Source organism: Diadema setosum, chromosome 7 (genome assembly GCF_964275005.1).
Source record: "Diadema setosum chromosome 7, eeDiaSeto1, whole genome shotgun sequence".
Lineage (NCBI taxonomy): Eukaryota > Metazoa > Echinodermata > Echinoidea > Diadematoida > Diadematidae > Diadema > Diadema setosum.
Window position 1 is genome coordinate 1,788,538 of NC_092691.1, and position 144,179 is coordinate 1,932,716.

A 144,179-nucleotide genomic window follows, 5' to 3' on the forward strand; every position below is an offset into this window, starting at 1 on the left:
TAATTATGGTTTTACCTGTCTTTACTGCATCATTCTTGCCATCTGTTTCTGGCCTTTTTTCTGAACCTTTATGGCAACAGCAAATACCAGAAACGAAATACCAAATTGATGTAAGAAGAATGTACTAGCCTATTAAGAGAATGTAGTTAAAATCTAAAATTGCCCCTTAAGAAGGACACCATGTTTTATTTGTTTGTTCGTATGTTGTCTGTAACAAAGGGTGTGCCAAGCTTTTTTTTTGTCTTTTAAAAATCTGTGATAGCGCAGAATTTGTTCACAGCAGGGTAAGTAGATAAAAATATCTGGTCTCACTGCAGAAGATAAGTATTCAATTGTACTGCCGGCTCCCTTATCTGAAACACCAATGACCTTATTATCAGGGCATGACATTGTGTGGTTTCTTCTCTCAGAGCCATTGTGTCAGTTTGATTTGTCCCCATAACACATTAAATCTGCTCAAGGCATTAACAGCGAGGATTTTGGTGTCATACTCGGTCCTTGGCAAATGCAGGACTTCTCTTTGAATTAGTATGCTTTAATTCACCCTTTAACAGCCAACCTTTGTTTGTTTTTGTTTGTTTTTTTCCTCCTGCCATTTGTAGTCTTTGGTCATATGCTGTTGTTTATTTTGTTTACTGAAATATCAAAGGCCTTTAAATCATATAATTTGTTAGTGATCTTTAAATTGGCAACACATTCAAGAAGATTAATGCTAACGCTTTCCATTCAAGTTGACAATGAATCTAACAAGTTCTGTCTAGTCACTCTCCAGCATATTAAAAGTTATGCACTGAAATTCAGAGTTGCCAATTTGTAAAGGACAAGATGACTTAATGGCATAGCACAGTGAAAACATGTTTCTGGTGATGAAGGATTTCGACCTGAATCATATAATGTTTGTATTCATTGCCAATTAAATCAAATACATCATTGAATTCTGACTGCCAAATATTGGGACATTCAAGAAGTATAACTGGTCATCAGAGAGGAAAATCATTTGGCAAGGTTGGTGCTGCTTGTACGTGGAAAAGATTACGTAAGTTGCCTATAAGTTTATGTCTTACAGACTTTATTGGCTATCACCTTTGTCCTCTTCTGTTTTCACATATTAAAGTCAATCAAGATTTCTCTTGGTTTGACTGCCCAAAGTAACATGTTTTAGTGCTCATGGAAATATATCTCCAAACCCAACATTGCATAACTTTGGAACATACAATATGATACTTCAGATATCTATATACTTGTTACTCCATAACACCTTCATGTCATTTATACACTTAACTTGTTCAGTAATGCCACTTAATTATGTTTTTACATTTATGCAACAGCAAATGAGACCGAATAATTTTAAGCAGTACATTGTATTAGCACGTTACATGTGCAAAATGTCAGGTTGATCCTTGTCCACAAGCTATCGGACAATCAGGCACCATGTTGAAATCCTTGGAATATTTTCTACTCATTGCTGGTCTTTGTTTATATTTTCATATTGTTTGTTCTTATTTCACATCTTACGTACTATATTATCAAATAGTTTGGCACACAAGGGCCTTCTTATGGCATACATATGTGATATGTGATGATATTAAAAGTATTTTGCTCATCTGCATCCAGAGAACCAGTTAATCAAGATTATTATTGGGGTGTACTATTCTAGTTCAACATTGATGCCAAGGGAGCTTTGCCAGTACCTGAAATGGATGAAATGCATGATGAAGAGGCTTATGAGTAATCTTGCTGTTTTGTTTTCAAGAGGCTGTCTGCTTTCATTGTTATTAGGCACCCCTGGTGAATTACCACTAAAAAGTTTGCTCCACAAAGCAAAAAGGTAATAGTTGTGTCAGAAATACCACCATTGATAATATTTTTGCAGTACGAAGAGAGCTATTACTTCAAAGATCTTTAGGAGAAAGAGGACTGAATACTACTAGATCAAATATTTCAAATATTTCATTATCTGTGGACATGGCATCCAATGAACTAAAAATAACTGCTCTTCACTTTCAGATTGATATCACTGTATTAGTAGTACTCATTTGTTTTCAACATGAAAACATCATTTATTTCATAGTTTCTATATAAGCATATCAATTCTGACTCATTTAGAAGTTATATTCTCTTTATTAGGACATGAAGAGGAACATAATATTTGTTTCCAGATAACCTGCAGAATCTGGAAGGCTTGGGAGCTCTGTGGAATTGCTAGTTTGTTTGTTTGTTTGTGTGTTTTTACTTTGTGTCTATTATTTGATCCTTTGGAGAATTGAAAAAGAAAATCATGAGCAATTTAAGTATCAAATATATTTGTATGTGGCAATATTTCTTACCGTATTTTGTTAATGTTTTGCTATTAAAAGGAGACTTTGTGAATCACACATCCCATGTGATCGCTCGTGTGTTTACTGGTTAGTAACTTCGCCTCCAAACTGAACGTGAATGCATGCTGTGTTTGGTGTTTTCTGTGCCTGCCTTGGCTGAAATCCACTCATGGATTTATAGTCGCTCTCCAGTGTGAGATCAACTTAATGTCTTTCAGAAATCTACAAAATCTCTTTCATGGGTGTGAAGTACATGTATGTGTGGAGTTTGTTTGTTTGCTTAGTGTTTTGTTGTTTATTTAGAATGTGTTCCTCCATTTTGGTGATGATAATGGTAATATATGGGAACCTTGTTATAACAAGCTGCTTTGGACAATTTAAATTTCCTCATATTGTCAGGTATCTCATTATATCAGGGATGAAAACAAAAGAATATGAATTAGGAGTAGGACCTGTGAAATTAAATTGTTTTATCAGGTATCTTGGTCTATCTGACCTCCTTATAACAAGGTTCAGTAGTAATGATCAAAATGCTAACAATAAATACAACTTATTGTTAGAACATTTACTTCTTAAATTGTAACAATAAGATAAAAATACTTGTAGAAATAGTTGCAGCATAATAAGTGTGTAGAATCATTACTACATTATGTTACCACCATTCTCAATTATATGTGAATTGTTAGAATATCTTTCTTACGAAATTTCAGATTGTATCAGTTTATTCTCTGCTTTTTGTCCTATGTAGGCCATCACTTTCTAACCCAAACTTGCAAAAGCACGTCAGTGGATCTCTGTGAATGTTGCCATGAGAACAGAAGAAAAGATTTGTGGAAGAATCTCTGATTATTTCCACACAAATCTGCCCTACCTTTGTACCAGTGTATCTCATCTTTATTCCTTTCAATCTGCAAGTTGTTCTTGATTACATGTATTTACAACACTAGTTATGCCTAGAATAGAGACAAATAAACTTGCTCTAAGAACTTGTGCCTTTACATGTACATACTTAATCAGGGTTCAAGTTTGCAATGTTCAATCACTGCTTCAATACCACTGGAAAAGAAGAATTGAAAAATATAAAAATTACTAAACAGACAACATCAAAGACAAAACAATTTTGCATGTTTTGTTTTTCAATGCTCATATTTATTCAAGAGTTCATTATAGCCATCACAAATATAATTCAGTTTCAAAAGATTCCAACAGAAAGAGAAGGAAATATAATTGTTATAGAACAAGACTTTAGGTACCAATGATAGTACACATACAATGATTGTCTTTCTCCCAAAAAAAAGACAAAAATACATGAATAATCAATATACATAATTCATTAAGAAAGGGCAATGAAAATTATACTTCAGCTCTTAAGAAAAAGAAAAAACTACAGTGCACTTTTTATGGTTGTAGAATGAGATCGCTGGATCATGACACGCATATGCTTTTCTCCGAAGGAAGGGGGGAGGGGGTTGGGGAGAAAATTATCTAGATATCTAAAAGAGAGGAACATATCAAAATCTTCATGATACGAGCAAATGGGGCGGGGAAGGGCAGTAGAAATGACAATGAAAGCTTTGAAACAATTTCTGCTTCCACCACAATTTTGTGACCACATATATGTACTGTACAGTATGTAATACTTCTTTATAGTCACTTTGTAATGAATATCAAGTAAAGACACTGGCAGCAAAGGCTAATACAATTACCACAATATTTCAATGTTGCACAAATCTCGCTAGACGCAAGATTTGTTATTTTCAATCTAGCAGTTGCATCTTGTGTGCGTGCATACGTGTGTGTGCATACGTTGCCATTGGGCAGATAGAAGTCATATGCTATCAAACATCAAGCATGCAAAAATGATTTTTGCTTCCATAAAAAGCGCGTTGCAACATATTTTCTGTAAGATGTGTGACAAACAGTACAGAAATTGAATGATTTCTGTTTTACAGGGTGACCAGTTTAGGAATTTTTCTGCAACTGGTGCCACAGTGTTGATACTCGCCCTTCAAATCTTGTACAATATTTCCATCTTCCCCTTTGTTTCCCATCGCTCTCAACTGGAAAATTAGCTCCAGTGTACAATCTTCACTTTATTAACAGTTCCCATTATTCTTTAACACATCAAGCTCAACTCAATCCACCATTCTGAGATCAAATCTCATGCCAATATGCAATCATCGCCCACAATCCAAAAGGTCACCCATTTTCAAGGGCAAAATTACAAGCCAAACTTTGCAATGGTACACGACAAAATTACAAAAAAATAATCTAAGCTTATTTAAATACATGTATATCTTTTCCTTTTATCCATAAACAAATTTATAGTTACCCTATGCTTATTGAAATGCTTAGTGTAAAAAAAAAAACTGAGTGGGAAGGGCAATCTTCATCCTATTGGAGACAAAATGCCAAGACTCTCTTCATTCCCCTTGACTTGGTCTGGCATATTGATTTAAACTAAACAGGGAGCAGTAAATTTCAACATTTCTAACCAAATGCTTGCACTCTTAAAGTCATATCAAAATTAAAAAGTCACTTGAACATCTGCTTATTACATATCTTTCCAAATCAATTCATATCATTTCGCATGTCTTATGGCTGGATTTAATAAATCCTCAAAATCACTTGACATCTATTTCAAACTTGACAAAATTAATGTTGTTAGACACACATGTACAATCAGATACATGCCCAAATGAAATGTATTTATGAACAAATTAACACACAAAAAAAGAAGAAAAATACAATTTCCTCTTTTCAGCAAGTACATTTTGACCTTGGATGATATTTTACTCTTGGAATTCAGGAAATTGAATACAAGATATGAGCTCCTGTTTATTCATACTGTCCTTCACAATTATCTTTTCCTCTTTCAGATAGCAAATTGTGGTGGAGAAGTAAACATGTTGATGGAGAGGGGTAAAAAAAGAATATGGTATCATGCACACATCTTTCTCAAACATCTCTGCATAGTTACGTTCGGTTTCACATTCAAATTCCTGCACCTGTACATTTCTAGTTCTTTTTGAAATTGCCGAGGTCTGACTACACCACATATAACATATCTCAATACAGAATGGTTCCTCACTTTCTCTTTCTCATTTTCTTTATCATGTCACAACATATAAAGATAGATAAGATGCACATGTGGGCCACGTCAAGCTGAATTCTTCAAAGGACTGATACCAATATGCATAGTTTGTGTGCACACGACATCCCAAAGTATCAACAATTCACAGCATTTATTACTTTTTTAATACTATTATCATTATCATGATTAAGCTTTAGTCACTACTATCATCATAATTGTATGATGATTATCATTATTCTTAATATTGTTATTATTATCATCAGTATCATTTATAAGAATAACATTAATCCTATTATCACTTTAATCATCATTTTCATTAATACCCATATCTCAAGCTGTAGCATTACATAGCCATCCATTCCTATGTCCAATGCAAAGTCATCATAAATGTAGGTCGTTTAAGAGCAGATATTCAAAAGAGTAGAGTATATGAATGAGTAAGAGCTATGGGAATTTGTCACAATCTCCACTCAATCTCATTTGTCAAAACTGATGCCAAAGATGCGGACTCTGCCACCGTTATATCATGGGAGTGTCATAAAACACGCCTATCAGCAGCTTTGAGATGGCCCAAATGTGCACTACCTCTCTTTCACACACACTCACACACATACACACAAACACATACAAAAGTTTCCTTCCAATCTATCCATTTATCCATACATCTTCCACAAGACGATGTTGTGGTACTGACTCGGAGCAGTACTGCTATGCATATTTCGTTCATACCCAATTTTCCCGCTCGGTGTTGGCTCTTCTGAGCTGGGTTGCATATCACTGTTAGTAGCCTTTAAAAACAATAACAACAAAACTGCTATGAAGGCGGCTGCAAAATTAAGAACAGTCAAAGATTCCATCGCATGAAGTCATATTGGTACACACCAAAATTTCAGCTCACACTTTTACTTGACAGCACATTAGGCCGTGAGACACAAAAGACTTTCTACCACATAACCCACTGTTTCTGGCACATACGCCCTTTTACCAGTTTCAGCTTGTAAGACATACTGGTACATGCATACACTACATACAAAACATGCTCCCTTCAGGGAGGTCCCTTTTCCCTCGTAGTGTGCAACCACACGCAAACACACTGACTACCCATGTCGGTTTGATTTGATTGCTTCTACACTGTTGTAGCCCATTGTATGTCAATGATGTTTCCATTTCAAAGCCATTGTGGGACTATTATAGCGCTTTAGTAAACCATTTTTCTCCTTTGATGTTCATACTTAGTACAGCTTTGCATTGAATAATCTACTACTTTCAGAGCTGCATCTTTATGTGTAATAAAAAGGACAGTTTGAAAGAAAACCCAAGCAAATAGTCGCTTGACAAATTGCCCTTCATCAATGTAAACAAGCATTGATTATTCAGTGTTCAGAACATCAATAAAATCCTAAGAATCATCAATTTGAATAAGCAAACAGTCGGTCTTTCTGACACCATAACGTACTGAACTATCTTCAACTCTTTGTACCAGTCATCAATTTGTCCTTGATACACACCACATTAATGCATATCTCAGCAGGAATTTAAGTCGACAGACAACAAAACAGAAAAAAAAAAAAATCACATATTTAAATGTTGGACATACAAGTTGTACTTATCAACACTGCTAGAGCAATCCTGCACATTACTGACAAGGCGCATCGGACCCATTAAGCCTCTTAAGGGAAAAAACAACAAAACTGATGTATTTACTTCTTGATCAAAAAATCAAAGTGTATCAGAATAGCTGAATGGTCATTATTTCTCCACCTTTTTCTGATGAGGCAGAAGTAATTCTAGAAACTTTTAAAATGACTTTTTTTTATCACTGTTGACACAATTTAAATATCACAGATGTATCTGCCTTGGCAATCAAACCCTGTTTTCCACATACTTGGCTGCACAAATCTATTTGGTTGATTGGTTGATTGGTTGTAAAATACACCTTTAGTCTTCACAATAATAACGCAAGGCAAAAAAAGAGAAGAAGAAAAAAAAGAAGAAGTGCAAAGCGAGAGTATATGTGAGCCGATTATCGCCTTTTATGTCTACACTAACCAAACATAACAAGTAATTTGCCTACAACACACAGAGAAGAAAACATCTTCACTGGATTTAATTCACATACAGGAATTTTGTGATTTTTCTTTACATGAAAGCAACAAACATCTGAATTCTGTCTTTCTGAGATTTCATTCAATTGCAAAATTTCCCTCTGCAACTTACTATTCACTAATAATGCATCGTTGGGTGATACAAAAATCATTTGCTTCAGGCAAACACCACATACATTTCTCGGACAGTCTTCAGCAAAACCCACAAATGTGATTTAAAACAAATTACTAAAGCTTTGCATGACGGTTCATGAGATTTACATCATTACCCTCCTGACAGGGATTCCACGAATTAAGTACAATCAAAATATTTGCACGCTCTTCAAGCAACTATATCATGGAAGCAAAACAATCACAAGCAAACACCGAAGAGCAAAATATCAAATTGCTGGTCTTTTTAAAACTTTTGCTCTACACATTTGAAGTGCAATGCGAGAAGACTTTCCTCTCCATGATATTTTGTGTCACAGAAAGCAATTAACCATCAGACATGTCTTGGCACACCAATCACATTAACAAAAAGAGATGCCAATTTGAGGAGCTCATAGTAGCACAGATTTCAGCAGTACTTCTAATAATTTCAATACCCACATATGTCACACAGAAAAAAAAAAATGATAGCAAATGGAAATGTGATACAACAAAAAAAAAACTAGAAATGTCGCTTTGGCGACTGGTATGCCTCCGCCATAATGCATGATTTTCCCAATAGGTCTAGATAGTACATGTGGACAATGTGTGATTACATTTTCACAAAATTGGCAAAATATTGAAATGACAAGTTTGTCACAAATGTTTTGAATGTTCACCTTCCTTGACCTAGGTTTAATTGGATGAATAGGAGAGCATGTATCTAGGGATTTAAGGACTTTAACTCGACTTTGACCCATTCATACATTTAGGCATTGAGTAATTTTCAAGTTACAGGTGTGAAGAAAAAGTGCAATTTCTGAATTGAATAGTGAATTGTTACCATTTTCATCTGGCCCTTGACCCTAAAATTAATAAGATAATCACTTTCAGGTAGAACATGCATAATATGTACTATGTTTCAAGATAACTTGAGCCACTTCCGAGATATGGAGGAAAAAGTTAGTTCAGCACTTTTACTTGATCTTTGACCTTTTGACCTTTGAGGCAAAAAAAGAAGAAAAAAAAAACTTTCCAGAGAATTTCTATTAGGTTACACATGTATGCATACACCAAGTGTAAAAAAAAAATAACCCTGCTGGCATTGCATGATAGGAGGGAAATAGTAAACTTTTGAAGTGTTGCACTTGACCTTTGACCCCTGACCTTTGACCCCATGAACCCTACATTCTCTAGATAATCACTTCCAGTCAGTATATGTATATACTATATTCCATGAAGATACCTTGAACAATTTTCCAAGGTATGGAGAAAAAAAAGAAGTTTTAATATTTTTACTTGACCTTTTGACCTTTGACCTCATGACCCAAACTTTCACCAGAGAATCTTAATTGGGTAATACATGTATACACTAAGTTTCAAGAAAATATCTTCAGGCATTCAATGGATATGGTGGAAATAGTGAAATTTTATGTATTTGACCCTGACCTTTTGACCTTTGACCTTTGACCTCATGACCCAAACTTTCATCAGAGAATCTTAATTGGGTAATACATGTATACACTAAGTTTCAAGAAAATATCTTCAGGCATTCAATAGATATGGTGGAAATAGTGAAATTTCATGTATTTGACCATGACCTTTTGACCTTTGACCTTGAGCATGTGCACCCAAAAGTTGATAGGCACAACTTCACTTCCTAATACACATACATGCCAAGTTTCATTAGGATACCTCAACAGGTTTTGATAGTTACCTTGTCCACAAAATTCATTACGGACGGACGGAAGGACGGACGGACGGACGGACGGAAGGACGGACGGACGGACGGACGGACGGACGGACGGAAGGACGGACGGACGGACAACCCGAAAACATAATGCCTCCGGCACCACTTCGTGGCGGAGGCATAAAAAAAAAGCAGAATCCCAATCACAATGGAAACATAATTTTTTCCCCCTTGGGGGTAGAAAACGGAAAACATTTGGCATACAGATACAAAAAGCACCTTTTGGATATCAGAAAACCACACGGAATGGTTATAGAATGGAAATGACAATATGACCTATACATTTTTCGAGTTAATGTGAGCACGTTACAGATTAAAGCGCAACAATACACAGCACCCATGTCACAAAATGTATCATCAGACGAAACAAACATTTGTTTTGGAATTGTTCTCTTGTTTCATTGCATATAAATGTCAGGTGCATGGGGATGGTGGATATTCTTGCATGCATGAGAAGCAATGTTGGCACACAAATTGCTTGGCAACTCAACACCGTATCGGCAGAGGAATAAAACCACACTGCATACCGAGGATCCTTTCGCAGTATCACGGGTAATCTAGGCACCTTTATCACATTGTGGAGCCTGTACACGGACTCAAATTGATGTTAACAGCGTCAAGAGTTCTAAATATGGTTCCACATTGCATGGTATTCATTTATTCCAGCACAACTAAACAATTATCGCCATACCATGGCTTTGATCATGGTTACCACAGTGACCACCCAGCTCAAAACCCACACAAAATCACAGGTTAGGATTATCTGTAGTGGACCAAAATAGTCGCTTGGGTTGACCAACTCAAATTTTTAAGGTTTGTCTTCCCTGGAAGAGTGATCTCTTCTCTACCTACAGTCAAACCGAAATTGAGATATTAGCAGTTTTTCTGGACCATATGTTTTCGGACAGGCACTGCTTTTACTGTATGCCTGAGTGACTTTAATCTTTAAATCTTTTTTTTTTTCTCCATTTTCGGATTCTGACTCTGATTCCATAGGTTTTCTATGAAACTGCACATCGTAAATCATTCTTATTTCTATTACTTTATGAATGGATTAGAGTGGTCCAATTTTAACAAGTTTATATCATTTGAAAGCTTACAGCTTATTCTTTCAAGCTAAGCAGAAAAGTGAAAATTCATTTTAGCCTACTTTGTGGGTTTTGAGCCGGGCGGTCACATATATGCATTAATACCATAGGGTCATTTCGGTGTCCAGCTTACATGTGACCTTGCACCACACTAACAAATTGTTGGCAGACAATGATATGATTTCAGGGTAGGTAAGCTGACCGAAGTGATTCTCCCCTCTCCTAAAGAAGTAAACTTGTCAAAATTGAAAGCAATGTTCCTCACCTACACAAAAAGCTAAGGACAATCCTGACAAAGGGAATACACTTGGGAAAAGAGAGGCTTTGAAGTGAGGAATCTGTCGAAGTACACCAGACTCGAGTTTAAGCAGGATTATTGTTCTAAAACTTGAAACTAAATTCTATTCTAGGTAATGTCAAATCAACATTGCAACAATAGCTGAATGACTTCAAAACTTTTTGTAGGGTTTGTTTGAACAGCATGAGTAAGAAATGGAGGAAAATGTCAAAACTGAAAAACTGAAAAACTGAGGAAAAAAAAAAACTGAAAATGAAAAAAACTGGAAATTACCATAGTGCACTGCATATAGTGCATATTCAAAGGCTTACCAAGGCAACTGGCCAATTGACTCTTTTTACAATTTTTTTTTTCAAAGGCAAGGTCACATGTAAGTTGTGTTTATCCTACTCGTTACATATTCGATGTTAGGATGCGAGTTTGCTACATTACGTGTACAGAATCTCTAAAATTTATTTTACTTCAAATTTGAATAATGCAGGTGCGATTTGGCATTATGACTTTGACAAAAGACTTTGCATAATGATGGATTATTGATGCTAATTTATATATTGCAAGAGCAATACTTGGACAAGACAAGACAAGACAAGACAAGTTTTTGATCATGAGTGAATGATAGACAAGATAAGGCCTGGCTATTCATGATAGACCCACTTTGCACGGCCGGAATGTGTCTGATGGGGAACTGTATAAGCTGTTATTTTTGCATAGATTTTTTCGCGAATAAGGATGTCAGAGACATTTTCACGAGATGTTGTTTCGTGAATTGACACCAACGGTATCGTAAATGCAGTATCACCTCAACACAACACAACATTTTCGCATGTTGTTAACTTCGCGATCCGACTGTGATTCGCGAAATTCATGAAAATTAAACCCTCGTGAAAATAACAGCTTCTACAGTATTTTGACAACCGTACAAAGGGGTTTTGGGCTGGGTAAAATCATGAACTCTCACAACACAGGCAATGAACTATGACCATATAAAGTAACCAAAATAGACACACTGGATTGGTAAGGTTTACAGCGAGACATTAATCGCATGTCACCTGTTCTTCTTGCCATTAATTCCACTCAATGTTCTCCTCTTTTCTCTCTTTTTGCATAAGTTGTAATAGCACTGCCATGGCAACTGAAATGTGATAAAATAATAAAAGTTTGTTTGCACTGACTCAACACACACTGTACACAGAGGTTCATGTCAAAGCTAACATTTGTGATTTCCTTTTGAGTTCCACTTGTAAAACTGATAGGAACCATTCAATGAAGTGATGATTAACCCCCTCTCATCCCAGAACTGCTGACCATCACAGACTCACAGTGTTCTCAGGGGAAGGTTATTGGTCAGCATTGTTATGCTAGCCATCCCATTCAGAGGTAATTTTTTTTAACAAGTCTTTATAGCATACACGGAAGATTATCTTCAAGTATGTAGCAGTATGTTTGATCAGCAGACAGGGTCATATTGATATAGTACTGTGCTTCTTTCATGATTTTTCACAAAATTCATAATTTCTATCATCCCAACGCTAGCCACAGCAATATATCTCCTACTTGTAATCAGCCTGCTCTATGAGGTACTACGACAAACACAGAAAAGCAACTGAAAATATGCAAAATATAGATTTTCTTCTTTTTTTAACAGAAAGAGACAAAACAAAAAATAAAAGCATTTAATAGATCAAGCAAAAGATCAAGGACTTGAAATGCACAAAGGTCATTAATGCTGTTACAGCAAAGTGGCGTCTCATTTTTAAAAACAGTAGAAAGCACCCAATTTTCGTATCAGCCAGTCACTGTTTTCACGCTATCAAGTGCAGTGACACTCAACATGAAGCATTGATTGAGTGAACTCCCTTGAAGAATACTTTGTGGTAGTGACTACATGTATTACCCATGTACTTGCATATATCCTTTCCATAAGCTCACTGAATCTTTATATGCAGGGCCGACCCCTTCTTTGATATCCAGCGAATGTTGACAACTCACAAGTTGCCATTTTGGCAAATCATAATCCATACTTCTTCAAGGCTGACCCTAAAGATTTTTCCTAGTCAGTTGATAACTGGACAGAAACCATCAATGAAGAGGACCACTTTGTTTGAAGATTTCTTTTTGAACAAACCCAAGATACTTTGGGCATCACTTCTTGCTTGCCTTGAGATGTAACAAACAGACACTTGCAGCATATTTGCAGAAGGATTTGGATTTTCATATCAACCCCCCCCCCCCCCCCCCCTTAACATTCTGGATCTTTTCAGTCATTCTAAGGGTGTCCGACAATATTTTTGATTGCTTATGGTATTTGCCTTTGTAGATTCAAACAGAAAGCCAGAACTCACAGGTATACCTTGATAACCTGGATTGGTCATTAGTTCTGGTTTGCCTTTGTCCAAACTCTTCCAAGACAAGAGAATGTTGATACTAAACACACACATTTATTGCACGGCAGAAAATGTCCGTCAGTTCAAAGTGGCGGTGCTTTATGGCTTGTTTTTCTGCAGAAAATTCTGGATTCTAAAGTGTCTGCTTTTGAAACTCACTGATTGTTTTCTCCGTCATGACTCAAGTGTCACTCTTGCTTCTGAGTTACTACCACTAAACAAGAACTTTTCAAACTAAACATTCTCCATATCAGTGAAGAAAAGTACATATTTGATGCAACCACAAAAATACAATCATATTCAGCAAAGTTTTGCCATCATTCGTCATTCAGTCTCACAGAAAAAAGGTGATGAAGAAGTAAATGTAGCCATACAAGATAAACAAACAGACATCTTTTCTATCATTGCCTTTTTTTAAACATGCATGAATATAAAAGATACAATAGACATGGGCATGATGACGCACACAAGACAAAAATTACTTTTTTTCAAACGTAACTTTTCTCATAATCAATCATTTCAGAAAAAGGGAAAAAACAGGAAATATGACCCTCTTGGGGTCAGGAAAATATATCTGTCCGTTGTCCGTAGTCATAAAACAGAGTCCATGTCATATTTCTTCAGCACTTCCTTTTTTTTTTGCATGTATGCATATACATAGATATATAGATATAGATATACTTTTCTTTTCAAAAACATTGAAGTTTGTACTGTGCCTGGCTGCTCGAGATCAGAATGAATCATGACATCAATGAATAAAAGAGTGTACCTTGCAATTTACTGGCAGCCTAATGTACCATGCTCTTGGCTTAAGGCATTTCAGCAGAACAACCACGGAGCATAAGAAACCTGGGGAAGTCCCTCATAGATCCCATCTTAGCGATTATCCCCCCTCTGCCAAGAATCGGGATCTCTCTGCATGGGACTAACCCCAGATAATATCAACGGGATGTCTATCACTACCATAACCGGGCTGGTGACTTTCCAGCTACTGCAGGTTATGTTGAGGTCTCCTGCAATGGGGCATAGTTCACAGTCTCCCCACTGGTGCTTGAGATTGTTCATCCCCAACAAGGGCATCCAGAGTTTGACCGCCGCAGCTAAGCTCCTCATTTACACCCATCCCTCGCTTTAAGGCACTCCACGTCCCCATAAGGGAGATACCCTCATCCCCGGCGGACCGGCAAGTATGCGAGAGTCATAAATGAGAGTGGCACCGCCAACGACTGACACAACTTGTCTGACGATACGGGTCAAGCTAATGTCAATATTGGCACGGGTAGTTCGACGCTGCAGTCCCACAAGCCAAACATCCCCTCACCCCAACTTCAACCAATAGGTACTTGTATTGCAGTGGCATGGCAAACGCTCAAGTCTTCCATCAAAGAAGCTCACCCTAGGCCTCCACGATGAGACTAGCAGTGTTTGTATGTGGAGTGATGAAATGATGCACATTCTTCAGCTCATTCCTAGACCCTCTCCTCACATTGCAGGCTGGGTCTGCGGAGACAAGACTACCATGACATAACATAGCTGCGGTGTCTGGTCTTGAAACAAGGGCAGGGTAATGGACACGTGGTCTGGAATGCCTGGAATGTAAGTGGGATGCATGTCTGTGAATGGTCCACTCTTGGCCCAAGGTTACCGGGGTGTCACGGCTGTGGCGGCTCCAGCTCTACTTGAACCCATGCCTTTATGGTAAAGATCTACTGCACTGTACACCTGGCCACATCGAGCAATGTATTAAGCATCTCTTTCCCACATTCATGTCTGTGATTAGCAGCTTTTATCATCCCCATGGCAACTGGATGTTGCAGTAGCATTTCTCTCAAAAGTTCACAAAAGATCTCATCCCTTAAAGCTTTCTCCCACAAACCTCAGGCAGCTGGAGTTCAAAACTTTTTAGAAATTTCTTGTCCAAACTCATGCTACCACTAAATGTGACAGAAAAATTCTTCAACAGTGCAAAACTCCTGATCAGACCTAACTCACCACAGCCATACCAATCTAACACTTTCTCTCAGCCTATTTTTGACCTGCCAAAACGTATCTGTGCATGTCTAAGATGGTTATCAGACCGGTGTCAGAGGGAGAAGGGAGGTGAGCTCTAAATAGGACTCGGCTGGAGGAGGGGCGGGGTCTTCTACCACCCTAAGAGAGCTGCACACTGTTCAAGGAAATTCTAGCTGCCACATGATGGTGCGATCCAACACAAACTCCCGCGCATTTCAAATTCTCCACATATTCTGGCCATCCACAGTGGTGTGTCTTTTCTGAAACCCAAACTGTCGGCTCAGCATACATTATACATGCACATGTACATGTACTACACACAATTTCACTGAGCGGTATGCAAGCCTAAACGAGCCATCTGCAAGAGCAATGGAGGCAAATATTTTCTCAGAACCCTAACAAAGTTCAGCTCACAGAGCTGGTCGTATCACCAAACCTTCTTAATTTTTCTCCTGACATTGATCAATAATCACAGACAGTTCTTCCATTTCCCTGACTAACTTCATCAATTGTAACCTTCCAATCTAACATAGGAATGCATGATTCTGAATCTCAAATCTCTTGTGCTGCCTTTTTCTTTCTTTTGTCTTTTGTTTCTTCATCGGACACACATTATGGAAATGGTCAGATTTCAGCTACAATCTACGTAGATCTACGACTCTTCACTGGAATCAAACGAGCTCTTTGGTTCACCAAGAATCTGTTTATGAGCTGCCAGTCAAATTATACACATTCATTGTCACTACATCTCCTCAATGCCTGTAGTAAAGGAAATTGAGTGCAAGGCTCCATACTGATTCATTCAAGGCAGTCATTTCAACACAGGTTAAATAGCTTGGCTGACTGTCTCTTCAACAGCAATAAACACTTGTTCTTTCATAATTTAATCTCTTTTGTACACATAAATAAGGCTATCTCTCCAATCAACATGATATAAAGCAAATTGTGATTCCCATAGGATGGATTCTCATAATGGAAATGGCGTAGAGGCAAAATATTGGGGAAGGGGGTACTGTAAACATTGATATTTCTTGCACAATTAATTTTTCGCACAGAGTGGCAAAAAAAAATTTTGCGGGTTCTTGAACTTGCGTTGCATGATTGACACACATGATTCAATCCATTCAAAATTTGCAGAGACAAGCATGAAGATATTTTTGCAGGTTTTAGGAATCTAGCCAAAATTAGCGTGAAATACGTGAAAATTAATGTACCGTGAATGTTTCCATGCTCATAGCATGTTATGAGAAACTAAAGGAATCTTGACAGTATACACAATGTACATCTGAACAAGAGGTGTTTGACGCCATCACCACATTGACAAGGAGTGACAGTGGACAGTGTTCACACTTGCCGTGTCCAAACACTCGAGTTTCTCTAGTCAAGCAGATCGTCAAGCCACAACACTCATAGGTGAATTTCTGCGCAGTAACACAGCAGAGTGAACAATACTGTACGATGTTGAGGCAAAACTACGCCTCTGCATGTGAGCAAATTAACCGATGATGTCGCCTCCTAAAAATATCCTTTGATTGTTTCTCATAAATATATCTCTCCTTCTCTTGACAAAAATAAACTTCTTCCCCTGTAACATGGTGACCTGCACAATTCCTCTACACCAGGATAAGTTATGAAGTGTCAAGCAATGAACCCATCACATTCCAAACACTAGTGATGAGAAGGCAGGCACAAATTTTCCCTATTTAGCCTCAACAATCATTCTTTCTTTACATTGACTAATTTACCACAATACCCTGACGACATTTCCTTTTTGTATACATCTTTTGATTGTTTCTTTTTCTTTTAAACTGGCCTAAGTATCGTTTGTCGAGGAAATTCCATTTACTACCGGACCATGGGATAGCAACCAGGACGCCCTCTAGGTGTCCATGTGCAGGCGGTCGTTGTCGTACATCATGATCTGCTTCTTGATGTGGTCTAGCAGGTCATGAAGGTCTTTAAAGCGCTGCTCTTTGACCTTGAAGCCCGTGTCCTGAAGTGGTTTAGAAATAGATCACAAGAGAGCAGAAAGAAACAGAAAATCATGTAGATTAAACATCCCTTTACTCCTAAAAAGGATTGTAGCACAATTAATAATAACAAAAATGAACTTGTTCAACATCTGCATTCATGTAAATATCATGTCAATACAAAAAGAAAAATATATATACATGTACATATATGGCAATTAGGTGAAATTGTTCCACTTGGTATTCCTTTGGTAAACAGAAGATCATTAGCTGTTCCAAGTCTTTGGGAAGCATTTACATCCTCTCGTTTATCATCCAGTGTTAACACAATATTGATGAGACTCACTGTGCATGAATATCAATGAGAACCGTTGATCATGAAAAATGATGAGAACCGCTGGTATGAATATTGATGAGAACCACTGTGCATTTTTAGTTGGTACGTTCTGACGGTGATCCTTAACCTCAAAGATAAGCTAACTTCGAAGATAAGCTTTAACCCTAAAAGGGCCGGGGGGGGGGGGGGAATCTGCCCCCCCCCCCTTGACGTTTCGCGCTATAATTCTGTAATACATAAGAATTGAAATGAGTTTTGGAACTTTTTGTGATGTACAATCGTTGAATATGCTAAAACAGATTTACAGATCAAAAATTAGACTATCAATGCTTTTAATTAGGCTAAAATATGATCTTGAGCTTAATTTGCATAATTAATTAATTAAAATTAGAAATTTATTGTTTCAAAAAATCTTATGACACAATCTTGTAGATTATGACGTGGGTCTCACGCATGCAAAATTTCATCGCGATCGTACCACCGATGGCCGAGATCTCGGGGGGGGGGGGGGGGGGGGGGGCGGAATCCATCCCCCTGGTCTGAGCATAGCCAAAAAAGCCCGGCCCTTTTAGGGTTAAGTGTTGCAGGGTCAATTTCGTTACGAAACGTTATGACACTTGGCGCCCCATAGAGCTTATCCTAAAAATTAGAGGTTAAGGATCACTGTCTGAATGTAACTATAAGCCAGTTCGGGGTACAAATGACCTTTCTTCTTTCTCAGTTGATTGGGCACTCGACTAGTTTCAAGCGACAGAAGGCATAAGCTTGGCCAACGTAACAATTTATGGAATTCATTAGTCATGTTCAAACAAAGGATGAACTTGTGTAGACCAGGACCCCGTTTACAGTGCGGGGCTGGGCCAAGCTGCGGCCAAGCCGCGGCCGAGCCCAGCCTTGATTGCGAGGCCGAGCCCCGCAATTTTGTCCGTTTACACTGCCGAGCTCGGCCGCGCTATTAATTCAAACATTTCAATATTTTGTCATAGTGGCGCTCTGCTTGTAAACAAACACAATTTGGTATAGTCTGGTTTTCAGACCCTTTGCCAACTGAATTCTGTGGCGACGATGTCGCCGTTCGGGCAAAGGCCTTTGCCAAAGGAAAAATCCTTTGCAGGACAAAACCACCTTAAACTATACTAGTTTTCGACATTAAAGGGGTTAATATCCTGAATAGCGAAATAGTACGGGCAGAGGGTTTGGAAGCCAGACTAAACGAAGCCAAACTAAGCGAGGCCAAATGCGCGGCCAAAATTGGCCCCGCATTTGGCCTTTTGCGCGTTTACACTGTAAACGGCCTCACACTGTAAACGGGGTCCAGGAGACCAGAATGATCCCTCCACTTGCATTTTGGAAAGCATCCATCTAATTATTTTGCACTGAAAGTATTAACAATCTCTTTCTATTGATATTGTCAAATACCGCTTTTGCTGCCAGGTGGATGTGCTGGCAAGCACCACTTATAAGGATCACTTGAATAATCATTACATCACAGATGCTTATCTCAATGAATTAAACAAGGAAAAGTAGAAATTATGCGGTGCGTAATATATGTCCCCGCCGGAAGTAGCATTTTGTAGCAAAATGTACAATATGGGTCAAAAATCAGGTCAAAGGTCAAGAAGTCAAAGGTCAAAATTCTGTGTAGAAGTTTTGAAGCCCTCACCTAGTGCCATCACATAAAGCAAACGGAATCGAAATCGGGTTAGAAATGGCAAAGGAGTAGCATTTTGTAGCCAATGTACAATAAAATGTAAGTCAAAAATCCAGGTCAAAGGTCAAAGAAGTCAAAGGTCAAAATTCTGTGTAGAAGTTTTGAAGCCCTCACCTTGTGCCATCACATAAGCAAACGGAATCGAAATCGGGTTAGAAATGGCAAAGGAGTAGCATTTTGTAGCAAAATGTACAATATAGGTCAAAGGTCAAGGTCAAAGGTCGCAACTGAAATTCTGTGTAGCAGTTTGAAAACTCCCATGTAGTGCTATCATATAAAGCAAACAGAATCAAAATTGGCTCATAAATGACAGAGAAGTAGCAAATTAAGGATTTTGATCACACACGGACAGACGGACACACGGACACACACAAGTACAGAGCCCGTTTCATAGTCCCCTGCTCGAACTCGTTCGGCGGGGACAAAAACCAACATGCTCTGCTGGTACAGATGACCTTTTTCTGCTCATGCTGAAAGTGGAACCCCGAACTGGCTTATTGATGAGAATCAATATGCATAAAGCAGACTGGGGGAAGGGGAAGTATTTAGGTGGCAGAGGTTGGTCACTGACCTGTGTGACCTTGCTGTACTCTTCGATGACCTTGTCCTGCAGCTGACCGTACTCCTTGCTGTCCTGCGGTGTGCGCTTCAGCTCATCCTGCATCACCTTGAAACGCATCTGGATGTCTTCGATATACTTGTGCAGCTTGCTGTACTCCGGGTAGAGGTTATTAAAGTCCTCCTTGTAGCGGTGCCGCTGGTCCATGGTGGTGATGAGTGTGTATTTCCTGTGAGGTTGGTTAAGGGATGGGTAGTAGTGGTGGTGGAGGTGGTGGTTGGTAGTAATAGAGGTAATGGTGGTAATGGTGGTAATGGTGGTTATGGTGGTAGTAGTGGTTGGTAGTAATGGTGGTAGTGATGGTAATAGTGGTGGCAGTGGTAGCGGTTGGTAGTAATGGTGGTAGTGATGGTGATATGGTAATGGTGGTAGTGGTTGGTAGTAATAGTGATAGTGATGGCAATGGTTGTGGCAGTGGTAGTGGTTGGTAGTAATAGTGGTAATGGTGGTGGTAGTGGTTGGTAGTAATGGTGTAAGTGATGGTAATGGTGGTACCAGTAGTAGTGGTTGGTAGTAATAGTGGTAATGGGTAATGATAGTAATGGTAGTGGTAGTGGTTGGTAGTATTATGGTGGTAGTGATGGTAATATGGTGGTGGTAGTGTTAGTGGTTAGTAGTAAAGGTGGTAGTGATGGTAATATGATGGTGACAGTGGTAGTGGTTGGTAGTAACAGTGGTAGCGATGGTAACGGTGGCAGTGGTAGTGGTGGGTAGCAATAGTGATAGTGGTGATGGTGGTAGATGTGGAAGTAATGGGTTTTGGTGGAAGTGGTAGTTGTATTGGAAGTAGTGGTGGTGGTGGATGATGGTTGTATGGATGATGATGGTAGTGGAAATAATGGTAATAGTGAGGAAAGTGGGAAAGAGAGAAGCAAAGAAGATACAAGGGTTATACAGAAATGTTCATGAAAGCTATTTCCTTCATTTCAAATGCCTTTAGAAATGAGATCTCAATGGAATACAAGGTATTCAACTCTGTGATATGTGCATTGATATATTGCACTATGATGGTTAAAAACAACACTCTTTTACACGACTATAAAGACGAGCACCAATGTTACATATCGTGTAGTTGGTAGAATGGCATTAGTTTAATTGATTTCTTCTTTATTTTGTTAGAAAGCAGCTTAGCTTTTAACCTTTACTGCATTTTTCAAATTTTTATGTACATCTCTGCTTTGACGCTCAATGCGAGGTCATCTACATCACATGCAAGAGCTCCAAAATCTTATTGAGGCAGTTAATTAAGAAGCAAAATTTGACACATCGGCTAATGTCTTTATGCTGCCATATGACAAACAATGAGTCCTCAAGTGCACAAGAAGGAGAGTAAAGCTACTCACAAGACATAATCAGGAACAACTGAAGTGGAGGACACGTCGCCGGAGGGAGATTCCTTGCCAACCGGCCTCTTCTCTTGCTTCGATTTCGATGATGACGACGAAGACTTGGTATGCTTCTCCCCACGCCCCGATCCCACGTTCTCCTTCCCGCTCCCGTTGCTGCTGCTGCCGCCCGTCGACTTACTTGCCTGGATGGGCGCTGGGGGGAGTGTGGAGGCTGCAGCGCTGCCCCCGTTCCCAGTGGAATCGCAGCAGTCCGGTGAGTTGCGCGTGGTGCTGACCGACGGCGACGACAAGGCACTTTGATGGGAGCTGGCCGTGGCGGCATTGCTGCCCGGCGAGCTGCTGACGGTGGTGGTGTTTGTCGGGGCTGCATTGGTGGTCGACGAGGGACTAGGCACTTTTTTAAAGAGACCCACGGGGCTGGGCACCTTCTTGGAAGCCCAGCTGCTCCCACCGCTGCCTCCACTAGGGCTCAGCTGGGGCTGGTCTGAGGGTTTGGATGCAGCAATGGAATTATGGGCAATCCGGGGCTTCTTGGTCGTGTAGTCCTTGACATCTGGCAAGAGTGGTCGTTTCTGAGGAAAAACGTTGGTATAGGACATGTAAGTGCCCTTCATTCACATACATGACTTCACAGAATCATATTGCCCTTTACTAATCATAACAAACTTTAAATGACATGCTTGCCTTGTCTTTACTTACGGGTATCGGGAAAAGGTGACATTATATAATCCTCTCTTGCAAATTGCTCCCTATGCAAAAAGCTTTTTCCTGAAGGAGTTATCATCTCACAACTTGACATATACTTTGTATATAAAATCCTGAAATTTTCAGTTTTTTGGTTTAAGCAGGATGAGGCCACAGTCTCATATCCTAAAATATCAGACTAATCATTATTTTGAATTTATTCAGCCACGAATAAAATAATATATTACACTTTTATGGCAGAAAAGTTGAATTTCCATTATATTTGTGTCCATGACCAATGGAAAATTGTGAGGTGATGATGTCGTGAACTCACTCATTTGCATTTATATTTATATCATCTGTTCAAGAACCCTTTCGCAAAAATTATGCAATCTTATAAAGTTTCATAACTTCCTTACTTTTAATCCATCTTTAATCATATTTTCACTACTGTGCTGGTAACACTTCACTCGTTCTTCTCAGATTAACTTGTAACTGGCCTGGAATTCTGCTTTAAGTATTTCTGAAATCCTCATCAGGCCCCTCCCTCACCTGGCTTAAGCTGGAGTTAGTCCTGGTCCCAGACTCCGGATGCTTCCTGGGACTGGCTGTCCGGGACTTGGACTGAGTACTTGGGTTACCCGTAATGCCGATGGCGGTGGAGGACAAGGAGGTAGACGAAGAGGAGGAGGAATTTGATGGTGCATGATGGGGTGACCGTTGGGAGGGGGGTGACGGCGAATCTTTCACACACAGCTCAGCTTTTCTCCTACAATAACCAGGATTGGGAGGAAATGGGTTAACATTTCAGGTTGCAAAGAGAAAAAGGAGGAAAACTGAATTAAACTCAGTCTTGCATGATGGACACTCACAATTTTTGTGGAAGTAGGATGTGTCACTTATTCAAATTCATAAAATTCTTCCATCGAGATGTTTTCATTGCAACTGATTGACAAATTGCCAGCTACATTGACGTATAAACACTGAAGTGATCAGTGTTTTAGTAGCATCCATGATGAAAAATCATGGGGGTACATATGCTGATGTACGGCAATTTGTCAATCAGTTGCAAAGATGTGTGACTTGCTTGCAATGCGCATCTTTTCCTTTTCTGATTTACCTCTTTGATGAAATCTACAATCACAGTATGTCAAAGACCTGGTAACATGTGGAGATGAGGTTTGCTTGATTAAATCGATCTCCATTTGCTGCCCTCTGGGATCCATTCGAAAACCACAACTAGCGCTGGCCTGCTAGGATAGAACTGCTCATCAGCGAATATGTGCACCCAAGTGTATGCTCATCTGTAACATTCAACTCCAATTGAGACTCTTTGGCTGTGTGTGTGCTAAGTAGAAAGCTGTACAGGATACATTACGGGTACTTATGAGTATATCCAAGTTGGGCCAGCTTCCCAGCATGGTCTCCCCACACTTTAAAGGTCTTTAACTCTTTCCCCGAATGGCATGGTCACCTACTTTGGTATACTGCCTTCATGGCATAGCACTCACCAATTTTGATTTCTCCTGTTTTCCTATGGTTAATATGGTATACTCAAACACAGTAAGATCAGTGTTTGAAAAGTGTATAAATCAAATACAGCTGTATGTATCAAATCTTCACTGGCTGGTGTTCAAAACCAAAACATTAACAGAATTCCCACTGAGAGTCGACTTTGGTTTTATTCCTCAAGCGGAAGCATACATTTACAATAACAATTGGGTCATGCACATTTCACATTCACTGAATATTCATATTTCTCTGAAAGTGAAAATATGATCACTTACAAGAAATCATCACAATGAATACTGCATTTCATCTTGCAAGCTGTGTATAACCAGTGCTCGTCTGCATACTGGATACACAGATAAACTTGGAAGTTTGGTTTCATATCTTCCATGATTAATCATGATCTCTTTTCTGCAGCCTGTACAAGCACGACCACATCTTAGAATTGACTTCCTCAGTTCAGATGTGTCCTAGCTGTAAGTATAATTCTCTTACATCAGCTCAGTCTCTATATAATTCTATCATGCGGTCCTGGTGTGACTGATTACCAAGATGCACAGAGCCAGACAATAAGCAAGTGTGACATCATCGATGATGCAACAATGAATCACGAAAGTGACTAAGTAGAGGGCTAGGCATCGTTGCAAACACTGGTTTTTACTTTTACCCCTCTCTGCCACCAAGGAGCACAGGAAACAGAAAATTACGGCCCTCAGGCTCTCCATAGCAGAGGGTGCGAAGACTCCATTGGCCTAATTGAGGCACGCTACCCGCAATGGATTTAACAGCTACTAAAGCCTCACTAACGACCAAGCAAGACCAATCATTTATCATTCATCCTTTCACTATCACTTTGAACTATAAACAGAAATTAAAGACATGAACACATTACATAAACATACTGGCATATTATCTCTCTCTCTCTCTATACATATATATATATACACACGGAAGTATGTTTATGTAATATAAATATAATTTGGTACACAGATTTATCAAGATCAAGTTTGCAATGCTCAGTGCTATCAACATTCACTTCCATCATGGCTAACAACTGTCAGGCTGAGTTTGAGTGGAAATATTAAAACTGGTTTCCACAAAACTTCTCATACATGTGACACATGGTGCAAGCAGGTTTCTGTGAGGAACATGTGAAACGCAAGCCACAGGAGCTCTGCTTCCATCGAGCAAACTGAATTGCTGTAGATTTAAATCTTTTTCTCACCTCTTCAATAACTGCTTGTCTTCCTCTGTATAGAGTGGCCAGTCCGTTGTGACTTCGTTATACAAATTCTTGTTCAGCACAAATGAGTTGTCCTTGGCAAGAATAGCAACCTGCAATGAGAAATATATAACATGTGGGGTATTAATACATAGTATTTTTATATGACAGCAATTTTCTGCAAACACACACACACACACACAAAATTAAACTTCAATGTGGGAATGATTCAATCCCTGCACACACACAAAAAAAACTTTAGGTGTAATTCAAACCACATTCATATTAGCTTTGTTAGAGTGGAATAAAAGACAAATGAAATAGTAGTTGGATAGTGAATTTTTTTTTTCAAAGCAAAAGTTTCCCTTGTTTTCTCAAAATCACAATCACATACTCATGTTGGCAGAGATGATGGAATTCATCAGGTCATTAGTCTTCAACTGATCCCCATAAGACCCCACTAAGGAGTGCTCTCTAAAATGTACCGTACAATACCCGCTTCAGAGCGCTTGAACGCTCCTATAGTGTAGTGTACATACTCTACAGGACCAAAAGTGGACAACTTCCTGATGTGCCCGATGTGCTACAAAAGTGAACCATAACTGTACCAGAAGTTGGGATGAGAAGAATGTGTGTGACACGCACATACAAGATGTATGTCACGATGATAAGAGTTGATTCTCTATGTTTGGGACACCTTTAAGTAGCATAGAATGTAAGTGTGCCAGGTGCATGACCCTGTTGCTACATAACATGTGACCCCCTCTAAAAATAACTCAATGAACTGTACGCTTTCTCCACTGAGTACACAAACACGGGTACTCCAAATCTGACATGGTTTGGTAAGGGACTGGATTGGTTCGCTTTGGTTCACTTTTGAAAGCTCGAATGCACCCTAAATCTAATCTTTTAGTTGAAATCAATAAGAACAAGATGTGTCTGTTTAATCAAATTATGCAAGTCACAGCACTTCTCATATTTACAGCATGGATTGATTTTAGCTAATACTGGCAGACACACACAACTGCATTAATTTGTATGTACATCCAATCATAAACCTTTGCGAAGTGTTTAAAAATCAAAAAGAGAGACCCATTCCTGTGAATTTAACAAGCGGAAATATCCCCACCTGATGCACTAGTGGAATACTTGGTAAACACACAGGCGGCCTTGTTGTCAAATTGCAAAAATGATGTTTAATACAAATATGTCTCTGAACTCCCAATTTGCTATCAAAATATCTGTAGGCGAAAATAACAGCATTCACAGTGCATTCATTAAATTCTAGTGGTAGAAAAGATACATGCTGGATAAGTGCATGAACGTGGCTACGATACAATCAATGTTTTGAAGTATTATTGTTGCGAAGGTTTGAGGCATTTCATAATCATATGCTTTTAACTGTCAATCACATGAACCCCCTCCCCCCCCCCCCCCTTGAGCAAAGAAGGGGGGGGGGGAGGGGGTGCTATATCATATCCTTGCCCTCCTTAGGTCAAAACAACATTCAACCATACCCTCAAGCTGCCAATGAGGAGCCCCCACAAGATTTGTTCGGGAGATAAATTAACCGAGCGTGAGTCACAGCGGGTTAAATCCCTATCAAGAGCAATCCAATGCCAAGCTCTGCCTACAATGGCACTTTTGTCCTTTGCCAGCGCTCGCCCAGATCGTAATCGAACAAGCGTGGCAGCCGTTACAGGAAGGAGCGAGGAACGGGGCTTAAAGCCCGGGCCTGGTTTGGGGAATCCAGGGAAATCCGCTGAAAAGTCCCGCTCTTGACTTCACCATCAAGACAGAAAAAACAATAAAAAAGAATCACAAACCACACGACATGAAAGAGAGGTTTTGACATAAAAACAAAGTTTGAAGAGTCAAAAATTTGAAAAGAGAACCTTTCTACTCACATACAAACAAGCTACATGTATGTCATCATACAGGAAAACCATCCCATTCATTATGTACATAAGTCTATCCTTCTTACCAACAATTAAGACAAATAAAAACTTTGACACTAATGACCTTACACTGTAAGTGAATTTGAGTAATTTTGCTCATTTTTGATTGCACCAATATACCCAATCCTATGAACAGAAGGATGAACATTTCCTTTACGTCAATGATATCAAGAACAAAGGATTACAGACAGTTCTATTAACAATGTATTTCTCTGAACTGAAATGCGCTTGAGCTTTAACAAAAGATAGGGGTGATCTGTAAAAAGCATCGGGCTTTTACTCAGTGCGCTTGTTTTACGGGGAAGAGGAAATGAGTAGGATTGTGAAGTGGAGATATCATTAAGTTGCAGTGAATCAGATGTGATGCGAAGAGAGAGGATCCAGCATTTTCATGGAAAATCAACTTAGCTGTATCTCCCTAAACCAATGGTTACAAAGGCAGGGAGATTCCATGAGCATTGAGACATCCCATGAAGAAACAATACATATACTTGAATATCTGGTGCACTTACACGAAACCAATACAAATCATCTACAATATGAAAAGAGACTTTCAGAAGACTACGATTCTACATAATGTATGCAAGCAACCCTATTCTCAGAGATTGTAAAGCAAAACATTTATAGCGGGATGAAATTTTCACGAATTAGGAGCTGATAGCCTTTTCTGCCACATGAAATTTTTGCAAATTGTCACTAGCATTCAAGACATATATAGTGCAGACAAGAACTTTCGCGTGCATTTTAATCTTGTGACTGCTTGGCCATCGTAAAATTCGCAAAATAAACATTTACACAAACATTTCTAATTTTACATTACACTTTACAAAAGCCTACATGTACATAATGTACCAGCATGATCTTACAAATTATATCGCAACACTACATTATGTAAAAGATTATTCCAGTGTACCATTTCTCCTTTACCATGTTGATAGCGTTACACTGGCAGAGATACATGGTAGATAGTTAGCATCACAAAGTGTGACTTAAACTGATGGTACACAGGGAAGCAGGTTATTTCACACTCTTCAGTCATTCTTTATCACCACAGCAACTTTAGCACTAAAACAAACCAAACAAACAAAAAACATACAAACATTATAATGTCAAGGAATAATGATGTTTACTACAATGCTGATTAAAGAAAATACTTTCATTGTCATTTCACTGCTGATTTTAATGAAATGATGGTAAACGCAATAGAGGGCTATCAGCAAACTAGAGTGACTCAAAACACATTCCCTAAAAATTTATCAAGGGTAGATAGGCCTTCCTGTTCACCACGTTCTCATCTATACTCTTTCTTGTTGTTTTTTACTCACCTACCCCCCCCCCCCCCCCCCCAAGATTGCTTGATATTCTCTTTATCATTGCAATGCTGCCCATGATCACATGCTGAATAAGAAGAATCAAGGTATGGGATAGTGGTTGTTATCTGCAGCTTTCTTGCCATTGTTCATATGAAAACATCATTCACCTTTCAGTCAATATCTAGGTCATCTGGGTAACCTAGATTGAGAAGAGTTGAGCGCTGTAAGATTCACTTGTCTGGAGGAAACCCTGAGCAGCCAAAAACATTGACATCTTGATGCCTACATGCACGTCACAAGCTCCATACTACAATAACATCTCTTATGTTAGACAAAGCTGTGCTAAATGCTAGTCACACTTCTGTAGTGTTGACTTAAAGAAAGATTGAACAATTTTTTTAAAATTCATTTTGTTTTTAACCAGCCAGAAGATACACTGTAATCTCACACCAAGAAAACAATTATATTCAATATTCATACATTCCTTTCTTTTTCTCTGTCACTTACGTGCATCTAGTCAAATTGTCCCCCCCCCCCCCCCACTTCCACATCTCCTTGAGTACTTAATAAACAAGATGATCATAGGCCTGCACTAACCTACAGTGTATAAACCTTTGTCCAACTGACCTCACATGTTTCAAATCCACAAACTTAAAATAGTTTTATGATGTTTTCCATCATTGTTTACATCTGTCCCAGTCCCACATTTTATTGCATTTGATCAAACATTGGAAACTGATAAGGACGAGAAAAAAAAAAAGACCCTGTAAAAGTGAAATATATTTCGCTCAGAAGGAAATTTCAACTCCCAAAAACCAAAATCCTTCAGCTCTAACAAGAATTTCTGGAGATGGTAAAATATCACACAAAATGACTACAATCCCAAGATTATAGATAAGAAACATTTACAGAAATTGGCCTAGTGCGAAAAAATGTACCAAAGTTTCTACTTTATATTAGTGTTTCAGATTAACCTAAATGAAAATTAACCTCTGATTATCAGCAGATCCACACAGGAGTGAAACATATAACATGTCTTCTGCCTCACAAAACTTCTTTATTCTAATAAATGCTTTAATTTCATCACTGCTGAAATACATAAAATATTGGTCTTTTTTTTTAACATGACCCTTTGACCTACAGAGATGTGGAGATGCAACACAACTGCCATACAGTGTATTACCCATTTTCACCATGTGACAACAGATTTCATTAAATAGTCAATTATTTTTTGCCTCTGTGCATGTCTTTTGACTCAGACAAATTTACTGTTACATAATTTGTATGTAATGCATGCACAGCATCATATCAACTGCATCTGTAATGCTTTAAAAAACAACAACAAAAACAGAAAAACTACTTCAAACTGAGAACCAAGACGTACAGTGTTGCCACATCCTGTATTCTGTTGGTTTTACTTTTCATTCTCTGAATGGCGTATGATCTTACTGCAGACACATCAAACCACAAAAAGTGGGCGGGAATAAATCATCGTCTGGATATCATAAAAACATGCCATCATAATCATCTCCAACTCAACAGAATGATTTTATCCACATCGGTTTGGCATGCAACAAATGTAATCATACAGTTCAGGGCATTTAAATAAGCAAAAAACCAAAACAAAACATAACAGAGAAAAAGAGATGAATCAACGAAATCTCAAGAAATGGTTGCTTTCTCTCATATTTCACCATATACAAATCTTTCCATACAAACTAAAATGTACTTCTAACTTGGTATGAGACAACTGCCAATTATCTTAAACTGCCCACCAACATCTGATCTAAATTGCATACGTCACTCTTTTAGAGGAACATTCCTGACAATTTTTGCAAAAATCCCAAAGATAATTTTTTTTTTTTGTAATTCTATCAAATAGATGGATAGGGGTATGCCATTTAATTTCCAAAGTGACCAGGATCATTCTGGAAAACCACGAAGCCAATAGGACTTGTTTAAATCACAGCATAAGCCATTACGACCAATGGCACAGCTGACTCACATGGGTTGGAGCTGAGCTAGCTAGTACATGTAGCCCTCCAGAGTTGCTCTGTCGACTGCAATGAGCTACACGCCTGGTAGAATGTAATGAGCTCTTCTACCTACTCTTGTTGAGATGTGATGGAGGGGCAAGCAATAAATCAATTCATTGCTTTGTGATGCAAATTAAAGATAAAAATTCATGATCAAATTCCTGTAGGGTCTTACAGAATTCATTTGTCTTCACAGATCTCATACAATGTATGCAGTTTATTTCATACATTTGTCTTTTAATGCCACAAAATCATTTGGAACTCTCCTTTAAGAACTGCAGATCACAATTTAAGTTGAAGTGACTATAAAACATCCTCTTTGTAATGATCAATCATCAAGTTAGCACATCCAGAGTCTATCAAGGACGATGCAATCATTTTAATGTCAAAGTATTACCTTATCACTCAGAGATGCTTTGAATAAACAGCCTATGACCAAGAATCAATATGGCATGTTTTTGTCAAACCCACAGCCTGCCTACTAATAATCCATCGGTCAGAGTGCTTGCAGCACTTGTTTTTTTTTTCCTTATAAAGGAAAAAAAAAGAATGTGTGAACAAAACATGTTCCTTCTTCTTGTAACAATAGCCACCCTTAAATATGAAATGTAGCATCCTTGCTTACGGAATGCTTAGCAATTTATGTGTACAAACGGGAGTATGAGCATGTGACTCCATCCCTCTCCATGTTTTGTCTTGCTATCATTATGATATTCTATACTTTGCATAATCAAATGCCTTGCAAACATATACATCCCTCATGTAGACTGTAAGCATTTTTAAACCTCAAACAAACATGGATGCATTTCACGCCACGTGCAGTTATAGACACGAAAGTACGCATGAGCTACAGCACAACACACTCATTGAGGAGACTCAAGCTGCCTGCTACGGATCGACTCAAGGAATCTCTTTATGCGAAACTACATGTATATCGCAAATATTAAAGAATGTCGCAACCTTTGCCAGCATTGTCCATTCTTAGCAGCACTTAGCGAAGGCGTACTGCCAAAAGAGCACACGGCAACTGGCAGGCAGGCAAGAGCAGTCCAGGGTGTAATAAAAGGAGAATGTATTCCAATGTAGCACAGACCATAAATCTTGGCCATCATTTAATCTAGGGGGAAGTATGGAAGACTGGTCACAATACCAGCTCAATAACACACGCGGCCATCCTCGTGGACCATTCTCATTTATTGTCGAGGGGAAGGAACTCCAGGATATTTCATCTACAAAGGAACCTTGTGATTCATCACCTTTTTCAATTTCGAGATGTTGATGTTTAAATACACAACCACTCATCATGATTCAAACTTGGTGATGACTTTCGTAATGTCAATGCCCACAGGACAAAGTCAGCTCAAAAACACTCATATATATATATGAATTATCAGTTTCTACCCAAAACTTTTCATCATCAATTCTGTTAAGATCAAGCACAGCCTGGCAAACATAAATGGAAATCGACTGTCAATTTCTTCAGAGCAAAAGATAAATGATACAACTGTACCATCAGCAGAGAAAAAAAAAATACTGTGACAATAAAGATATTTGTTTCTTCCTGGCATAACTTAAAATTATATTTTGAGATAGAACTAAGAAAACATACAGTATACTATTATATCAACAATGTTTAGATAATCAGTGAATAGATGCTACTTTTCATGATTCCCGTGACTACTCTAATATATTATTGGAAAATTGAGCAAAGAAAATGGGATTAAATCGGGATTCAAACCCGAGACCTCCGGATTGCTAGCCCGGTGCTCTTTTCTTTTTTTTTTTCTTTATATGTTTTATTGATTTCAACTATTGGCATACAAACATAAATCATTTCCAATTATGGTATACAAATAACACAAACAAGAAAAATAAGTTTGCGAAAAAAGAACCGGGCTACCTCTTTGTCTCTTTTTCGCTAGCCCGGTGCTCTACCGACTGAGCTATAGAAAGCCCTAGTTCAGTGTTCGTCCCAGAAACCCTAAATTCTCAATGCTCTAATATACTTACAACACCATGCCTTTAAGACCACAACACTATCAAAGTATCATGTGCAAACATTTATGATACATTCTGTCCCCTCTCTTCTTGCTAGGGACGCCAACATTCCTGATATGACCCATACCCTTGGTAATGAGCCAGCATGAGAACACATGGGTTGTTTTCACATGTACTGAGACTGAGAGTACAATTACGTAATTTGAATCATGAATCTAAATGATGCATCACTAGAATCAAAATTCAAATGACGCATTTTGGCCCTGTGTATAAATGCAAATTGGAATTGCAGAGGATCATTTGAATCGTAAATCCAATCGTGATTCAAATGACAGTCCAGAGGTGTTTTCCAATCATAATTCTCCAGAATTATGACACAAAACAGCCATGTGTAAGGATTGACTTCTAAATTGTATTTTTTTTTGGGGGGGGGGGAGGGGGGCAGCTGGCGGTAACCTTTCAACCACTCCTACACACACAAAAAAAATGCTCCTCAAATGCTCAATTGCAATCAAAGTGTGTGCTACTTGCCGCTCAAAGAGTGGTTGATGGGAACTCAGAGAAAGGCCACAAAGCTTTCCTCGGTGGTGCGAATGGACAACAAGTTTATTTGTAATTGTAATCATAATTGTAATTTGGCATTGCAATTACATTTCTTGACTGGTGTGAAAACGGCTTAAGTTTGCTTCTCGGTGTTAATTGGGCTGTTTATGTTCATTGACACATAGAGAAGTATTTGCATCACTTGTGCCTGCATACCCATGAGGGAAGGGGGGGGGGGGGAGGGAGGTGGGAATCGCTTTCCATCAGAGAAAATCTGACAACTTGGAAAAGATAACACCAGAGCACAGAGTGAAAGATACTCATATAATATAGAATGCTGCATTGATGTAATCTACCACAGGAACAAGGTTGAGTTTACATAGTATCATGCTTAAGTTGAATGTCTCTCAACTCCTAACGAATTTTTTTTTCTCTCCTCACCCCCTTCCCACAAGACATCAGGATCATCATTTCAACAAATCAAAATAAAGAACATACTATACTGAAAGCTTTTCTCCATCATAGACATTTCCATACTCTGATACCCAGTGAAGTATGAATGTAGTTTTTCATTAAAAACCATAATGCAACCTGTCAGGCTGTGGAGAAAAAAAAAAGATTGGTGAATACATTGTGCATTCCTCATTGTTTGTGCACCATCTGAACACTCTTTTGAGTCTTGTTGTTCGATTTATTATGTACCCATATATCTAGCGAGTCTATTCTTTTTGTGTGTGTATGTGTGTGTGTGTGTGTGTGTGTGTGTGAGAATAGTATACATATAGTACATGTTGCAATCATGTCATGATAAGAGTTAATATTTTTCCTCGTTTATAAATTTGCAAATAGCACCAGACTAGTGAAATTTGTGAAAGTAAAAACCCTGCAAAATATATGTCGTATGCAGTACATGTTTTTGATCCCAGTAGAAGCCAAATTATCACATCATCCAAATCCAACTAATCTTGAAATAAGATGTGTCGAGGTCCGACAAAGTCCATGACCTCATGTTTATACTACAAGCACTGTTGGAATACATTGTATATGACGACCTGAACGTGGAAGGACTGGACAAACAATGCGATAAAGATGTGCAAGATATGACAGACATGATAAGATATGCCCCATCATACTGAACACTGACGTCTAAACAACACATGCAGTACTTCTCAAATAGTAACGTGTGGCTCTTTGCCAGTTAGGAGAAATGTAAGACTAAGCAGGCATGAATTACCCCTCCCCCCCCCCCATCCAGCGCATACACACACACACACACACACACACACACACACACACACACACACACACACAGTGGGAAAGGAGCATCGCAACTGTGGGGGTTGGGCTATGGTATGAAAGATCCATGGGGGAGGGCAGGGAATGTCCCTGGGGAGGGGCAGTTTAGGAGACACCTTGTGTAAAGTTCTCAGGCATTAGTTCTTTTGGATCGTTGTGTCTAGATCACATGTCTCTTTGCCATCTGTAACTAGCCATCAGTATGCTCAAAATTACTAATAACTAATAATTATTAATAGCTGGCATCTGCAGTGTATGGGACTGTCTAGCCAAATCTTTAACCTGTGCACTGCACAAATTTGAAGACATTCATCTGACTAAAAGCCAAATCCTCGTCATTTGATATAGTATATTACAGATGATCTTCCAACAGGGCATATTGCTGTTTAGGTTGTTTTCATTTCTTTTTGTCTTTCTTTTCCAAGGGTCATCTATCTGACCCTAGGGGCTTGAGATATGAGACCAAACAATTAGAGAAAGAGGTTTGATTGCATTTTGATATCCAGATCGGTCTCTTGCCGGCAATCTAACACTCTGGCACAAACAAACTACTCAGCTATCAGAGCTGAAAAAGAAGAAAAAAAAAAAACCCACAGCAAAACAAAAAACAGATATACAATTATGCCGATATGAAGAGATCAAATGAAGAATTCTCTACCAGCACTAACCTCTCCACAAACTTCTTCTCTAACCTCTCCTCTTAAAACTGATAAGACACTCGCTTCTTTCCAGGAGGGGAGATGAAGGAAATGTTGTGTCTGATACCGTAGAATATCAAGTTCCAATTTCAGCAGTACTTCCTGCTCTCTTGCGCAAACTAATTATACAATCTCATCAGAACATCTTCTTGTTTTTTCTAGCACCACATTTTAAGTGTTTGCGCTCGGCTTACCATCAGTACAGGCCAACCCACAAAAAGTCATAAAGGGAAGTAGTTTAAGTCAACTATGTTACATCAGCAAAATTATATGCTTCCTAATGTTTTCTTGAACATTCATACCAACAGTAATCTGATACTCTATGGATAAGAGTCGGTCAAGAATCCCAGTCAAGAATATGAAACCATTTTCACTGAGCATCCAAACATTCAGGACTACATAATGTGAACATTTAGGTTGATGAAGTGCATAGTATATATAAGAAAAAAAAAAAAAACTAGTCCAATTCCTTTGAAAAGCTATGGCATATAGTGCAATTTATCATAAAATCAATACCGCTGTATATCAAACTAAAAGCTGAATAGTACACAGGACAATGTATGTAAATATACTCATGTGTGTGTACATATATCAGAAATTTCTTCCTTTTTTTTTTTTGCCAACCACTACTTCCTTTACTGAATATCCTGACAGCAATGAGGGGAAGTCCATTTTAGTCAGTGTTGGCTGTACATACATTATGAAAAAAGAAAAAAAAAAATAACTGTGCCAGATTTATTGCAGGTGCTGGAGTTTTACATGACAACTTGAAACAACATCCACCACTGAATATTGACAAGGGGGAACACACATGGGTCATTACACAGACAGACATCGGAAGTGGACTTTGCTGATGGTTGGTGTTCACATGCAGCACAAGTGAACAACTTGTGAGCAGTACAAGCTGACAACTACACTGTAGCATGGAAACATCACATGCTTCCTCTAGCAATCTATACCAGTGACTTTTTATACCCCCCCCCCCCCCCTTTTCAAGACCTGTACAGACTGCTCGAGTGGACTGGGGATGGGCGGGGGAGGTAACACCTCAACAAATGGAGTTATGTATGGAGTAACCTGCTATGTACAATTATTGATCCTAAAAACCTTAACAGATACGAAATAAATGTGGTAAACTCCAAAGGGAAGTGTAACACGGACCAAAAATCCCAGCTTTAAGAGCTTGCAAATTATGCTAAGCCTTACATTACATGCTGATAACACAGACCACATAAAACTATAAACAAGAGACATTACATCTGATGATATTTACTAATAGTTGGTCTTTAACATTTATAATTTCCCCATATTCTATGGATTGTTTATAATGTTACGGATGCATTGATAGCAATTCAGTAGAACAACCCAAACAATCTACATACAGAAACTAGGTAAAACAGGAAGTAGTGACTGGTACAATGTATAGTTAGGGGGAGAGTGCAAAAAAAAAAAAAAAAAAAAAAAAAAAACCAGGCAAATTAATGGGACAGTCCCCAAGCATCAGTAGTAACGATTTCATTTATCCTGTTCTCATTAAAAAAATAAAAAAATAGATAAAAAATTCATGTGAACTTCTCAAACTATGTCCACCACTTCTCATTCTGTGGCAAGCTAGCAGCAACAAGTGCTAACCACAATACCAGTGTTGCATGAGATACATAAAGAGGCGGTTTTTGGCAGTATCATTTACTTATTTGTTAATCAACCACAACGTTGGGCCTTTGCTTGAAGGTCTATTAACACCCACATACAACAAGTTGCAGTACATTTGCAAGGTATGACTGCTTTAATTTCCCCCTAAAGGAAAAAGCAAAGAATCAACATCATATCATAAGGTCATTGCATTTCTTTTTATCTACATGTTTTGGCATGAGTCCAGCCCCTCCTACCCAGCCCCTCCCCCTTCCCAGAAACCAGCGACATGACACACCCACTGTATATGGGTTCGTGATGGCCATTTTTGGTATTTTACTTGTTTATCTAAGCAGACATTTTTCTCATTGTTTTTTCCCCCATTTCTCTATTTCTTCTCTCCCCCCCCCCACCCCCACCCTCTCCCACTATGCAAAAACTCCTATGGTATATATTACTTATGACATCTGGCACCTTTGATTAAGTTGACAAGGGATTTAACCCCTTCTGTGCCACGGACTTCAGCCAGAATGTATAACGTTGTGGAGTTTTTTGTGCCAATCGGCACAGAAAGTACAGAAAGGGTTAAATGAAGAAAGTTTCATTGTTGCACTCTTGTAAAGATCACTGCAAATGTTCCCTCCTGTTCTTTTAGCTATCACGCACAGGCAGTAACAGCACTGTCACACTGTCACAGAATTATTCTGAGCTTTATTTATATCTTCCTTGACGTAAGGTATCTGTGAATCAGTGATGAGTATTCAAGGTTGCACTAACTCGGGAATAAACAGTCACTTTAATGATAAGAAATCTGAAGAATTTCTCAAGCTGCAAACCTTTTTTTTTTTCTTCTTCTTCTGTATTCACCACCACTCAAAACCATTAATGTGAAGTTTACTTCATTTAATAATTGATATAATGTACTATTTTTAGTCCACTTTGCTAGCTTTATTTTTTTCAAATTCAGGGGGAATTCAAATGATTACAAGGTCTCTTTAAAGTGCATTTCAATAACAATCATGGCTACATCTGCCAAAGCTTCAAGAGAGAGCTCAATAGAGATTTGACTACAGAGACTTGGCTACACGTATTGCCACTCTGTGCCACATAGAAAATGCATTGAAACAAACAAACCGCCAACTTACAGAAACCACAGGTAAAGTAAATTGAATTGATACAAAATAGATAGATAGATAGACAGATAGATAGATAGATAGATAGATAGATAGATAGATAGATCTATAGATAGATTAATAAGCAGATAGACTGACATACTGATATAATATAAACAGATAGAAAAATAGATAGTAAAGATAGACAGATCTGATTGAACTGTACGTGGACAGATACTTAGCATAAACATATATAACGTTTAAAAATAGATGAATAGATGGAGAGATAGAGATAGATAGAGTGATAGACAGACAAACAAACAGACTGACAAGCCTATCAAAGTGCCAGAAAGGGCTCAGGTAGGCAGGTCTTTCTGCTTCACCGTTGCTGCTATTTTGTTTCTTTGTGTACATTGAGTCATTCAGCCAGTTGAAGACGAGTCCTGAGCATACTCGGGCAGGTGTCTATGGGAAATATGTGTTGTAGCAAAATCAGTCTGTCCTCAACGGGTTAAATAGAAGTAATTTCAATGTGGGGTATTTGTTTGGCACTTTATACAGCCCTGCTCAACGCAACATAGTAAATCAACACATGATCCTACTAAAATGTTGAGTGTAATGAAAAACTATATGCTACTTCCTGAGTATTGAACACAGGGTACCCCAACCTTCTCTGCAATGCTTCAAAATATCAGCAATATGACAAGTCCATTTCTTACCAAGACTGAGGGCTTTCTTCAAATTTTTGAATAACTGTCAAACAGATGCTCAGAATGCAGACCTTTTGATAAGTTTTGCAGAAATTTGATATTCAACTTTTCTTTGCAGGTTTCCATCCCTGATTAGAATTCTTTTTTACATTGTATTCTAGGTCATCTATAAACAAAGAAATGATTTTTCATATCACTTGTAACTTCATATCTATAACAAGTGAGTTGCTAGACGGCTAACATTACATTAAGCCAGAATAAACGGTCATAGATTTCACATGGGGAAACTGAAGATGAAAAGCCTGACGTGTTTTGGCAGGTTTCCATACAGATAGCATATCAAATCACCCCCCTGCCCCCGCCCCCCCCCCCCACATTACCACCTGCCACCCCTTACCCCAAATCTTAGAACTCACACTCCCTGCTACTCAAGCACATTGAATAAACAGAGAATACGAATCCCAACGGCTTTTTCTTCTAAACCAAAACACAGATTGAGGAAATTAAGACAGAGACCAGTTTGCAGTGTGCACATCTAATACATGCAATTCACAATGAGATAAGGACCATCTATGTTGACAAGCACTCAAATACATATCACACACTAACGGCAAACTCAACCTGTGACCCACGGATTCCGTAATCTCTATTGCTCCTGACGATGGTGCCGCCAGCATTAACCAGCAGAGGAAGTACCGCAGTGGACTTTGTGTTCAAAGTGCACCCCGACCTCATCTCTATTTCTCACATATAGTTTGCACACGTTCACAAATCTGTGAGAGATAATGCCGATGATGCCTTGACTGAAATGGACACATTAACCCTATGTGCCTAGGCAGTTAGCCAGAACTTACCAAGCATGTATACCTTAATTGTTTAATAGTTGATCCCCCCTCCAAGAAAACAGCTTTACAAAAGGAACTCTGATCAGTACAATGCACTCCCGTTATCATGAACATGATTACAGAGAAATTCTCAATACAGCAGAGTAAAAATTCTGGTCCAAAAATTATCATCTATACATCTTAACATACTTTAATGTTCGGCTATAATGAAAGAAAACTGCCAGTCCCGAGGACTTTGATATAGCGGGAGTGTCTGTATTGTAAGTTAGACAGCCCAGTTAGATATAACAATGTCTAAGTCCAGCAGGAAGGCGATGATGACAACCCACAGACTAGGGGGATTAGGAGATTAGGTAATCTCTACTAAGTGACAGTCCCTCCCCAGACATCTGGACCAACCAGTGAAGAGACACACTCCCCAGGTGACGTGCTAGGGTGTGGAGGGGTTAAACCTCAGGCACTGCTTACAAAGCAGGAGGCAGCCATTTTATCATTTGTGTGATTACATAATATCATGTTTGACACAATCCTAACAAAGTCTGCGAACCAACATCGCTCCAGATTTGAGTGCAAAGCTCCATTGGCTTCATCCCTGTCAGTGTATTCAGTATTCTACAGTCCAGTGTGTTTTGATTACAGTCTAACCTCTGTTATCCAGCCATGTCAGGACCGGCGCCCGTCCGGAAAAGCGATTTGGTCCGATATCGAAGGTGCTATGTTCAAATGCATACCCGTACATGAGTACAAGTAGGCTGCCAACCCAGTGGTAGCTATGTAGATAGTGTACACCGCAGCAGTAGTGCAATTTACACTTAGCCTACTTAAAATCACAGTCATGAAATTGAAACATTTCACTGTAAAATTCATAGAATATTTCTGTGGGGAATATCATAGGTAAATTGTGCAAGTACTGGAGGAGATTTAATTGTGCTTAAAATCACTTTTTTTTTCTTCACTGCTTGGAGGTGTCTGGATAATAGCAAAGTCCGGATAAGAGAGGGCCGGATAATCGAGGTTGGGATGTATTATCAACTTATCCCAAGGGAAACCTGCCACACGCAGGCCGTGACCCTTACCTGCTGTAGAATGCTGGCCAGCTGGTTCTTCTCTTTGGTGGGAATGCCATCTTTCTGTAGCTTGACGAGAAGCTCCGGCTTCTTGAACGGTCTCAGAGCTAGAATGTGGATGATTCGATCCCTGAATGGGCAGAGAGAAAACACATAGCAGGTTCAAGTCTTAAAGGGATCATATAGTTTTGGTTGAGACCTAACTTCAGGTTTCTAACATTTTTTTTTGGTGGGATAATGAAAAACCTCTTATGAAATATGAAAGAGCATGTAATTCCATGAGGAATTCAATGTTTATTTGATGAAAATTGGTTTTGAAATGGCTGAGATATCCAAAACAAAGTGATTCTAGTAAAGTGTGGGACCCACACTTTATTACGATCGCTTTGTTTCACTTTGTTTTTGGATGTTTCAGTCATTCCAAACCCGATTTTCATCAAATAAACTTTGAATTCCTCTTAAAATGGTATCCTCTGTACTATTTTGTAAGTGTTTTCTTGGTATCTTGCAAAAAGTTAAAAGCCCAATTCTAATCTCCACCAATACTGTACTATCCCTTTCACCATATTGAATGGGGTTTTCTGCATAATAGAGCTAAGATGTTGTATTTTAAGACCCTGAAGTAGCATTTAGACAGTTTAATCAGATTGGGAGTTATCAATGCAAAAATCCAATTGTATTTTTTTTTTTTTTTTTTTTTGGGGGGGGGGGGGACATACTGTATATCATGACTGTACAGATCTGAGTGAGTGATTACTGATGATGGCAGTTTTCAGTGCTTATCAGTTCAAAGCTGGTGAAAAAAAAAAATATAGTATGTTGTTGCACTGTTGAATAAAGCTCTTCTTATAAGGCAACATGACCCTACCAAATCATCATTGGAAACCACACAGAGCACCATCTCACTGGCGTTGGCAAAGCAATGATGACCAACAGGTGAGTTTTTGTGGAAATCACAATCAGAAATTACCTGGGGGGCATTTCACGAAGCGTTCTGTCCAACAAATTTGTCGGACAAATTTGCCCTCAGCCAATCAGATGCAAGGATTTCAGTAGCTTATAACAGTTTGTCGGAAAAATATCCAACCAAAATGCTTCATGAAATGCCCCCCTGGTCATCTAATAGTTCAGGTGAAATGAACAATGCTCTCACGCAGCCAGCATATTTCATATGACTTGAATGAATCACCTGATATACACTATCTCCAATGTTGCGTTCTACTGACAAATTTGGGAAAATATAGCTATTATTAATCATTGGTTTGTATGTTTGTTTTTGTTTGTTTGCAAAATAACTAAAAAGTTACGAACAGATTTGGATGAAATTTTAAAGAAAAGTTGACAATGACATAAGGAACAGAAGATTAGATTTTGGTAGTGATCCAAAACACCATCTGGATCCAGGATTTTTATTTTTAATTTTTTGAAGGATTCTTTATCATAGGTAGAGTCCATCATGACTGCTAGATGGCACGCTTGCTTTTGTGCTCTCCGAGTGCTTTTCTAGTTTCAAATCAATCAGTTGAGAATGTCATTAGAGTGAAAGAAATTGAGTGCCAATGAAGAACAAAGCATCTCTTACCTATAGGATCTATTATGTACTGCTGATTTCTGGCTCGATGAGAGACCGGTGCTACCCTTGGTACTGAAACCAGACGGCTTGGGGCCACTACTTCTACTGCTGCTATTGCCCATTATTGCACTTTTCGAGGCGGCCAGGGACGCAGAGTGGGAGTTACGAGACGACGACGGCAACGAGGTGGACATCAACGACGATGACAACGACGAGGATGATGACATCAGCGTGGCTGGCACTGAGGAAACATTGAAGCTCGATGACGTGGAAGAGTACGAAATGGAATTGGAAGATACTGAGGGACTGTTGGTACTGGATGTCGATGAGGAGATGATCTTCTTGGCATGAGCGGAGATCGATTTCCGTTTGACGCGATGCCCTGGCTTGAATTGGTTCTGCTGCACCTCCTTGGTGCTATGGAATAAAAAGGAAAAGCGAAATGAAGCTAGACTCTGCTCCCTCCACCATCATTTTATGACCTTCACAGATTTCATTTGCCATAGTGATGTAGTTTCATGACTGGATCAAACATTTGACGCAGTTTACTTTATGTCTGTATCTGTTTGTTTTCTTTCTCGGGTAAGACCCTAACGATCAAAAGCCAACTTTTGACAACACAAAGCGTGTATTGCTTAAGATTACAAAACAATCTGATCTAGCACAGAACCTGGGGTCATGATGTGTTGCAGCGTTCCCTGGAATTTTGTGCCTGAATACAGACATTTGGTTTCACATCTGTCGCTCAATGATGCATTTACAAATATTCTGTCTTAACTTTTGGAGTGCTTTGAGTGTTGACTGGCACAGAAAACCACATAGCATGTCAGAGAAAGAGTTAACAAGTCAGCAATGTCAGGCCTCACCTGACTTTCTTCATCTCCTGGTCAGCAAGCTTCATCTTCTGCTGGGTGGTCTGGTAGACATCGTCCGTCCCGCTGACTGTCACCTTGGTCTGGATGCCCCCCAGGGAGTCCAGCTTGTCCTCCCCGCGGCTACGTGGGGATTGAGAGATACGCAATGAGTGGTTAAAACCAGAGTGGGTTTGTGACAATTTCTGCTTAGCATTGATGGCTACTAGGTAAATATGGATTTCAGCTTTTTATTCCAAGGCCTGCAATTTTCTTCATTTTTGTCATCTCCAAAAATAAGTCTGTTCTAACATACAAATGCTATAACATAGCTGGTGTAGCATGGAAAAGGCATGATTATCAATTCTCAAAGAACTTTGGTTTTCGCAAATGTAAAAGAAATATGGATACTTTGGACACAATCTGATCAATGTCAGGAAAATTCGGACAGGAGGAAACTAGAATTCTGGCTCTGCCTTCAAGACAAACTGAACATTTTTCTTCCTTCGCTCGCATTTGCTTTGAAGCATGTTGATGGAAGCCTTGAACTCACATGTTACGATAGTGCTGGATGCACTCAAAGCTACTGGTGGGTGGGGCATGAAGCGGCTGGACAGTGAACTTGAATTCTCTTGCGCCATTTTTGGCCTCCTTGCTAGGGAATGTTATCACCTGTAAAAAACAAAAACAAAATATATATACAGGTATACTCAAAATTTGATGTGACAGACATATATACATGTATTATGTAAATATATATGTAGGCCTATCCACAAAAATAACCAACAAAAAGACCCAAAATCAGGATCAGAAAATGTCTGATCAAAGGCTACTCATTAATTTGTATAATGTGAGTTTTATCATTACTACATGTGGGTTTCCCCTGAGCTACCTGTATTTGGTCATTATATGCTAGAAAACAATTTTGCATGAAAGGTACATAGTTACAAAGTAGGCCTATGTAGAGTATTAAAGCATGCTTTCATGAGGGGGGAACACCAGATGCCATTGATCAAGTCAGTCATTCTGATGCTTTCATTTTTTTTTATTTTTTTAAAGGATGTTAAATAGGATGTTTGGTTTTGGTTTTCACAGGGCTGGATAGCAGAAACTAGCCATTTTAGGGGAACTACAAACAAGTTACTACAAAGTGTTTGGGGTTTTTGTTTTTGTAATTTTTCAATCAAGGATCTAAATTGAAAGATCATGTAAGAAATTGTGGTAAATATTACTGTAGGTGCTGGTATATATGAACTACAACTGTATCACTGATATCTTTGCCAGTGGAATATACAGTTGCATGGGTGATTGTTCTATGATGACTAACATTTCTGTTCAGCAATGTACAAAAGACAAAGTCCAACTTATAAATTTCAATCTTGGGGGGGGGGGGGGGGCAGAAGTGAGATCAAGAAAATAATAAACTATATCAAAAGAAGTACATAATCATCATAGTCAGAAGACCGTTACAAACACACAACCTGTTTTTCACTAACTTTACATTATATTTTGATTCTCTCACCTCCATAACATAAACTTGAACCTAGTATAATCACTCATGAGTTAATATGCAGAATATCCTTGAAGGGCCATTGTGAAAAAAAAGAAGAGGGAAACTTTTTATTATGTTTGGGTGATTTCCCAAAGGTGCGTTTTAGGTTTCAATTTGATTTTCTTCCAAGACTGGATACATAGGGGGAAAAAAATCTCACACAATGAACAGTTTTTTGGCAATTCTAACATACATCCTGACATACTCTCGTAATCAGGTAGCAAGCCAGGTACATCCGGTAGCACTATTGCAAAATCGTTTGTCCTGTAACAGCAATGTTGCACCATAAACTTTGCACAAACTGATCCAGGTGGAGATTTGGGTTGTGTGAAAAGTAGTCCTCACCAAAAATCCCACTGTTATATCAATCAGCTAAGGATTTTCAACTGTTAGACAGGAAAAAAAATTCTATGCCTTTCCTGTGCAAGGATTTTTGAAATTTTTACCATTAAAAAAAACAAAAACAAAACAAAACAAAACAAAACCAATATATTTCAACAAAAGCTGTTCTCCGATTCCAAGTACAAACAAGATAATACAGTACAAATCTAAATCCCTGCTCGCTTGGGTAGCACTTCAAAATATATGCTTGCGTCCATTGTGTTTGTTTTGTTTTTTTTCTTCGAATAATATTGCCCCAACAGTTACGACCCAAATGATAGCGCATGCTACTAAATGTGAAACAAAAACAAAGCTGTAAATGTCATTGGTGTGATTAAAGAAATGTCTGTTTTTTGTTTTGTTTTTTACTTTTTCTTCCACATCAAGCACCATTTCTCTGGAAATAATGCAGTTACTCAATTGAACTCAAATGAAAACATTGACTTTTTTGCAGATGAATAATTTAGGATTAAAAATAAAATTGAAGCATATAAACAGATATAAAGCCAAGCAGAGATATGCAGTATAGACTGAAAAGGCAAGCACTAAATATAGTTTCAGGATTGTCCCCTTCACCATTCACGTACACTTGTACAATTTTGCATGAGTTTGAAAAACAAGCAAGTTTGGATGAAAATACCAACAGATGTTACACAAACAAACCAATTTGTGAATTCCTGAAATGTTGTTAAAATATAAAACTGTGTTAGATAATGCTGATATTTATAGATGAAGCTCACAGTACACATAATATTCGTTTCTTCTTCTTTTTTTATTTTCATTTTTTTTTAATTCAAATGTCTCTACTTTGGATTCAGGCAGTAATTCTCCAAGTAAAGAGGTTTTTGGGGGTCATGATGCTGACATGATATTTTACATACAGCTCTCATCAGAACCAAAGATAGGCATGGGGGAAGTGGGAGAGATAATAGGAAAAAAAAAGAAAAAAAGAAAGAGGAACGACCTTTTGATGGCTTAAACCCTATGGAAGCCTTAAGGATCTTTTTGCTGCAGAAAACACTATCTTTTCATCATCAAATTGGCATACCTACATGTCACTACACATTGTATATTTGAGAAAGATTAAATGGATCTGGTTAAATTTACGATATGTATGTGATTTGCATGAAGTTGAAAAGAAAGTTACAAAAAAAAAAAAAAAACTCCACTAATTTATAAGGGAAATAGGCTTCAACATTCTAAGTGCATCGTTAATTCATTATCGATAAATCTGACAATTAAGTAGCTTCTGAAATTTCGGCAACTGAAATTATTATTTTTTTATCAATGGGACGTGATAGGTTAAGGGAACCTCACTATTAAATAGACGGGGCAGGGGGACACTGAAATCCTATCAATGAATTAGAGGGGGAGGGGGGAAAAGGGAGAGAGATGTAACAACTACTGATAAAAGTAATGTGTGCATGAGTGCTTTAGTGAAGACCACAAACAAGGAGCAAGAGCAATTAGGAGACAAGGCTGTGAATGTATTATTTCCAAGGATGTCGTGTCACACTGAGGTCATGGCCTTCCCACAGGAAGTGACAGGCTTCCTCTCTGACATCACTAGTCTCATTCAAGGCATTTTGAGCATTTTATCCATTCTTAAAAGCACTATTTACCATGTAGGACCTACAGATGTAACAAAAAACCCAGCTTTAGTGCTTCAAAATAGTTCTAAAATGTGCGTTAGGGATAGAAGCAACCACTGTAAAAATGTTACTCAGTATAATCACTGTTAAGCATTGTTAAATATAAAAAAAACAGAATAGTTAATTGTTTCGACAATAAACTGTCCACAGTTATGGTTTATAAAAAAAAAAGGAAAAAAAGAAAAAAAAAAGCAATATCACCTTATCAATAGGCTTTATTGGGTAATTTATATGGTAGGATGTTTTGTGATACAACTGACCTACACATACGTATGCGTCAAATGTGATAATGCGAACATTTTTTAAATTGCTCCCAATGGTAAGCAGTGGTTTTATTAACTGTCACACAGTGTGGACTGGCCTTGACTGAACAGCAAACTGTGACAAGCTGAGAACCTGAAGGAGTAGAGGAAGCTAGAACTTTGTAAAATCTACAGTAGTGCCCCAGCTGTCAGCCAGACCATGGCATAGGAAACAGGTGAACTGTTACACCTCTGTTTCTTTAGCTATTGCTGCTGCTGCTTTAAGTTTGTTATCAACTCACTTCTAGCGCATGATTATTAAGGTTTTCAAACAACTTTTGTCGATGTGGGGCACTTTGTCAATCAGTTGCAACTTTCAGGGAGTTTTGGACAGTTGATAAATGCAAAGCTGTTTTTATTACGGGGTTAGAAATGCATTTCTGAAACATCAAAAACAGTTCGATTGCAACTGCCTTTGAGCCAGAAATGCGTTTCTGTAGTAGAGGGGTTTGATAGTTCCAAGCAAAGTCATTTTGAAACATGTTCGCAGCACGAACCTGCCCATACCAACCACTGCCAACTACACATCTCTGCTCCTTGGGTCAAACTGCACAATGGAACTGAGTAGTGACAAGGCCTCCCAATCAACTCACGACAAAAGTTGATAGATGCAACAAGTCAAGAAATTCAATCCAAAAGGCATAATTTGCAAATGCATTTTGATAGTGGGTATTGAAACTTGTTACAAACCGGGGAAAGTTGTGAAATGCAGTCTTTGAGTCAGAGTTACACATGTGGTAGTACGGAAACATCTTTATAGCGTTATTCTTTATTTCTACTCTTTTTTTTTTTCTTTCTTTCTATATCATTACACTGAATGTTGGTTTCTCCACAGGATCCGGACTTTTATCTTTTAGTGATGGTGAATTCTGTAATCTCATTGGTCAATCAACCACTGAATATATCCCGTATTCCGTGATATGACGTCATGATATTACACAGCCAGCTGCACGTGTACTAAAGACGCTTATAGGAAAGTGCGTGCTACTCCTGTACAAAACAAATGGACAGCGCGTGGTCCTCAAGCGTATTACGCACATAACCTGAGACCACTAGACGCTTGATAAACGACAACAGCAACTTAAAAGACAGCGCGTCTCAGGTGATGTGCGTCTTTGCCTGAGCTAGCTAGACGCGCTGTCTTTGCCTTTATATCTGGCTACTGTAGTATCTTATGGCGTGTACGTATTTGTATGCGCGCATACAGTAATCAGCTCGCGAGACGTGGCCTAAAGTCAACATGGTCATGGCTGACAGCCGGCGATTTCAACATCATTCAAGAGGGGAAATCAGCAAGAAGAAGGTTAGCACTTACACTGAAAGATAAAATCGTTACCCCCTGCTTGTTCTTACAAAATACAGGAAATATCTACGGTCTGGTGCCATATTCCATTCGGCCTGCGGCCTCATGGAATATGGCACCAGACCGTAGATATTTGCCCGTCACTTCGTGAACAAGCAGGGGGTAACTAATAATATCTCCTACAATTGAATTCACATTGTGTGAATATTACGGGTGATTATACAATTTTTATCATGCAGTTCAATAGTTGTGTGATTTACACTGCATCTCTCAAGTCTCAGTTTGTTGCTGATACATTGCTAGTGTGGCATAGCCCCTCCCTGTTGAGCATGTTTTATTTCATGTATTACATTATACTGTACGAGCTGAAATTTTCGCGTACAGATATTTTCGCGAATTGCTACTCGGAGGACATTTTCGCGTGTTGTTAATTTCGCGGTTGCGAGGGTCTAACTGAACTTACTTATTTGCGCGTTGTTATTTTTGCGGTTCAAAGGCGATTCGCGAATTCGCGAAAATAAAACCATCGCGAAAATTTCAGCTCGTACAGTACTTTATCCACCAGTTGTCTATTAAAATCATGTTGCAACTGATTGTGCAATGATTCGGCTGAACAGGTGTCACGAACCCTCATCAAAACGGGGCACATTATGGACAAAGAATATTGACAAACTCAAAGAGACGCTGGGAGCGAAGATCCTCTTCAGCCCCAATGCAAACAGAGACCCTTGGGCAAACATGTGCATTCAGAACTTGCTGATGTCTACCGCACGTGCACATACAGTACGCGCAATAAGAAACGCCTCCGTCAATTTCGTTTTCCAACGAAAGTTCGTTATCGATCGAGTAGCAACGAAATCTGGACGAAATTTGGACGAAATTTCGTTATCGATCCATTAGCAACGATTCTGACGCTTTGTGGACGCTTTGTGGACGCATTTCACGCACGACCGCCCGCTCAATTCCGTTCGGCAAATGCGTTGCTCGTTCGGAAAATGCGTGTTCGGAGCTCGGCAGTTTCGTCCAAATTTCGTTAGAAGCGTCCGTGATCCATGGCGCACATGGAATACAGTACACACGTGAATCACTGCAAGATTAGACTCAACAAGTAGCACAGCGGTCGGGAATGAGAACAGTAGACAGGCGTGGAATTCACCTGATACACATAATAAAAATGGTAACATGTATACATATATCGATGCCGTTTTCATTGAAGCAATTTGTAAAAGTTTTAGTTTCCCTTACCCTAGCTGTAAGTACGGCACCGTTAGCAGATTATTCACTGCATTTAGTGAAAGTCACCTGATACATCACATGGTGGTATGCGGGCTGCATGTAACCAGGGAATGTGCACGTATGGGAAAGGCGAGTGCGCCGTATGTGCGTCGCCATTGCTATGGCATGGCTCGCTCGGCTGAACGAAACAGAGATGTTACGATGTAGTAGTTCACGTGTTTTGTTTTGTTTTTTACAAGCAGAAAATAAACAACTGTTGATCATGAAATAGACTAAATTACCAATCAGAGATCATTCGGGTTCATAGTATTTAAGAGAAATCACGCAATTTTGGCGAGGGTGAACCCACAGGAACCCACAGGAACCTTATCGTAGAATGCCGACCAAAAAGAAAATGGTTTCACTGAAATTGCGTGTACGTAAAATCCATTTGAGTATAGAAAGAAAATTAACCCCCAAAAAGAGGAAAAAAGAAATTAGAAGGATTTGTTCGCCGTTATTTGGTCATTAAATATTTTGTCTTTCTTCAGCAATTGCGCGTTATATTGCCCGTTTTTTTTTATTGAATCAGGGCCCTGTTGCATAAAACCCTTATACCGCTGGACTTACCGCTCCTTTCTAGCGGTAAGTCTTCAAATCAGCGGTAAATTTTATAATCCTTGATGCTGATTGGCTGTGATGCCTAATTTTGACGGTAGTTACCATTGAAATTCAATGGTAAGTTTTATGCAACGGGCCCCAGAAAAGCAAAAAAAAAAAAAAAAATATTCAAAACAAGACAATACGTTTAATTCTTAGTTTGATATCGTTTATTTCTGTATTGGACAGAGAGATAATTCAGACGGTACGTGGAATTTTCAAAGCGACTAATTCAGACTGATTCTTAGTTTGACTTGGCTCTTTCTTTCTTTCTTTCTTTTTTTTGGGGGGGGGGGGTGGGGGGTTGAGGGTCATGATCGTTGTACCCATGCACCCATAAGGTTCGTTAGTACGAAAATGAAACATTCAGATATACACGCGACTTCCCTACACGAAAAATAGATGTTCGTAAATGTGATAGTCAAATTATGATTCATAATCCGAAAATGCACGAATGTTTGTGATTGGATAGGTGCGTTTATTGTCGGATTAGCAAACCTTCGGAGTACTGTAGTATCGAGCCTGTTGTATTCACGGATAAACGAACTTTTGGAATAATGAATTTTATATTCAGAGCAAGACAATAAGTTTAATTCTTATTATAGTTTGACATCGTTTATTTCCTAGTTGTGAAGCGGGAAGCGAGAGATAATTCTGAAAAGAAGTATACAGACGGAACATGAAATATTCAAAGCAGCTATGAGATTAAATCTTAAGTTGTTTATTTGTTTGTTTGCTTGCTTGTTTGTTGTTATGCTCAAGTGCTGGTGTAATTATATATACATTTTTTTTTTTTTTTTTTTTTTAGGGGGAGGCATTTTTGAAGTACCCACTGCACGTAAAGTTCGCTGATGCGAAAGTGATAAAATGTTCCGTAACACGCAAATTCCCTACACCATAGATGTTCGTACCTAGTGTGAAAATAAAATGTATTACTATTATTATTTTTTTCCCCATTGTTCGATTAGCAAACCTTCGGAATGTCAATCCTTTCGTTTTCGGATAAACGAACTTCCTTAACTCACAACACCACTTTCAGAGTAACAAACTAGTCATTATTTTATTCGGGCATTGAGAATACACGTAGTTCAGGAAAATCTTTAAGGCAAGAATTACGATGGATTCTTATTTTGAAATCATTTTATTGATTTCCGTGGTGTTCATTATTCCGAAAAAGAAAACGGGTGCGCTATTCCGATGGTTACGGCGTTATTTCGAATCCGAAACACGCATATTCCTTGTGCCTATCCAGGTTTGTTGATTCGAAAATGTAATCATGCTGCGGGTAATTGCTATAGGGCCATATATTGTTTTATTTCTGTCTATTGTTATATTATTATTATTATAATTCTTCTTCTTATTATTATTATTATTATTATTATTATTATTATTATTATTATTATTATTATCGTCTTTAACATTATTAACCAATATTTTGATTAACGAGCATTTTGTTGGCTGTTTTTTTTTTTTTTTTTTTTTTTTTTTGGGGGGGGGGGCATTGCCCGATTAGCAAACCTTCGGAGTGTCAATCCTTTTGTTTTCGGATGAACGAACTTCCTTTCCTCAGACGAAGAAATCAGAGTAACAAACTAGTCATTATTTTATTCGGGCATTGGGAATAGTTCAGGAAAGAAATAGAAGGGAGGAATCCGAAACACGCATATTCCGTGTGCTTATTTATACGTCATGTTTATTGATATGCTGCGGCTAAGGGCCTATTGGAGGTCGTTATACCTCTCGTTTGGTGTACGATTTCTTTCGTTTCATATCACTTCATTTGTTCCCTTCATATTCTTAATCTGAAGGTAATTCTTTCAATTGCCTCGCACTGTGTACATGCATTTTCGTAACGGCGATTTCCCGCTTTGCTGCAGTATTTCGAAGGGTGTTTGATGCCAGCCGCTTCGGTGTGCTCTGTGGTAATGTTTATGTAGTTGTCGGGGAGGTTGTTGATACTTTGTCTGTTGACATTTATTTTCGTACAGGCAGGGGCGGATCCAGGAATTCTGTACAGGAGGGGGGAGGGGCGCAACTAATATTTCTGGTGCCACTTCCGGGTTTCACTTCTATTTTTTTTTACGATAAATAAAGGGGGCGTGCGCCTCATGCGCCCCCTCTGGATCTGCCACTGCTACGTGTAGTGTTTATCTCGAGTGATGGTGATCGCGTTTCTAAATGTTTATAAAAAAAGGACATTATCTGAGTGATGCCTGATGATAGTGCAGGTGATGATAATCAACGATGCTGATGTAAAAGACGGCTTGCTGTGGATGCTGAGCGTTTATACGTGCCCTTCGTTTATTTAAATAAGTTTTCCCTCTTTTACTCTTCTTTCCCCTCCCAAGAATGATAAAAAAAGAAAATACTGTACCTACACCTCACAACAAAAGGAACCACGTGTGAACAACCATCGTTAAGTTCAATCGAAACGTTCATTATTAGCAAAGAATAAGGGGAAAACACGAGTGACGGAAAATGATAGAAGCGACGAGATTGTCTTCTTGTGTATAATGCGGTCTCTTGGGATTGGAAAAACCCCACCCTCGGATCCCTTTGTGGAAATTTCCACAAAACCAGGTGCGTGCCAGACCCCAGGTGCCAGACGAAAGAATGCGCGCACTGGTGTAGTATATCGATCGAAGAACTCGCTGGTGAGTTGAGTTAAAGCAATCATTGCAAAGATGTTCTGATTCTTTCGCCTTTCTTTAGGCGCATATATCGAACAGTCGATTATTGCGTACTTGATCTAAGTACAATGTATTTATATGTTCCCGAGCTGTAAAAAGGAATTGATTAATCACTCAAAAATGCAATCACAGATTATGAAAGGTCTCATATGCCTAGACAAATTCACTGAGATGTCCTATGTGAGATGCAGCCACCACCCGATTAAACAGCAAAATCATGACAGTAAAATTTCACGCTCACCAAAACTGCCTATTACTTTTCATATGAATTTTGGTTATCAACACTCGTTCGTGGATTTGTTTGTTTGCATGTTTTGTGTGTATTATTCCTCGATCCTGAAAGACGTAATAATTATTCGCATCGAACGTAAACTGTTTACCGTAACTAAGCCTATGGCGCATTCGATTCATTCAACTAGCAGTAACCTCTAAGGCAGTAAGTTAGTAGCACATGGTGCATTCCTTTGAACCACGTGTTTCGCATATCGGCACATCCAAACACATTGGCGATCGTCGTTATGGCAAACTTTCCGATTACAGTCAAGGGAGAAGAAATCGTAATACTGTACATGTACTTACGAAAGTGATTATGCTTAAGATCAAATAAAATGAAGACGTTTGAAAACAACTTGGCAACACTCAATCAAGTTTTTCATTCTCTCACACAAAAGCTCTCTTGAGAAAATGAAAGCATTCCCCCTCCCCTGCTAGATAATGGAAATTTTCATTACTAGCCCAGCAAGTTTTGGGAGTGTACATGAATGTTTTTAGGATAGAGTCAAAAGGGACCTAAGCTTTCGATTATAGCAGAACCTTCGTCAGAAGCAAAATGGCAAATAGGCAGAAAAAGCAACCACACACATGTAAAGCGACTTCACACAACAAGAACAGTCAGGGCAAAGGGACACGGAACAAAGAAAACAAAAGGAGAGGGTAGGAAGTCATGGGCAAGGAGCCCAACAGGTAAAGGGAGGGGGATTAGAGCAGGAGGATGGACAGACAAAAGGCAGGGGAAGGTTAGTAATGGTCGCCGTGAGGGCCCGGGGGCAACCATTGAAGGAAAAGGATGAATATGGAGGCAACATCAAACAAGATAAGGAACAACAGAGAGATAAAGAAAGGTAAAGCGTGAAATAGCAACAGCAAAGGGGGGGGGGGGGGTGAGCAAACAGCAAGCCCTAGAAAGGATCTGTACAAGTACCAAGAGGATGCAACAAAATGAAAGTGAGAGTCAATCAACAAATGCAATTAACCATATCAAAGTATGGTAATATTAATACAGTAATAATGATGATATTGACAAAACAAATTAGAATAATAATCATTAAAGCACATAAAAAAAGGGGGACACAAAGTCCATGGGAGAGAAAATGTATACTTGCAAAGCAAGTATCAATAGGCAAAATAAATACATTTCAAAGAGCTGGTTCATATGAAATCACCTTTGATTTATGATTTTACAAACAAGAATTTTCATCGCTTACCTATTTCTTTTATTACTTTCGTAATGTCATGATATTTCATGATGGCATGTGTTCTGTCTTTACATGGCAAGATAAGGTTTTTTTTTTTTTTTTTCCATCCAGGGTCAAAAGAAGAAAGTGATAGAAAGATAATTGAAAGGATAGAATGAAACACCTACTCAGCAGGCTCATGATATAACGCAAAAGCAATTCATCAGAAATGCAGTACAGTTCTAAATAATTTATCAGTGGAAAAAAGAGCAAAGAAAATGGGATTTCGAGTTCAATAGGAGTAGGAACATCGCAATTTACAGACTTGGACCTGATGCAAACATATTGTCTAGCTTCTGGTTGAGTTTCTTCAGAGACATAAATTTTGGTAGCAGTAAACCAGAGTGAACAAGCAAAAGGATACAATTAAGTGAAAAAATAAAATGCAGGTCTCTAAGACCACTCCAGTGCACGATCGAGCGAACAACACTAAAACAGCCCCCAGGGCCAGGCCATGTCGTCAGTGTCACTCTCGTCTTAGATCATACAGGCCTACATTGTACATACATCGTTTCGTACTCGTCATCGCCAACGTCATGATGGTCGGTCACACGAAATAAATTGCATCATCATAAGAGCTCTTATATCAACACCACTAGATAGTAGAATCATTATCATTATCACTATCATTCCAGTCAATCTCATCCAAAGCGAAACCCTCAAAATCCTCAAAATCATCGTGGTTAATACTCTCACAAAACACATCTGATTCAGACATCGCAGACCTAGCTACACATCTTGCACACAAAAATGAAATGGAGGTGGAAAACTACGATGAATACACAAAAAATATCGACGATGGCATTTTACCGTAGCAGAAAATACACAGAGTATCTTGCACCGGAAAAAAAAATGGATGTGGAAAACTACGATGAGGAAAACTAGGGTGAAAACCCGATGCGTGAAGACGAACGATGAAGACACTTTTACGGTAAAAATACTTACACGGAAACAAACGAGTGGGTACGGGTACGATATTCTCGCACACACGAAGATAATCGACACATCGTTCAATCGAAAAACTCAACAAACACTCGAACAAAAACTCACCCCAAATTGTGGCAAACAGGGTAATCACTTAATAAAAATGAGAAAAAAACACTCTCAGAAGTATGATTGTACTCTGAAGAGAAAGGGATACAATGATACGGAAGCAAAAGAGAGAAAATGAGAGAAATGGACGGGAAACCTAGAGAACTTCGACGAAAGAAGAGCTAGCGATTCGCGATTAGAGCTAACTTTGTATACACTGGAGCTAGCTGTGTGTGTGATCGCGCGTACAAAGGGTTGAAAGCGTTGAAAGCGTTGAAAGCATTGAAAGCGTTGAAAGCGTCCACAGCTTCGGAAAAGCGTTCGGGGATTTCGTTGAATTCGTTGAATTCGTCCAAAATCCGTCCATGAAGTCTGGACGCAAAAAGCGTTGAAAACGTCCCAGGCGAAATCAATAACGCTAAAAGCGTTGGGACGAAATTTGGACGCACTTTCGTCGGGCGTTTTCTATTGCGCGTACTGTACTGTTGTATTCAAAATGAACTAGCCCCTATTGGCTCAACCCTTCAGCCAATAGAGGCTTCTAGCGATGTAAACCTCTGCTTACTAACAGAAGGACTGTTAAAAAGTGGAAATTTTTGGCATAGAAATTTGTGTGCATTTCCCCAAACATGAAACTAGCATGACAATAAAAAAATGAAATAAAATATAAAAAATAATACAATATATATATATATATATTTATATATATATATATATATATATCTTTGAATCAAAAGTAGTTACATCGTAGGGTAAAACTGACATGTCATTTGTTTTCTTCATGTTTGCTGTGTGTGAATTTGCATTCTTAATGTAAACCAGTTTTCATTCATTCATTTTTTTCCCATTTCCAACAGAAACATATAAATATATTGCAGAAATTGAATACATAGATTTCATTATTTAATAATACAAAATAAAGGATATGTTTACAAAATATTGTAAGTATACAGAAATGCTGGAAATGATTACTAGCGCCTGTTACCGCAGTATGCATAATATTCATGGAAATGAATGTATGAATTTAAAAGAGAAATTATGATTGTTGTCCACGGACTTGCTTCTGAGTTTCTGTATTAAAGGGCCTTGCCAAGAAGCTGTTCTAGAATAGCTAAGATTGCAAAGCAAAGCTCTTTGCAATGATGTAACACCAGCTGAGACTACAGTAGATCTCTACAATTATTACTGTGTATGCACATACAGTAAGGCTGGTGCAGAGTGAGTTGGATCGGTTACACACGAGAGAAAATTCGTAACTTGAATCATCATTGTAATGATGATTGCAATTCGTCTTTAAAATTATCGGACCTTACACACGCTCGCTCGAAAACTGTGATTAAAATTTGAATTCTCGAGTGAAGGCGTTACGTAATCCTTGGTGACTTGTCAATCAAAATAATGAGGTTCTATAGCACGTATTATCTACGGAAGTGCTCGAAAAGTCACTAAGCTCCGCCCCTCAAAAGATGTTTTGGAGGTCAAGCATTACACACGCAAATTTCGCACCGTAATTTGAGTGAAACTTCACTGGAATTCACCTCCGGACTAGAATTTGAATTCGTGATTGTGATTAGCATTCGTGATTCTAATTTGCTTCCACACGTGCTAAAAATTCATCATTAGAATTATTTTTCACTGGAATCATCATTCAAATGACAAATTTTTGACTGTGTGTAACCGCTCTTAGTCATATTGGCTTAGTCAAATCAGTTCCATGAAAGCTTCCATTCAACTTCATTGTTAACTGGAGACTGTCTCTTAATCTTCTCTTTTTCTTTGTTTGCTTGGTTCTTTTTTTTTTTTTTCTTTTTTTTTACACTAAGGACAAGACTGTGACAAATCCAGGTCTTGGCAAGCACTCGAGAAATGCTAGCCAAGTATGGGAATGCACAAATCCGTGTTAAACAAACGCTGTTGCTTTTTATGTCACACACTACTTCCTTTATAGCATCAAAATCTTTTCATTCACAATGTGCATAGTGTGTAGAAATCTTGTAAAAGTATGTAGCATAATTTGTGATTCCTGACCCCCAAAAAGTAACCAACAATTCAACAATCGCTGATCCTACATCCGACGGTCAGTGTTGTACTACTGTACATTGTAGCTCATGACTGGCTACAGGATTGGGGGGGGGGGGAGGGGCTGGGTTGTAAGGCAGACTTGTCAAAATCACGGTCAGTACATTGCATATAATGCACTGCTGTCATTGTGTCATTGTGAGTGTGCATTTTCATGTGTTCAGCTTTGTTTTCTTTTTTTTTTCTCCTCAATCTTCATCCAGTTATGACTCATCACCTCATTTAACCAGAAACCAATCAGTTTTACTGTGTTTTACAGTGTGCATATCAAATCACACAAGTGCTACAAGTTGCCATCACCAAATAAGGGCGCTAACAAAAATAACACAGGCAGCAAAATCTTTTTTTTTTTCTCATGGATTTTATGTTTTTGGACTGTCCGATTTGCCCCCATGGGTAAAAATCATTATCTGTGATGGGTTATTCAGACCCATTCTATGTATTTCATTCAACTCATCCTGCATTACCTTGCACAGATTTGACTGTATAGGTGTGATGTAAGCAAATATAAAAAAAAAAGATTTTTTTTTTCCTCCAAAATCTCAACAAAATAACTAAGACACATTTTTTTTTTTTTTTTTGAGGGGGGGGGGGGGGGGGGGGCAGTCTGATGATTCATACCAGAAATGACATCTGGCCTTATATGAGACATATCACATGTGGGGAAATCTTCATTAAGATTAAACTCAATATTGTGAGCATTTTTATATACTGGCCACCCAATCTGAATTCTCTCATGCATTTCATTGGTGAAAAAAAAAGAGCAGAATTCCATCCAATTTGTTGCATCTGCCTAGCACGACCTGAACTTCATAGTGAAACAATATTTCACTTCCACCCAAAAGCATTCTCTACATGTACCTTCAGTAAAGATCTGGGTCATTATTGTCAACTGAAGAGGACCTAAATTGTGTTAGACCCCAGAACTAGAAATGTTGCTATGGCGACTGGTATGCCTCCGCCATAATGCATGATTCTCCTAATAGGTATAGATAGTACATGTGGACAATGTGCGATTACATTTTCACAAAATTGGCAAAATATTACAATGACAAGTTTGTCACAAATGTGTTGAATGTTCACCTTCCTTGACCTAGGTTTCATTGGATGAATAGGAGAGCATCTATTTGGGATTTAAGGACTTTAACTTGACTTTGACCCATTCATACGTTTATGCATTGAGTAATTTTCAAGACATGGAGAAAAAGTGCAATTTCTGTATTGAATAGTAAATTGTTACCATTTTCATCTGGCCTTTGACCCTAAAATTCATAAGATAATCACTGTCAGGCAGAACATGCATAAATATGCAGTACGTTTCAAGATAACTTGAGCCACTTCCAAGATATGGAGGAAAAACTTAGTTCAGCACTTTCACTTGATCTTTGACCTTTTGACCTTTGAGGCAAAAACAAAAGAAAAAAAACTTTCCAGAGAATCTCTATTAGGTTATACATGCATACACCAAGTGTAAAAAAAAAATAATCCTGCTGGCATTGCATAAACATGACGGAAATAGTAAAATTTTGAAGTGTTGCCCTTGACCTTTGACCCCATGAACCCTAAATTCTCTAGATAATCACTGCCAGTCAGTACATGTTTTGATATTTTTACTTGACTTTTTGACCTTTGACCTCATGACCCAAACTTTCACCAGAGAATCTTAATTGGGTAATACATGAATACACTAAATTTCAAGAAAATATCTTCAGGCATTGCATAGATATGGTAGAAATAGTGAAATTTTATGTATTTAACCTTGACCTTTTGACCTTTGACCTTGAGCACCCCCTAATACACATGCCAAGTTTCATTAGGATACCTCAAAAGGTTTTGATAGTTACCCTGTCCACAAAATTCATTACGGACAGACGGACGGACGGACGGACGGACGGACGGACGGACGGACGGAAGGACAACCCGAAAACATAATGCCTCTGGCACCACTTCGTGGCGGAGGCATAAAAATAGTACATACCAGGATGAATCCCATGAGAGTGAGAGAAATATATATGATATTGAAACATAAAACATAATGACATCTCCCGTGGAGCCTGTCACTTGTCTCTATCAACATAATATGCAGGTACATACTGTGTGTAGTAATCTTTAAGAGGTTTGATATAGATTACAAAACATGAATGAAAGGGTATTATCAACATTCAATGATTATTGGGTGGATTTGCAAATACATGTATGTGCTACACCTTTTTCAGGCATATAAACAAAACATTGACACCACAACATTCAAAAGGTTGAAAAAAAAATGGATATTGTGTTTTAATCTATCCACATTAATTCTCATGTTGTATATTCACTGTTATTCTGTTTTTACTATTAAAGAAGTAATTTTGCAAACATCTCTTTCTTTATTGTGAAGTTTCAGTGTACAAATGTCTATCACACCTGGTCTGTACACTGTACTTGCTTATTGCTTACCTGGGCATTTATATCTCCGCAAAATAATTCACAAGACTGGTTCGTCTCTTCCTTATGATAATTACTTTGAACATTTCTCCATTTTACAACCATCCAAGTAGCAGTGAAGTAAAGAGCAAATGTTCATAATTGACTGTGCAAGGTAAATGTACACTTTGAAAGCAAAATAAATATCTAGAAAAGAGAAATTTTATGGTCAATCATCTTTCATATCTTTCCACAGGAGTTGGCAATACGGAAGCAGAAGAAAGGCTGGAGGATGGAGAGAGAGTGGTTGCTATGGTTACTGATGGTGGTCATTGTGTACTTACGCCGCTGTTCCCTTTGAATTGGATGGTAGGTTTCTTGTTGGTTGAATACTGGAGAAGAGAACAAGAAAAAAGGGAGAAGGAATATGAGCGCTTGGTAAGACTCACACAGCAGGTATAAGTCAATACTTTATAACCCTACTCCTTTAAGTGCACTTAATTCATTGCTCCTCAGTTTTACTACTCCAACATCACGTCTACCTCAAAAGTACTTCAGGTACTTTTGAAACTGAACCTTTCTAAGAAATATACCACACTTCACCGAAACCATGATACTTGTACATCCATAAATGAACTTTGATCTTAATTTCGCACAGCTAGCAAATGAGCTGCATAAAAACTACAACTCTCAGGTCAAGAAAAGTGAAAATCTTGTCTGCACAGGGGGATTTTGCCTCCTCCCCCATTTTTTTTTTCTTCTACTTTCAATACAATCATACAGGTAAGACCGCAAGAGCAAATGCAAATGTAGTTACAGCTTACTGATTAGATACCAAAAGTGTTCAAGCACACACAAGTTACTTTCACTTAATGTGCAAAGTTCACAGTCATACCATAGTATGATCCAAATCTTGCTACATTAAAAAAAAAAAAAAAAGAGAGAGAGAGAGAGAGAGAGAGAGACAAGAATAAAACAAGTGTTTCCTGATTTGGAATACACACTCCTCCTACATGTGCACTTTTCCATCATTTTATTGGTATTCACCTAAAATAGAAATGTGTGGATTTGCTGAATGAAGAATTGTTGGAAAACAAGTGAAGTTTGAAGAAAATTTAACAATTCATTCACAAATTATGACATTTTAAAAGCTTTGGTAATATTTTTGTGAATTTGGAAGGTCCTGAAATTCACTTCATAAAATATATTGCCTCCAAAATCACACAATTCCTAGTCTTTATGGTATGCAATATCTACAGTAACTGTGCGCCTTTTAGCAATAACAAGGAATAATACAGATCTATCTATGTGTAGTTGTAATACCTGGCTCAGATTCTTGATAGCCACTTTGTAGTGTAGCACCAGGTAAGGACTTAGTTGTAACTACAATGATGGATATTAAAAATACTTACAAAGGCATATCACAACCATCTAAAAAATTCATACTGACTCCACAAAGGACAATATTCGCCCAACACATGTATATTGCCTGGCTGATGTTCTGTCATGGCACATCACTCAATGCAATCAATGTAATGTAGAATTATGTATCACTGGCCCCTACATGCACCCAGTCACAACCACAGGGCGTGCATACGTAATAAAGTAGCTCGTTTATACCTACCGTACTTGTATGCATGCATGCTTGCAGCTGATGCCATATACTACTGTCAATATAGTGAACGTAATAATTTAGAAGCAATAGTGAATGTTATAGTTTAGAAGTACACTGTAACATTGAATGTATTAATTTGAGTAAACAGACAAAAGTGTATTGAATTATAAAATACTTGACTCTGTAAACACGATTATTTCTTGATTACAGAAATTACAGCCATACTACAGATATTTCACGGCATGTGTTCTGGTAGAGCAAAATTAGACCTATAAACAAAGGTCTTGTTCAGTCTGGTGGTCCCCTTTAAAAAATCCCAAAATTGTCTTACTTTTAATGATATGTCATCATGTAATGTTTACAGCATAAAATGTTGCTTCCTCATGACTCACTCACAACTTAATATGTTGATCTTAGCTATGCGAGTACTGGCATAACAGATCAAACAGACAATATGACATACATTTGTAGAATGATAGAGGTTGTGGTTTTTTGGTGCATTACTAATCATTCTTGGAAATGTGCTACACTGTACATCATACACACTTACAGAATTTTCAGGAAACTGATCCTGCGCCTTAATATGACAGAAATCTAGTAATGAAATGATGTACTTTAGTACTACAGTAGTATATTATGGCTTTAAGCACAACATAATGCCCGGTTTATGTGATCAGTCTGTGTCAGTCAACTGGACGCACGTTTACGAGCAGTATGATAATTTTCATAATGAATAATGAAATACAGTTGTGATTTCAAGGCTCGGCAACCATTCACACTGGTTATTCGAAACTTGAAATGCTTTGCCGCTGTCCTAGCCTCGCCATCCCCATTATTTCAAGAATCTCTTTCAACGCCTGTAACACATATCAGCAGACACAAAGTACGGGACACCCAGCCATGCTTCAGACAAGCCCATTATTTGTACAGGTGTTTAAGCCAGCCTATCTATTTCAAGACACCTTAGCCATGACTGTATCTCAACCACATATCATACCAGCATCCATGAGGCCAACTTCTGTAAAGCACAGTACCATCACTGGGTTCTTTGTAGTGTCAACCCACAATGTTAGTATTTAAAAGCTATTTGCGCACATATTTTCATGAATGAGGAGGTCAGGGACATTTTCATGAAATGTTGTTTTTGTGAATTGACACCAAGGCTATCCTACGTGCACAATTAACCTTGTGCAAGGCAACATTTTTGTGTGTTGTTAAATTCACTGCCCAACAGTAATTTGCAAAAATGTAACCAAATACAGTGTACATTGCACACACACAAAAATGCCAGCCTACACAGCAATTCTTCTTCTTCACATAAATACCTTTAGAGGACATGGTCGGATCCAAGGGTAAGGTAAATGAGATAATTGGAGAAAATAGACCAAGTTACAAATCTTTGTTTCTTGTGTTTTATTCTCTATCACATGTGCCGATTTATAAGCCAAAGAGAGGGGGAAAGAGAGAGAGAAAAAAAATTACACTAAAACCAACAACTTTGGGAGACATCTGGCTGTAGATTTTAATTATGTGCATGATACTGTTTACCGTTGCATCAAGTAGTTTTCAAAATGGATACAAAGTAAATAGTGACTTCATGGCAAAACATATCATTTGTGCCAATGAATTCTGATGACGAAGTGCGTAAAGTACATACTATATATGACATAAATGGTATCCCGGGGTACCAAACAAAAATCAGCCATTTTGTTGAATTATTTATGTTTTTTAAAAAGGTTGTACCCTGGGTGCCAAAAAGAGGAAATTATTTTGGTGCTGGAGCTAGCCACCGCACTGCACTGCACTAAAGCACACGCTAGTGGTATCGCAGCTTCCATGCACGCATAGTATAACATGTGGCATGGGAATGACTATGTACACGCACACACAGTGCATGCATTTTTCTCTGGCTGTCCTCGAGTGGACGTGAGGTGGCGCTACACAACGCGGTTACCCGGGGTACTACGGTACCCTGGGGTAACGCGTGATGCATCACATAGGCCTATGCGTACACCTGTATACAAATGTAGGTATAGTCGTTTTCTACAGTGTATGTACAAAACAGTACATCTCTGAATTGTGGACAAGCATGGCACATCACATACAGCCTGTATAAAGTCTGTTTATGAGGAACATACCATGGTCTGTTTACATCATACTCTAAGGCATAGTTACATGTACTACATATTTACATTAAAAGTGGTAAAGAAATGGTATGAAAGGCACCTTCCCAAACAGTGTGAACACATGGACTGCCATGTGCAACTTGTCATAGTCACACTCAAAATATTAGCCTCATCCAGTCACACATGCCTCCTTACACCTTCCCCTACCCTTTACCAGTACGTGTTGTTTTTGACCCCCTCTTTGCGTCATAACACACTGACTTTCATACACTGCCAGGTGCCTGACTCACAGCACGCAGCTACTGACGTGCATTCGGTACTCTTAGCGTGGGACTTGGGAGAAAGTTTTTGTGTCAACCGGCATGACTCAAGGTCACTAGACTACGCAACTATAGCAGCAGTAGCCATGGCATTAAGGAAAACCAAAATTAGAAGCCCAGGGCATGTGTCTTTTCACTGGACAACCTTTCTTCTTTAAAAAACAGAAAAAAATGCACTGTCAGCTTCACAACACTTGACCATCATTCTTGTTTAACGGGTGGAAAGGTACAATGTATCCCGTCTTTGTAGGTACAGCGTATGTGACCCGCTACAACAAAAGGATCCTAAAGTCGCTGACGGCTGAGCCGAGAAAATTGAGTTTGAAGTCACATCATCATAATTGGTCAAAACAATCGGATTTCTGTTTTTGGCATAATTTTGTAGTCTAATGTTTTGTCTATCATCTGCCAAAATTTCGAAGCTAAATGATCCAAGGAAAGGCAAGAAAACAGCGTTTTTCTGGGCCATGATTTTCCGACTTTCAACTTAACAGAATCGTGTCCGAAGATTTGGATTTAGCGCCGCAGCTAGACTCTGCCCCTAGCAACGAGGGAGCGATCTTATTGGTCAGTGCGTGGCATCCTGATTACTGATTGGTCGTGCGTAGACCGCTGACGCTAAGCTTGAATGAACATCGCGGAGGTCGCTAGGAGCATACCTTCTATTGTCAAACGGTGAAAACTGTCTCGCCTCCCTTTGATCATGATGGCGTCGAAAGGAAACCTTTGAAGGCGTTTTTCTCGAAACTCTGATTTCTACAACCACTTGACATGCGCTAATAAAATCATCGATATCTCGGCAACCGAGTACTTTTATGAGTTGTGCTATATATGAAATTAAAGTAGAAGAGTACGGATATAATGTTATGCCATTTTCAGAAAAATGTCCTCCCCCGACTTTCGGATCCTTTTGTTGTAGTATCATATCATATTGTATACTGTGTAGAACCAACTGCTCTTGTATATCAACCAGAATTGTCTATTGCCAATATCACACTCAGCTGTATTCAACAGAAAAGCATACGAATGTGCATACTGTAGGCCTATAGGCCTACATTCTCAATATTTATTTATTCAATTTCCAATCTACTGTATACTACAGGGTTGTATTGTTATCATTATTACTATTTATTCAGCATTTGCAATACAATACAAGTGATATTACAGATAAACAGGTAAACATACACGCCATATTAATTTAGAGAGTCTAAATTTTCGGAAATCAGGACTTCCCGACGATTTCACGAGTAATTAAATTTACGATCATTGTGTACAATTGTACTGTACCAAATGGAGAAATGAGCGTGTGTGTCAAATTCATATCCGAATCAGAGTCATTATTTTTGCGTGTCTTTAATTTTGCGAAATAGCACTGACACGCGAAATTCGCGAAAATAAAAACTTCACAAAATATTCAGCATATCTATTTCATCTAAAAGTGGTACAGTTGGCTTTGCTCTTAAAAACAACAACAATAATACTTGCATACACTGTACATATTGATACCTGTGGTCTTGCCCATGAGGAAGAAAATCTGTTTTAACTGCTAGGAGTAGGACAGCCCCATCATTTTTGTCACTGATACAAGTATCACAGGTAGATGTGGGATATTTGTGGGTGGGGTGTCAAATACATGTATTACAGCCATGGTGTGCAGTTAAGGATGGTATCGAGGGTATGATGTACCTATTGCCCTAATAATGACCTCATGACATTACCTAACAGCATCACACTTTCTAGCTTAGTCACGGATGACTTTACACCGTAGTACGACGGGCAACAAACCAGCCCTTTTGACTCGGACGTCTGAGGAATTGGTCCCTGGAACTTCACCAGTGTAACTCACTGAACCACAATACACAATGCTGACACTTAGTCCTGGCTGATAAATTTAGCAAGTGACTTCAAACTACATTGTACACTGTCATATTCAAGGTGACCGTTTGCCTTCCAAACAAATTCGCAATGTATTACAACCAAGTTCAAGTGAAAACCACTCCATATTCCATAGACTTTCACAGACGAGTAAAGCCAAAGAGAACAGTACAAAAGTTTGTATTTTCACACATTTGGTCATAATTGACAGGGTATTAATTACATTTAAATAGTATTTGCATGTTTGAAATGTTTTCATGACAGAGTAATATCAATTACTAAGTACAACATCAACATAATATTCAGCCGCTGCAGTTTTTCTCTTCCTCTTTTTTTTTTTGAAAAAGGGGGGGGGGGAAGGTTGTCAGATTGCCAATGCCTTTTCTATTCAAAGTACAATGTAGTTTAAAGTGTTCACACAGCATGCACTACTGTTTAAACAAAAACCAAACAAGAAAAAGTTTTAACTACATACTACCTCCCACTGAGCAGAACGTGTATTTAACATACAAACATTTAGCGTTTATTTGTTTAATACATTCATTGATTCATAGGTCTTCCTGTATTTTCAAATTACTCTTTTACTCCAATTCACTGTGACAATTGTGTTCTCCCTAAAGGAATCTCCAAAAATGAATCCCTCACAGATTTGAGATGACAATTTATCACAAGTGATTTTAAAAGCACTGATGTTTCCCATACAAGATTTTCGGATATTACCCCTTTAAAGTTGAGACAAATGGCTTCGCTAATCACATTCAAGAAGTATCTACACATTGTATTACAATGTAAATACAAGCTATTAACTTCGTAATGTGGATATCCATTGTGAGGGCTTGGCGACAAGTTCAAACAAGTATTCGCGATTTTATTTAATACTACACTATTTTGTCAGGTTCACTGTACATGTACTGTACTTTGAATCATGGTAAAATTCACTCCACTGTTTTCTTTGTAGACGAGGGTGTAATGATGAAAGAGTTACTGTAAAAGTGGATATTTTCGCGCGACTAATTTTTCGCGCTCGGCGGGGTAAGGAGAGTTTCGCATTGTTTTTAATTCCGCGGAATCAAGACATCAACTACTGGAACATATGGCAAGCAAAAATATTCACATGCTTTTATTTTCGCGCTAGTTTTGGGTTGCACGAAATGCGTGAAAATTTCAACACCGCGAAAATTTCCACTTTTACAGTAATTCATCTGGCTGTCATGTAAATATGAACATTTCCTGCTTTGATATCTAAACTGTTGATTCAAATCTTCACATCAGATATTCTATATTTTAAAACCTTCTCATATCATGAGATCATATTCTATTTCCTCCTTTCAATCTCCTAGTATCTTTTTAGCTCCTTAACTTTTCCTACAACAGAGTTTTTCCTGGAACCTTTGAGCATGCATCTTTTATATTTCATGGGTTTCAGTAGTAAACGGGAGTAAGATACCATGACAGAAATATCACAGTTACTATTTTCTGCAATGCAGCTGTAATACCTGAATAGTCTTTACAGGAAATCCGTCTGGAGAAATACAACAATAATATTACAGGAACCTACTGTAAAATGTACATTTCTTTTCTTCTTCAATATCATGTTTGAAAGGAGACATCTCATGAAACACAAAAATAGTCAGACAAGAAATCATTCTGACTTAAGATCGATACACAATCTCAAAATATGATACAATGATCTCACAGATATTTTTGGCGAGTTGTTTTCGCGAATTGACAGAGAGGCCTTCATAAGCGCACTATTACTTTTAATAGTGCAAAGTGACTTTTTCGTGTGTTGTTACATTCACGGACCAATTATCATTCGCGAAATTTGCGAAAATTAAACCCTCGTGAAAATAACAGCTTATACAGTATCCCAGTCACTAATGCTGCTTGTTGACATACCAGAAATTATAGAGATTCATGCAAACAGAGATACACTGTACAAAGACATGCAACCACTACATTTAATACATGTACCTAAAATTCTTACATTAAATGAATGGATTTGATCAGACTCATTAATGATGTCTGATCACACACACACACACACACACACACACACACACAAATGTAAACATGCAAAGAAAACATTTAATATACAAAGGAATCCAGTAGCATATGTTATACCGATCATGATTCGAGTACTCAAACAAAATCCATTTTGATAAACATCCAGTTATACACCACCTTGTCTGTCAGATATTTTATACCTGTATATTGTGAAAAAAAAAATACAAAAACACACAAACACATGTATACACAGACTCACAGGTGCACACAGATGCACACACACACACACATACGTACATGCACATACTGTACATGCTGATGTACACACACACACACACACACACACACACACACACGCGCGCGCACACACATACACATCCTTCCCAATTCAACTTTGTTATTGAAACCCTGCTACAGCTGGTTTAATAACAAAATGCATGCCTGCCCAGGAAAATTGTTGAATTCCATAGACATGTCTGCATTCCTGGAAATGCACTCCGCTGTGGATAATTGAGTTCATTCAAACTGGAGTTATTGGAAATCTTCCCATCCCACTGGAATGGCATGGACTGGCAATAGCTATCCAAAGTACAGTCCTTACATTACCTCGATCTACTAACTGCATGTAATTACTGTACATCTCTGATCATTTTGCGCGCAAAGAAAAAAGAAGGTGCCCCCCTCCTTCCTGTTAAACTGAAGCACTAATATATTCTACAGTGTGCTTGTAATACAAAATGTATATAGAGTCCACTGAAATGGGAAGGAAACTGCAGACCAGCAATGCATGATGCACTCTTGCACATGAATACATGCAATACATACATGTACATACAGTGGTGTACAGCGTAATGTGCAATTTCTAATGACAGAACTTTCATTTTCAGTCGTGTTTCTTATCTGCAATCTGTACACATGGCTATTAATATGAAGCGACACAGAGCAGATGTAAAAGTATTATTCCGGCAAAAAACCAGTCAGGATCAATGGGCAGACAGCAAAACTGGGTCCCTCTCAAAATTAAAGAAAAGATTTCAAGAGACAGCTTTATGCAGCTGGCGGATCCAGAGGGGAATCAAAAGTTTGTTTGATGAAAATCGGTTTTGAAAAGACAGAGATGACTAAAAACAAGGTAAAACAAAGAGATCCTAATAAAAGTCGTGGCCTGCCAATTTTACTAGGATCACTTTTTTTTTTCATATCTCAGCCATTTCAAGGCCAAATTTCATCAAATAAACATTGGATCCTTCTTGAAATTACAGTGTACAGGTTCTTTCATATTTCATAAGAGGTTTCTCATTATCTCATCAAAAATGCTGAATCCTCACCTCAACCAGTACTGTACAGTCCCTTTAAATCAGCTATTTAACAAAATAAGAGATTCCTTTAAGAGGATATTTAATGCAATCAACACATTTAAATGCACTCTAATACTCTAATGAGATGCAATGACATTTGTGTATTATATGCACACATGTGAATTGCCTGTGTGTGTGAATCATACTGCACGGAGCTTAGCACGGCTCAACCTCCCTACAGTCTGACCATACTTGTACACGATCAATTATCGTGGGGCAGTAATCTGCACGTGTCGCACAACAGATCCTCTAGAGATGCGCTGGTGTAGAATGACAGTGTACCACGTTTTCTCTCCCCCCCCCCCCCCCCCCCCCGTGTTTCTCAGAGAGCCAAGCTGCCACAGCATTACCAGAAACCAAATAAAGGTATCACAGTGTGGAATGCCTGCCCTTCTTGCTACAAACCCATGGGGTTGCCAAGGATAACTATCATATTAAAGGTAATATTCACCATTTGCAGATGAGACCAAAAAAAAAAAAAACAGCTTTAGTGCTTCAAAATAGTTCTAATATGTGAGTTCGGGATAGAAACAACCAATGTAAAAATGTTAATCATTATAATTAATGTTTAAATATACAGAATGTGAACAATAGTTATTACAGAATTGTTTCTAGAGTACAGTAAACCACCTACAGATATGGTTTAATCAGAAAAATAGTGACCGTATACTCCTTTATTCAGCTTTATTATGAAATTTTTACGTAGTACTTCAACAGAATGTCTTGTGATACAACTGACCTACACATAAATGCATCAAATGTGATTTAACTCAAACATTTTTTAAATCGCTGCTGCCAATGGTAAACAGTACCTTTAAGCATTTCTCTGAGCCGTCCATTTCATATTCTCATTATACAGTAAATGAACAGCCACACGGAGGCCTCACTTACAGTGTTGCAAGACAAAGATAACTTCCATTTGCTTCACAGATACTCCTTGCGCACACCGATCGTTCAATAATTTTAGAACAATTCAGTTTAAAAATCTCACTGTTAAAACAATGTTGGAATATTGTACACAGCATGTTTCATTGCTACTGCCTTAATAGGATGTGCTTTCTCCATTACAAATCAGCCATGTCAACAGCATGCTTACTATGGATGAAGAAATAATTCCTCTCAACAACACATTTAAGAAGGTATTAGAATGAAAGGGTACTTTTTCCTGTAATTAGTATCACAGTGCACACATAGTATTTAAAGACAGCATTCTAATAATACAGTACCATTAGGAATGATTTGATGATGATGAAGAACTAAAGAACATAAAGCAGGTGCTGTACAATTTGTACATTGTAGCTACAAGTAGATCAGAAATTTTAACTTACAGTATTGGTGGAGATGAGAATTGGGCTTTTAACTTTTTGCGAGATACCAAGAAAACACTTATGATATAGTACAGAGCTTACCATTTTAAGAGGAATTCAAAGTTTATTTGATGAAAATCGGGTTTGGAATGACTGAAACATCCAAAAACAAAGTAAAACAAAGCGATCGTAATAAAGTGTGGGTCCAACACTTTATTAGAATTGCTCTTTTTTGGATATCTCAGCCATTTCAAAACCAATTTTCATCAAATAAATGTTGAATTACTCATAGAATTACATGCTCTTTTATATTTCATAAGAGGTTTCGCATTATCTCAGCAAAAAATGTTAGGAACCTGAAATTAGATCTCAACCAAAACTATACAATCCCTTTAAGGGAACAGAAAAAAATTATGTAGAAGTTTTACAATGTATACGTACACGTAGTAATGTATTGCCAATGATATCGATATGCCCTTTAGCATTCACGGTGGCAATATACATACCCATTATATCAATGAAAGGCAAATTATTAACAAGCCAAAAATATCTTAGATCATCTCCAACACAGCATGGTAACTGCTTTAGGCAAGACATATAATTTTGACAACAGCAGTCAAAGCCCCAGCCAACACCCCATCATCCAGGGAGGTGGGAATCTCTTCCCACCTCCCTGCATCATCCCAGTATTACAATCCATGTCAGCTCCTGGGTGCGAGGTCTTTGATGCAATGATGGTACAATTGTACATACGGGGAAGGTGTAACCCAGCAACCCTAGTCCCTGGGGTATCAGTCAGCAAGATTCTGACCAGCTCCCTCCTACACTCTACCATGCTTCTACCATGAGGCCATCATGGCCAGCTCATGCAACACGCACAGCACTTACTGGCTACTGCAATGCACGGGCTGATTTTGCTACATGTACAACACGCATTTCCCATAAGACGTCTGCCCAAGTATACTCTGGACTCGTCCTCAACAGGTTACATGTAATATGATGAACACTGAAGCTCAAAACTGAAGTTAAAATGAACACTGTACAAATTTGTGTGTGTGTGTGTGTGTGTGTAGGGGGGGGGGGTCATCAATCACGATGATGCATCATGGAAATATATTCACAGAACAAGGAACACAAACTACAATATACAGAGGCTCTGTAACTTCTTCTGTTCTCAAATATTACCCTGTTTAAGAGTCCCCTGATTAGGAGAACCTCTGGAGGACAAGCCAATTGATATTTGCCAGAAGAAAACAAGTTTGTTTGTTTGTTTGTTTTTTATATTAGCTCAGATGGGGGGGGGGGGGGGGGGTGGGTGAGAAATACCCCCACTTAGAGACCCCTGGTCATCTCGAACGAGGTCAGCATACAATTCTATGGAAACCAGTGGGCGCATGTTATTCCTCAAGAGGCGGGCATTTTCTCGTGCACTTGTGTACACTCCGCCAGAAACAGCACAGGTTACCGGAAGTGTTTCCCATGCTCACGCTGAAACCGTTTCAATAGAGTCTCCTCGTCTGGTGTGAACTACAGGTTGTGCTAGACTCGTAGGCTGTCTAGCACGACATACATGTAGGGCCTACATGCCAGACTCACAATGTGCTGGACAAATTCTACTCCAGCACATCACATTCATATTGGGATCAGAGTCAACATATTTGCATGCCTTTAAAATTTCGAATAGCACCTGACTCGCGAAATTCACAAAAGTAAAAGCCTTGTGAAATATTTGCCGTATACAACATTCTAGATCGATCTTGCAAAAGTGAAGACACTGTCTTGATAAAATCTATGAAGAAGTATCAAAGATTATCTCGATATAAACATACATATGTACTGCCAGGAGTGTCAGTCATACCATGGACAGCCCAGGAGAGAGTCACATGTCATACACATAATCACTGCAAGGACAACACAGGTCAGATCCCTTCGCAATCAAAATATCCCATTTCCTAGAAGTAGTGGTTGGCACATTGTCCCAAGTGACCTCTAGTAGCCATAAATGTAGTTATTTGCTCTCTCTCTTCTCTCACACACAAACAAGCAAGCACCCGTACCTATCCCCCCCCCCCCAATCTTTCAATATATCTATAAAAAATGACAATGAAATAGTCCTTCTCGGCAAAAAGACTACAACGTACAATTTGTACATTGTAAGGTGCTATAGTGTATCTACACTAGCATGTCAAATTTGTTGACATTACAACTGTAGGCCTATATCATGGAAGTTTAGTTGAGGAGTTATTGTTTGTACAGGCCTACAAAGTGCCGTATATAAAGAGAGTCTGGCCAACTCGTAAATTGGACGCCAGGTCGTTGCCCAGCGTATTACGCGTTACAGGGTTAGCGTGTACGCTCATACGTAATAATGAAACCCTACCAAATGAGGGGTAGTGAACAATGGGCACTGCATATAAGCGCACTTTGGTAACGACATGGCTCCACAAAGATCATGGGACCACTTTTGACCAATCACAGGATTCAAAACGCATAAGCCGAAAACCGAGTTGGCCAGACTCTCTTTATATACGGCACTGGGCCTACACTGTCTACTAAAAGTGTGTTTCATACATTGTACCTGAACTTCACACATGTGCACTGGATGATTCTTGCTTTTGTATTCTTAGTACAGTACCTCATCTCGTATTTGTTTTCATTGTTCATTACATTTGCTGTATGTTGTATTATGATCCTATAGGCCTATACAGTGTATATATATGATTTTTTTTTCTTTAACATTGTTATACATGTACAAATGTATTTCTCATTCTCTGGAAGCAGTCAAAAAAAAAAATATAGGACTACCTGGTAGTTAATGTACATTTTGTACATGTATCTACCAGCAAGAAAAGTAATATAAGAAATCACCCAAGCACACTACTGAAGTACATTATACATCGACAACCTACATTGTATATATTTCTGTTTTTTTTTTAATATAATTATAACCAAACCTTGCAACTGATTGACAAATTGCCCTACATTGATGTAAATAAACACTGAATTGAACAGTGATTTAGTAGCCATGATAAAAAATCATGGGCATACATACTTGAGCAGGATTCGAACCTACGACCTCCTGATCACCGGACAGGCGTCATCTCCACTAGACCACCGAGCTTTCGCCCGACAGCAAAGATTCCATGATTTTTTTATCATGGCTACTTAACACTGATCAATTCAGTGCTTAACATCGATGCAGGGCAATTTGTCAATCAGTTGCAATGAAAAAAACATCTCGACGGAAGAATTTCACTAATTTGAATGAGCAAACCTGTTCATATTCTGACATGTTAAACCAGATAGTCAATGTAGTTTGGGCAATGCATACAGATGTAGTAGCAGTCACAGTACTGATACTGTAGCTTCTAACAGTCAGGTGCTATAGCACACTATTTCCTGATTTCAGAAACTGGTACAACTGATCTACACTCCATGCAGAATTTTTACTTTCTGTACCACATCAGCAGTTCCTGTCTCCTCTTGAATTGTTCTGACATTAAATTGCCCACCTGTGTGTGAGCTTCTCTTACCTACTGTAATGAATTGTGTCTTTTCCAGGCAGTCTGTAGCCTTGAAGTAAATGCCCTGTGGCTATACAGTTACACAGTATACTTTAGATCCGCAAAACAATGTGTGCACTTTAAATTGATGAATTTTGCGAGCTAAGGCTTGAGAAATTAAAATGCATGTGAAAGTTCTTATCTACACTTTTTCTATGCATTGAATGCCAGTGGAAATTCTTGAAAATTTCATGCCGCAAAATGATCTTGCTTTTATACAGTATATAATGCACGTTATACAATGTGATATGTTACATATCAGAAGAAAAAACCTGTTACAGAAGCCGTTGCATGTACACAGATTGTCAGGCGAACCACGGTGCATTCTACAGCTCCTTTCTGTCGATGTACACAAATTTACACAAGGGTCAGAAACAATCTGTAGCTCAGATTACACGTGATAAGGCTAGCTACAGCTGTACCTTGCACTGGATATCAATTTCATACATTAGCCTATTAAATTCATCTCTGAACACACTCCTTGACCGAAAGATACACTTGGTAAAATTCATGTACCAGTGAAAATGCTCAAGGGAATGACACTCACATCAATCTGATTTCCGAGGACATTAATGGGACAGCTCACATAAGTAGCAATTGACCCATACAAATACAAACTATTGGATATGATGGTTTACATTATCTGAATAATATGAATGCATAAGTAAGACTTTAATAGTCACGCTAATCTAAGTAATATTAAAGGTTAGGATACATAGCATAAAAATACATGCTGAACATTGTATCCAGGCTCCGATTTTAAAAGAAAAAGAAATATCAAATTAACAAAAAATACATGCCAACATTTGAACACACAGTAGTCGCATTTTGACAGCTACACTGTATACAAAACTATCTTTTTGCACTTCACATTACTTTACCCATGTTTTGGCTGAATTCAGAATGCAGTGTAACATTGCTAGATAAACAGTCCCTGAACAGCAATACAAAATACCTTTCTGCCGCACAAACAAACTGATGAATGAAAAAATCAAAGCAGCTTTTATTTTTGCGGTTGTTCTTCCTTTACAGCACTTGAATAATGCAACATTTGATAAATCTACGTCAGATCTTGAAACAATTATGGTAAACTGTACCCCACCCCACAAAAAAGTCACACACACACAAACACACACACAAACAAAATGTGTGACCTCTATACAGAGGAGGCGCCTGATCAAATATGTCTTTGGAGCTAAGCACAACGGAAGTGAATCATAAGTGGACTACGTGTGTTGGGGGGGGGGATAAATTGAGTAGCAATGACAAAACAACGTGCCATGCAGCTTGTGTATAACTGTTGGGCAGCATCCTTTTGGAGCCAATGAAGGAGAATTCTGAGTGAAAGGGGGATGACCCCACAGTACATTAAGACAGCATGTATCCTGCAAATGACCCCAATGGGAATAAACAGCCTTGTGGCAAAAAGCTCCTCCATTGTAGTGACTACAAAATGACCCCCTCCATCTGCCCCTTGTCTTCCAAATGACTGTAAATAATCACATCAACAAACAAGAACGTATATGTTCCAGATCGTTACTGGTTTTTTTTTTCTATGCAATAAAATGCCAAATTGTGCATATTGCTGTTACTAATACTGTACATCTACAAAATTATTTTATTACCATGCCTGTCACTAATTACACTAAATTGCCTTTTGTTGGTTGGTTGATTGGTTTGTCTTGTTCTTTTTTTTTTTTTTTCTACAAGCACCACCAGTATTCTGTTCTAGGGTATGAAGGTGACTAGAGCTTACCAGTAGTTAGTAATGCAGTGTTAAAGAGAAAACTGTTACACAAAAGAGACAGTTGTATAAATGCCAGCTATATTTTACAAGACAACCTGTATAGAATACACAAACCACAAGCCAGCACTCACCCCCCCCCCCCTTGTTTGTTGATCTTTCTTTACAACACTATATATTGATTACATTATCATGGATTATGCCTGAATGTCAACACAAATCAGTTATCAAACTTGACCCTTTCATCCCTTTTGGGCAAAGTCTCCAAAGGTGTTTTGTCTCTGGGTTACCTGCAGTAGAGCAAATGAATAATATTTTGAAGTCAACACTACACAGTGGGTATGCATCCAATCTTTTACAAAGTGTGATCATCTCTGAGAAGCACCAGGTCCCTCATGTACACACTCATGAATCAGATTTCCAGCTGTTTGCTGTGAGAGATCCTCATTTCAGGGTTAGTCGCTGTAATCTGTAAAATCTCCACAAGATCACTGATTAACAGGCAAAGTACAGGGTACACTCTGTGAAGCAAATGTTGCATATAGTGGTTTGTTAGGTTCCAAAATGTGCTTGTCAGATTGCATGAAACTGTTCAGCATGCATTGCTTTACCCCTGTGTTACCGGAAGCCACCATACTTTTAACACCTGCTATTAAACAGCACAGAGTGACGTCACATGCTTGACACATATCACCAGCATCATTCATCAGTCAAACTTTCCTGGACTTCTGCTTTTTACAGTAACATCCATTGTTTACGCCCTGGCAGCATGAAACCCTTTGAACAGAGTTTAGCAGGATGATGTTGTTGTTTTTTATGGTTGTTTAGAAATACTGTCAGTTGTTGGCTAATTTTCAAATTCCCTTGAAGCATTACTAAGTTTCTCTAAACAGCACTACAACTCTGCTGCATTAGGCATCCAATAGTAGTCAAACATTGAAAAGTTGTGGTAATGGAAGGGTTCAAAATACTACTAGCAATGTACACTGAGACTATACCAGCGTATGCCACTAAGGTAGAGAGGCGCTGCCATGGTGGTTAGTCTAGTAATGTAAAACATGATATATACGCGGCATGGAATTTTTGCGAATTGGAGCCGACGGCCTCTTTTGTGGCATGAAATTTTCGCGAATTGCCACTGGCGTGCAATGCACACAGTGTAAACAAGAACTTTTGCATGCATTTTATTTTCGCGAACCTTGGCACTTGCGAAATTCGCGGCAAAATTCGTGAAATTAAAATGCACGCGAACATTCCTCGTATTACAGTATGCTTATTTTGTTGGCACACTGTTACTCATTATATACTGAGATTTCTGATTTGTTTAAAAATCTGATCAAAAGACATCTAAACAATCTGTAATAAAAAGAGAGGTTATTCTTGATGTTGAAGAAAATTCTGAGATAGGAATATATACAAGCATTGTAACACATTGGCATGGCTTTGTACATTGTATTGAAGGGGCACACTAATGACCTAGACTAGAGTTTGTCTTTTATCTGTCATTCTCGATAGGCCTCGGCCAAGTCATATCATCTGAATAGAATACATTTTAGCACACTGCCTACTTACAGTGTAGTTCCTTTTTTTTTGGGGGGGGGGGTATGACTGCCCTAATGCCATTACGGAATCGCAGGCTTCCTTTAACAAGAAGCATTCGACCTTGCATCATCGAATGCATTACAATTACATGATGTGCACTTCTGGTTATGTAATTATCTGATGGAGATCATACATGCATCCCTGCTGGTACTGTATGTGAAAGGGCTGTGAGACCTCAACTACACTGTACTAGCACCTGCAACCTTCACTGGTTCAATGGACTTCACCTAAACACTATGCATCATACATGAATATTGACGAGCCAATAGAGGAATTTTGCACATGGGAAAATCATGCTCATTGCTGCCATGTGTTGATTATCACCATCACACTATCTGTGATTGAAAAAATACATGAATGTTAACATTATATCATCAAAGGTGGAGATTATAGCCCCAAGCATGCTGTACACCTGTGTTTACAATCTACATATGTATGCTGCTACTGATAATTATATTAGAATAGGTGAGAGCTTACCCCCTGCCAATGTGCTGACCCAGAAACTGGTATTTTCTAAAGCAGCTGAATCACATCACAGAGAATTCAAATTCCATATTCTCAAATCTAATTTCTGCACACTATACACTGTACCGTACTGTATGTCCCCCCCCCCCAAAAAAAATAAATAAATAAATAAATAAAAATGAATAAATAAACAAATAAATAAAAATTACAAGACCCTCCACAATGATAACTTTAAAATAGTGAATCAATCCAAATACAATTTCAGGGTATGAAACTATTTTATTACCCACATATTACTGAAAACCCCATCCGATTTGCTTCAGTGGTCAAAGAGAAATGAGGAGTTTTGTAGAGCATGTCAAGAATCCCTTCCCTCCAAGTTCCGTCCATTGTGGTCACACCTTGCTGAGTTCCAAGAGCACCAAGGTGCTAAACTTGGAAGAATCAGACCCATGATATGCTTTACAACAATCCACATTCTCTGTGACCACTTAACCAAATTAAATGGGATTTTCTGCAAAATATAGTTTGGATATTATCTTAAGACCCTGAAGTAGCATTGACAGCTTAATCATATTGCAGTTATCAATACGAAAATCGGATTGTATTTTTTTTTTTTTTTTTTGGGGGGGGAGGATACTGTACATTGTAGAAATGATGGCATATAAACCCAAATTAAAGCTGCAGTACCAGAAAGCATCTTGAGATGATGATTTTAAATGAACCATTGGAACACAACAATATCAAACTAGCAAAGAATTACTGACTAGCTCACTGATTCTGCATGGCAGCAATTTTCCTTGGTCCAAATATGAATGCTAAAATTTTTAATACATTTGTTGTCATGCACTCTACATATACCCAGGGGTATACATTTAGGGACAGAGAACACTGGTACCATAATCTGCAACAAAGGAAGTTTAAGGAACAAAACAAAATGCAAAACAAAACCTCCAGTGCCAAAATTTGACTGCATGCAAAACCAAAAGTTTTACATTTATAAATTATGTACAGTGTAGCCAGTGGTCAAAATTTGGACATTGTTATGGTCAAAGTATGGTCAAATTACGGGCAGCTTGCTTTACATTAGAATTTGAGCTAGTCTTCACAATGATAAAACTATTCAGCGTAAAATAAGTGAACAGCGTAAGGTGGAGGTGTGACTTAAAACTTACACAAGTTTAAAGTTTACAGTAATACACTGTAAATGTTTACACTGACCAACTGCTGACTAAAATTTACTTTAGTGTCACATTCAAGAGAAAAATTCACCAACATGCAATATTCATGGAAAATTCTATGTTGCATATCACAGTCTGACAGAACGTCCTGTCATGTACAAAGTAAGTTGGGGCCCAATTAATCAAATCGTTACTTTCAATACACCATAATCTTGAGTTGCGGTAAGCCAGGCCGAGCCAAGCGGCCTATTCAGTCAGCGCGCCAAAGTGCTGACAAAGCCATGACTTCAAGCTGCCAGTCAGCGCAGCCAGCCTGCAGTGTTGGCGGCAGCGCGAGCTTACACCTTCAGCTGTTACAAGCTGTCTCCTGCTCAATCGATATCGGCTCCTTGAGGTTTTGTCTGCTCGAATTCTCAACCAACAAACAGAAAACACACAAAGACACGTTTACAGTTGGTAGTTTACATTCAATATGTCTCAATATCTGAATGAATGCAGTGACAATGTACAGCTGGTCATAGAAAACACCTCACAATATGTCACAAAGTTGAAGTCATTTGCACACTTTGAACGCCAACAAGGACAGGGCAGTGTGGTGCGTGCGATACCATGCATGGGTATGTGCAGCTGCTCGAACGAACAAAAAAGGAGGGGATGAAATCAGAATTAATATCTATAACCCGAACTTACCTTTAGTTTTTGGTACTGTTCGATGCTTTTGAGGGATGGGTCTGTGAGTTTGAGGAGTAGTACAGTCTTGTCTGCCCCTGAAAGACCGTTACTCGACAAACCATATTGAAAGTTCTCGACTAAGTCGGCGGCCATGGTTGAAGCCTACATCCTGCCTGCACTGCACTGTATTTCCGCACACACATTCATATCCATTCACGTAAAGTGATATAATAGCTATGCGATTCGCGCAGCTGACAATTCACGGGAACGATGGGGACGGACGTCGACACGATTGCTGCACATGGTACGCAGGTAGCACACACATGCACACAGCTCGCAAGGGCACGAGCGCGCGCATACTAATGTATCGTTAGTTTCTTACCAGTCATTATCATTTTAATTTGGCGGTTCATGGACAATCTACAGATTATAGGAATGATTTCAAGTACAGAGTATTTCAGATTGACACAAATGTGTAGTATATCATCGTATTTATACCTTTGTATATCTGAAATTCCAAAAGAAACTGTCTACAAAAAGAGAAAGGTGCACTTGGGTAAGACCAACAACATTTATCCTGAATACGATGGATTGATTGATTGTCGAACTATTCATGATATTGATGGAAATTGCTGTAGTACATTGCAAAGATCATGTTGAATCTGTCAGCGGACTAGAAGAAAAATTAAGATATATCACAAGTGTCGAAAACACGATATAATTCTGTGTGAAAGCAGTATTGCATCTGTTGATCAAGACCACTACTTAAAACAAGAACAACAACAAAAACAAAAACAAACCATTGAGGTAGTGAGAGTGGATTGCAGGAAACATTTACCTCCACACAATCCTATCCCCATACGAATGACTTCAGTATGATTTAATAATCCACATCTGGATTAGTAATATCTGCATTATTTCAGCATATATTATAGAATGTTATTTGGATATCGTATGGATATTTAATTATTTTTTTCTTTCCCCTTCCTTCCTCTTCCTCCCCCTTCATATCTATGTATTTCTCTTTTTCTAGTTCTCTCTCCTTCTTTCTCTCTACATATACTTATATATCTATTGGGATAGATTTGTTTAGGCCCTTATAATGTCTCGGCATGTTCGACAGTTTCTTCGACACGCTCAAGATCGCCTTTCCTAGTCTCGCAGAAAAGAAAATAAAGATTGTGACGTAGATGGCGCACAGGCACTGCACTGCCACAGAAACGTCACGTCAAATTCTTTCTTCTTGTTCAAAAGGCATCCCACTGTGCTATCCTATGACTGTACTTTGCCTGCAAGAGAAAGTCAACTTCACTTACAATGGCTTTCATTACAAGTAAATTCACAGAAATATTGATCATCGCAAGTTTTATTTCACTCCAAAATAAAATACGAAAGTTTTAAAGGGATAGTGTAGCATTGGGTGAGGTGATATGAGGATTCAGCTTTTAACTTTTTGTGAGATACTTAGAAACCCCTTCATGAAAAATGTTAAAGATCATACCATTCGAAAAGAATATATGAGCAATAGTTTTTTGAAGAAAAGCGGTTTTGAAATGGCTGAGATATCCAAAAATAAAGTAAAACAAATCGATACTAATAAAAGGTGGGTCCAAGCTTTTACACTCCATCAGGATCAATTTTGTTTGGATATCTCGGCCATTTCAAAACCAATTTCGTCAAATAAACTTTGAATTTGTCTTAGAATAATTTATACTCTTTCATATTTTAAAAGATGTTTCTCACCAGCTCACAAAGAAAAGTTGTAATGTCGAAGTCACATCTCAACCAAAACTATACCATCCCTTTAAATCGTAAAGTGAGATGGCGCCAACTCACCTCCACTGGCCACTCCTGGCCATAAGCTGCATGGTTTCCTATGAAGATTACTTATCGTAAAGTGAGATGGCGCCAACTCACCTCCACTGGCCACTCCTGGCCATAAGCTGCATGGTTTCCTATGAAGATTACTTCACTTACGTCACAATCACCTCATAGACAGATGAAGCGATGATACCATTTACACCAACAGATTCACAATTTCCAATTGTTTGGTTTTACAAATGATACAGAAAATTTTTCAAATTTAGAGTTTTCTCTTAACAGGCAAAGTTCCGTCATAGCGGCTCAAATTAATAGAGTTTCTCTAATAATGAATAACATCAAATCTTCATAAAGGTGACCCTAATCATTGCTCTTTAAAGATGAACGAAGATTTTAACACTAAATATAAGAATTCTCTCATTTAAGGTCCGATGTTCTGCCGAACCTTCGCATGCCTTTCTGTTAGGTTTATTTACTCGATAGTAAAGACATTTGGGCACCATGATATGACATCGCACTTATACCACTTCATTATTCATGCATGACTGTAACACTCACAGTTCAACGGATATACATGCACATTGTATACAGGAATCCAAACTTCCCGTTACGGTTTAATGGCATGTTACGCTCCGCCCGAAATCTCCCGGAGCATGCCAACTCCGGAAACGGTCTGAGCAGCCATTATCATACACAAGTCATGTTTGATTTAAATTTATATAATAATAGTATTGCCCTTATAGCAAAAGTATGTTACATCGTCCATTTTGCATTTCTGTAATACAATATTGAATAATGACCATGCAATACACATAAGTAATGTATTCTAACAAAACTTTTATGTGAATAATATATGATATAAACCGACGTGTATTTATATTATTGTGGGGCCTATATACATGCACACATTCACATGCATACATTACAAGCAGAGGTGTTTAACCCGGTGACGTGGTCCCACCTTATATCCAACTGGACCCCATGGAAGACCAGCTATACTGAAGCTGCGCGAATATGGGCTATCCAGCCATCTCCTCAGATGAAAAAACAAAAAATGAAATGAATGAGAAGCGTACACACTATCTGTACCCATTGTTAGATACAGTTAATTAAACGATCGCGGAAGAATGCAAAAAGTATATACCGAAAAGATATTAGATATACAGAATATTACATAACCATGTACGATGTTACATTTTTATCACAGTCTGATCTTTAGCGTATATCTTGGGAAGGAATATGAATTTCTCATACTTTCTCTCACCATCTGAATACGGATGTGTTTACCCTCTTGTCTCGGCTCATGTGAGCCACGTTGCTTATTTTAGAAGACTCTGTTTTATGTGTTAAATTCATAAGATCAATATGCATCCAAACAAATCATAAACTGGAAACGTCGACACTTAAAGGGACATTCCAGACGAGTTATATGATTTTGACATTATGTGAGTACATTGATAAATTGATAGTGCCAGGTATAGATTTGTGGAATTTATTGTGGTCCTTGAGCAGACAAACCAATACTCTGAAAACCCAAAACAAATTACACTGAACGAGGATGATGACAAAGGAGGCTCACATAATAATTATTCCCGTAATGTAGCAATCTAAATTCCATTAAAGGGATGGTACAGTATTGGTGGGAATCTCAGAGGAGAATTGGGCTTTTAACCTTTTTTTTGCGAGATACCAAGAAAACACATGAAATAGTACAGAGCATGTAACCATTTTAAGAGGAATTCAAAGTTTATTTGATGAAATTCTAGTTTGGAATGACCGAGACATAAAAAACAAAGTAAAGCAAAGCGATCGTAATAAAATGTGGGTCCCACACTTTATTAGAATCGCTCTGTTTTGGATATCTCAGCCATTTTTCATCAAATAAACGTTAAATTCCTCATGGAACTACATGCTCTTTCATATTTCATAAGAGGTTTCTCATTATCTCGCAAAAAAAAAAAAAAAAATGTTAGAACCCTGACATTAGGTCTCAACCAAAACTACATACGTCATGCGATCCCTTTAATACCACCTGCTTAACTAGTCCACCTAAAAGGAGAATTTATGCATGCCTTCCTCTTTTGTGCTGCTTCCATGAGCAACCAATCATGCTTTCTATAGCTGCTATGTCATCATTAAACCCGTTCACTCTGATTTGTTATAAATTTTGAAAACGTTCTTATTCCTTATTACAATCACCACTTATAACCCTGCATAACTATACCAAAATAATTGTAACCGATTTATAGATGATCAAATTAATGTCAAAGTCTGAAAATCACCCGAAAGTCTCCTTAAGAAATAAAAAGGATAATAATATGACCATTTTCAACTATAGAGCCACGGCTGAACCCCCGAACTATGAAACAAAAAAAGAAAGAAGCAATATAAAACAGTAAGTGTGCATGTATACTTTATATTCATTTATGATAAATTCTCGACTACTGCATTTTGCGTGATGGTTATAGGCTTGTTAAGTCATCATTTCGCACCATTTTTTAATCATAATGGCATATATGTTATTGGTAACATAAATGTCCCTTTAAGATTATGTTACAATTTTATCACTAATCATACTCATTTTTATACGGGTAAGATGAATGTGGTTATGTGTGTGGTTAGACATTTACGTGGGATGACAACGTTCTTTGAACTTACCGGAAATCCCGAATCCGAAGGCATGTCATAAAACGTTGGTGCTTGCTTGTTGCTTTCTCGTTCTTTGCATACGTCATCCCTTCCTTAAATAAACAACCAAAATCCTTCTACCTTTTTGGAAAACAGTAGCTGTATTTCTGGCCATTCATTCATTTACTTCGATTTTGCGTGAGAAAGTCGGGCAGATCATTTCCGTCCAGACCAAAATTTGCATTTTCAACACTGATGTTTTGCTCCGCATACGTGCAGACGAATTAATCATAACGTGCATAACAAACGATTGAGACGTGAACATCATCAGACTCGTTTTCCGCAAAGTTTTGTTCATATATAGCCAGACACCTTCGATTTATCATTTATTATTGAAGTCGTATTGGATAGTTTTGGATTGCTTTGAGTATCCCTTATAAGGGGCCTATATTGCGGAGATTATATGTCCCTGCGACTCGAAAGGAAAAAAAAATAATGATGATAATAATAAAATAAAGAGAGGGGTATATAGGAGAGAGAGAATATCACGCTCCCAAGCACCAAGAAGGCAACTAGCTCTTACAGGGCGACGTCCAAGACGTCTCCAGACAAGGTGATACATCCTGTACTATTCGAGCGGAGGCTCCGTGACGACTCCGGCAGTAGTCTGGGCTCCGTCCCCTTTTCCTTGGTGCGACCAAGAGAGGGCGCAAATTTTCTGATTGCGATAATCGAGAGACTGCGCGCCCATTTCTCGGGTATCGCAGTTCTCGGCCTATCGCAATCCTCGGGTGTCACGCCCTCATACGGCTTGTCGCGTACACTGAATCACCCCTACGAGTAAAAAGAGTCCAGAAGCTAGACTACTCCGGCAGTAGCGGGGAGTTCTCCAAGACGTCTCCGCCACGTTTCCACATCGTGGCCGGTAGGCCGCCATGGGTCTCCTCACGACACGCCTTGGAGACGTCGCGGACAAAATTACGTGACCGCATTATACTTTATAGGAGACGTCGCGGAGACGTCTGAAATACAGGCTACATATAGATCCTGGAAAATTGAAATGACAACTTCTCCGTAAAACAAAAAAATCGAACATACTTTTCTCCCGCGACTCCCCGGAAACCCGGCTCGTCTCAAGGAGAATCGCGGAGACGTCTCCGCAACATTGTGATAGTAAAGTAGCCATAATTTATGTACCAGGTCATACGTCTCCAAGAAAATGAGATTCAGACACTTAGAGAAATACACTGATGTACAAAGTCTACTCAATCTTTCGTGGGTATTAAGCGCAGTTCCACGACATTTGCTCTTACGACGACATTCAGTGGTCCCATGAAATATCTGCACGCTAAGCTAAACATAAATTCTGCCCACAAACAAGTCATAACCCCAAGCCTAATCATAATCCTCATATAAAGCAATCCTAAAACTCTATCATAACCTTAACCCTAAACCTGTAAATCCTTGGAGAAAATAAGACCAGAGCAATAATTGTCGCAGGAGCAAATGTCGTGTCACCATGAAGCGAACGATATGCTCGTACTTCTTAACTGACTGATGTATATTGGCTAATGAAATCCGCCTCTCTTTCGATTATAATGCATAATCATCTTCTAATCGTCACCTCTTTCTTCTTATACAGTATATATACATGTATTTTTATTCCTCTCCAGTAATTCCTTCTCCTTATCCTCTCCCTCATCGTCTTCCCAAACTCCTCGCCCATTTTTATGCAACTGATTGACAAAATTGCCCTACATCGACGTAAATAAGCATTGAATTGATCAGTGTTTCAGTAGTAGCCATGATAAAAATCATGGGCGTACGTGTACGTACCCGAGCAGGATTCGAACCTACGGCATCCTGGGGGGTGTTTCATCAACACTTGTCAGCGCCGACAACTGTCGGCGCTGACCAATTTCTGCAAAATCCTTGGTTTTGATTGGCTGAGATGCTCTGGTCACTGACTGTTACTATGGTGATTCAAGTTGTCAGCGCCGACAAACGTTGATGAAACACCCCCCTGATCTCCGGACAGGCGTCATCTCCACTAGACCACCTCGATGAAAGAATTTCATGAATTTGAATCCTCGCCTTTTTTTTTTCTCAACTCCGCTGCTTTTCCGTCCCTCTCCACTCCCTCTCTCTTTCTTTTATATTTCTCATGAGTGTCTGACACATCATTGTATGTGTGTTCACATAGGCCTATTATATTTACTATATACATTGTATACAATACTCAGATTTGAATAGTTAGGGCCTATAATTATGTTCGAAAAGTGGAAAAGCTTAAAGATGATTTCGCTTTAAAACCAGACTGTGCATTGTGCATTGTTAACAAGGCCAGTTTCTATGTTGTGTTTTGTTCGTTTGTTTATTTGGTGTTTTTGTTGTTGTTGTTGTTGTTGTTGTGTTTGTTTGTTTGTTTTTTTTTTTTTTTGGGGGGGGGGGGGGACCCCGAGTTCCTTTCGTGAAAAGCACGAGAAACCATTTGACGGTTTCTCGGGCTATTATAAATTTTCATAGTGACCCTACTGAAAACTCGGTGGTTTCACGGCACACATTACAAGGCACATCTCCTTGTCGCGCGCACACACATACTGTTGTGATCTTGCTATAAAGGAAAACAATACAACAACCGGAAGTTTACGTTGTGATTAATAGGCCTAGAGTCCTCAACATATCGAACTGGCATCGCAGCGAACTAATGACGCAAACTGTGTCCTAAAATCAATGCAGGCAACCCTTCCAGATAGACGCACTTCCCCCGGAAGTAATTAGACAAACGACCCCCCCCCCCCAAAAAAAAAAAAAAAAATGATAATAATAACAATAAAATAATAAATAGATAAATAAATAAAATAATAATAATAAATAAATAAATAAATAAATAAACACACACACAAAAACAGACAAACAAACCAAAAACAAACTGTGAAATGAATGAATGATTTATCTTGTCGGAGATCAAGCCGATTAGGAAAATGACAAAACAAGATTTGGATAAGGCCAATTTGAGATTCCGATAAGCTGGATTTCTTTGACGAGTCCAATAAGAGATCATGGACCTATAATGAAGACATATGAACAATGTCCTCTTTCATCCGAATTGTCCTCCTCTTTCTTTTCTTTTTTTTTTTCCTTCTATTCTTTGTTCTTTTCTCCTTTTCTCTTCTCTTTTTTAATACTTTCCTTTTGAAAAGTTCGGGGCATTTAATCAAGAGGGAGAGAGTTAACTTACATGTCTGGGAAAGCATATTTACAGACCACTTCTGCTCACACCCCGACAGGTTGGACGGAAATCTGGTACTGTAGTTCCTTCCGGAACAAAAGAAATTAACCTTTGAAAGTTTGCTCCCTAATACTGTGTTATTGTTTGCCAGACGAGAGAGTAAGTCATGCAAACTGTAGTGTATTAACTAAAACATGTGAGGCAACGAAACTTTACTACAGTTTTATATATGTATTTTTCTGTTATCTCGATATAGTTTGTAAGGTGTAGAGTGAAATTTGGGGAGAGATTACTCAAATGAGTGATAACGAAAGTGGACAAACAAAAAAGTGGAAGTTGTTCAGAAGGCAGTGCTGGGGTCAAAAACTTGGTTACAACATTGTATACATATTTGAATTATTGTTGGCTCAAAGGAGTGTGTAAGCAGAAATGAGTTTTTGCAGAGAACATCCAGATGTTTGATTAAGAGTGTTCAGAAGAGGAAATCTGTGTGAACCAGCGGTAATAGACCAGTGATGATTACAGCTGTAACTCAATACACTGGCATTGAATGGAATGTATATTTAACGGGGAGGGCCTCATACTACCCCCCCCCCCATCCTCCTTATCACCAGTCTGTAAAGTGAGTGACAGGTAACTACGTATAAGTGTGGCATTACTATTGTGCGGCACTATGTAAATCAATGTTACTATAAGCGCTCAGGGCTCCGAAGCCTGGGAGCTCGATCGACTACAAGTCTGTGGTTCATTGCTCTTGACTGTGAAATTCTGACACGTGAGCTCTGTTTCTGTCATATGGCAAAGCAATTGGACAGAAAAGTATCTTGCAGTGATAATCATCATTTAAAATCAATCTTCAGCTGAGACATGGTGACTTTTTATTTTTTTTTTTTTTTGGGGGGGGGGGGGAGTGGAGAATGGGATGGACAAAATTTTTTTTCTTGTAATTATGCATGATGCTTGTGGAGCTGTTATTTTGAATTGTTTGCAAAATATTACGTTGTAGTACACTTTCTCTTTGTCATCATCATGTGGTACAGTATTAGTTTTAATTCCTTCATATTCCGCCTGGAAGTTTGCTTGCTTGCTCAAGAAATCCACATATACACTCACAAACACACACATACACACACACACACACAAAGGAGGACATGGTATCAAACATTCTAATAAAGCTTGTAATATTCCAAGCTTCCTACTTGGACTGGACAATTCTCCCTATGGTCAATATCTGTGTCAATTCTACACCCCATATGTAAGTCTATGTGTCCATGTTTGTGTGTGTCACATTTGGGCATTTGGAGATGGCTGGTACAGTGTAAAATCTCACAATTGAACTGTTTGCTTTGCTATGTATTTATCTGGATTTATTGGTTCCTGGGAGATAAATGTTTCAGAGATAAATTGTTTGTCTGCATTTCCCCATCCCTTGATGTCTTCAAGAAGAATCTTAAGACTTTTCCTTCTTAATGCCCATCTGTGACTGAAGAGACTACTAGAGGTTATGACATCATGTGTGGACAATATAAAGAAAATATAAAGGGAATTCCACAAAAATTATTTTTTCATGAAAATAACACATTCCATGAACTTGATACCGACATATGTTAAGGTAGCAATTATTCCCCCTGCTTTCTGAAATCCGTTAGTCAAGTGCTCTTTCATTATGCTAGAAAAGTGAATATTTGTGGAATTCCCTTATCAGGTATATGTTGTATTTTCTTATATTGTTGTCCACACATGACATCATAACCTCTAGCAGTCTCATCATCCAGCGGTTCCAATACCAAAATTTCAAAAATTTGTAACTTTTGCATTCATTGTCCCATTTTCCTCAAACTTTCTCTGATGTGTTATACTAATGTTGCTGCTTTCACACATCACAGTAAATGCAAAATTTCTGCAGATTTGTTGCAGGATAAATGGATGTGTACTGTCGGCTTCGAGGCACAAAGATGAGGCCACTCTCAAGTGGCAGGAGAGGATATATGTTTTTCAAGTCAATTCAGACCAAATGAAATATTCCAAACTAGGCATCATCATTTCTGAACAGTTGGAACCAGCTCCACAAAAGCCAGAAATATCACAAGCCAGTTGGCTCTGGTGCCTTATGACATTAAAGGCAAACTTGAAGCATGTGCATGTTTTCTACATGTATATCACAGTGCCCACAAATACTGTATGAGCTGAAATTTTCGCGGTGGTTTTATTTTCGCGAATTTCGCGAATCGGCTTTGAATCGCGAAAATAACAACACGCGAAAATAGCAACATGCAAATAAGTAACTTCAGTTAGACCCTCGCAACCGCGAAATTAACAACACGCGAAAATGTCCTCGAAGGACCAATTCGCGAAAATATCTGTACGCGAAAATTTCAGCTCGTACAGTAGAGGAATTTGTTGAAGAGGAATTAAGAAATCTTCATTAATGTGAAAAATTTGGCTCTAATTTTTGGTTACTTTTATATAAGATTATAACAATGATATGATAATCATCATCACTATCATCACAATTATGAGGTAAAAATAAATAATAACAACAGCAACAGCAGCAAACAACAATAGCAATACTGTTGTTGTTTTCCATACAGCGCTTATCCACCACATCACAGAGATAAAAAACTTATTTCACGCATCATTACTCCGGCATACCTTCAAAGAAGCAGCACACGAGACCATGGACACGACAAAACCATTTGTGCACTCCAGAATGAACTGTGGTTGAATTGTGTTGCTTTATTTCGTACACATGCACAGAACCCACAAAAAACTGCCTAGATCTGAGATCTCTCTCATAAGTTCTTCACTTATTCAAAGCGCCACCTTGGGCAGGTGTTGAGACAGTGGCATCAGCCTTGGCATCTTGTGGGCAGTGGGAAGGCTCGTGTGGTTGTATGGTCATTGTGCTGCTATGCTGTATCTTGGAGTGGGAGAAATATCTTGATGTCTCGAGACAAGACACCTGAAGAGGGGTTCGCTTTTTGCCTGGATGATTTCATGATGATGTGCTTAGATGCGGGGCCCACGGAATCCCATGCCAGGGGCAGCAGGCTCTGTCACTTGCAGGTTGGTGATGTTGAAATCCTGAGTGGATGAAAATGCAAATAAAACACAGAGGTTTATGTAAAAACATGTACACCAATTTGTTCACACAATTTGGACAGTGTAAAGGCCGTGTCACACCAGCCTTGCGTGCGACTTCCGAAGAACATTTTTTCTATCCGGAGGTCCCCGCAGATGACCCGCACATGACAGTACCTAGCATGTACATCTCAAAAGTAGTTACCCGGAGGTGCGCACGCTGGCTCTATTTACCTGCTGCCAAAAAAGGCCCTGTCACACCAGCTAAGCGGGCTTATTGCATATGGGGATTTTTCAGCACGCAGAATAATTTCTGCGGCCGGACAAGGTTTAGGGCGAGTTTCGCGTGGGTATTACATGATAAACGCGTGACACCTAAGTCCTTCTTGCGTGTATTCCGTTGAACTGCATGTTAGGCGCGTGGGTGTCACGTGATAGCTTCGTGATAGCTTCTTTTATGTCAGTTACGGGCGATATACGGGCTCTGCGAAGTACCTGCGCCACAACTGCGTGTTATCTGCGTACTAGTCGCCTGCGAGGTGAGTGCTAGCCTGAACAATAGGCTGGTTCGAGTGGATGGGCAAACAATCATTTGTCAACTAGCTTTCAAGAAGTGAAGATGCCCCGTAGACGGAAAGTGCACAAGGGCAGAGAACGTCCAGTGGATGGACAGCCACAAAGCCCGGAAGATTCACAGCAAATGCACCAAATTGCTGCTGAAGTCCATTAGGCGGATGAAGTCCTGTCTGAAAGGGACCAGGTAGTCCTCGACGCCACAGAGGACAAAGAAGAGAATGAGTTCAACACGTCACACAAAATATGCTTTTAGAATGCCCGCAAATGGCACGCACTCCCTTCACATAGGCATAGATCAGCGGGCAAATTACCTACTTCAAGTGGGTCAAATGCCTGTGAATTGCGGCGGCTACAGCCCTCCTGCGGGTGTTCTGCGTGGAACTCTTCGGGCAGTCCTTGCGACTCATCCGGAAATAGTTTTGGTCATGCTCAAAACTTTGCTGCGGGAAAATTGGACTAGCGTGCGCACCTTCGGGCAACTAAGGACGAGATAAGTGCTAGGTACTGTCAAGTTCGGGCCAACTGCGGAGAGCTCCGGGTAGCAAATTTGTTTCCCCGCAAGTCAAGCCGCAAAACTTCCCCAGATACGGTATGACAAGGCCTTGAGCATGCTCAAAACTTGTTCCGGAAGAGTCACAGGAGTTGCCCGTAGAGGTACGCGCAGAACACAAGTAGGAAACCCTTACCGGTAGCACCTCACAGGCAACTCCAAAGCAGGTACTTCGCAATCCCCATAAGTCGCTCGTAACAGAAAATGGATCGGTTTCAAAGCTCTCACGCGAGTCACACGGAATGCACGCAAGTTGAAGCTAAGTAGCACGCGTCTAGTAAGTAAGAAACAAGTGCGAAAACTGCAAACATTCTTGTCCGCCCGCGGAAAATCTTCTACGTGCTTTAAACTACCTCCTCGCCACAAGCCCGCGTAGCTTGCCCGGACAGGTGTGACACCACTTTAAGACTGTAATTCTTCAGAAGACATTAGAAGAGACTTCACACTACATAATTATTACCTCCGCTGTCTGTCTGTCGGTCTGTCCGTTTGCTAAATAACTCAAAAAGTTGTGCACAGATTTGGATGAAATTTATAGGCAATGTTGATGACACAAAGAACAGATGATTACACTTAGGTAGTGATCTAGATCACCATCTTCTGGATCTAAAGTTGTTAGTTTTTTGTTTTGTTTTGTTTGTGTTTTTTGAATGATTCTCTATCATTGGCAAATACTCCTGGGGCCACCATGTGAAGGAATTCAAGCTACATGCATTAGAGGTGTGCTTGAGGCACATGAGGAGGATAAGGCAGAAACCACGAGAAATGATTTTTACATTGGGGAAATACGGCCACTTTCAGCATAATTTGCATACGAATGAAATTATGAGCTGCTTGGAAGTCTGTGCTCTCTGAGTGCTTTTAAACTTTACACTGAAATAAGGCCATTCAAAGTAACTTCTGATATTATCCAGCTGTTTCTCAAATTTTCTTCAGTACTGTATGTATCACATTTATTAAAAATGACTGATTTTAAAGTTGAACTATTTTTCCACCTTCTACTGTGTTCATCAATTGATTATGATGTGTAAAGATTGATGGTGATGAATGGCTTGAAGTCACACTTTGGGAGTCTATGACACTGGCAGAGGTGGGTATATAGATGCAATTTATTGAACTGGAATTGGTATGACCCAAAATGTAACAGAAACCATTATAGAATGGGTAGCAAGAATCCTGCGACCTCATTGGTTGAGAGCAATGTGTTGCTTTTGTACTGGCCGCACGCTGAGTCACAGTGGTAAACATGTTATCGCGCACTTGTAACAAAGGTTCGCACATTAAGCAAGCATTCGCGCACTCAGTATGAGACACCTATTGGTGAAAACAATCATGCATCGGTTTTCACTGGATGCATGGTTCTGAAGAGAAATCATGCGTCCAGTAAAAACTGATGCATGGTTTTCGGGCTCTCGTCTATGGCAAGCCAAAAGGAAATGCATCCAGTAAATTTGTCATCGGGTAACATGATAGAAAAAATTGGTTTTTGGCAAGAAAATTACCCATTCTATAAAACAGATGATGCACATGTCTTCGTGCGTCAGGCGGAATATAGTGTGCATGCTGTAACTATGGAATTCAGCCTAAACCCACGAGGCAAAGCCTCGTGGGTAAAGCATTCCATATAGTTACCTTATGCACACAATTCCGACTGACGCACGCAAACCTGTGCGTCATTTGTATACTGGCAAAGGGCATAAGTGTGGATATCTCGGTTGTGCTTATGCTATCATAATGGACTCTCTTTGTTGGTACTCTTGCTTGATAAGTTCTATGCAAAATATTTCAGCAGTTTGATGTTTTCTTTTTTTCAGTTAATTTTCTCTGTGCAAATGTGAAATCTACAAAACCTTGAGGCTTTTGAACTGTGTCACTGTGTATCTATGAGGCCAGAAAATATTTCATATCCTTGCAAAATAGTGGCTCTTGCAAACATCTGGTAGTTATCTACATAACACCCTTCATGGTCCTTGGTAAGATCACATGACCACCTCACTCATTACAATTAATCTATCGTGACAGGGAATCATTTTTACGCTCATAGTTGATTAGCGAATTCAGCTGTTGAACAATATTCCAAATGGTGTCCTGTACACTTCTATAGAAGAGATATACTGCTACACTTAAGTACTCCCAGCACATTCTCTGCATGTATCAGAGCACAACTGCACACAAACACACAGTAACACACACATACAACATGCGGTGCTGGTTGGAGTGCACTGAAGAAAATACGTGTGTACAAGATGCAGTTTTCGTCGCATCGAGCTTTACAATCTTGGAACATGATCGCAAAGGCGAAGTAAAGCTTCACCTGAAGAGATTTTGTTTTACCTCACTATAACAGGTTTGATTAGCTATGTTTTTCTTTGTCTGGAAATCACAAAATTCATCTCGGTTATTTTGTAATAGCCTATCTTGCTATAACAGTAGTGGTTTACATAGATTTTTGTGGAAGGAAATTTGGGATCTCGAAAGTTACCTCGTTATAACCAATATCTCGTTATAGCGGTGTTTGTTATATCAGGGAGCTACTACAAACACATGGAGTCCCATCCAGCCAACCTTCTTTGATCTAGCTTCAATGCCGCTCCGACGCACGCGTGTACACGCAGTGGGGAGCCGAGCATGATTTACGACATCTGTGTCCACGTCTGTGGCATATACTCGCCCGGGTTTGGCGTTTCTATCGCACGCTTTGGTGGTTTCCGCACTGCGTTGTGATAAACATTACGGAGGGATCGCGTTTTCATCGGGGAAAACCCACTTTTAATCCGTAATTCGGAAATGTGTGTTTGAAGGGGGAAGTGTGGACTTGGTTGATATTTGTGCGGTTTCTGTGAGACACTGCGTAATGCATGCGATCGATGACGTTCGCACTGCATGATTTTGCCTGTTCAATTCGAAAGGTTGAAGCATCCTCTTTTGAACGAAATTACTTTAAAAGTTCCCACAAAAGTCATGTTTCATGTAGAGGAATTTAAAAAGCGACGGTAATATGGATTGTATTCGTAATCAAGTCTGAGTCTGGGCAGAGATCAAAACTTTGTCACGAATTGACGACTAACACAAATATGAACAAATGGGACTGTATTAAGACGTGAGCAGACGACAGTGTCGCCCACCGTCAGCTCACTTCCAATGCATTTTAATATGTATTGGCACCTGTTGGCACTCTCATGTTCGGTTGCATTCGAAAGGTTGAAGTATCCTCTTTCGAACGAAATTACTTTAAAAGTTCCCACAAAAGTCATGTTTCATGTAGAGGAATTTAAAAAGTGAGGGTAATATGGCATGTTTTTATACATATTTCATCATAACTCACCCATCTCAGGTCCAAATTTCGCGAAATAACGACCACCAGATTCGAAATTTCGTTGTGGATTCGATGATTTCGATTGCGCACACTAAAATGGCTGACTTATGGACTGCGCATGCACAAAAGAGACGTGTGTTTGTTTCGACAATTTCCACTCTTCTCCACTAACGGACAGAGCTGCGGCATCGAACTCAATCTTGAAAGCGCGCTGCAGCTGTCGCCGGGGGCAAGATTTTGGTGATAACGTCACTGCAGCACTTTGAAGTTAAGTGCATTGCGTAAAGCGTTCGGTCGCAAAAATTCTATTGGGACTCAATGTCTGTAGTAGCTCCTTGGTTATATCGAGTTTCCCCTGTACTATAAGACTCTCTGCCCCTGAGAATGGGAGGAAATCTCACCAGAAGCTTCAGCATGTCCTTGGTATCAGGGTCCACCTCAATGATGTCCTGCTCCAGGGCGGAGACCTCGGGCACGTAGTTGTCCCTCCTCTCACGCTCCTCTTCCTGCAGCTTGATGGAGATGCCGCGGACGGGACCCTTCTGGATGCGCTTCATGAGATGCGTCACGAATCTGTCCCACAGACACATGATAATGACAGATAGCTTTGGTCAGAAATATCAACTATTAAGATCTTTTATTTGATTCATATTCATTTGACCTTACAAATATTTTTGCTGATCCATTGCTTCTGATCTTCCTTCTTTAACAAATGCTAATCATTTAAGCGAATGGAATTTGTCGAGCTTTGGAATTCAAATTTGAACTTGCAAATACAAAACATCCAAAACTGCATCCTACTTGTATTCACATACATTGTAACTCCAATATCAAAACTGACGACAAATCGGAATTTGAAATAATACATTCATAGAATAATGGTTGACTTGAGTAACTGCAGGTATGACAAACCAGTATTCAATCTATGCTATAAATATCCACTAGTTTTCCAATGCAAATGTTTAGTGAATCTATTCTACTCTAATGAGATAAATTTATGGCCATATCTAATTTGCAATTACAGCAGCAATGCATAAACAGACAATTACTGTATACGCCTTATATTCAGCAAGTCTAAATTCTCGAGAATAGGGACCTCCCGACAATTCTGCAAGAGGTTAAATTCACGATCGTGGAATACTGTACTTAACGGAGAAATGTATACATGTGTCACATTTATATCGGGATCAGAGTCATTATTTTCGCATGTCTTTAATTTTGCGTATAGCACCTGACTCGCGAAATTCATGAAAATAAAAACCTCGTGAAATGTTTGGCGTATACAGCACTTTTTCCCCACTATAGGAGATTTAGGCTTCTACCAACCTTTAGTGACTTGAATTGCTAGCTAGCTTTCGTCCACTCCTGTGGACTTCTTCAGGCCAAGTGATTGTACCGTTTCTCTGAAAGCTAGCCAGCAAGTTACTAAAGGTTGGTAGAAGACTAAATCTCCCATTGTACCATCTCCCCAACTGACGATAGTTTTCTACTTTTAACCTCTTTCTTCAGAGCACTTACCCTGCAATCTGGTTGCGGAGACGCTTGCTGGGGATAATGGCGATTTCTTCACATACCCTCTTGTTGGTGTGGAAATCAAGGGTGAGGCGGGTATAGTACTTCTCGATGATCACCCTGGCAGCCTTCTTCACCGTCTTTGTCCTGACACGACCCTGAAATTATTTTATGAATGAAATCTTCATGAAAGATTCTTAGCAAGCATTGTATATGTATACCACAGGTAGGAATATTCTTATTGAAAGAAATTGCTTGATATTTGTTTCCAAGGAAATAACTGATGATGTTTTGAAGTATTATTGTTGTAGGGCCTACCTGAATGTCATGAAGTGTGTGAAGGCTGTGATACTGTGTATATAAAGGCAGCTTATAAAATGCTGGGCGCTACATGTAGTGTACTTTTACACCTGTTTGTCAAATAATCTCCAAACATGCACAAACTAACCCTTGTTATTCAGTAACCTAAAATACTTGCATTTGAGTCTCCAAAGTCAAATAGAAGGTGAATTTTAACACTTTCAGTATTTACAAGTGTCGGAAAATCGTTGGAAAATCTCGATTGCTTGAAATGCTGCTCTGTACAGAAGCACAGTATGAATACGTTCAGCGCATGCAAATAAGAGTTGATCAATGGTCTGACTGTAATCACTATTGGCTTTTTCTATGGTGTTGTCGCTAAAATTTGTTTTTCTCTTTTCATCAGTCAAGTCTTGCACTAGCAGTTGTAGCTTCAAAGCGGTTGAGCGCGTGTGCGAATGTGTGCTGCCACTTAAATATTTCTCTTTCTTTTCTATCTTTTCTTCTTTCATTTTCAGGTAGAATCTATACCTAAGTTTTCCTTTCCTTCCTATCAATTATTTCTTGGTGGTTTTCCTCGTCTTTCTCAATTTGGTATTTAACTGTACTGTCTAATTGTTGTTTGTTTCCTTCGTGGGTCGTCTTTCCCTCTTACTACAAGGGTCTTTCCTTTCTATCCTCTCCAAAATCTTTTTCCTACCTTTGTATGTGTCGTTCTAATGAATCATTTTCTTTATTTCCTTTTCAACCAGCATAATTCTTTCTTTCCTTAATCCTATTCATTGTTGCTTTCATCCAGTTTTGATTCATCTCTCATTCTATTATTCTGCCTAGTGCTTTTCTGTTGTCAATCTATATTTTCTCTTTGCTTTCCTCTTTTCTTTTCAAACATATCCATCTCTCCCCTGCTTTCCTTTATAATGCAAGTTTCTCTTCTTTCTTTCCTTCCATTATCTTTTAGTGAACTATTTCTTTAAACTGTAAATCTTTTGATTCATTTTTTCCAGGTGTTTTAAAAATATATTTTCTTTCATTTCCTTTTCCCCCTTTTCCTAGCCTTATAGGCTTTATATTCTTTCACTTATCTTCTTACATTCACACACATACACAAACTCTCTCTCACACATACCCACGCGCACGCGCATGTGCATGCATGCACACATACACACAACACGAACATCCCCAATCCTAAATCAATCACTACCGCGACTTGGCACAAACTGAAAGACAGAAAAAGTATTATCTCTTCAAAGACAGCATAGAAGAACTTGCTCTGAATTGCCATGACATAGACTAGTTACAATCAGATCAATCGTGGCACTTGCTGCTAGACATCTATGAAGTTATGATTATGAATGCGTTTGCCTTGTTTGCTCCTGTGCTGTGCAACGCAGTTATCACTGAGCTGAGCAAAATAGCTGAAATCGACATATTCCAACAAATGTATCAAACCGCTTCAGCAAGTATCAAACCGCTGAAAATTTCTTTTCTACTGGCCTTGAATCTCACTCAGATGCATATATTCGAGGCTGTTGGATAGAGCGAGTTTGTGCATGTAATGATTGGAGACAGAGGGTATGAAAGTAAATTTACACTAGCGGTTTCACGGTATCACGGTTGAAAAGCTCCATCCGGAACATCACTCAACGTTGATAGCGGTCTGTGAGGGAACGGTATCTAATCGAGCTGTGCGCTCTTTAGCTTTTGTTTAAATATCATTGAATCTTTGATGGAAATTAATGAGTGGGGAAGGGAGTTCCAATCTTTGGCAGATTTTGGGAAAAAAGACTGTTTGAAGCAGTTTGTCTTGCTAAAAGGAACTTCAAGGGAGAGCGGGTGAGATCTTCTTGTAGACACGGAGCGCCAAGATGCTGTGGCAGCCATCTCCTGTTGAGCATGCATTGCATTGACGGTCGCATATAAGGGGAGCCAGTCAACTTATCGTATGTTGTAAACAATGGCAGATTTTTTTTTTTTCCTTTTTTGTAAAATTAAAACTGTAAGAAAGATATTTTACAGCAGCTTCATCATTGTTCATGTCACAAAGACAAAGAAGTTCCTCTCCCGAGCGAGTCTCCTGCATGTTCCTGTGATTGTATATGATAGCCTACACGTAAAGCAATACTACTGCTGGGACACTATTGTCCTATTGACCCGATATTACGGTGAAAAAAGTGAAATATACAATTATGAAACAGATTAACTACTGTTGTTTATTACACTTTAGTCTACACACACAAAGAATACATAAGCGTCAATACATGGGACTATATATGAAGTACCATCCGTCGATGTATTTGCGCTTTTATTCAGCTGCTACATATCACATTTGAGATTACCATGAAGACTAATTTTCATTTTCTCTGTCATTACACATTATCAAAGTAGATAACGTTTTATAATTCATGCTATTTAAAGAGCTAAATCACTCTGATTGAGTAGATTTCTTGCCAATAACACTTCCACTAACCATTTTGACGACAGCGTAAAGCAAAGAGGACTACACAACGTAGATGGCGTGCTAGTACAAATTGTAAATATGAAAAAGTGGCAGCTGCATTGCTGCAATCGCGCAGCGAATCCGTACCACGGCCGCGGAGTGAACATAGAGCTGTATTGACCGATTCGGGTTCGTTGAGGGCAGCAGACATTTTATGGCACTGGGCGCAGCCATGAGCTCAAATTGCGGTGTCTCAGCCGACCCCCCCCTGCTCTCCCCCCACCCCCGGGCAACATGTTTATCGCGCACTTGTAACAAAGGTTCGCGCACTAAGCAAGCATTCGCGCACTCAGTACGAGACGCCCATTGGCTATAACAACCATGCATCAGTTTTTCATTCCGTGCGCGTGAGAGGGGTGGGGAGAGAGGAGGGGGGGTCGGCTGAGACACCGCAGTAATGGCGCTGCCCATGCCAAAAATACACATAGCGCGTCACAGAATCGGTCAATAGCTCTATGGGAGTGAACGATCTCATAAAGATGTACTGTACTGTTATATGTCGCTGTCCTTCAGTTATTGCAAGACTTTATCTTACTGCTCACACTGTTTGAAAATAGCTAAGCGTAGTGACCTAGCGGAGGGACTGAGCTTTTGCAAATCTAGAATTGAAAGCTGGGCTCAGCGGGTGGAATAAAGGCCTACTTAGTGTTTTCAATTAAATACAAACAAACAAACAAACAAACAAGCAAACAAGCAAACAAATAATCAAAACCGTAAGTTGACACTTTATTTGTTCATTTAAATTGCAAAAATAAAGTCACAAACCAACTTAATTTTTTCAGAGGTCTTCACATTATTTAGCAACTCGAGTTATACAAAATTATGATGTAAACATCGACAGCGATTGTTTTATATCATATGATATATTGTCACTGCAGCAGTATGCAGGCCTAGTGAAGAGATATAAGAGTTCTCATTTCATTTTGCATCGCTATTTCTCGTGTATATATTGCTCAGAAGTATTCTGAATGCGACTTGTGTACTGTGATATAACTCATGGTGACAATTTTGTACATAGCTGGTATACAGTTACATACACATGTATCTTACATACACCTGTATACCTGCAACTTGGTGTTTAATATACAGCTTGCAGCACTGCCCCTAGAACCCCTATTCTTAATTTCTATGTCTCTCCAGCCTCTATTATGTATAGGAGTTGGACGCTTGGGCCCTATCTTCGTAGTCATAAACTTAACCTCCCAAGCACACAGCAAAGGCCCCTTTCAAATTGTGTAGTCCCCTATTGTTTGAACCCAACTTCTGCTGGTAGCCTTGGCGTGGGAACTAAGTTGGCTTTTGCAATATCTTGGGTTTGGAAAGCCAGCAAGAAAGCCAAACTAGTCAGTATCATGTTCAGTCATCGTTGAGAAAGCATTCCTCATATCTAGTAACTCGTATCTTGTATCTTCGAAGTTCGTTCCTTCGTTCCAAAACCAGTTTCAACAGTTCAAAGCCTCCAATTGGTAAGAACAGTTCTTTATTTCAATATATTAAAGGTGATTTGTATTTAGTAATCTCAATAACCAAAACCATTCTAGTATTTCTAAACTTAATTCTCGGAAGTTTTCTTGTTCAGAGTTATAATTGAAATCAGTTGTTACAAGTATAAGATTAATGTATATTGAAGGCTGAATAATCATGCTTAATTTCTCATCAACTCTGAGTTCATTACAAAAGTTAAGACTTCAGAGTTAATTACAATATATACGTTAAATTTGTTTGCGTTTTTACTGTACATGTAGTATTGAAGAAAGTACAATATATTTCATGGCACCACGAATATTGTCTGGTCTTTTTTTTTATGTGGTGAATAATAAGGTCTCGTGTACATACGAAATTATCTCAATAAAACATACATCCGATGCTACATAATCATGTATATTCTTTGTCAATCATTGTTGATTTTTTTCTCAACAAAACAAATATCACTTCAAGAAGAATTCATAATGATGCGGTTAAACCAAACCGGGTGCTGTTCTTTATTCCGAAGGTTCGATATTCCGAAGGTTCGTTAATCCGAAACACGTAAATTCCCTATACCTAGAGGTTCGTTAATCCGAAAATGAAAAAGGGTTTGTTAATCCGAACATTTGTGGCGTTATTCCGAAGGTTCGTTATTCCGAAGATTTGTTTATCCGAAAATGAAATTCGGAAAAACGAACCTTCGGAATAAGGAAACTTCGGACTGAAGAGCCTTCGGAATAACGAACCTTCGGAATAACGAGCTGTAACCGGTTAAACCATCCTTGGACTGATAACGACTCCTCCATTTTCTCTCTTTTCTCTTTCATGCCACCTTTATATTTTCTGCTTTATTCCTATCAAAAATCATGATGCTACTAGTGATCCCATGTTTCGTTTTGATATCGCTATAAAAATATGTTCTTCTCCTCACATAATATCTTTTCCCACAAGATCAACAGCGCCATCTTGGGAGTTCGGATATCGGGTTGTAGCTGAAAATGTGAATACTGCATCTTTGGCCGAGTCAGTGCATTATGAATACATTTTGATAGTTTAATAATTGAAAGTGGGCTTAGCGCCATTTTCAACAATTTAAAGAAAAGACGCCATCAAATAGAACGTAACAAAAGATTTTGAGCGATACTTCATTAGTAATATAACAAGAAATAATTATTTTCTTGAAATTATGTTTTAAAAATCCCTTATTTTCTTATCATTTTTTTTTTTGCTTTTGTTTTTAGCAGCTTTAATCACAAATATCTCAACTTAAGATTGAAGTTAGATGATTTTGCAAAAGAGAAAAGCTCTTCATTTGTGCTCACTATAGTTACTGTAATAAAAAAAATAGAACCTGAAAGATCTTTAATAGTGACAATGACAGTGATAATAATGTAATTGTTATAACGTTTAATCACAACACTTCTGTTCTTTGTCTGTTCCCCAATGAAAGCTAACATCATCGAAAAATGGAAGAAAATTCTTTCCAATGTCTTTAACGTTCACGTCATCGATTCTAGTTCTGTAGGGCCTACTCTATACTATGACTATGACTATACCACTCTCGGACTTGCCTCAACATTTTAGACTGAGTTAAAGGACAAGTCCACCTTCATAGACATGAGGTTTGAGTGAATGCAGCAATATTAGTAGAACACATCAGTGAGAGTTTTAGGAAAATCGGACAGTCCGTTCAAAAGTTATGAATTTTTGAAGTTTCTGTTCAGTCACGGCTGGATGAGAAGACTACTATAGCTTGTGATGTCACATGCGTATGGTATAAAGAAAGAAAATTCAACATATTTTCACTTTTCTCGCATATCAAAAGAACACTCGACTTATCTCTTTCAGAAGGCAGGGGGAATAATATCACCCATAACATACATCAGAAGAAATGTGCACTTTATTCAAAAAGTAAAGTTTTATGAAATTCTCATTTTATTTTCCTTATATCGTTGTACGCATGTGACATCATACACTGTAGCAGTCGATCTTCTCATCCAGCAGTGACTGCGCAGATACTTTAAAAATTAACAACTTTTGAACGGATTGTCCGATTTTCCCCAAAATTTCACTGATGTGCTCTACTAATATTGTTGCCTTCACTCAGTCCACATGTATATGAATGTGGACTTGTCCTTTAACCCAATCATCTCACTTCATTACAAATGAACATCCAAACTGTGTTGGACCTGAACCTGATGCATTTTTTTTTTTTTTTTGATCATTCAGGAATGGATTCACTGCCAGGATACAGAACAATGCCATTCGTCAAGCTGAGAACAGGGAAGTAGATACTTTAGATTTCTAGGAATATGATAATTTAGACTGTTGTGTGGATATGTGGATATTCCCAATGGATCAAATTGAATTTAAACTAATTCTATTTTTCAGGAAACCGGTCGCTTAAGCAACCCTCCGAAGGGCTAAGCAAATGAGGATAATGTACCTTGTCTAATAAAATAGAGCACAGCCGCTGCAGCCTGGGGAATCGGGGAAAAAAAAAAGAAAATGGACCAGCTCAGTCGGATTATAGAAGCCGGATTCTATCCCTGAGTGTGACTGCTTGAGCAACGCTGCAATGGATGTCATCATTCCTTTTAAGAGGCAAAACACTCTGTCCTGCTGGAACAGATCCTGCTTCATTCATTCATCGCAAAGAGCAGGGTGCATAACCCGGTGAAGTACGTATCGCCTCACATCCAATTGGACCCAGTTGAGGATCAGCTATATTGCAGCTGAATATGGACTATTAATTTTCTCAGATAAAAAGTGAAATGACTAGCCCTTTCATTGTATTATACACTGAGCCGCTAAAAGCTCCTCATGACAAGACTCATTATAACCTTGTGAAAATAATTCATTAAACTATCCCCTCCCCTTAAAAGGGGGCTGGGGCATCTGAATAGATCAAAATACAATCAACACTGTTAACCTGTTCGGTCGTTTCAGGACAGAATTACTTTGTAGCAGATCAACATTAATTATCTATATGATAATATTATGCAGTGTGTTTGCCCACTAGATCTATATAAACATATTTTCAACATCTACCGTAGATGGCTGCTAACAAGTTTATTTGTGCTTAATGTCCAGAATCCTTCGATACGATGCTTGCCAGTTCATTTTCCCTTCAAGATTCTATGGTAACTCATTTTGATGCATGTTATCTTTCTTAATATGCCACGCTCTGACATAAAGAGTAGGGGGCGCTGTGGCATAGTGGATAAGACTCCCGACTCCCGATCGGAGGACCCGAGTTCGATTCCTGCCCAGCCCTTACGTCCTTAGACAAGATATTTTTACCCACAATGCCCCTCTCGACCCAATTGATGTATAAATGGGTATCTGGGCACGCAGGGTAATAATAATGGCAGGGCCCTCTGGTAGAGCAGTGGCTACCCCGGATAGTTAAGACCTTATTATTATTATCGTTAGATATAAATCATTATGCATTAAATTACAAAATTTTCATGTGTTTCCTGTTGCAAAGACTGTAATGCAAAAAGTGGCATCTGAGCATTTTGGCCTTTAGAGAAAAAAAAAATCAATGAAAGCTCAAACTCTGTTGACTGATTATTTCAAGATTATGACTCACGTGGCGAATATGAATTATTAACGCAATGTATGTTTACTCCTGAGCACATGCCATTTCATTTTCTTATTTGATAAGATATCAGCTCAAACCAAACAATAGACGATGTACCACACATGCGATTACAGTTCGGCATTCTCCTTGACCTCGTCAAGGCCATCGACACAAAAAGTCAAGATATAATCATTAGGTGTGTGCGTGTGGGTGTAACTGTGTAACTGAGTGTGCTGTGTGTGTGAACTGTGGGTTTGACTGAGTGCCTGGTGCTGTATATGGGGTTGCTGAAAACTGCGTGTCTGAGTCTTGTGTGTATTGATTTTAATTGATGTGAATAGTGGGCAGCATAATGTTCTCAAAAAAACTCAGCATTTTTTAAAGAATTGTGCATTTGTTTCTCAGTCCGGCGGTCCTTTTATTTCAAATTTGTTGGAAAATGTTTTAATTTTTTGGTTTTTCGATGTTGTCTTTTTAAGTAATCAGTAATCCCCTGTACAGGAAATTGCATTGTTTTACACAGGACTTCGATGTAAAACAGCTTAATTAGCTGATCGTTTTTAATCCTGTATAAATATGTTTCAATAAATAAATAAATAAACAAATAAATAAATAGATAAATAAAAAATAAATAAATAAATAAATAAATAAATAAATTAATTAATTAAATATAATTGTATAGATTGTCTCTTTACGGGATTATTTGGAGAGGAGGCCTCGGAGTGGTATTGGAGCCATAATACCTCTCATGAAACATCAGTTTGCTTTCGGTATCTTAAAGAGATGATAAGTATTGGTTGAGATGAGGATTCAGCTTTTAACTTCTTCTTTTTTCACGATATACTTAGAAACCACTTTATGAAATGCTTAAGAGCATTTACGATTATAACATGAATTCAAAGTTTATTTGCTGAAAATCAGCTTTGAAATGGTTGAAATATGCAAACGGGTCCCATCTGTTATTAGGATTGCTTCGTTTTGGATATCTCAGCGATTTACGAATTTTCATCAAATAAACTTTGAATTTCTCCTGAAATTATAATTTTGAGCTCTTTTATATGCGGTGAAAGCTTTCTTTATCATCTCAAAAATCAAAATCACCATCGAAAAACATCGGAAACTCATCCTCATCAAAACCGAAACCGTACAATTCCTTTCAGGCTTAATGTAGCTATAAAACAGGCGTCCCTTTGGGATTCATGGTAGGGCCCCTCATACGAGGATTTTCAAAATAATTTATTCACACCACCTGTCATATCTACACACTTTGCTGGAATATTTTTACATGCTTTGCAGCTACAATGAATGAGTTTAAGGTCAGGTTAGAAAGTCATCTTTCGAGGTAATGTATTCCATGTTTGAATTTTATATGTATGTTATTTTGTAATGCGCAGTAGAGTACATTATCATTGTAGTAGCTGCGCAATATAAATGTTATTATTTCTAATATTATATAGCTAATATTTAGTAGTCCACATCGTGGTTTAATGGATCAGTTGTCACCAGATGCTTCGTTTGGTTTGATTTCCTTTATTTCCCCAATCAATCAAATACAAATTCAATACAAATTTCAAAGACACAAAGACAGAGAATAACAAGTGCAATGATTTAAAATGATAACATAATGTTGCACTGATACTAGATAAACATAAGAAATACCATTGTGTAGTAAAAATATAGCAAAACATGTCAGTAAGATACAATATAATTATATGGTAAGTATTTTTCCAGGAAACAGAGAGACTTGAATGCAGATGCGACTAAATACGATTTCTATAGCATTGCATACTGTTTTTCTTCCATAGGTTTCATATATAAATGAACGACTTTGCACTTGAACGAGCTGATATATGAAATATTAAGGCTTCTTACAATGATGAACAAAAAATAAGAAAAACACACACTGATAATCCCTCTATCAATCCTGTCGGGAAATATACCGACTCGTAAATTGAATAGACGTTTGTGCGTCATGTTTATCGATATCATCAATGGTTTGTTAATACACGTACTGCTGATTCTATCGATTTACCCCTATACTATTGATGAAACTTTATAGCGTGCACGGGGTCAAAGTTCAAATACCGTCCAACTTGATCAGTACATATAAGGTTGGACTCGAATCAACGATCTACTGATTATTAGACAGGCATAGTATTGACTGTACTACATTTACTGAACTTTCGTCCGACATATCTGCTAGTGCTAACGAGTAAGGACAAAATTGGTCAGTGTGTTATGTATCATTAATTTCTACTTTGTTTATACACACGTCGTTTCGATATTCTACTGTACAAGGGTAGAATATTACAGAAATTATTATTATTATTATTATTATTATTATTATTATCATTATCATTATCATCATTATTATTACCGCTCACAGGAGAGGTGGCAACAAAACAGAGCACGTCTGATTGCATGCCCTTTCACTTGCGGAACCATGCGGTCTGCCGTATAAAAACACACACAAGATAATAATACTCAAACAATTATCATATTTTATGCCGATAAATGGTACATTGCATATAGTCTTGAGACAGCATTTACATTGAAACCGATCGGATTCCCATAGTTTGTTTGTTTCTTCATTTTCCATCTGAGAGATGGCTGGATAGCCCATATTCAGCTACGTTAAGCTGGTTTTCCATGGGGTCCAGTTGGATGTGAGGTGGGACCACTTCACTGGGTTAAACACCCTGCATATCATTTCATTTCATTTCATTTCATTACATTCCATTTCTCCAACAAAAATGAGCTTAGAAAAAGACATTTGAAAAGACATAATTACTCAAATAATTCAACACCTTAATCAAGGACATCGCTTTGAACAAAAATACAGTAGGAGTTGTGAATAAATTGTATGACAAAATTAATACTGAATCAACAATGTTGAAAATGGAGGGAACTGTTAAAAAAGAGAGCTTGTTATAGTTTGCAGTCTCCTTGTAAACAATTACTAAATAACTAATATTTCTATACTCACAAAACTAGGGAAATTGTCATAAAAGAAAGAGAAAGACACGAAGAAATAGGCCTGCGCGGGCGCGCGCGCACACACACACACCATGGGTCTTTTTTTTTTTTCCTTTTCTTTTTTTTTAAGCGGGTGGGGGGAGGGGGCCTGTGGGACGGGGTGGGGGTTCAAGGTTAATAGTTATTCCCCTCCCAAACGGAAGCTTTTAAAATTCATGGGTGTTGTGATTTTCCCGATTTTTTTGTGTTTTGTTTGTTTTTTTGACGAGGCATAAATGTGTGTGTATGTGTGTGTGTGCGCGCGCGTGCACACACGATGAAACGAACACGAAGCAATTATCTTGTGAAACATCACATCTGTACATGTACATAAAGGAACAAAAATACAAACAAGCAAATAACAAAATAAAAAGATATGACATAAGGCTGGTCATTATATGTATAAGAAAGTGTGTCAGCATATAATATGTACACAAAAGACAATTCTATATAACACGTGCAATACGAAGGAACCACAAAAGGAAAGCTTGTAACCACGTGTTCCAGAAAAAAAAAAGTATCAATATAAATTTATTTTGCAATGGAAATAGGACACAAAGTACAATGACGAAACTATTTTGAAAGCTTAAACAGCAATCAAGGTACAAAGAGCAGAAGAAGTAAAAGGAAAGAGAAAGAAAAGAAAAAAGAGAAAAGAAAGAAAATAACTACTGATTGATAAAAGATAGCATAAAAATACGCTGGTATATACGAGCATGACCGATCAGTTTCATAACGAGTTCAAAGAAAGAGTGCTATAGTGCAGTAATTATATGGGAGCATAAACGCGATAAAGTTGAAACCAAAGGTAAAGCAAACTTCAAAGTGTACTTATAGTACACTGTAAAAACATCGGTGTTAGATTTAACACCCGTGGTGTTAAATCTAACACCGATCAAACTTCAATAAAGGACCACACCCACAGGTGTTAAAAATGCACTGTGATGGTGTTGAAAAGTGTTCACCTGACACTTCGTGGTGTTAATTTGACACTGTACCTAGTGTTATTTTGACACTGTACTGGTGTTAATTCAAAAATGACACCACATGGTGTTGATTTGATATTTGTTGGTGTTAATATCAATGGTTTAAAGGTCCTGTTTACCTTTGGGAGCAGTGATTTCAAAAATGTTCAAGATATCACTTTTGATGCATATGTGTAGGTTTGTTTTATCACAAAACATTCTACTATATAAAATTTTAGCAATAAAGCCTAAAATATAAAGAGATATCAGTGTTTTTCTCAATAAACCGTAACTGTAGACGCTTTAGTCTGGAAACATTTTTATTATAACTATTGTTCACATTTTGTGTATTCAACAACACTTAACATCGATTATACGGATTTAAATTTTTACAGTGGTTGTTTCTATCCCTAACTCACATTTTAGAACTATTTTCAAGCACTACTGCTGGGTTTTTGTTTCATGTGCAAATGGTAAATTATTCCTTTAACACCCGTCCAGCTTCAATAAGAGACCACACCAGCTGGTGTTACTTTGGTGTAAATTTATTTTCACATTTTTTCAAAAATCTAGTATTTTAATGTAAAATTCTTGATCGTCTTGTTTAAATTAAAAAACAACAAGAAGTGCAGTTACTAAGAAACTCTTCAAAAAACAGTTTAAAATTTGGAAATGACACCCGGAGGTGTTAATTTAACACCATAAATGAGCACCGAAAATTTAACACCAGCTCGGTGTTCACTATTTAACACCGGACTTTTTGCAGTGTATACTTCAAATTGATCCGACATGCATTGAACGAGAATAATGTAAAATAACAGGTAATCTAATTATTCCACAATTTGGGTCCGGTGAAATAATTGTTTGTTGTTGTTTTTTTTATAGCAAATAGTGTGCGAGTATACGTGGAAGGTGAAAAATAAAAATTTCATGAATCCCTTCTTGCCATGATTCCAGCATGGATCCCGGTTTTATCTCTATGGTGCATCACTACACCTTACAGATAATCTATATGTGGTAGACGGTGATCGTTATTATCATAACAGCGAAAATTTGATTGTACCATGAAAATAACTATATAGTCAAAGATGACGAAAAGAGTCATCGTTATAGACAAAAGAAATGTTCTCAGATATTTTGTGTATATAAGAATCATGTACATGTATCTCTCGACAGTTTGCTCGATGTATTTTTGTGTGTGTCATAATATCGTAAATGTGGATATATGTGTAGGACTCTATATGTATATAACGAATGTATTTCTTTTCAAGCACCAAATCAACCACCAAATAATAGTGCTTCACAAGACTACGTCATTTTAGAGACCACGAGTCCCTCATTACTGAACGCTGGTAACTTGTCAAGTTACTCTAATTGGAACCCATTACACAATGCATCATCCTCCTCAGCGAAGAAAGTGCTTCTCCCGATGAAGTGGCCCTTTCCGGCAACCTCCACCACCACCGCATCGTAGTTCCCCACTCTGGTCCTCTCCACCGCCTTCCCCGTGAACTCTAAACCGGAGACTCCACTTTCGAACCGCCGTACCTGATTAAGCTCGATGAGTCCTTTGTGGACCTGCAAAGCAATTCGACCGGTCACTCCCGACCCGCATGGACATCTGGAAACCTGAAACGGGATTTAGAAAGGATTTCAAAATCTGGAAAAAGGAGAAAATGCCTCTCTTTTTTAGTATCACACGTATCTGTATGATATTACTGCTTGATTGAAATTTTTCATGTTTTGATTACGCTTCCGAAGATATATTCTTTCAGTTCCATTCATTTCAACTTTATTTTCATTTCCATTAAATAAACAGAGAATATTATATACAACGCATTAACAGAACATATTTGTAATAATTTAAAACAAATGAATTAACAAAATACATGTGATCATGAGTAACAACATAATTGCATTTTTAAAGGTGTATTTATGCATAGTACAAGGATGGGAATAGAAATGGAAGGTCCCACTAAAAAGAAAAAAAAAACTTGTATGATATGGGACCCTCAGAAAATACATAAGAGAACGAATAATGACTTAATGAACGTATAAACAGATATATGAAACAAAATCAAAAAAATCAATGTCAACTGATATGAAATTAAATTAGGAAGAAAAAATAAAGGAAAAAGAAAAAAAAATGAAACTAAAACACGCGCCATCGTGGACACAAGCAAACTGAATTCCATGATGTAAGAGTAATGACCAAAACGCACCCTTGATTGATATTGCGAAGAATCGGGTACATATACCAGTAAGAATGCACAAGAGCGGACATATAAAAAAGACAGAATAGACACAATAATACGGTATTATATTCTTTCGAGATTATGTTGTTGGTGATGGTTCTCAATGTCATCGAATTAAAATCAGAGGGAAACAAATTCTCTTTGCCGGAACATTATATTGTTACACAAGGGAGATGGGAACACTTGTAACACGACAAGATGTTAGGAGTTAATATCAAGTATTGATGGAGGAAAAAGTAACTAGTAGACACAGAGGTGTTATTCCAACAGGAGCAGAAAAGATCGACAGATGAAACCAAAAAAGAAAGAAAGAAATTACGGTCCTTTGGATTTTGATATCCAGTTTCAAAACATTGCAACCAAAAATAACATTGTTAGTTATCTAACAGGATTGCGGATATTCAGCAGTTTAAACACAAGACTGCCCGAAGGTAAAATAATCAGCTTGATGTCCAAACAAAAGGGGAAGTCAGAGAGGTCTCGAAGACGTCATGGACAAAAATTAGTCCCCCTCGACGCAGCCGCAACTAAGGGGAGACGTCACTGAGACCCCTCCGAGACCAGCTAAAGGCTTGAAAAAGGCCTCGAAAATCAAACATGTTTGATTCTCCCAGGAAACCCGGCTGTTCCCAGAAGACGTCCCGGTGACGTCGCGAAGACGTCTCTGTAAGCAACAAGACTTCTGTCGCCTAGTCTCCAAGCCAATGAGATACACGTACCCATTTAAACAGTGAATTCGATCATTAAAACCAATAAGTATTTACCCTACCAGTAATAAACACACACATACACACACACACACAAACACACACACACATACACACACACACACACACACACACACGCATAATAGCCTAAGTCGGCTACGGATTTCTGTGCATCAAATTAGTCGATAGATTCTGCAAACACTTTCTTGCTTCCTCTTCACAGAAGTCAAAGTCATGCTGAAAAGATTACTTTTCTCATTGGCATGTGTTTTGATAGCAAAAACAGAGAAACAAAAGTCATTGGTTTTTTTCCCGAGACCCGCCGTCCCCTTTAAAGCGGATATTCAAAAAAAAAGAAAAGAAAATGGAATAAAGTAAGAATAAAATGAATCCAAAAGAAAGAGAAAATATCCCTACAGAACGTTTCAAAAACGACAAAAATAAGATCAGAATTAAGAAAATATGACATTTTGCAATTTCATTTTTTTTCGGAAAATATTTCTTAACTAGTTCTTATGAATATTCAAATTAGTGATGTCATGTCCTCACAATTTTTCATGTATGTTTTATATCAAATTTCGAAAATTGTTATTTTTATAAAAACTGATTAATCAAAGCACATTTCAATACCACAATATATCAGGGTTAACATTTGCTTTTTTATTTTGGGTGGGTTTAAGGCAAATAAGTCTTATATCTATACAGCTGAAATATGAGATTTTTGTCATTTCCGCATATGAACTGAATAAGAAATTGTGAGAGCATGACATCATCAACTTGCTGATTTGAATAGTCATAACGACTGGTAAGGAAGTGCATGTTTTCCGAAAAATTTTAAAATTTTAGAATGTTATAACTTTTGCACAATTCTCCAGATAATTTCTGTTTTCTTTCTTATGTAATTGACAAAATTTTGGAGCGGATTTCTTTTTAAAGTAGACACATAAATCGAATGAAACCCATCGCCTCACGGAACTGCAAACAAACTACTCCTCCGTTAGGGTCAGTGATTTGTGACAAATGTCAATATGATGGATGTAGATGTTCTCTTGTATTCTGATCATGACCAGAACCTTTTTACACATTACGTAAATTAAATGAAACATTAATTTTTTAGTCAATGATATAGTGGTATACAACAGCGCATACCTGTCCAGCAGCCGACACACATATGTTAACAGAAGGCTCTAAACTCCATTCGTCTTTTCCATCCGTTATGATGGTGCCATACAGGGTAGCCAGATCCGGATCATTTGGATGACTCAGGTTCACCGCTGATCCTACTGCCTTAGCCACCGCGACCGCTGCCGATTGGATGTCTGGCATAGGTGATTTGCAAACGTCGAGGCCTAACTGGTCTGCGCTGACGTAAGCATAATATGCTCCTCCATAACCGATGTCTACTGTTACTGCCCCGTAACCAGGCACGTCGACTTCAATATCTAATCAACATGCCAAGAACAGAATAAATAGAAAAAATGAATACATTCACATACAACTGACCTTATTGTTCAGCATAGAAAAGTACTTGAAGAGGGTTTTGTACTTCACGGTTATCACTTCATTTAGGAACTTATATAGCCGGTTTTGCTGCTCTGGTAGCTCTCGCTGTTAGCAAGGGTCAAAGCTTCTTCCCTTAACTCTCCCCCCCCCCCCTTCCCCCTCCCCCACGGTTTTATGACCACATCATTGTTCGTTATTGGCCGAAGTCATAATAGGATGGGGCACACAACAAAGGCATGCCCTTGACGCGTTTGCGATTTGGGACAAATAAAATATTCCTATGTCCCAGGCAAACAGAATAGTAGCACGTGAGAGTTACTTTGCACGCAACTCCCGAAAGAATTTTGCACCTTTAAATGGACTGTGCAGTACTGGTTTAGGTGGGGATTCATGTTTTGAACATTCCTAAGTGAGATACTGAGAAACCTCTTATGAAATATGACAGACCATGTAATTTTAAGAAGAATTCAATGTTTATTTGATGAAAATTGGTTTTCAAATGGCTGAGATATCCAAAAAAGTGATAATAATAAAAGACTACAGGCCACGCCTTTTTATGTCCATCGTTACCGCCCCGTAACCTGTTACATCGACTTCCATATCTGATAGCTTGACAAGGGTGAAAATAAAAGAAAGCAATTCATTAATGCAGATGCCACGCTGTCGCGAAGTTGAATAAAGCCGTATAAACATGATAAAGGAAGTGTTCAAACTCTGCTCAGATCGTATCGGGTTATTCGTGAGGCAATTGCCGGTGGAGTTTCTCATGCTGCTAACAAAAGTTCGCGCTTGCTTTGGCTATAATGGATCAGCTTTCGACCAGGTTCAGAGCAAAATTCGCGGGAATTGCACATTCCATAGGCCTAATTCGTATGGTCATCTTCTGAAACTTTCGGGACAGTATGACGTCAGTCTAGGGTGGCGTCACGTGTCCCAAAACTGACACAAGATGGCAATATCATCCGAATATTGAATTTTCAATTTCAAAATACGAAGTTTGTCCCAACTATGTTAAAAGCAAGTCAACAGCCGAAACAATGCGATGCCTACGGAAGGTTACACTATGGCACCCGACCCACACTAGAAGGCTACACGAAGATGTGAATCTTCATTTAGGATTTTACCTATGCAAAGAACACACGATGGAAACAAGATGGGACAAGAAGATTTTCCCACCACTCGCGACTTGCTCCATGAAGATTTATAGTCTATCGGGGTCATACGATGGCTAACGATGCTCTCACGAATTACCTGAAATGGTTGCATTGCATGGGAAAATCTTCATCACTACTTATAGTAATGAAAAAACGCCGATGTGATAAAAGCTTTGTTTTCTTAAATTCTATTTTCAAGTTTCATTGGCAATAATCAAATCTATGAAATAAGAAATGTTAGCTTTACATGAGAAAGATTAATGGCTGGATCAAAACGAAGAAATCATCTTTCTTCTGTCAGATATTTTGGCTACAAATTTTCCAGGAGTCTCACAGGGTTCAATACTATTATGGCCATTGCTCTTTTGTATGTTCATCAATGATGTTCCTAGCTTAAAGTTTAGTCCTTGGACTAAAGTATCTCTTTATGCAGACGACACAACAATATTTCACCCAGGACGTGATGCTTACAAAGTACAGGAACAACTCCAAGCAGATACTCTTCTCCTCAGTAAATGGTTTTCAAATAATGATATGATTGTTAATTTAGAAAAAAACGAAAGTCATGTTATTCAGACCTCGCCGCGGAAAACATAGACATTCTTTTCAAGTTTGTATGAATGGCTGGCCTTTGGAAACTGTCACGAGACTCAAACATCTTGGGGTAATCTTTGAACAAACTCTTGACTGGTCTCCCCACATCGATGAAGTAGTCATGAAAATTTCTCGTTCTATTGCGTGTATACGAAGAATCAAATCGCGTTTGACACGTAAAAATCATGAATCAGGTGTATTTTTCGTTCATACTTCCACATACTTATGTGGCACTGAATGGGACTATCTTGCTTTTAAAGAAGACTTAACAAATGAATGAATGAATAAATGAATGGATAAATAAATAAATAAATAAATATAAAAGTAACAGATATTGATGAGTCCTTATGTGTTTTCGTGTGTAAAGGGGGGGGGGGGGGGCAGGGTTACATCCCCTCAGCCCCACCTCCAGCCCCATCCCCCATCCGGTAACACGACATTTTGCTCCTGAGACAATAACTGCTCCTGTCTTAACTTTCTCCAAGGACCTAGGATTAGGGTTGTGATGGGGTTTTAGGTTTAGTTTGATGTGAGGATTAGGATTATGATTAGGGCCCTATAGGTTAGGGTCATGTTTGTGGATATAATCATTTTAGCTGAGTGTGCAGATATTTCGTAGGAGCAATATCCAGGAGCAAATGTCGTTGAACCTCCGCACCCTTGGCTTTCACCTCATTTTCCTGATGGAGTCCAGCTTTCCATTATTGCCAGTATATTGACTCGGTAAGGCCAGCTCTGCGTTCCTGTCAGGGTGCCATAGTTTAGGCTATTATTGATTTTTAAAGGGTATGAATGAAGGCTATCAGTGAACGGAGGATTAGTCATGTATAAAATAATGATGAATAATTCGTTTGTCCTAGACCTGGACGGAAAACGTGAGTACCAGCAGCTGAGCATCCAAGGGGTTGAATTCACCGATATTGTCTTGGAATATTATGCGATGGCACAGCAAACACAACCATTTACGTTCCTACATGAATACAAAGATTTTCTAAGCACAACATTGTTAAAAAAATGAACAAAATCTGAAAGTTAACTTACAAAAAAAAAATGCATTCTTTTCATGCAACCTATTCATGAAAATATGACAGCCAAACTACATGTGCATCCAACATGATTGTACATTTTTCATATAATATTCGTGTTTTGTGTGTGAGTGTGTGTGTAAAAATGGCTATGTGGAACCAATCTGGATGTGTAACAGCGCTATTCAAATGAATAAAATTATTATACGATATGTGTATGCAACGGAGAATACCCAGCGAGATCATCTCCTTACCAGTTTTGAACGCAAAAGCTGGAACGCTGTGGAATCTTGCTTTCCCAGATCTCTTGGTTTGGTCGTCGTACTCCACGAAAGTTTGGACCAATCCGCAGACCCACTGTATGTTGACTTGCGTTTCGGGTGCAACCGCTTTAACGATCCCGAAATCCACGGCGTAACGGGCAAGGGCCATGTTTCCAGAGCCGCACATAGCACCAAAGCCCTGGTTACACATTAAAATAACTGCTAAATCTGCTTCATCGTGGTCGGGCTCTACGATTAGTAAGCCGTAGGAACCATTACCTCGGGGTGCGAGCATTAGAGCCCTTCTCAAGTGATCGAAGTGGTCTCGAACGTGCCGCCATTTTTCCATCATCGTGTTTCCAAAGTTCTTCGGAAAGCCAGAAAGAATCAGGCGAAACGAATCCCCGCCAGCATGCATATCTATCGTGTCAATCTTATAAGGGCTGGTGTTGATGGTAGATTCCGCCATGACGATATACCACTTGCTCAGGCTATAACTTGATTGATTAGAAGTGCTCCTGACGAGATCCCGTCCTCAAATGACTAGGGAGTTTTCCCTACACGACGGGAAGACCGAGAATACGCGGAAGCAATCAGCTGTGACAGTCCCCGTACTCGGACTCCCGTCCCCATAACTTGCCATAACTAAGCAGTTTCGCTTTTCTGCACAGGACGGAGGCGTGGGGACGAGATCGCTTTATATTGGCTGGCTGCTGGCTGACTGGCTCACTCCTGCCCAGCATCGGGACCGAACGCTATTTTGGCTGATTACCGTACTCGATTAATTCCCCAGGACGGGACGTTTCTTGGATTTGATCATGCGCAGAAGCAAATTTTGCACACGACACGCTCAAATCCCGGCCGGCCGCGTCGTGCTTGCGGAAACTCCCTATTGTCTGTGTCGCAGGGGCGCAGATAGTCATGGAAATAAACACAACCGCAAACAAAACACGCTTTTAAAATACTTCGCTGATTCCGCACAAAATGAAGTGGTAATGCAACTTCTGACTGTTTATTTAGCTCATTGTAGCAGAAACAAAATTCCAAGAAAAGCACAAAGCTTAATATGCCCCTTAATATACACAAAAGATTGTACAAGTACATGTCAGAAAAGTACGTATTGATTAAGAACAGTTTGGACTCCGACCATCTTGCTCTACTGAAACAGCCCTTTTACATGTCGTGTAGCAGATTACAGCTGCTTTACAGAGAAAATAAATTCCTTTGGCCATTTACGCCGACTTGTCCAAAGCATTCGATTCATTAGACCATGGTATTCTGCTACACAAATTAGAACACTACGGCATTCGAGGTGTACTCAAATTCGCTGGTTCGAAAGCTATCTCAGTGGTCGAAGTCAATATACTAGTTTTAAGGGCACCAACTCAGACATTCTACCCATAACGTGTTGGGTACCACAAGGGAGCATATTGGGACCACTTTTGTTTTTGGTATACGTGAATGACATCATCAATGAATCCAATCTACTTCGTTTTGTACTGTACGCGGACGACGTAAACATTTTGGCCTCTCATTCTGACAAAACAATATTGAACAAATTTTAATGACGAACGATGAACTGCAAAAAGTCTGTGATTGGTTTAAAGCTAACAGATTACAAATGAATGCAAGTAAAACAAAATATATATTTCAGTCCTCCGGAATGAAGCTGTCACATGATGATGATGATATACGCAGATGGTAATGCTATTTCCAGAGTTGATTCAATTAATTTTCTTGGGGTTATTATAGATGAGAGATTATCCTGGAAAAATGCACATCAATCACATTCATGGCAAGATCAGCGTATCCATTTCGCGTGATATTACCAAGGAAAATCCTATTAATGTTACACATCGCCCTTGTCTTGCCTTATACCCCGTTCCCACTGCCGATCAGATCAACTCGATCAAGCGAGATCAATCCCGATCACCTATTTTTGCCAGAGCAATCCCGACCAAATGCTCGATCGTCCTTCGACACGATCCCTTCCCGACCGCTATTCGATCTTTTACGATCCGCATCCGACCATTCTCGACATCTCCAGAATCTCTCCTCGACAGCCACACAGATCTCTACTCGAACATCCCGATATACACACAATCAATACACGATCGCTACACGGTCAATACTCGATTTCTACTGGACTTCCTAGACCAGCTCGACATTACTCGATCTGTGTAAGATCTTGCATCGAACGGGTCGGCAGGTTCGTACAGTGATCGGGTGAAGGAAGAATTGGTTACAATATTCGTTTGGTTATATGAGACAACTCAGTATTTATGCTTGAATACGGCGTGGCCAAAAAGAGTGCTACAAACTGACTATTAATTGCAAAAGCATGAATGAACGAAAGAAATGATAATATTTAGTATAGGTTTTACCGGCCAATTTCGCCCTTTTGTCAGTCCATTTGATGAAAGGTTCATTCAATTTAGCGAAAATCCTCATCACTGCACATTCGGTCATTCAAAATTGCAAGTTGTTCGTTCAATTTAGCATTCCGATCAATGAGATTTGCACATGTGCCTTTCGAATTCGTAAAACGGGCATTCAAATTGGCACGTGCTCTTCAGTCATTCAAATTCGCCAGCACTGGCGAAAGGGATATTTCAGTCATTCAATTTCGCGTATGGGCAGTCAAATTCCTAACATGTTCATTGAAATTAACGTCATGTCATTTTTTTTTTTTTTTGAAAAGGTGATGATATTTAAAAGCGTATTTCTATGTGACTTATTGTTTCATCCACACACTGTTAAGCAGTAAAAGTATCGTATTTTTTTACCATATTATATAACTTTGCTGTTCCGTAACGCCCCTTTTCTTTCATACATGACATTTTAGGCCTACATGTACCAATACTCTAGTTTAACTTCATCTTCTTACAGTCATGACGGCACAAGTTAGATACAGACGTATTTCTCAAGGGGACAGAAAACGAATTATAGGAATATTTGATGATCATAACCTTGACTTCCTACAACTGGCCGACACACGGAATAAAGCGCTCAACGGCGAGATAAGTTGTGGCCATGCACATGTTGCACTATCTTCGGAATTGAAGAGTCACTAAGCACATTAAAGAAAAAAAAAATATTGCCAAAATCTCTGAAATGAGTACGAAAATATGAAATGTAATGACGCTTGAAAAACAATAACTATGTTAAGAAAATAAAGAAAGAAAGAAGCAAACCATAAACATGCGTGCTAAATTGACTGCAAAAGATGTTAAATTGATTGCCCAAAAATGAATTGGAATGAGCAGCATGTCCGTGATCACGTGACTATCATTCTAAACTGAATGAACGAATAACCAAATGGTGCTTGTTTTACGAATTTCAATAGAAAAAGTGTTAAACGAATAACCAAATGGTGCTTGTGTTACGAATTTCAATAGAAAAAGTGTTACTTAGAATGAGGCTAAAGGTAATTTGAATGCTCAAAAATGAATTTGAATGAAGAGATCATAAAATTAAACTATACCGAACATGTCATCTTTGGTATATTTTGCTAAATTGAATGCAGCAATTAGGAATTGGACTGACAAAAGTGCGAAATTGGCCGACAAAACCTATAGTTGATAGAAGAACACTTCCTATTTTGAAACCACAATAATCAATTCTCGTGCAGGCGTTTCGATTCTGTAGTCATATTTCCTGAAAAAAAAACAAAAAAACCATGACAAAGACTGATCACTACTGTTTGTGAGCCACTCAAAAAGGTACCAAAAATGCATTCATTTGTATTCATTCATTTTATCCGTTTTCAGTGGCTATTTTTGACGCATTCGTTATCAGTTTTTACGGCTTCACTATCGCTCAGTCAAGTAGGATATCAGTGCGGAAAGCAACAGACTTGTAAATCACAAATTTTCATGGAGATCAAAGCACCTGCACGAAGATTGATTATCATTGTGTCAAATAAAATTTAAGATGTTCTTTCTATTGAATAATGTAACGATTTCATTCAGTCACTCATATCTTTTTAAATAAGAGACAGTTTTGTATCACTCTGTCTGCCGGGACACCATGTGTAATACCTATAATAGGTTCGTTCATATGCATTCGATATTTTCACTGGATGTGAAAAATAGCAAATCTAAGTTTGATGTCTCATTCAAAAAAAAAAAAAGAAATGTCACACCGCCACGCTTCGTATAAGTGCATGACAATTGTCATGTAGGTGGGCTGAAATTAATTTGGTCTAAAATGAAACATAGGCCTATATGCCCATAAATGCACCATTATATAGAGTTGAAAAAATTGACTGTTCTACACCCCAAATGAGTCGTGTTATCTTTGTAATTATTGTTCTCATTATTAAAGAATGAAAAAGTGAATGAAAATATCTATGCATTCATTGATAAATTATATAGGCCCAAGAGTGTGTGAAATAAAATACATGTATCATATTAATTTCTAAATTCATGAAGTGTGCTGATATGTGGAACAGAGTACATTATCATGAAAATAAAATAATATAACATTTTACACTAGCAAAAAAATGATGAAAATCTTGGTTGTTTATTTTTTTTTGTCAACTCATCCCAGCCAATCGATATCGAGATGGACTTCAAACAATGTACATACAACTCTCAATAAAAAAAAAAACCTTATTAAGCGAAGCAAAAGTGTAACATCTACGTGAATAAAAGTAAAGTAAGTCACTGAGCATTTATGAATCTACGTTACAACTACTGTTTTAACACGTCAGCGTAAGAAATAGATTTTATATCAACGTAACCAACTTCAACTTTGAAACAGACAAGCTAGCAAAAGAATTCAAGAAACATTTCTCAGTTTATAAGTAAAGTATATAATCTAGAAAATTTCCTTTCACGTTACAGTCATATTACCAGAATACCGATTTTTTCTCAGTTTCAGTTGTGTTTCTTTTCTTACTTCTGGTATTTTTGTCTGGAGAGTCTAATTCTGTCATGTCTGCTGTTTAGGGTTTGCTCTCTTTTCCCTCTCTTCGTGGCCCTTTTCTTTTCTTCAGTGGGCCAGGAGTGGATGAAGAAACTGACGACATTTAACTTTTTAACGTGACCAAGGATTGCATATGTTTTTTCTTAATACCTGAACAATAAATGAGTGCTAAGAAAGTACGTCTGCACCTGCTGCAACCACTGTCAAAAAGTGCTCGGTATTTGATCGAGTGCCGGTCGAAGCATGATCGAGTTTAGTCGAGTATCAATCGATAGCAGTCCTGTATCGGTCGTGTAGCGGTCGAGTTATTCATGAAACTGATGAATCCTGGATCGAGATGATCTGAAATCAATCGTGTAGCATTCGAGTATAACTCGAGATGATCGGGAACTGAGCTCGGGGAAAAATCCGTCCCGACCACACTAGATTTCTATACGACCGATTCCCGATCAGCACGATCTCTTCTCGATCACTACCCGAGCTGTTGGTGTTCGGGCTTCCTACTCGAATATTTTGGACATGTCCAAAATTATCGTGAAGGCAGCAGGAGCGATGCCGATCAAGGTAGATCGACCCCGAATACCAATGCCGAGCGAGCCCGACCAGGCTAAAAAAGCTTAATCGGGATTGATCGAGTTGATCTGATCGGCAGTGGGAACGTACCATTATGGTGCGTTCCCACTGCCGATCAGATCAACTCGATCAATCCCGGTCAAGCTTTTTTAGCCTGGTCGGGCTCGCTCGGCGTTGGTATTCGGGGTCGATCTACCTTGATCGGCATCGCTCCTGCTTCCTTCACGATAATTTTGGACATGTCCAAAATATTCGAGTAGGAAGCCCGAACACCAACAGCTCGGGTAGTGATCGAGAAGAGATCGAGCTGATCGGGAATCGGTCGTATAGAAATCTAGTGTGGTCGGGACGGATTTTTCCCCGAGCTCAGTTCCCGATCATCTCGAGTTATACTCGAATGCTACACGATTGATTTCAGATCATCTCGATCCAGGATTCATCAGTTTCATGAATAACTCGACCGCTACACGACCGATACAGGACTGCTATCGATTAATACTCGACTAAACTCGATCATGCTTCGACCGGCACTCGATCAAATACCGAGCACTTTTTGACAGTGGTTGCAGCAGGTGCAGACGTACTTTCTTAGCACTCATTTATTGTTCAGGTATTAAGAAAAAAATATATGCAGTCCTTGGTCACGTTAAAAAGTTAAATGTCGTCAGTATCTTCAGCCACTCCTGGCCCACTGAAGAAAAGAAAAGGGCCACGAAGAGAGAAAAGACAACAAACCCTAGACAGCAGACATGGCAGAATTAGACTCTCCAGACAAAAATACCAGAAGAAAGAAAGGAAACACAACTGAATCTGAGAAAAATTCGGTATTCTGGCAATATGACTGTAACGTGAAAGGAAATTTTCTAGATTATCTACTTTACTTATAAACTGAGAAATGTTTGTTGAATTCTTTTGCTAGCTTGTCTATTTCAAAGTTGAAGTTGGTTACGTTGATATAAAATCTATTTCTTACGCTGACGTGTTAAAACAGTAGTTGTAACATTCATAAATGCTCAGTGACTTACTTTACTTTTATTGACGTAGATGTTACACTTTTGCTTCGCTTAATAAGGTTTTTTGTTTTATTGAAAGTTGTATGTACATTGCTTGAAGTCCACCTTGATATCGATTGGCTGAGTTGACAAAAAATAAACAACCAAGATTTTCATCTTGCTAGTGTAAAATGTTATATTGTTTTATTTTCATAATAATGTACTCTGTTCCACCAGCACACTTCATGAATTTAGAAATTAATGATACATATATTTTCTTTTACACTCTCTTGGGCCTATACTTTATCAATGACTACATACATATTTTTCATTCACTTTTTCATTCTTTAGTAATGAGAACAATAATGACAAAGAAAACACGACTCATTAGGGTTATAGAATAGTCATTTTTTTTTTTTCAACTCTACGGTGCATTTATGGGCATATAGGCCTATGTTTCATTTTAAACCAAATTAATTTCAGCCCACCTATATGTAATGCACTTACGAAGCGTGGCGGTGTAACTTTTTTTTTTTTATGAGACATCAAACTTAGATTTGCTATTCTTCACATCCACTGCAAATATCGAATGCATATGAACGAACCTATTATATTATACATGGTGTCCCGGCAGACAGAGTGCTACAAAACTGTCTCTTCTTTAAAAAGATATGAGCGAATGAATGAAATCGTTACATTATTCAATAGAAAGAACACCTCAAATTTTATTTGACACAATGGTAATCAATCTTTGTGCAGGCGCTTTGATCTCCATGAAAATTTGTGATTTACAAAATCTGTAACTTTGGGCACTGATATCCTACTTGACTGAGCGATAGTGAAGCCGTAAAAACTGATAACGAATGCGTCAAAGATAGGTACTGAAAACGGATAAAATGAATGAATACAACTGAATGCATTTTTTGTACCTTTTTGGGCTCATAAACAGTAGTGATCAGTCTTTGTCATCTTTTTTTTTCAGGAAAAATGAATAGAATCGAAACGCCTGCACGAGAATTGATGATTGTGGTTTCAAAATAGGAAGTGTTCTTCTATCAACTATAGGTTTTCCCGGCCAATTTCGCACTTTTGTCAGTCCAATTCCTAATTGCTGCATTCAATTTAGCAAAATATACCATAGATGACATGTTCGGTAGTTCAATTTTATCATCTCTTCATTTGGAGCATTCAAATTAATTCTAATTAACACTTTTTCAGTTGAAATTCGTAAAACAAGCACCATTTGGTTATTCGCTCATTCAGTTTAGAATGATATAGTCACGTGATCACGGACATGCTGCTCTCGTTCATTCCAATTCATTTTTTGGCAATCAATTTAACATCTTTTGCAGTCAATTTAGCACGCATGCTTATGGTTTGCTTCTTTCTTTATTTTCTTAACATAGTTATTGTTTTCCAAGCGTCATTACATTTCATATTTTCGCACTCATTTCAGAGATTTTGGCAACATTTTTTTTTTTAACGTGCTTAGTGTCTCTTCAAATCCGAAGATACTGTAACATGTGCATGGCCACAACTTATCTCGCCGTTGAGCGCTTTATTCCGTGTGTCGGCCAGTTGTAGGAAGTCAAGCTTATGATCATCAAATATTCCTATAATTCTTTTTCTGTCCCCTTGAGAAATACGTCTGTATCTAACTTGTGCCGTCATGACTGTAAGAAGATGAAGTTAAACTAGAGTATTGGTACATGTAGGCCTAAAATGTCATGTATGAAAGAAAAGGGGCGTTACAGAACAGCAAACTCGAGTTATATGATATGGTCAAAAATATGATACTTTTACTGCTTAACAGTGCGTGGATGAAACAATAAGTCACATAGAAATACGCGTTTATATGTTATCACCTTTTCAAAAAAGAAACAACATGACGTTAATTTCAATGAACATAATATATATGGAGGAATTTGACTGCCCATACGCGAAATTGAATGACTGAAATACCCCTTTCGCCAGTGCTGGCGAATTTGAATTACTGAAGAGCACGTGCCAATTTGAATGCCCGTTTTACGAATTCGAAAGGCACATGTGCAAATCTCATTGATCGGAATGCTAAATTGAACGAACAATTTGCAATTTTGAATGACAGAATGTGCAGTGATGAGGATTTTCGCTAAATTGAATGAACCTTTTATCAAAATGGACTGACAAAAGTGCGAAATTGGCCGGTAAAACCTATACTAAAGATAATCTTTCGTTCATTCATGCTTTTGCACTTAATAGTCAGTTTTATAGCACTCTTTTGGGCCACGCCGTATTCAAGCATAAATACTGAGTTGTCTCATATAACCAAACGAATACTGTAACCAATTCTTCTTTCACTCGATCACTGTACGAACCTGCCGACCCGTTCGATGCAAGATCTCACGTAGATTACTGTAACTTGGTTTGGTCTGGAGCCACTGAGCGTGACTTAAATCGTCTTACTGTTCTTCAGAAAAAAGCTATTCGACTGTGTACAAACTCTCACTATCTTACTCACACTCCTCCCCTTTTCAAAGACGTAGGCTGTTTATCTCTCAAAGATAGGATCTTTTATAGAACGAGTATTTTTATGTTTAAATATGTACATTCGATATTGCCGTGTATTTTTGATGATTATTTTAAAACGCATTCTATGAGTCATAATTTTAATACAACGTTATAAACAAAACTTTGTCTTGCCATTATGCCGATCTAAGATGAAATATAGGAACTCAGTGCAATATAAAGGTGCAAAAATATGGAATTCATTGGAATATAATTTTAAGTGCATTATGAGTTTAAATCATTTTAAGTTGAAATTGAAATAATATCTCTTTGAATCTTATGATTAATTACATTTTATCAAGGTATTGGAACAATATACATTCATGACGTTTTGTTTTGTGCTGTATTTATGTATGTTCTGTTTGTTTTTATGTGTATTTTTTTGTCTATTATTGAGTATCCAGTGTTATTATGTAACATTTTGTATTTTGTATTTTCATGCCAATCTGTTTTTTTGATGTACTTCTGTATAGGGAATCACAATCTTCAAGCCACTGGCTTTTTCGTGGTTTTCCTCGACATTTGATTACTGTACAAATATTTGGCTGTATTGCTTGTATGAAACCAATAAATTGTGACAATGGACAAGTCGTTTTCTTTGTGAATTATGCTGTAAGTTTTTTATTTTCGATTGTGTTATTGATTGATCTTGGAACAGTAGAGAATTGGTTTGACTCGGAGTATTTTTGTTGCTGATCATACGCTTGGATTCTGTGTTCGGTGAACTGCTGTGTTATTTGCATCATATTCCTGTCGGTGTATATTGCAATGTACATCACAGCGTGGGGTGGGGGGCAGACTTATTCTCTACGGTGTAGGGACAATCATGACAATATATCTGATAAATTCTATTGCCGTATTGTCACACTCTACTGCTGACCTGCTAACCTTTGTGTTATTGCTGGAGTGAAAATTCTCCTTTTATGAAATCTTCCTGGGATATATGCCTCAGTGAATTTAGATGAATCTTTTGTGTAACAACACATTCTGTGAGTGTTTATACAGAGATTTGCCCCCAGTCTTTTGTTGCAAAGAAATGATGGGTGAATGTACTGTATTTATATATATATATATATATATATATATATATATATATATATATATATATATATGTATATATATATATATTAATATTAATTATAAGGAAATGTGATCCCACTGTCGTGCGAGGCGGCTACAAACGCCACGATTGGTCTTTCGTAGCTAATTTTGGATGTTTTGTTGAATTTTGGTCACTATCATGGCTAACTTAAAGTGACATTATTATGTGTAGTACACACACACACACACACATACACACACACACAAACACGTATATTCAGCAAAAAAAAAGTAAATACTTTTTTGAAGTTAATATTTCTCATAAAATCAATGTACATGTATTATATGCCATATTGAAGGTAATTTTATTGGCTATCAACCTGATAGGTCAATTAAAAGGGAAACTTTACGCATACCATGAGTGAACATATTCTGTTTTTCTCTTCCAGGGCACAAAAGTAAACATTGCAAAAATGAGCAAGGTGTCACTCATGCGTAAGTGATCTTTCATTTTTATTATAACAATGACAACAGCAGACAAATTTATCACAGTAAGAAACACGAATTAATTTGCAAAAATGAACCTATGATTTATAAATTGTCTTCGTAGCCACAAAGATTAAAGAAAGGCTGAAAAAAATAATAGAGGAAAATGAAGAATCTTCCGTCAAATCCAAATTCAAATGTCATGAAACAGGGAAGTTATACTGAGTCGAGGGGAAGGTGCATTCCAATGTCTTTGGTTGCACATAAGTACTTTAGCTATGATTGACAGATGAGGTCACAACGGGAGTATTGGTTTGAAAGGATTTTTGTGTGTGTGTGTGCGTGTGTGCGTGTAGGTGTATCCAAGCAATATGAAGAAAAATAGAAGAAAATTAATTAAAATATATGGAATGTTTCTAGATATTCGTTTCATAGCAAAAGTGATGTTGAGGGTATCGTAAATTAACATTAAACAACATGCATTTGTATTTCAGGAAACCTTTAATGCTAAGGCTGTCCCAAAAGTATTAGACCTTACTTATGACAGTGTGTATGATAGTGACCTTTGTTTTTTCTTTCTCTATATTAGATAAACATGTATCATTCCCTTTGTTTTCATTATGATGTATACTGAAGATATGAAAATAGATTCAAAATGACAGTAGAGGTCTTAAAAGACAGAAATGATAAACAACCTTCTGCTTTGCTTTCTTTCGGTTTTATTTCTATATGTATACAAAAATTTTTCTTTAGCTACGTACATAGACAGATAAAGTACAAAAGTATGCGAAATAGCAAAGATATAAGATTTAATATTTCAGGAATATTCATTAGTTACGCAACAAATATAACAATTAACGCCAATGTCAACACACAGCAGAGTAGAAGATTTGCATATAAACTTTGCACTAAAATTTAAAGGAAAAGGGTAAAAAACAAATGACAAAGTGGGCATGTGCGGCAGGGCAAGATAATGTAAAAACGTGCTTAAGTCGGTGGGAAGTCTGCGCCTGCATAGCTGTATTAGTTTCCCATTGTAATTTTGATAACGAGATAAAAGGGATTTCGAATTCAATACAGCGAACAAACACAGTTGAGTTGCAAAACTTAGAAAAAATTGAATTGTGCGAGATGACTTTGGTATTTAAAAAAGAATGATCAATGTCCTTTTGTTTCGTAATCTTGAGTATGAAATTGATGCAATTTATCAAAGCAATATAGGAAAACAAGAAGTGCGATCGGATTTAAGAGTTGCAAGAAAATAATCTTGGATAGATATAGGATAAAAATAGTTTGGCAAATGAAGTTCACTCGTCCTTCTTGATATGGATTTTTCTATGCAAACATGCATTTTCTAACATAGATTGATAAACGCAAACTTTGCTCATTTTTCCACTAATGAATTGAAAAATCGCGATTTAATTCTTAGACTCTTTCTGACAGCAGTATTATTTGCATTTTTAACATTCAGTGAATATATACTTACTGATAAAGGACTTTAAAATAAAAACAAGGTACATCATATTGAACGCTAGTAAGTCATTGTAATTTATGTAACTGAAAAATCTTAAATTGCCCATTAAAGTGTGAATAGGAATATAGCATGATCTTGTGCGTATTACCATTTAACATTCAACATTCACCTGTGATCAGTAGAAGTGAATGTTTATCGACAGACCCTAGTAGATATATGCCTACGTGTTAGTATAATTACATTAAGACATGATTATAGTATATATGATTTTAAATTCCTACGTGAAACTGGAGTCGCTGAACTTTTTTTTTAAATTAGATTTCATCTTATTCAAATTCATGAAATTCTTCCGCCGAGATGTTTTCATTGCAACTGACTTATTTAGGTCGATGTAGGGCAATTTGTCAATCAGTTGCAATACATTTCATCTCTCTTGAACTCTCAGAATTTACCTGGACTACTTAACTATTATGAAAACCAAAAACGTCCCTTTAAGTAAATACGCAGCGTGTCACTTCACTGCGCCACGAACCCTTCACCCAATGTATCTCCTTCTTCAGTGAAGAAAGTGCTTCTCCCGATGAAGTTGCCCTTTCCAGCAACCTCCACCACCACCGCATCGTAGTTCCCTACTTTGGTCCTCTCCACCGCCTTCCCCGTGAACTCCGAATCGTTGAGTCCACTTTGGAATCGCCGTACTTGATTCAGGTCAATGAGCCCTTTGTGCACCTGCAGAGCAATTCGACCCGTCACTCCCGATCCGCATGGGCTTCTCGCCAACTGGAATGTTGATGATTTTCAAGGAAAAATATCAATATAGACTTTCAAAAGCTTTTTTTCCCCTCTCTCTCTCTCTCTGCTCGATTAGGGATGAATACGTCGCTTTAGATTCGATATTCATATTTGTCACCAGCTTTTGGAAGTTATTTTGTGTAGATATGTGTTGCTTCCATATTGGTGAATCTTAAAGAAGTGCTGAGCTATTTGTGTGTGTGTGTGTGTGTGTTTGTCTGTGTGATCGTTTTGGTACTGGTACTTATATGGAGCCTGTTTATTTCCGGTAGGGTTACGCCGACCCTGGTGTTCCAGGGTACAGAGGAAGGTTTGAGGTTTGTGTTGGTTTTCGGGCCATTTGTATGTGCCAAGGTCTCGTACTTAATGACAACTTCATTTTTTTTTAACAGTACACATCACAACGCAGAAAGTTCGAGGTCTATCCCACCAGTCATACAGCCCTTGAGCTCTACACTACGCAAAAAAAAAAAAAAAAAAAAAAAGCCCAAGAACTCGACATGATGTCCCGTGATGCCATGTCAGTTTCGGAGGCCTTTTTGCCAAGTGTCACGCTCATAGGACTCACAATTTGCTTTAAGAGCCGAGCTGGTGGACCGTGTGGACCTATGTTACTTGATATCGAGCCCATGGGCCTTCAATTCACTATAGCTCTTAGGCTGTATGACTCCTGGGCTGTATGACTCGTGGGTGTCAAACTCGTGACGTGCACCCGAAAGTTCCAGCCACTACACATCGCATACCTGTCCACCAGTCGCCACGCATAAGTTTGCAGAGGGCTCCGTACTCCACTCGTCCTTTCCATCTGTAACTATGGTCCCGTACAGGAAGGCCAGATCCGGATCAGTGGGATGAGTCAGGTTCACCGCTGATCCTACTGCCTTAGCCACCGCGACCGCTGCCGATTGGATGTCTGGCATAGGTGATTTGCAAACGTCGAGGCCTAACTGGTCTGCGCTGACGTAAGCATAATATGCTCCTCCAAAACCGATGTCTACTGTTACTGCCCCATAACCAGGCACGTCGACTTCAATATCTAATCCACATGTCAAGAATGAAATAGATATATATATAAAAAGATGAATACATTCACATACAACTGACAATTGACCTTATTGTTCAGCATGGAAAAGTACTTGAGGAGGGTTTTGTACTTCACGGTTATTACTTCATGTGTTGCTGCTCTGGGAGCTCTCGCTGTTAGCAAGGGTCAAAGCTTCTTCCCCTAACTCTCCCCATTAAGTGGCGACCGCCAGATAATTATCTGGCGACCGCCACTTAATTTTCTGGCGGCCGCCACTTAATTATCTGGCGGACGCCACTTAATTATCGTTTAGCGATATCGATAATTATGAGAAATATCGATATCGATAATTATGAGAAATATCGATATCGATAATTATGTGGCGGCCGCCAGTTAGCTCCACTGAAAGTTTTATCCTGCGTGGCACGAATGGGCTTCCGTACAAAATTATCATCTATGTGTCTTTATAAATACATTACTGTTTTGTTATAACGAAGTTTCGACATAACGAAAGAAACCTGCTGGCCAGTCCCGAGGACTTCGCTATAAAGGGAGTGCACTGAATATCATGCTCTAGCGGCACGAGGTTGAAAGCGACCGAGGAGGCTCGTGGAAGCATATAAGTCGTTGTTTTTTTTACTTGTGTTTCTTTAAGATTCTTTCAGTCTCACATGTTAAGAACCGACTGAAAATATGATTTGTGATAATATGTTTTCCCTTTCAATTTCACACTTTTATTATTTTTGTTATCTGGTATCTGTTAAAATATTTTGTACTATTGTGTAAAGAAATGTTTCTCAGTTATCGTTATGTTTAAGTTTATTTTGAATTTTTACAATTAGGGTTATTTGAGTAAGTTTGATTTTACACCGTGGTTAATTTTCGATCGATATTGTCGTTGAATATTGTCATTGTTAATTTCTGACGAAGGCGATTAGCCCGAAAGCTTAATAAAGGGGATGCAACTCGTATCTACATCGCAGTAAAATCTTATCATAAGATACTGAGATGCAATATTCCTTACCAGTTTTGAATGCAAACGCGGGAACGCTGAGGAATCTTGTTCTTCCAGATCTCTTGGTTTGGTCATCATACTCTACGAAAGTTTTGACCAATCCGCAGGGCCATTGTATGTTGACTTGCGTTTCAGGCTCCACCGCTTTCACGATCCCGTATTCAAGGGCATAGCGGCCAAGAACAATATTACCAGCCCCACACATCGTACCACAACCGTCGTTGTACATTGACATTACTGCCAAATCTGCCTCATCGTGGTCGGGTTCTACGGTTAGCAACCCGTACAAATTATTTCCTCGGGGTTCAAGGATTAGCGCCCGTCTCAAATGATCTAAGTGGTCTCGAACGTGAACAAATTTTTCCACAACCGTATTGCCCAAGACCTTTGGGAATCCAGAATGTAGGCCTATGATGCGGAATGGATCCCCGCCAGAATGCATTTCTACAGTGTCGATTTTATATGGGCTGGACTTGATGATAGATTCCGCCATGACGATTTGCTCCAAATTTCTATGCGATTTATGAAAATCTTAACGAGAAGTGAACAGGGGTGACCTTTCCTCTGCTTGTACGACTCAGCTCTGCTTGTACGACTCAGCTCTGCTTATACAACTGATCAAATATATACCTATACAGGCATTAATTGATATCTCAGGAGTGGTGATACATGCACACCGGGACCCTATATCATAAAAGATGTTAGGAGAGCAACTCTTGCTGGAATGGCAATTTCCCATAGCGACAGCCAGTCAGGAAGCTGGTTTCTTGTCATTACCATAATTGCCATTCCAGCAAGATTTTCTATCATATCAACTTTTTATGAGGGCCCAGATAGCCTGGCTTTTTTGTGGTGAGTGCTCTACTTTCCAGATTGCCCTATACCTCGTATTGAAGTTCACCGTGATACACTTGCCGCTTCCAATCTCACAATTAGCTTATACACACTGTGGCCTGAAATGGATTTTCCACAGACAGACTGTTTAAAAGATACAAAATCAATGCGTACGTTAGACGAAAGATTCGGTGTCTTGCGTGTTTCATAATGTAGGTTTTCTCGTTCAGTTTCATCAGATTTGCATTCAATTTAACTATGCGATCATTCAATTCAAGTTCGAGAGAATTTGAATGATCACCAATATCATCATTCACAAGGTAATTAGTTTATTCAACTTAATTTCATCAGCATGCGATTTCATGAGTTTCTCAAATAAACGTCTGAAAAGGGCGTTCAAATTAAACATGCACTCGTGTGCCACGCATTTCCCATCGGCTCGGCCGTGTATGACAAGCCACACATTTATAAACATATATGGGCAGTCTTTTTTGTTGTTGCTTATATTCGTTGTAGTTACTCATCTGTTTGAATATGCAAACCCAATGTATAGTGAAATGGAACTTTTGCCTGATAACAGCTTTCAGGTCGTATAACTCCACTTTCAAACGCATATATACATTTTATTCATACACGACTTATATATCCATAGCACAAGATATTCATGTACTCTGCTAGAGCAGAGGATACATAAATATCTCATGCATGCTAAGTCGAGAGGGAGGTGTATTCCAATGTCTTTTGTTAAACATTTCAGTACTTTAGCAATGATTGACAGATGAGGTCATCTCAAGAATATTAATATTGATTGGTTTGGAAGGATTTTTTGTGAGCGTTCCCAAGTAATCTGAAGAAAAATAGAAGAAAAAAAAATCGTTAAAAAAATACGAAATGTTGCTAGATATTTGTTTTACCGCAAAAGTGATGTTGAGGGTAACATAAATCAACACAAATCAACTTGCATTTGGATTTCAGCGCCCCTTTAAACGCTAGACTGAACTCATTGGTCTTCAGTCAAGTTGACAATTGTGTGCAACGCATCAGGTTTTAAGTTGCATCAACATTGTAGTGTGTCTTTATGGTAAAACACACACACGAATCATCACCAGTTAGAATACTAGTACTGAGTTCAAAAGTAAACACAATATACTTTGAACATTATTTTGTTGAACGTTAATCCAACTGTCGATGCAGCAACCCTGGGGGCGGGAGCACCCCACAAGTGTGCTTCCGTATGATAATGATGATAATAATAATACAGTACAATGTACTATACTTTAATGTCATAAACAGCATTTTTTCTGACATTATTCCGGCTGGAATTCCTGTAACCTTGCTCAGCTGTACCTCTCGACCCAGGTGTATATATGGGTACCTGGAAACATATAGCATATGGCAGGGCTCTCTGTAATGATCTTCTTACCCTATGTAGCCTTTACAGTGTCGTCATACTCCTCTACCAGAGGGCCATGCCATATGTGTTGCCAGGTACTCACCGAATAATAATAATAATAATAAAATAATAATAATATGATGATAATAATGATAAAAATATCATAATTATTGATAATAATAATATAATGATCGTAATAATAATAATGATAATAATAATAATAATAATAATATTAATAATAATAATAATAATAATAAAAGTGTACAGTCTGAAGCAGATAAACGGGTGGTTCTTTTTTTGTAAGCAAAAGGAGGGAGCAAATGAAGACGAAAATATTTCATTTTCTGTCAGCACAATAACAACAAAAACACTAGGGGGTCTATGAAGTAGCACAATATTACGTATGTTAGTGCAGTGAAGTAGTTTTTTTTTTTTTTTTTTTTTTACAGTTTGCGCATGATTTTCTTCAGAAAAGCTTTTTATCAAGAGCAGAAAAATGGGGGAAACTTATTTTTACAATTCTTAACAAATCAACACTTCCGCCTCCTTTGGTTCATTCCTATATTATGACTCTACTCTCGATCTCTTCTCCCATAAATAGTTGTTATGTTATAGTAATAATAATAATAATAATAATAATAATAACAATAATATCAATGAACAGTAAAAATGAGATAAACGGGTGGTTCTATGATCCATCAAACCCAGTTTTGATGATAAAAACAGAAATGAGGGAGTAAAAGAAGATGAAAATATTCTTCGTGTATTATTTGTTCTCTCATAACGTGGGTGAAGAAATATTAAAGAAAAAACTCCCAAGGGTGCCTTGATACTTTAAAAAACCTAATGACTATGATTCCCCCAAATATCAATAATCATAATAATAATAATAACAACAATAATAATAATTATAAGAATGATAATATGATGATAATAATAATAATGGTGATGCACAGTGTGAAGCAGATAAACGGATGGTTCTATGATCTATCAAACCGAGTTTTTGGTGATAAAAACATATAGGAGGGAGCAAATGAAGACAAAAATATTTCATTCTTCTATCATAACGTGGGAAAAGAAATAAAAATAAAAAAAAATGGGAGGCCTTAACAGACCAGCCGTTGATTCCTGCATGGAGGCAAGAGCAGGGGGTGATAAGTATCAAAGTCATAGTGTCAAGGGTATCTCCCCGTTCCGACGTGAAGAATCTGTGGGCAGAACTTTCGGAGAATCTCAGCGTTTTTTGGTAATTTTTCCCTGAATGTTTGTTGCCTTTTGTTTGATGTTGTTGTTGTTGTTGTTGTTGTTGTTGTTGTTGTTGTTGTTGTTTTGCGGGGATCGAAATGTGTGTGTGTGGGGGGGGGGGGTGGTCATGGGTAGAAGAGAGCATGTGCACAAGTAACGAAAGAACCAGAAAACTTTTCTTTTTATTTCATCAATAAAAATGTGCAAAATCGTATATAATTATGGGGAAAAAAATAAAACCCCTCAGACCCGTGGATTTCCACGGGTGCTGCTATGATGATAATAATAATACAGTACAATGTATATACTATACTTTAATGTCATAAACAGCATTTTTTTCTGACATTATTCCGGCTGGAATTCCTGTAACCTTGCTCAGCTGTACCTCTCGACCCAGGTGTATATATGGGTACCTGGAAACATATAGCATATGGCAGGGCTCTCTGTAATGATCTTCTTACCCTATGTAGCCTTTACAGTGTCGTCATACTCCTCTACCAGAGGGCCATGCCATATATGTTGCCAGGTACTCATCGATACAACTGGGTCGAGAGTGCAAGGTAATCGCCTTACGTGAACTTTACATGAACTCCATGCAGGAGGAATAAGGTCCAAAACGATGCTATTTATGACATTAGATAAAATAACGATGAAGTGATGCTGGTGGCGATATTATAGATACTGGACTGGGATGAGATAATCATTTCATTTTATTTAATTTCCAACAATACAAAACATTTCCATACACATAATAACACAAAATCAATACAATGTACTACATGTATTACGAATAAAAAACTGTGAAATCAGTGATAAATGAAGCGCCAAAGTCTAAAATAAAAACAGGGTGGCGGACCACAAATAGTCAGTTGCAATCGAACATAAAAGTAGCCAACTGAGTGAAGTTAAATTCCACTCCATCTATTATATTTGTATCAAGTTTGAATAAAAGTCAAGTAGACACAATGTTTCGCATAAGACTTGTGTGAAATAGGACTTTGATTTTCAGCCATTGCAGGCGTGTGTGTTCAGGGAATGTGTGAAAGGTACGGCAGCATCACATACCAGGGCCCCGTTTTATCAAAAGATAAACTTGATTTTAAATTCCCTTACCACGCAGGCTGCCATGGACTTACAGTTGAAATCAACTTTATAATCAATTTTAACTCTTCATAAAACAGTGTCCAATAATGTTGAAAATCTCGCTACAAAAAAAAAGGAAGAAAAAAAGATTTAGTTTCACATTAATGAAATTCTTGCATCGAATTGTGTTTCTTGTAACTAATTAGCAAATTGTCCGCAAATAAGCACCAAATCAATCAGTGTTTTTGTTGTTATTGGCATCCATCTGTTTCGAGAGATAATGGTGTACACCCTGCATCGAACACCAGCTTATTTCTTGGCGGAACTTTTGACTAAACAGGCCAATTCTTGACTGGTTAGTCCCCGCTACAGTTGCTTCAAATAAATAATAAAGAGGTCGACTGTGCAGATGAGATGGACATAGCAGCTGTCCTGTGTTCTCGAGCTAGCCATGATAACCCCCCCCCCCAAAAAAAAAACAACAACAACAAAACAAAACAAAACAAAACAAAACAAAAACAAACCAATAACAACAACAACCACGAAACAAAAACAAAAACAAAACAAAACAAAACATGGGCCATACTTGGGCAGGATATGAACCTACGACCTCCTTATCACCGGACAATAGCGTCTCATTTATCCCACTGAGATATTTCCTATAGAGATCAGTGACTTATCTTGCTTATTTATAGCCATATTTTTCTTTTATTCCTCATTAATATAAGACGCGATTCCGAGGAGCTGCCGGCCAGTGTATAAATAGTCGACTAACAATAGGCCTATACGTCTAGAAAGAAATCTTGGAATAGAAGCGTGGAAAGATCTACGAAGAGGCCTTCAACAAGAGTGAACCTTACCTGACACCCGCCTGAGGTGGGAGAAACAACTCGTCGGTACATACTCCCGAAGCGCCACCAGGAGACAAGACGGAGGACTGCATTCAGACCGCAGAGAAGATCCTTGGCGACGAATTAACTCTTTTTGAGCCACGTTCGCACCTCCAACTCAGTCGACGGCGTGGCATCTTCGCATATTCTGCTCAAAAGTACAAAGCCACCCAAACGGACCGATAAATCGCCAAATGCCACAGTGGCCTCACGCTCCTAATTCAACTCGCGCATTGCCTACAGGGAAGGCAGTACAAAGATGAGGTTATGTTATTTTTTACCAAGAAAATCATTAAAAATCAGTCAAGTAGAAAATTGCCACCTTTGGTAGTGTTTGACATTGCTTGAGGACAGGAGCTTCTGCAGGCTATGAAGAAGTTGAATGAATCAGGGTTTTTGTATTTTTAATGAATTTTTATTGATATATGAGGTAATTTGCTATTTTTATTGTTTTTGAGAGTGACTGGATGACTAGGATCGTATCGAGGCTCTTAACTTTTTTTAGAGCTGGAAAACATCCCAAAATATGTTGTTTGCTTGAAAGCAGAGAAAATTTCCCTTCCTCTGCTTCAATTTAAAAAAAAAAAAATCTATGATTCTACTGATTTTTTTTTTTTTTTTTTTTTTTTTTTACGATTTATGGAAGATGCTGCATTTAACACAGGTTTCTGTGGGAGCCCGGAAAAGGAGCGCGAGGCCTAGTACGATGAAGCGTTTCTCGTGATTCCACTCCTGCCACAGGTTATGATGGCCCTGAAGTACGCTCGACAAAGGTCATATTTATTGTGCGCCGTGAATTTTGCGACCAGGGGCCTGTTTCATAAAACTTGTCATCAGTGACAACTGCCACATTTCTATGACAAATTTGCTCTCAGCCAATCAGCTGATGTAAGGATTTCAGTAGCTTGTCACATCTATGACAACTTGTCACTGATGACAAGTTTTATGAAACGGGCCCCAGGTCGCGAAATTCGCGATTTGGGACGCCAAGTTCGTGACCCGGGACGCGAATTTCATGACCCGGGACACGACTTTGGCGACCGGGGACGCAAAATTCGCGTTCTGCGGTCGCAAACTTCGCGACTTTGGGTCGTGAAATTCGCGACCCAAAGTCGCGAATTTCGTGACCACAGGACGCGAATTTTGCGTCCCCGGTCGCCAAATTCGTGTCCCCGGTCGCCAAGTTTGTGTCCCAGGTCAAGAACTTGGCGTCCCAAATCGCGAATTTCGCGACCTGGTCGCAAAATTCACGGCACACATGACCTGTCGTCGAGCGTACTTCAGGGCCACCATAACAGCCAGCTTGATTTTTATGTGGTGATTGGCTATCAAGTGATGTTCCCTACTGGCTCTGTTTTGCGTGCAAAAGTAATGCCTTTACAATGATATGGGTACTGATCATTTGAAAAACGATCGTAGATTTGTCATATAATTTACATCAAAGCAACGTTTGGCATTTTCTGGACAACTTTGCTCATTACATTTTCAGGGTAACAAAAATCTACTTCGGTTTGAGTTTCTTCAGTTTGTCTCCCTCTACAAATGAAAATTTGTTAAGATCGCAACTGCTGATCAGTCCAGTTGCGATCTTAACAAATTTTCATTTGTAGAGGGAGACAAACTGAAGAAACTCAAACCTGAGCCTTCACCCCTCTGAATAATATCTTCTTTCAAAAATATACTTTAACTTAAAGAGATTTGAAAAGCGGATTGTTTCCCCAAAGCACGGCTACATTTGTGTCTCAGGATAATGTGGCACACATGGGGTTTACACCATGGCACATAAAGAGTTAAACACCACAGCAAATGTGGAACGAGCGCTCATCGAGAACAATCCTCGTCACATCCATGAGCAGCTGTTGTCTTATACCAGGACGAAGAGGACTTGATGTACAACAGTTGAAATGTATTGAAGAATGGAAACTTTATACTTCATAATCAACGATCTTACAGCAGTCGGTCTCACAGAGAAAAAGAAGTTGTCAACAGCTCTACACATCGGGAACAAAACTCCGCTTCTATGCCGGGATGTGGCTAGTCTGGGCTCCGTCCCCTTTTCCTTGGTGCGATAAACCAAGAGAGGGCGCAAATTTTCTGATTGCGATAATCGAGAGACTGCGCGCCCGAGTGTTCTCGGGTATCGCAGTTTTCGGCGTATCGCAATCCTCGGGCGTCAAGCCCTCATACGGCTTGTCGCGTACACTGAATCACCCCTACGAGTAAAAAGAGTCCAGAAGCTAGACTAGGATGTGGCACGAACAGCGCTTCACTTTCATCAAACATGACATAAACTGAACACATTGGAATCCGAAGGATAATTGGTAATGAATAGCACACAATAGCACAATCTTAAACAAGAATGAATTTTCAATTTCAGACAAATATTTATCATTCATTTTAAAGTACGGAAAATGAATTCTAATACAGAAATTTTGAGGCCACATGATATTCAATATAGCATGATAATGCGACGCAAAGACACAAAAATTAAAGACAATATTTATCATTTGCAGATGAAACAAAAACCCAGCTTTATGTGTTGTTTGAAGGTTTGCATGGTGAAACAATGAGGGAGAAAGATTTGCGTTGACACCATGTGTATGTAGTCCTTAACCGGATCGTTGTTTGGCAGAAGAGCCTAGAAAGAGGAGAATTGAAAAGGGAAGCGACATATAGGGGTTGTAAGGAGGGCAAAAAGTGAAGAGTGGAGGACAGCTATGGGCTGGAAGATGAAGTTGCACTAGTGGAGACGGTAGAGAAGGGAACAGAGAGAGTGGTAAGGAAGAATAGAGTGAGAATCAAGTAAGATGTTTGGACATCGTTAGAAGGAGAAATATAAAATAGAAGGGAGGAGTTGAATTTTGGAAAATCATGGAGATAGGAGAGAGAAGTGAAGATTCATGAAACCAAGAGAAGAACGAAGTCGGCGAACGATGTGGACTATGTAATGCGGAATCAATGGAGAAAGGACGAATAATGCCGCGGAGGAATGGTAAGTCGAGGAGAGATGAGTCTATGTTGAGAGAAGGGAGAGAGAGAGAGAGAGAGGGGGGGGGGGACAAAGAAAAGAAGAAAAAATGAAATTCAAGAAATAAAGGAGAGGGGGATTGGGTGGATCTTAAAAATAAATGCTGCAGAGGATAGAAAAAATATGGAGAGGAAAATTGATGACAGTTAAATCCTGAAAAGGTTCCTGTGGGAGAAATGCAAAATGAGAGATTGAGGGGAGAAGGCAAGAGAAATAACCTGTGAAGAAAACTGTTAATTAATACAAGTGGTCCTGAAAAAGGATCGTTGGGTTGTATGGAAGGAAGAAATAAAATGAAAAAGAGGAAAAGAAAAGAGAAAAGAAAAGAAAAGAAAAGAAAAGTAGCGTAAAGTGTAGGAGAGAGAGGAAAGAGAAATGAAATACTGAGTAAAAGGTGCTAGTGAAGGTAGAGCAAGATGTCTAGCTAGGAGAACCGAGGAACTTGACGTTTCGGGCAGGTTGACAGTCCTTCGTCAGAAGTATTTCATTTCTCTTTCCTCTAGTCGACTTCGTTCTTCTCTTGGTTTCATAAATCTTCACTTCTCTCTCCTATCTCCATGATTTTCCAACATTCAACTCCTCCCTCTTCCTCTTCCCTTCTATTTCATCTTTCTCCTTCTAACGATGTCCGAACATCTTACTTAAGTCTCACACTATTCTTCCTTACCACTCTCTGTGTTCCTTTCTCTACCGTCTCCACTAGTGCAACTTCAACTTCTAGCCCATTACTGTCCCCTACTCTTCACTTTTTGCCCTCCTTACAACCCTCATATGTCGCTTCCCTCTTCAATTCTCCTCTTTCTAGGCTCTTCTGCCAAACAACGATCCGGTTAAGGACTACATACTCATGGTGTCACCGCAAATCTTTCTCCCTCAACCCAGCTTTAGTTCTTCAAAATAGTTCAAAAATGTGAGTCAGGGATAGAAACAACCAACGTAAAAATGTGAATCAGCATAATCAATGTTATTGTTCGATATACAAAATGGGAACAATAATTATAATAGAAATATTCTGGACTAAACCGTCTACAGTTATGGTTTCTTGAGAAATATGGTGATATCTCCTTACATTTTAGGTTTTATGGCGTATTTTTATATGTTATACAACACTAACCAACACATACACGCTCCCCTTAAGAGAAAAAAAAAGAGTTAAAAAGAAAGAATCGCCTTGGATTACTGATCAAGTCATCTCACTCATAAAGGAAAGAGATAATTAGAAGCGTTTGGCAAAAAAAAAAAAAAAATCAAGCTCACCTGTTGACTGGGAAATATACAAGTATAATATTATTAACAGTAATGGTCAATCTGACAAGGTGTGGAAATCGTTGAACTTTGTTCTCCCGAAGAAATGTGAAACTGGTAAAATAACACAAGTAAAAACAGAAGGTGGAGAAATGTTGGGTGAAGAAGAAATAGCTGAATATTTCCATACATTGTGCGCAACGCAACATGTTTTAAGTTGCATCAACATTGTAGAGTGTCTTTATGGTAACACACACACACACGAATCATCAGCAGTTAGATTAGTAACTGAGTGCAAAAGTGAACACAATATACTTTGAACATTATTTTGTTGAACTTTAATCCAGCTATCGATGCAGCAACCCTGGGGGCGGCAGCACCTCACAAGTGTGCTTCCGTATGATAATGATGATAATAATAATACAGTACAATGTACTATACTTTAATGTCATAAACAGCATTTTTTCTGACATTATTCCGGCTGGAATTCCTGTAACCTTGCTCAGCTGTACCTCTCGACCCAGGTGTATATATGGGTACCTGGAAACATATAGCATATGGCAGGGCTCTCTGTAATGATCTTCTTACCCTATGTAGCCTTTACAGTGTCGTCATACTCCTCTACCAGAGGGCCATGCCATATATCATGTTGCCAGGTACTCATCGATACAACTGGGTCGAGAGTGCAAGGTAATCGCCTTACGTGAACTTTACATGAACTCCATGCAGGAGGAATAAGGTCCAAAATGATGCTATTTATGACATTAGATAAAATAACGATGAAGTGATGCTGGTGGTGATATTATAGATACTGGACTGGGATGAGATAATCATGTCATTTTATTTAATTTCCAACAATACAAAACATTTCCATACACATAATAACACAAAATCAATACAATGTACTACATGTATTACGAATAAAAAACTGTGAAATCAGTGATAAATGAAGCGCCAAAGTCTAAAATAAAAACAGGGTGGCGGACCACAAAATAGTCAGTTACAATCGAACATAAAAGTAGCCAACTGAATGAAGTTAAATTCCACTCCATCTATTATATTTGTATCAAGTTTGAATAAAAGTCAAGTAGACACAATGTTTCGCATAAGACTTGTGTGAAATAGGACTTTGATTTTCAGCCATTGCAGGCGTGTGTGTGCAGGGAATGTGTGAATGGTACGGCAGCATCACATACCAGGGCCCCGTTTTATCAAAAGATAAAATTGATTTTAAATTCCCTTACCACGCAGGCTGCCATGGACTTACAGTTGAAATCAACTTTATAATCAATTTTAACTCTTCATAAAACAGGTCCAATAATGTTGAAAATCTCGCTACAAAAAAAAAAAAGAGAAGAAAAAAAAAGATTGAGTTTCACATTAATGAAATTCTTGCATCGAATTGTTTTTCTTGTAACTAATTAACAAATTGTCCGGAAATAAGCACCAAATCAATCAGTGTTTTTGTTGTTATTTGCATCCATCTGTTTCGAGAGATAATGGTATACACCCTGCATCGAACACCAGCTTATTTCTTGGCGGAACTTTTGACTAAACAGGCCAATTCTTGACTGGTTAGTCCCCGCTACAGTTGCTTCAAATAAATAATAAAGAGGTCGACTGTGCAGATGAGATGGACATAGTAGCTGTCCTGTGTTCTCGAGCTAGCCATGATAACCCCCCCCCCCAAAAAAAAAACAAAAAAACAACAACAACAACAACAACAACAGCAACAACAACCACAAAACAAAAACAAAAACAAAACAAAACAAAACATGGGCCATACTTGGGCAGGATATGAACCTACGACCTCCTTATCACCGGACAATAGCGTCTCATTTATCCCACTGAGATATTTCCTATAGAGATCAGTGACTTATCTGCTTATTTATAGCCATATTTTTCTTTTATTCCTCATTAATATAAGACGCGATTCCGAGGAGCTGCCGGCCAGTGTATAAATAGTCGACTAACAATAGGCCTATACGTCTAGAAAGAAATCTTGGAATAGAAGCGTGGAAAGATCTACGAAGAGGCCTTCAACAAGAGTGAACCTTACCTGACACCCGCCTGAGGTGGGAGAAACAACTCGTCGGTACATACTCCCGAAGCGCCACCAGGAGATAAGACGGAGGACTGCATTCAGTTTCAATAGTTAAAAAACAACAACAATTGCTATCTTTGGTCATCAATGAAAATGCTATGCGCTGAAAGGGGACCCTGTTTGTGAGGCATGTGGTGGGTCGGAGGACGTCTTGCTTGAATGTTATTGTTATGTTAATGACAAGAATTCGGCTTCCAGGGGACCGTTTTATGAAACTTTTTGTCAGTGATTTACACTGACAACTGTTAAAAGCTACTGAAATCCTTGTGTCTGATTGACTGATAGCAAATTTGTCGGTGAAAACCTCGGACGAACTCGTTGATGAAACGCCCCCTGATTGGCTATTGCCATTCCAGCAAGAATTGCTATTCTAACATTTTCATGGTGGGGCCCCGGTGTGTATGCATCACGCTCCTGCGATCTACTAGTAATACCTGCAGAGGCGTTGGTCAGATAAAGCAGAGCCCAGTCGTTCAAGCAGAGGAAAGGACACCCCTGTTCACTTCTCGTTAAGATTGTCATAACTCGCATAGAAATTTGGAGCAAATTGTCATGGCGGAATCTATCATCAAGTCCAGCCCATATAAGATCGACACTGTAGAAATGCATTCTGGAGGGGATCCATTCCGCATTATAGGCCTACACTCTGGATTCCCAAAGGTCTTGGGCAATACGGTTGTATCCAAATTTGTCCACGTTCGAGACAACTTAGATCATTTGAGACGGGCGCTAATCCTTGAACCCCGAGGATATAATTTGTACGGGTTGCTAACCGTAGAACCCGACCACGATGAGGCAGATTTGGCGGTAATATTAATGTACAACGACGGTTTTGGTACGATGTGTGGGGCTGGTAATATTGTTCTTGGCCGCTATGCCCTGGAGTACGGGATCGTCAAAGCGGTGGCGCCTGAAACGCAAGTCAACATACAATGGCCCTGTGGATTGGTCAAAACTTTCGTAGAGTATGACGGCCAAACCAAGAGATCTGGAAGAACAAGATTCCTGAGCGTTCCCGCGTTTGCATTCAAAACTGGTAAGGAATATTGCATCTCACTATGTTATAATAAGATTTTACTGCGATGTAGATACGAGTTGCATCCTCTCCTATTAAGCTTTCGGGCTAATCGCCTCCTTCAGAAATTTACAATGACAATATTCAACCACAATACCCATCGAAAATTAACCACGGTGTAAAATAAACCTTACTCAAAATAACCCTAATTAAAAAAAAAAAGAAATTACTTAAACATCCTAAAGATAACTTGAGAGGGCCAAATAAGTTAAAGGTGTATATCAAAGTGACAGCAATTGCATTTTCAAGCGACCAAAACCTGGCCCGCTATTCCAAACAAGTTCTTTGGACAGCGATAAGATAACATGTCACATCATCTCATAATATGTTTCCCATTGTTGACAACATTGTCGCCAAAGGAAATGGAATATTTTCTTCTTTTTTTTAACTCGTTGCAGGGCCGTTTATACTTGGTACTTGGTTGAGGTCCTCCTGAATACTCCTACTGGAGTTTTGACTGGAGGTGCCGGAGGGTGGACGTTTAAACAATTATTCCATTTAATAACATCTCCTTAAATTTAACCGAGTCGGTTTGTGTGATTACGGAAGAAGGAAGTTCATTCCATACTTTAAATGTGCGGTAGAAAATGAGTTTCTATGGGCTTCCAGTCTGGAGGATGGTACTTCAAACTGATGAGAATGTCCGCGTCTACTTCTAATGAGCTTGGGTTTAGTGTGTGATAAATAATCAATATCCAATCTATTATTCAACATTTTGTGAAAGCAAGTCAGGCGATGTGCTTCTCGTCTTACTTGGAGTGACTTCCATCCAAGGGAGATCAACAGTTGAGTGACGCTAGATTCCTTGCTGTAGGTGTTGGTGACAAAACGTGCAGCTTGTTTATAATACCTATGACAATGCAAGTGGGTGGATTGAGGAAGCAGAATAAAAGTGGTGAACCGAATGAAGATAGAATGATGTTCATGTAATGTTAATTAATCTTTCATGAGTTGCGTGCAAAGTAACTCTCACGTGCTACCATTCTGTTTATCTGGGACATAGGGATACTTAGTTGTCCCAAATCGCAAATGCGTCAAGGGCATGCCTTTGTTGTGTGTCCCATCCTATCATACTGTAGCTTCGGCCAAAATAATGATGTGGTCATTAAACCGTGGGGATGGGGAGAGTTACGAGAAGAAGTTTTGACCCTTGCTAACAGTTACTAACAGTGAGAGGTACCAGAGCAGCAACACCGGCTAAGTCCCTAAATGAAGTAATAACAGTGAAGTACAAAACCATCCTCAAGTACTTTTCTACACTGAACAATTAAGGTCAATTCTTTTTTTTTTCTATTTATTTCGCTCTTGGCATGTTGTTTAGATATTGAAGTCGACGTGCCTGATTATGGGGCGGTAACAGTAGACATCGGTTTTGGAGGACAATATTATGCTTACGTCAGCGCAGACCAGTTGGGACTCGACGTTTGCAAATCACCTATGCCAGACATCCAATCGGCAGCGGTCGCAGTGGCTAAGGCAGTAGGATCAGCGGTGAACGTGACTCATCCCACTGATCCGGATCTGGC

At 38.5% G+C, this 144,179-nt stretch overlaps 5 protein-coding genes across 5 annotated transcripts in view; 1 reads left to right on the forward strand and 4 right to left on the reverse strand.

Moving 5' to 3' along the window:
* Positions 1-13,847: 13,847 nt before the first annotated feature.
* Positions 13,848-79,033, reverse strand: LOC140230428 (RNA polymerase II elongation factor ELL-like). Its single transcript, XM_072310581.1, has 11 exons — positions 78,852-79,033; positions 59,343-59,390; positions 42,766-42,884; positions 42,228-42,356; positions 41,371-41,778; positions 39,798-39,918; positions 24,584-24,693; positions 22,402-22,618; positions 21,160-21,737; positions 19,769-19,985; positions 13,848-17,172 (listed from the first exon to the last, which is right to left on the reverse strand). Exons 1-11 carry the CDS (start codon positions 78,984-78,986, stop codon positions 17,059-17,061), a joined length of 2,196 nt encoding a protein of 731 aa, XP_072166682.1. The 5' UTR covers positions 78,987-79,033; the 3' UTR covers positions 13,848-17,058.
* Positions 79,034-89,230: 10,197 nt separating this feature from the next.
* LOC140230314 (small ribosomal subunit protein eS17-like) lies at positions 89,231-98,435 on the reverse strand. The gene is made up of 4 exons (XM_072310467.1): positions 98,320-98,435; positions 95,556-95,707; positions 94,439-94,610; positions 89,231-89,598 (listed from the first exon to the last, which is right to left on the reverse strand). The coding sequence occupies exons 1-4, from the start codon at positions 98,320-98,322 to the stop codon at positions 89,524-89,526; spliced, it is 402 nt and encodes a 133-aa protein (XP_072166568.1). The 5' UTR covers positions 98,323-98,435; the 3' UTR covers positions 89,231-89,523.
* A 10,312-nt stretch (positions 98,436-108,747) lies between these two features.
* On the reverse strand, positions 108,748-115,352 carry LOC140230330 (trans-L-3-hydroxyproline dehydratase-like). The gene is made up of 3 exons (XM_072310481.1): positions 114,875-115,352; positions 111,494-111,786; positions 108,748-109,011 (listed from the first exon to the last, which is right to left on the reverse strand). Exons 1-3 carry the CDS (start codon positions 115,350-115,352, stop codon positions 108,748-108,750), a joined length of 1,035 nt encoding a protein of 344 aa, XP_072166582.1.
* A 12,089-nt stretch (positions 115,353-127,441) lies between these two features.
* LOC140230372 (trans-L-3-hydroxyproline dehydratase-like) lies at positions 127,442-130,249 on the reverse strand. Its single transcript, XM_072310518.1, has 3 exons — positions 129,766-130,249; positions 128,461-128,753; positions 127,442-127,705 (listed from the first exon to the last, which is right to left on the reverse strand). The coding sequence occupies exons 1-3, from the start codon at positions 130,247-130,249 to the stop codon at positions 127,442-127,444; spliced, it is 1,041 nt and encodes a 346-aa protein (XP_072166619.1).
* An 11,881-nt stretch (positions 130,250-142,130) lies between these two features.
* The window catches only part of LOC140231329 (trans-L-3-hydroxyproline dehydratase-like), a 3,156-nt gene continuing 1,107 nt past the window's right edge, over positions 142,131-144,179 (forward strand). Inside the window, exons 1-2 of the mRNA XM_072311484.1 lie at positions 142,131-142,614; positions 143,975-144,179. The exon at positions 143,975-144,179 is cut by the window's right edge and continues 88 nt beyond it. Coding sequence (XP_072167585.1) covers positions 142,131-142,614; positions 143,975-144,179 — 689 coding nt within the window. The remainder of the gene's footprint in view (positions 142,615-143,974) is intronic.

What these genes read in the sequence shown, in the direction of transcription:
- LOC140230428 (XM_072310581.1), bottom strand. Translation starts at nt 78,986, where the DNA reads ATGGCCGCCGACTTAGTCGAGAACTTTCAATATGGTTTGTCGAGTAAC. An exon ending in AACAGTACCAAAAACTAAAG is followed by an intron (nt 59,391 to 78,851) that starts GTAAGTTCGGGT and finishes TCTCTTCTCCAG; the next exon opens with TATTCAACCAACAAGAAACC. An exon ending in AATTCAAAGGGAACAGCGGC is followed by an intron (nt 42,885 to 59,342) that starts GTAAGTACACAA and finishes TGTTTTTTACAG; the next exon opens with GTGATAACATTCCCTAGCAA.
- LOC140230314 (XM_072310467.1), bottom strand. An exon ending in CTCCGCAACCAGATTGCAGG is followed by an intron (nt 94,611 to 95,555) that starts GTAAGTGCTCTG and finishes TCTGTGGGACAG; the next exon opens with ATTCGTGACGCATCTCATGA. An exon ending in AGGACATGCTGAAGCTTCTG is followed by an intron (nt 89,599 to 94,438) that starts GTGAGATTTCCT and finishes TCATCCACTCAG; the next exon opens with GATTTCAACATCACCAACCT.
- LOC140230330 (XM_072310481.1), bottom strand. Translation starts at nt 115,352, where the DNA reads ATGGCGGAATCTACCATCAACACCAGCCCTTATAAGATTGACACGATA. An exon ending in AGCTTTTGCGTTCAAAACTG is followed by an intron (nt 111,787 to 114,874) that starts GTAAGGAGATGA and finishes CATGTTGATTAG; the next exon opens with ATATTGAAGTCGACGTGCCT. An exon ending in GTGTGTCGGCTGCTGGACAG is followed by an intron (nt 109,012 to 111,493) that starts GTATGCGCTGTT and finishes ATCCCGTTTCAG; the next exon opens with GTTTCCAGATGTCCATGCGG.
- LOC140230372 (XM_072310518.1), bottom strand. Translation starts at nt 130,249, where the DNA reads ATGGCGGAATCTATCATCAAGTCCAGCCCATATAAAATCGACACTGTA. An exon ending in CGCGTTTGCATTCAAAACTG is followed by an intron (nt 128,754 to 129,765) that starts GTAAGGAATATT and finishes CATGTGGATTAG; the next exon opens with ATATTGAAGTCGACGTGCCT. An exon ending in GCGTGGCGACTGGTGGACAG is followed by an intron (nt 127,706 to 128,460) that starts GTATGCGATGTG and finishes TCAACATTCCAG; the next exon opens with TTGGCGAGAAGCCCATGCGG.